This window comes from Adiantum capillus-veneris, chromosome 5 (genome assembly GCF_014529385.1).
Source record: "Adiantum capillus-veneris isolate H3 chromosome 5, ASM1452938v2, whole genome shotgun sequence".
Lineage (NCBI taxonomy): Eukaryota > Viridiplantae > Streptophyta > Polypodiopsida > Polypodiales > Pteridaceae > Adiantum > Adiantum capillus-veneris.
In genome coordinates, this window is record NC_140935.1 from 75152552 (window position 1) to 75296730 (window position 144179).

At 43.4% G+C, this 144179-nt stretch overlaps 1 protein-coding gene across 5 annotated transcripts; it reads right to left on the reverse strand.

Annotated features, from left to right (window-relative positions):
* Positions 1–17308: 17308 nt before the first annotated feature.
* On the reverse strand, positions 17309–80766 carry LOC147457544 (protein NPG1-like). Of its 5 annotated transcripts, XM_086512417.1 has the most exons (9): positions 80436–80766; positions 80193–80298; positions 80013–80113; positions 79786–79908; positions 58426–58652; positions 20472–20724; positions 19055–20265; positions 18420–18567; positions 17309–18328 (listed from the first exon to the last, which is right to left on the reverse strand). In XM_086512417.1, the coding sequence occupies exons 5-9, from the start codon at positions 58624–58626 to the stop codon at positions 18000–18002; spliced, it is 2142 nt and encodes a 713-aa protein (XP_086368543.1). In that variant the 5' UTR covers positions 58627–58652; positions 79786–79908; positions 80013–80113; positions 80193–80298; positions 80436–80766; the 3' UTR covers positions 17309–17999. The 5 variants fall into 5 exon arrangements, with proteins under 5 accessions (XP_086368543.1, XP_086368540.1, XP_086368542.1 ...); XM_086512414.1 differs by lacking the exon at positions 79786–79908 and having other exon boundaries at positions 80436–80765; XM_086512416.1 differs by lacking the exon at positions 79786–79908 and having other exon boundaries at positions 80388–80765.
* Positions 80767–144179: the final 63413 nt, after the last annotated feature.

Consider the following 144179-nt stretch of genomic DNA (forward strand, 5'->3'; position numbering starts at 1 on the left):
GTTGAGATGAAGAGACAATGTACTTTGTGGTGTGTGCTACCATGCTTTGTTTCCAATGAAAAAGGCAAGATCTCTCTCAATGTTGTAGAATATTTTTTTTGCCACCATTGAACACGATGTGATCTGCATTTTAGTTGGCTTGAGCTTCGTCCGCCATGAATCCATGGAAATCCACTCTCTCACATCCATGACCCTCCATAACTTCATTTATGTACTGCCAAAAAAGAATTTTTTCTTCCATGTCTTCCTCTTTCATCTGATAAGTTGCAATAGTGAGGAGATCTTGCATGCTACAACATAAGACAACACATTAGTAAACATGTTGTTGGTTGCTTCTTAAGATATGCCAAACTTCAAAAATATGTTCCTAAGACAACAAACCCGAGATCGTAAACGTGGCATGCCATGGTCACCCAATCTCCCACTCGATGAGTGTGATCAAACTGCCCCCAAGTGTGCCAAAGATCTCTAGGTCCACTTTGTTGCATTCGATTAACCAAATCCAATCCAAATGCATGACCAATTGTAGACATCTTGAACACAAAGCACCGCTCCACTTCTGCTCCTTGCTCAGGAAACTTGCTTTTGTGAAAAAAATCATATGTGCAATCTCTTTTTAGCTGCAACAAGGAGTCCCCACCAAAGCTCTCCTTTGTTGGCCCATTTTCTAGTTGCAGCCATGGACCTTTGAAACCTGTATTTCAGAGCTAAAATTATTTGGAAATATTATGTCCAAACAAGAGAAACATGTAAGCATCCTCACCGATTTTCCTCCACCAAGGGACCCTTTACCTCAGCAACATTTAGAAATTTTTGCTTACCAAGTACATGATTAGAGCCCCCCTCTTGCATCAAAAATGTTGTCACAATTTCCTTTGCCACACACATTTGTACCTTTCTTGCACCTGCATGTCTATCCACATTGAGAACTCATGCAACCATTTCTTTGGTTTTATCGATGAGTCCTTTTGACGAACCATTCCTCATGTCATGTTGGTGAGTTCCTTGATGAACCATTAATCTGCTCATGCTCTCATCCCTTGGCATGACATAATATACGAAGCAATCACATGTATGCAAACAAATGGACAGTTGACCACAATAGTGGCAAGTAAGCTTGCCACTAAGTCCGTCGCAAAACTTATCCATGCAAGGTAATTTTAGCATGCTTCCATTGAAATGCGTTGTGTTTGACTTCCCAAGATTAACCAATTTGGGACAACTTTCATTGAGACACTTTAGAGCACCTGCACACTTACTTTTGTGACACACTCCAAGACATGCAATGTTTGAGTTTGTGGTTTGGTCCAATGATGTGGATTATACTTATGTTCCATAGCATCCATTGGATGAACCTTTCCTAGGGTCGGTGGAGACTCAAACACCATGTTACCATTGTACACCTTTGGTATTTTCGACACCTGTTTGATCTCCACCATCTTTGAAAGAAGCTTCATCAAGGTGTTAGGCTATGTCATTGCATTAAAAAATGACAAAATACTATTTGTACTCCTTACCTTGGTAGAGTTTTGCAGTGCTTGCTCTCCAAAGAGTTGTTCCTTGCTTGGACTAGTAAGGTCTAGGTAGGGAACATCCACCAAGGTAGCAACCATGCTACTTGAATTTGAGATTGTGTCATTTTCTACTAGCACCACGAACTTTGTAGAGAGATATTCTTCCACAACATAAAACTCCTCTCCCAAGTGATTGCTTGTTCTCTCTATTGGCACTGTCAACTCTTCACTCCCAATCATGACAATTGTATGCAAAGCAATAAATGTTTGTGGTGCAATATGCTCCTATAGATATTTAATCCCAAAGATAATCTTCCCATTGGTAAAGGGAAAATCTCACTCAAAAGAAGGGAAGACTATAGTCCATGACATGATAGTAGAGTTGAAAAGATAAGCAAGAGATTGAAAAGATGAGAGTGAAAGTGTTTAATTGTGTTTAGAAGAGGTAAGAGCATTTTATATTGATCTTAGTAGTTACTAGTATTATTTAGTAAATTTTTAAATTCATATTAAAATTATTATTTTTTTAAGTGCATTCTCCACAGATGCTTACTGGTTTTTAGTGGACCAGCATTTTCATTGAGGAGAGCAGCAGAGACTAGATTGACCAGAGCCCATTCGGCATTGGGGATATTGGAGAGGATGTGTTCACAGGTTCAGTTTCAAGAGCCTCGGACGACAAAGCTCTAACTATTTGACACTTTGGTGGCTTGTGCATTTCTCTATGGAGCTAAGATAGGGGAGCCTTCATTGGATCATCACGGGAGGACAGGTCGCACTGATGGATGGGGGGACATGGAGAATCCTCTGGTCTATGATCTTGTGGCTCATTAGAGCCAAGGCTTTAGTACCACATGCCATTATCCTAGCAAAGCTAGCTATCCCCCACTAGTGGTTGAGGTGCTCACCAGATCTAACCCCTTCATAAACCACATGTGGGAACTTCCCAGAGATAGATACGCCCACCTTGCACTTGATTCCTCTCGACAATTATCCAGGCAGGGAGATACATATGGGGAGATGAAATCATGGTTCTAGGTGCATGGGTTCAGTATAGACAGATTGCCCCCCTTCTAGGATGCACCCTATCTAACTCTTACAAAATCCGAGATCACTAGGCTCATCCACCAGAACTTGACTCAGCTAGACACTAGGAGGACGTGGATACAGCTAGCACAGGAGCTAGGCACGAAGATGTCTTTCTACAAGAGCCTCTTGTCCAGCTTACGATGGATGGTTTTATGACGAGGCCCAGATACATGGACATCCACTTGTCTCATGGGATATGTTGTGCTATTGGAGAGATACACACATCTTCACACCAGCTCTACGGATCGAGACTAGGAGATACAGCAGAGACCAAGACATGCCCCCAGTGTGACATGGAGCCTGAGATAGAGTTACACTACACATGCCACTGCCCCATCTACTACGAGATACGAGGCCGCTTTCACTACTTGTTCAGAGAGGACTTTCGACCACTCTCCAAAGTCACGAGGTACCAGGATCAGAGATGTCTGGGTTTGTTTTTGCTCAAGTTGTGCTGACACAGAGAGAACCTGATGAGAGGAGGGGCCAGCCAGTCTCAGAGACACATCACAGACTTATTTAGAGCAGACATTGGACACCCGGAGGAGCTACTACCATAGCAGATCTTGTCATCTCACACCAGAGGTGCACTGATTGATTGAGCGCCTGAGCTAGGAGGATCCAAATGCCGGCGATTGTAGAGGACTAACAGCATCGACGGAGGCTACATCAGAGGATTCGGATCACTTTGGCCCGACATGATTTCTCTCAAATCTTCTCCCCCCACCTTCAAACCTCTTCTCTTACTTTCACCTTTCATATTTTCTTCAAAAGCCATAAGTACCCTAATTAACAAACAAAATGCCAATTTTAATAAGAAAACAGTCCAAAGACATGGACCGCCAAGAAGAAATGACAATTCACATCACCTAAGAAGAAATTCCTCTGCACACCACCCAACTGCACACCATTCAAAAGAGTGGTTCCGTGGTTGGAGCATCCGTTTTGATGACGGTGCAAGTGCCTCCTTCGACGGGTGCAGTCACGTCGACGACCATCCTTGCAGAAAACACGAGTAATGATGCTCTTAGCAATCTCTTTGGATCCATGGTTGATAGCCACATCTTATTGCATTGGATTGATGCACATGTTGTGCCATACAATCACTTGTTGCCTTGCATCCCCCTTTGCCGTCTTTTGAACAACCCGAAAATTAGAACAAATGATGATTGTGTGGAAAATCTAAAAACATCTATAGTGAAAGAGGTTATCAGCCCACAATGACTCGCTTCATTGTGTCCGAAGCTTTTTTCATACAAGATCCTACACCATTCAGTAGGCGTGGCACTTACGGGGGAGATTTAGTGATGTTGGCCACATTTGATGACCAAATTAGAGACATTCCCGAGCTTTCTCACATGGAGGAGAAAATGTTCATTGTATGTGACGGTAACCATCGGCTCCATGCGTGGAAAGATTGGGCATTGCAAGAGCGGCTGAATGAATTCTCTGCACCAAAGGTTCAGTGCACGATTGTGAAGTGCGACCTTGAAGAGATGGCGTAATTTCTATTCGTGCTTGGCATGATCAACAAGTAAGTTTCTTCACACTTATATGGTGTACTTGACATTATTAATTATTAATATAATGTTACATTAAAAATAGGGTGACACGAGTCTATGTGCCTCACACCAATGTCCGCAACATATTTATGATGCAAAAATTAGCAAATGTGGACCCATAGTTCTTATTGGACAAATTCAATGAAGAAGATAGGGCAAAAGTTGATAGGACACTTCATGGGACAGCAATGAACCGTTCAAAATGGCTTAGACTACCTATGTCTTTGGTAGCGTAACTACTATGGAAGGTAATTCTAATATAATACACATGCATTATGTAAGTACATGGGGTTTTTCTTGGAAATCAATTTGATTTGGCGATTTGGATTGCAAGAAGAGTTCGATGCAATGTATCGGCTTAAAACACAAAATTATCAATCGAGGGGAGTAGAGAGCATCACATGCACGAAGATGATTACAAGGCAAGCTATGATGCTGTGATAGCAGTCTAGCCAATCCTGACAATGGAACAATTTTTTTTCGAAAATGCATCTCTTTTGTGGGTTGGGGAGAGAATGGTTGAAAAATGATCCCCTTCAGAGTCTCCGAGGTTGCATGGGCACGTATTAGTCCTTCGGAGTAAGTACTATCTACTTTTGAAAGCACTATTTGTTCTCCTTAATTCATTAAAATTGTTTTCAATGGTAAATTACAAAAAATTTCATCTGATCATTATATTGGCCAAGAGCGATGTGTCGGTAATAGAGGCATCTATTCCGACACAGGAGAAGCCCTTCTCACAATGGTTGAGAATGCATGTATATTGGTGGCATCTTGAAAGGTGAGTAGAGTTTGTGGTCTTATCTAGTATTACCACATTACTAATACTTAAAGTGCAAGGGTGTATTGAGTGTGTCCGTGAAGATAGAGGCCAATAACTCCACGTTAAAGAATCTACATGCATGCACCGCATGTAATTGTGGCATGTCTCTTGGCGAGGCATTGCAAGCTTTTTGACAAAAGCACTTTGGCAAGGCTTTTGTGCGATCGAAGCAAGCCATACGAGTCACACACAATGCAAAGGAGCAGTCACATTTTGCATGTACTTTCTGAAGTTTGCTATATAGGTATTAAACTTTACAATGTTATTATAATGCAATATTAAAATCGTGTGTTATGAATGGTGGAGTTATTCCTCTTGTTATTTGTAGATGGTGATTGGGCACCTTAAGATAGGTCTTCACAGTCCATACCACCTAGCGATGCATGGGTGGAGTATGAGAGAGAGGAGAGCGATCTCTATCCAAACGATTGGATAGAGAAGATTCATGGTAAGGAAACGTGGAGAGACTGTCTATGGTTTTTGGGCTATGCGATGGCGAATTTCCCAAAGACGAAGCTGAAGCATACATGGTAAGTAATGTTTTTCTTGTTCAACTAATGTGTTTGGTTTGCTCTAGTGTCCTCACTTTTTTTTGGACTTACAAGAAGGTTAAGGGTAGGGGAAAAAGCAAAAGTGTCACCATCAATCAGCCTCAGACTGATGCCATTTCCCCTAGTACACGACCAAGGGACGTCAAAGCCCAAAAATTATAGTGGACAGACCTAAACAAGGTAAGAAGAGAGGACGACCAGTCAGTAGCATTTTTTTAGAGTCTCGAAGGAGTTTCACAGTGAAAGGAGGGAACATGAAGGTGGTGGGTTAGATTATGAGGGTGATTCCAAATGTCACTTGGACGATCTAGTCCTTCCTAGGCTTCGAGATCCCGGGGTCCCGAGTGAACCATATCCATTGCTACTGGACAAAACGAGGGTAGGCACCCAGTTTCTATTCGGCCACTCAAACCACTTGACTCCTTTCCACTAGGTAAGAAATAAATTCTTTTTAAAAAAATTGTGGTACCTAACATTTTATTAAATTTTGCGTTTGACACAATTTTGACTCACTTTGATGCAGAAATGGTAGAAATTATTACTGTTGGGATAGTCTCGGTACATCTCATAGTACTTGCTCATCTATGCCATCTACATAAGACTCTCATGGATCCAAAGATTTCTTTTGAGTGAGTTTATGACACTTTGGCATCCAGTTTCAATTTTGAACTTAATAAGCACTCACTCAATCTTCTTTTGCATGGTATTTATGTATTGCAGGAGCCTTTGAGTGATCCAACGTATGGATGACCATAAATTCATTCAGAAGATACTCAATTACCTCATTGAGAGCCTAATCAGTGGCTTGGAGGGACGCGACTTGTGTGGGCAGACCTTCCCACACATTGCAAACCTGATGCCGGGATTGGTGGCATACCCTGATGGAATGCATTCTCTATCTAGCTTCTAATTCTAATGTGTTCACCTTGGTTGGAGAGTTTTTACTATCAGATGATGCAGTAGTCATGGCGTGCCGAGCAGACCACTTGTCACTCATCACCAAGGAGGCTCGCTTGCACGATTTTCTCCATCTTTGTACCATTTTTCTCCAGATAGTGTCACGTACATACACTGTGATAGATGACTTTACAGATCCAGTAAGTTTTCAACCATTTCTCCATGAATTTCATGGTTGGTAGATATTGGTGTGTTTTTTGTTTAAAACAGTACCCATATTGAAGGTCGTGACCCTACTATTGGTCATGTTCACACATAAAATTGAAGGCCTTCAAGTGATTCCACTATATCATCGTCAAGTAAGAGATGTGACAGCTGACAACGATGGGTTTGAGTTTGATAGTGACATGACCCGAGAGCCACTATGGGACTTGCCATGGACACTAGATGTCCTTGGAGCATCATTTTGGCTTGGAGTGGAGAAGAGCGAGTTCTTTGCTCGGTAAGTCAAGGAGGACACTTTTATGCTCGATTTTTTTCATTGAACTAGTCCACTAATATGTCATTGAAATGTCTGCTAATGTTTGTGCTATTGTAAACATGTGGTTATTGGGTACCTTCACAAAGATTGGGGATGCAGTTTTGGATAGTCTTGCAGGCTGTGGTGGCTTGTAAATGGAGTGTGAGTGCCTACAATGACATTGCAACAACATTGACGGGGATAAAAAAATATTTTTGGCACATATTCAACCGTAGTTGTGGCTTCCTAGTGGTCTAGGATCGACTCTTTATGTGGGCGAGGTATCACGTAGAACACAGTCACAGCCACCACTAAGAGTCGGTTGTTCCATCTGCTCCTCCTCCGAGTAGACCTCCAGTTATAGTTCCAGATTGGCCAAGCCATGGTCAACCGCTCTATTGGCCACTATTTTCCACATTGCCTATGGGACACCCACCTGCACACGTCCCAGTAGCGCAACCCCCACAGGATTTGCAGCCACTGGGAAGGTAAATGTCGACTTGTATTGATTACTCCATATGAACTTATTCTCTATGTAATAACACACCAAAACTTACTAGTTAGTCATACTATGTTTTGATTTTCACACCATGTGCTATGTGTTTACCACTATGTTTTGTTTTTTTGTAACTGTGTTTAATTTTTGAAGGCACGTCAATCGATAGTGGTTTATCCTTTAGTGAGATTTTTTTCTTCGTAATATTTTATGTGAAAATATTACGGAGGACATGGTACGAGTGACCTTTGAAGTAAAGACGCTTGCGATTTTTTAAAATAGCCAACAGAACACTAGTTTCATTCATTCATTCATGTGCAAGTCTCTCTAATTAAGTATCTATTTTCTAAAGTTATTCCTTTAGTTTTCTCTCATTCACATATTTACCATGCCTAGGGAAAATTGCGGATAACACGATCAACGTATTCAACCACCTCTCTGTGTTGACCCCATCAAAAATATGGATGCCAATTACATTCTAGACAGTGTATATGCTATGAATTTTGTATGCACAGCACAGAGTGCACACAACTACACGGACGCTCTCCGTGCAGTCAACGGGGCCACAAGCTCCATATTCAATGCCATGCAAGACCTTGATTTCAATGCACATCCAAATAAAGGGGATATCGACGAGCAAGTTACCGCACTAGCCAACAATGCAAACATGATTTTGGGGGAACATGGTTTTTTCACCCCACAGGTGTATGCATCCTTCGAATGACATGTGGAAGCTTGGGTAGAAGTGTGGATGGCATACATTGTTGTGCAAGGACAAACCAATGGAGCCAACAACAACAACAACTAGATCTCACATTTCCTTGCGTTAATATTAGAGAAATAAGGCCTTGACACCATATTAGCATATTGTACTTTTTTTTGTCCATATCTATCTTATTGTAGTTGTTGTTTTAAGTTGTGTACTTTAAACCCTTTTAATATTAGTCCGTGGTTTTTTTATTGCAGCCTTTAAATGTTGTTCAAAATCCAATTTCATTAGTATGGAGTGTTAACCATTGAAATTGATTTGTTGCGAATGTTTTTTGTGCATGTATCATTGTCCGGTTGATGGCTTATCATGTTTCACATGTATAGCATGATGTTTGAAAAGAGAGTTTGTGCTCTGCTATGGGTATATTTTTTGTGTTCGTATACAAATGTGCATGTGTATGCATGCTCACAAGTGTGACAAAATAGAAGGACACTTATCACGTAGGTGGTTAAGCTTGTTTCCCAACATATATCACAACATTTGAGAAGACAAGTCGTGTGTATGAGTGAGAGGATAGTGAGAGAGAGATATTTATAAATTATGAATGTTTGATAGAGAGAGAGAGAGAGAGAGAGAGAGAGAGAGAGAGAGAGAGAGGCAAAGGATGAAGGAGAAGAAGAAACAAATTGATCAAACGTTATGGGAAACTAACCGAAGAGACCTTGGAGGTCTATCCAACGAGGAGAGTTGAACTCAAGGTAGGTTATTCGAGATGAAAATACCTTAACCTGTAACATTTAATGGCCTAATAACTTATGTGTAGCGGAAATTAGCATGAACATAGTGGGCATTTCATTAGAATAGATTCCTAATGATAATTACAAGAGTGCTTGGGTGGAGAGAGAGCAACAAAAAGCATAACACCTAGTTAGATAGCATCGACAATACTTTCAAAAGAGAGAGAAATTAAGCTATTGACAACAGTTGAGGACCGGATTTGCATGGAACCGGTCCCCCCTCCAAAAGGCTTTGTATTATGGTTTCTCCCATCAAGAGAGACATTGTACAATACAATTCTTTGTGTTCCTTCAAGACTAGCTAGTGCAATGAAGATGGAAGCTTCATGCACCAAGCAAAACACTTAATCAAACACAACTTGAATTATCCCCGTTCTCAAACCCAAGACCTCACACACCTTCGAAGATGGTGAGAGCTAGCAGGGTATGAGAGTAGATTGAGAGGAAGAAGGAGTATCTTACGAGAAAGATGTACATCTCCTCACATAATCACTCATATTAGCATAGCTTAGCTTAGTAATTAGCTTGGTAGAGGAGATGAGCATGCATTGAAGCTTGGCTCTTGGTTGGATTTGCATCCACATGCCAAGAGAGTGTTGATGTAGGCTTCTATCTCACAAGCTTGGAGTAGGTGATGAGCTCTCCATTAAAGCTTGGGAGGAGATAGAGTATTCTTTCTTCACACATGGTCAAGTGTGAGTGTGTGTGTCTGTCAAAAAAATGCCAAGCAAAAATCAGCCCCCTCTCTCTCTTGGGCGAGCCCTTGTTGTTAATTTGGTCTGGCTTTTGCCTCATTGGACCTCCCCAAGTCAAGCCAATGGGTATTAAGCAGCATAAGTGATAGCCTTCCGACATGTGTCCCCCTTTCCCCTTTTGTGAGAGCTTTAGGTAATTAAATAATTAAACTAAACTCTCATTGGACCCCTTTGCCTCCTGGCCAATAGAAATCAGGCAAGCCATGGGGCTTCTGAATGCTCATTGGACCCCTTGGGAGACTGCCCAATAGTCTTCTAGGAGACTTAATTCTCATTGGTTTCTTTTATTAAATGTTTTTAAATTAATTAAACTAGATTTACTCTAGCTTAATTTTCATTGGTCCACTTCAAGGGTCTTCCAATAGGAATTGGGCACACCTTGTGGGCATCTAGGCTAGGGAGCTGACATGTGTCCCTGATTCCCTTTGTGTAAAGGGAGCCTGTGTGTGTGTGTGGCTTTCTCTCTCATCCCCTACCTTTGGGGCTCGCCCCCTCCCATGTAGGGATGTGCAAAGACTTTTAGGGCACACACAAAGCATCCAATTTTCCCTAGGGTTGACCTTTGGACACAACCTTTGAATTTTGGAACCTGAGAGAGAGATGATGATGACATGTTGCTTCTTGGCCCAAGCTATTGTGACGGCTTGCTCTCTCCCCAACCTCACACTCTATTTGAGCCCGCACGCGTGGCATTTCACCATGGTCAACTACTCTCCCCCCTCACCGCAAGCGGCTCTGCACACGAAGCTCCAAGCCCGAACTTTGACCTCCCGCCTTGCAAAAGAGGTTCTCCACGCTTCCTTTGGTGCATGCACACACTAAAAGCATGCAAGAGAGGTCCATAACCCTCAATCCCAAAATAGCTCTCATACCAGTATAACACCCCTGAGACTGCCTTGCACTGATCCTCCACCCAACCCCCTTTTATAGCCCTTGGCCTAGGATCCTGTCTCCATTGGCAGCCAGCCCTTGTCCCGGTCCTTGACCTCCACGGTGGCCCTTGGCCTGACAAGTGCCTTTGCTTTCTCCTTACTCTCTGGCTTCAGATACTTATTGATTTTGATCATTCGAGGGTTCTCCTCTGAGTCGAGATTCTATTCTTAGACTTATTTATCGTCTGGAAGCAACCAATTTGAGCCTTCTCCCTTCTTTTTGAATAGTGACTCGGCTTCCTTTTCATTTCAAAGACTAGCAGTATAATCATTGGGGTTGCTTAACTCCAATAAACCATTATGTGTTTCCATTTGATCGGCAACTTGGTTCCCATTATCTAAATCCACTTGACTGGTTTGTTTTACTGGTCTGAAGTCAAACTTATCTAGTGCTTGCTACTCTGATGACCGACCATCTAACTGTATTGATCGTTCCCTAGGATTCAGCTCAGTGAACTGATATGGGTATTATATTCTTTGTCTCTTAGTCTGCTCCTTGTCCATCAGAACAACGCTTAGATATATCTATGTTATTCGCCTAATGGATCCCTCAAATGTTTTTGTCTGGTTAGCATATTTGTGAATTTCTCCAACCATTCTTAAGCACGGTCTATCCAAAAGTATCCCATAGGCTCCTTGTCATCTAGGACTAAGAACTGGGTCTTGAACCTCTCTTTTCCAACTCTAATATGTATATTTTCAATCATTCTAGTAGCCTGGACCACCCTATGACCAACCATTTTGACTTTGAATGGTGCTAGTTTCAAATCACTAATCCCCAAATTTTGTCGTAAATGCTCCCCGAGGATGTTGACTCCAGCTCCCCCATCTAGTATCACTCCTCATAACGGCTCCCACTGCTTTCTCTGCTTGTAGTCAACGTGAATGACTGGAACTTCATCATCTTTGATGGCTACCAAGTCTATTGCTCTTGCTTCAGCTCCATCCTTCCTCTTTTTCCTTATGAATCTTGCAGTTTCTGTGAGGGTCCATCTGATATCATTTAGTTCTATTGTTAGTTTCTGAATCCTTTTGCAAACCTTTGCATATATTTCTTCCTATTCATTATCACACGTAAAATTTGAACTGGAAGTCTTTTCCTCCTGGTTTTCTTCATAGTTCCACTCAAATGACTTCCCTAGCCTAGTCGTTGGGCGACCCTTTGGACCCTCTAATCCGTCCTTCGTGGCTCCAACTTCGGTCAAGTCTGACTTTCCATACTTCTTGTAGCTATCATGGATTCATTCAATCCAAATATTTTCTTCTCCCCTATTTGCTATAAGTTCTCATCATGAGCCTTTGAAGGTTGAGACGGTAGTTTCTTAATCGTCCGAGCATCTGAACACTCTGGCTATTCTAGGCATTTTCTTTGCCAAATTCTCTATAATTTTAGTTGCCAGCTCTTGTTTTTCTTACCATTCATCAACTACCTTCTATATAGCTCTTTGTTGTTCCACTTATTCATTTCAGTAGTTTGTTTCTTCTTGTGTTTATTTGGAATTTCTTCAATTATCACTCTTTTACTTTTGGTCACAACTCTGACTGGTACTAGTTTTGGTGCCCTATGTTCACGTCCCTCTGGTTTGGCAACATCAGGTCACTGAGCTATGAAGTGACCTTATTTCCCACAGAGTGTAACAATTTGTAGTTCTTTTTTAAAAATCACCTCTACCTCTGCCTTGGCCAATACCTCCTTTGTATCTGCCTCGATCACTACTAGTATATGTGTTGGTCTCATTTTCCTTAAAACCACTGGCTCCATCTGCTTTTACTGTCTTAGGATTCATTAGTGCAATCATTAACACATCTTTTCCCTTTTTGAAATGATGAATCCTAATGCCACAATTATTCCATACATGGCCATAGGCCTTGGAATATGTGCATTGTGACCATTCTTTAGATCGGTGGTCTCTTGATTTACATTTTGAGCACCAGATCTCTAGCTTCTTAACTAAAGGTTTTGTCTTAGCTATTTCAGCAATTTGCTTTGACATTTCCTTGAGCTGTTTGGTCCACGATCCCTTTTTCTTTCCTTGTCCTTTTTCATCTAACTCGCTCTCAAATAAACTGGAAACGAGTGCTCGATTCTGAATCTTCAATTGATGACTCATTGTCACTAGACTGTCTCTTCTTGTGGCCTTTCTCCTTCTTGGCTTGCTGCTCCAATTGCGGCGCCCTTTACACTAGATCATTAAATTTATTGTAGGTGTTGGAACCCCCTATTCCCTTAGCTTTTTGCTTCTGAAACCATTAACGAGCTAGGCTCGCATTCGTTTTTTTTATGGAGGCTCTTGCAGTTGTGTGGTCAATTCCTTAATCTTTTCTATGTAGCTCTTGATCAACAACTTGGCTTGTTTGATCTTATCTAATTCGCATAGTATGTCCTCATCTCCACTGTTGTTTGAATATTTCGAGGGAAAATCCTTAGTGAGTTTATTATAGGACCTAAGCTAGTAAGCTAGATAATGGTAATCCCATTTTTTGGCTTCCTTTTTGAGTGTTTGGGGGAAAATATTTTCCCCATTCATCCTCGTCGAATACCCTTGAGTTTAGCATAGTGCTCAAAAGCTTGGATGTGGACATCTGGGTCATCTTTCTTGCCTCCTTTGAAGAACGGAAATGAAATTTTTAGGTTAGTAAAATGTTCGTAGTTACTGATTCTTGTTTGGTGAGCTGGGTTCCTGTATTTCTATCTTCATTTTTTGTAATGGTCTCTATCAGGTTCCCAATCATTGTCAGTTTTAGTCTCAGTTATTGTGTCTTCTACCATATTCTTTGTTGGTTTATGTCATATTGATCGGTGACTTTATTTGTTGTCCTCACTTTCTTCAATATGTTTCTTGCTATGCTGGGATCCATGAGATCTGGTCCGTCTTTCTACTCTTTCTACATGTCTTTGGAAAAATTGGTCAAGTGCTGAAAATCCCTTGATTCATCGGCTGTTCTTGGTCCTGGAGGAACATCTGTCTCATTCCCAAGTTCCCTGCCATTGTCAGGGCCTCACTCTAACTCTTTTTGGATTGGATTGAAACGGTCCGAATCATCCATGAATCTGGTTGCTAGCCTTCTGCCACGTGCAGCTCTTTTGGGTAGCATGGTTGATGTCTAATAGCTCTAACACCAACTGAGAGATATTTTGTCAATCAAGAACAACTTATCTCAAGCCACCGTAATCGCCAAAATCGAATGAGTTGAACACTTATAACAGTTATTCCAAGTTGGTCGTTAGAGTTAGTTCAGACTAAGTCAAGACTTCATATTGGACTAGATTGGAATAAAAAGCAAGACTAGAATTGAAATATGAACTGAACTTGGAAACTAAGACTGGAGACTGGAAATGGAAATATATTTGTATGCCAGTACAACAATGAGTCAAGTCTACTCAGAGCTTGATTAGGGTTACAAATATAGGAGCCTACAGAGCTCTAAGATACAAGCACTAGCTCCCAAAAGAGATACAAGATATCTAGATAGAGACCAATAGCTAGCCTGTAAAACTGAGTAATGGACCCTATTTATAGTCCTCTGATTGGACATCTAGTTGACTATACATTGTTCCAGTTATGGCAGTACCTTTGGGAATTACCCAACCAGGCGCCTTTGACTAGCAATCATTCATGTTTTCTACATGAACGTTCATATGTAAAACTATTATAGCATGTGTGTTCAAGGGTATTAGGAAAATCCCTTATTTGTGCATTTTCAAAAATATTAACACACCATTCTCCTTTGTAATCTATGTCGAACCTGTATGATAAGTACATGTATTTCAGGTAACCTCCCCAAGAGTTATTATATTGTAAATTATTTTGACCCAATGCCCAATTTTTACAACAAACATCTCTCAATTAAAGAAGGAAGGGATCTAGAGTCTTGAAATTTGGCAATTTTATATAGGCAGCCTACATGTATATTTTATAGATACAAGTTGAACTTAGATAAGGAACATGTCTTAAACTAATCTTAACTAATGGTCTAAGGTCATTCCTACTTGTCACCTTCGGTTGATATTTGTAGATGGAGAGAGATACAAAGTGATAAGCGGGTTATACATACACACATACAAAAAAGACCATAGAGAGATGTGTAAATTGTGCATAGTGACCTCTACACTAGCACATCACACTTCACAAGTAAACACTACTTATGGAGGGCACCGTCTAGCATTAATGGCTAGGACATTTTGATTTATGCGGAAGGATTCTTTAATATGTAAGCTAATATGCTATAGAATATAATTAGGTTGAGAGTGCAAAAGAGAGTCAGAAAGGTGCTTCTTTTCATGGTTATAGCTCACTATTTTTTATGCGAAAGGATGCTTTAATCTGCAAGCTAATATACTATAGGATATAGTTAGATTGAGAGTACAAAAGAGAGTCAGATATATGCTTGTTTTCATGGTTATATCCCAACAAAGAAAATAGGGTTAGCTTTCTCCTCCTCCGGGGCCATGTGCCCATTGGCAGCTGCTCCTCTTAGTGCGTACGCGAGCACGTCTTGGTCATAGCAGCATAGACGAAAAAAAAGATGAACTTGGTGGGCTCGTTCACATAGGGCGATGGGCCTGCCCTGCTCCTCTACACGCGTCTTTGCTATTGTCTCTTCGTCTCTTCTCCTAGCAGCTACTATCGACTCCTGCAATTGACAGCTACTATAATGACATCGACCTAAGACTCGTCCTTAAAGAAAGCATCTCCCAATATTCCAAATCTTAGTAATTTTTTAAAAAATAAATCTTTTGACCTTCCAATTCCCCAAGGGGCTCTACCTTTTCAATGAATTCCTACCTTCCAATCAAGAGTATGTACCCAAGGGTAACGTGAGAAATTTTCCTTCCAAGCCCTCAAGGGCACTGCATTTCAAAATGCTGACGGGCCAAGTAGCACTGTTAGCATTTCAAAACTCAGTGGTTTCCAAGCAATAACTGTAGTCAATGTCCTGAAACATTGCCCAAGGCCAACCTTTGCACTTTTGAAATCCACACATAGGCTCTTAGCGTCTCAAAATGTTGTTGAAGGGCCACACCTAGCATTAGGAAAAGCTGCCAATGCTACTAGCATTTTGAAACGCCGTCGGCAAAGCTTCTTGTTGGCAACGTGTTCAAAAATGTCCCAAGACAAATAAATGTCAATGCTCTTGTCTCCTCAACATGCGCCAGTTCCTCCCAAGCTCATCAAGCACATAACTTTGATATCGTGTCAAAGTTGATGATGCAAAAACGTAGAGCAATGGGTAGAATACATGAGAGAGAGAGAGAGAGAGAGAGAGAGAGAGAGAGAGAGAGAGAGATTCATCCAACCAATTGGGCAATGAATTAGTGACTATACTATGGGGGCTAGGTGCTACTTATATACTAGCGTGACGGCCCTTACATAAACCCCTTCAGTAAATTGTCGTGCCCAAGACTTTGACAAATAAGTAAAATAAATACCTATAGCCAAAATAAATATTGGGATCGCATTGGGCTACTCACTTGAGATGCTATAATATGCACCAGTTCAATTTTTGTATGATCAAACTTAAATTTAGGAAAAAACCATAGTTTATGAATTAGAAAAAACCATAGTTTATAATTTAGGAAAAAACCATAGTTTATGAATTAGAAATTGTAATTCCATGAATGGATCTTTGTATGGTGTGAGTCAAGACTTGCAGATCACGACCCAAAATGCCTATATATATTCTAGCCTATAATAGCCCCTTCTTGCAAGCTCTCCTCTAGGACTTGTCTCCCACAAGACCCTTGTCTTAAGGAAGATAGTGTAATGGTGGAGTTTCGTGGCTCATCTAGCTAATCCCAAATTCCAATCATTTTGAGGCATATATTTTAACTTCACAATGTGTAACTTTACGGTTAATTTCCTCTTTACACTTCTATAACAAAAGTCCAAGAGTGGCCTTTGACGAAGAAGCCATCATGCCACACGACGGCAAAAACAATGTTTAGGCAAAATAAAGCAAAGTTTTGACAATATGTCAAACCATGAATTAGTGTGGTAATGCACATAAAACAATGACAATGCCATGGGAAAATTTTAACAAATTTTGAGAGTATTTTGGGCGTAAGAAAACCAATCGGCTCAAACTAATTGCAAATAGTTGTCAAGCCATTAAGACTAACAAGCAAATTCCATGCTTGACATAAGATATGTACTCATCTATACATGTCCAATGGCATGGGTACAAAAGGAGTGCTCTAACGATCTAACCCACCTATCAAAGTTTCCCACACTCGGCTTCAAAAAACCTCACAAAAGATTGCAAAATAAGCCAAAAATCAGATATGTTTCAAAACTATGTGAAAAATATGAATATGACACCACATGAGAGTTTCAGGTAGTATCCACAAAGATGATAGATAAAAGAGATTGACAATATATTAGCCATAATCAATGCACACAAATAGTAGCGAAAGTCAAGCAACTATAAGAAATCCCCATATACACACAACTTTCTTCAATCATGCATAAAAGAGGAACATCACATGCCATAATAGGGTATCAAGAGATCATCAATGTATATTTATTTGCATCAACTAGAAATGCATAAGCAATATACATGGTTTCTTTGGACTCACCCCTTAATACTCAGATAAATAAGAATTGCAACTGATGGTTGCAAAGAGTCTTTTGGTCTTAAAATTGCTGACAGAAGGCATAATAGTCAAACTATCGACAAAAAAATAATTGGAAAGAAAAGAGGACCATTGCACATAATCAAGTACCTAAGGGCCAAGGATACACTGGAAGGTTGATCCTCTTGTGTACTCATAAAGCAGCTGATAAATACTGCTCGTATGATATGGAGTAGCACTGAGTGCATGGAATATCTTAAGCTTACATTGAAATATTAAGAAATTACAACACAAATTAGTTTGTACAAATAACGTCTGAAAAAGTTAACACCTGTTCTTCCATTGGCCACGTGATGCCTGCACTTTCAAACCCCACACAGGAATGGGACAAGGACACTCATCTTGCACTAGGTAATGCATTTTGTGCAAGATAATGCATTTTCAAAGCATTCATCCAGACCCATTGCTGACTAAACCTTGGAAGCACATGCAACAAAGTTGGGCAGATACTTTTTTGGAGCTGGCCAAGAAAAGTAGCAAATTTGCCCTCTTTGACTGCCTCTCTCATTTGGCTGCTCACAGACTGCACGATGTCATCTCACCATCCACTCTTCAGGCTGTAGCATCCCCACAATATCGAAGTCTTGAGGAGAAAATAAAGCACTCTTAAATCAGTGGCATCGTTTTATTCTCTATACACAAAAAGCATTCTAGAACACGAGGTCCAGGCCCACAAGCACAGCCCATATTCTTGCCCAGTAATTTCAGTACAGACTATCAAACACATGCTGCAAGTGAGCTGAACTCTTCCACCGGAGCTGACTGCTCTAACAAGTATGCAGTCTGAAAGCAATCTGCCGCATCAGAGGGCCTTCCTCCAAGCTTGTGTACCATCCCTAGATTGTACCAAGCCATGTGGTTTGTGGGATTCAGCCGGAGCGCATCTGTTAAGAAGCTTCTAGCAACTGGTAGAGATTCGCCTCCGCTTCGCCTAAGTAATGCCCCTAAGGAGACCTTGCAGGGCACATGGTCAGGATCCATTGCAAGCCCATTATAATAAGAAGCTGATGCCTCAGGTAGCTGACCACGAGCTTCATATAAGACTCCTACATGCAAATTCAACATACAAATTTTGAATGCAGTGTAGAGGTTTCCATAAAACACGCTTGGTATACATGCAAGCAAAGAGACAATTACCAGTCGCGTGCCATGTAGCTGCCGAGTGTAGTTTTAAACTTTTCGCTTTTTCAAGGCACACCTCAGCATCATGCCATGCTGCTATGGTTGTGTAAACCCCAGCTAGGTCCTGCCAGACATCTACTTCTGACACTTTTTCACCATCAACCTGAATCACCAAGAACTGAGTCAGCCACAATAAAGCAGTTGATAAGGTGGCTAAAATTCTCCCGAGCACCACTTTTTATCTGATATGCAGACCTTCAGCATTCACTTAGAAGTTGTAATAATTTATCTCTAAGATTTCAACATGGAAGCTGCACCAACAAGACCTTTCTAAGAAGCTAAGCTCAAGTTATAAATTCATCCATCAGTTTTGTCCAACACCAAACAAAATGTTGAGAACGTGAACAACCCTGCCAACCCAACAGCGGTCTCAAAGTCCTCTTCTAGCCTATGTTCCATCCAGGCACTAAATCTCTTTGGGCTTTCTTTTCAATCCTTTCAATTGAAGGTGGCATACGCAACTTGCGACTGCTTGCCAAATATCTGATCCTTGCCTTTCAATATGCACATTCGGAGGGATGAGGTGAAACGATGCAAGAGAACTAAAATCTTCATTTCTTTCCAAAACTCATAGGCAACAGTCATGTTACCTTCGCCTTCAAGCTTCGAGCATTAAAACTCTTCCTCTGAGCTTGAACCAGGGCTAGAAGTCGCATGTATGTCTTGATTCCCTCAGTTGACTTGCCCTGTATCATTTGCAGCTTGGCTTTGGTCCTTAGTAACTCACCTTGTTCCCATGTGCCGGTCTCATCCAAAGCAACATTCAGCACATTCTCAGCATCAGAGTATCGCTGTTGAGCTGAAAGAATTAGCCCCAACAACCTCCACCCTTGCACCTCTGAACCGCCGGTCAGGTCCAAATATTTTTTGGCGCAATCCAAGGCGGCAGTCAAGTTTCTCTGCTCGGCATATTCTAGTGCAAGGTCAAAATATGTACCTGCATTCTCTCCATCAAGCATAGCAGAGTCTTGCAGAGCCTTCAGGGACTCTCTCTGTAAAAAGGCTCTCTGTGTATTAAGAGAAGCAAGCCTCGCTTGCTTACCCATGGATGAACCAAGGATATGATAGGCGACGCATTTTCGACTGTGAGAATCTTCCTTCATGTTGGCTATGGCTCTGTGTGCATACTGCATTGCATTACTAGAGGTATCATTATCTTCACAAGATAACTTTGCTGCCAGTAACAGAGCAGAGATATCGTTGGGCTTTTCCAAATGGTGCAAAGACTTTTCGAGTAGACCTAGAGCCAATTTGTTTTTACCAACCCCACTATAACAGAGAGCTAGGTTATACCAACGGTCAGCCCTGCTAAAGATGCCGGGAAGCACCTCTTCATATTGCATTGCTAGGGTTTCTGTCTGCCCACACATTGACAACGCAAAAGTGAGATGCTCCAGAACAGTTGAGTCCCAAGCAATTCTTCTCAACGAGATCTTTCTCAAAAGAATCATCAATAAAAGGATAGACTCCTCTAGGTTGTTTTTGGGCACAAATGACCCCTCACCTTGAGAAGCCAAACTGGGAGCCCCTGCTTCTACACCCCCATACAGTAGTAATATTGCAAACTCCTTTTGAATGCGAGCACAGCTTTCAGGATTGAGATTCCACTGATGGAGTAGAGCACGCCTATAAGCAGGCATTGCCTCATGATATTGGCCTGCTTGTTTCCAAAGCTCTGGAAGTAGCTCTACAGTATTACTGATAGTCTCTTGTAGCTTACTTTCACCCAATGAATCAGGCATGCCTTGTGGGAAAACCACATCCACAGTATCAAGTATTCCCTTGCACTCTAAAGCCGCATCTGCAGCACAAGGAAACTCAACTTTTTAATAGGTGGTACAAAATCACATGGAGTAATCATCTGCAATTACAGTAAGACAGCATGATTTGGCACCTACATATGCTACAATCCCTTGTCAGCAGAGGAGTCCGAATGCAGTGTGTCAGTTTAAAAGTATTTTTGAGGCACAACACATGAGAGGTATGACAATGAGGAGTCTTTAATACCTGTTAAACGTCCAAGCTTCTGCAAAGACTTCGCCTTCAAGTAGATAGCCTCGAGTAGCAAGCTAGCCGCATGTAGAGACAACGAATGTGAAATATCATTCTTGGATCTGCCTCGTCGCTGAGAACTCTTGCTTGTTATAGAAGCTTTCATCCGAGATCTGACTGTGCTAATATCTATGCCGTCAAAAACTTGTAAAGCAGCCTCCACATTTCCCCTTTGATATTCCAAACGTCCTAAAAGTGCTCGAGCTTCCTGCACAATTATTTTAGTATTTGAATACAAACCTAATGTCTACCAAAAGGAGTAAAGTGCAGTGGTAGAGAGAATGTACTGTACACCAAGGAGACCATTAGAAATAAGAACCCATTGAACACAAGCAGGGGTGACCAATCATGACAGCTTCCCTTCAGCAATTGTGATATATTTGTACTCGTCTCAGACAAGTGAGCACTTCAAAACATGAAATAACTGAAATGACAAGAGAGTGAAAGAAGATAGAGAAGATGGTAAAGCGGGATGAACCTGCACATGCAAATTGGTGGTCCTGAACCTCAACTGTCAGGGCCCTGGCTGGGTATTTGTTTGTTGTTTGATTCCATGTTGATGGAAGAAAACCCTCCGGCTCAGTAGAGAGTTCAAAAGCAATCCCCGCAACTGTTCCCGCTTCTAATGGCTCTCAGAGACTACAGAGTGTGTTTCTGTTGTGACTCTGATTTCGTGCTTGTCCTCTTTACTTTGTCTTCCTCTATGGTTTTTCCTATGTTTGTGTTTTCCTTCTATGCTGTGTGTTCTGCTAAGTGGCTTGCATGTGTGGTGTGTGTGTTTAGTGTGTTGCTTGGCTGCTGTCCATGCCATTAACAATAAGTGCTCGTCCTTGGTCTGAAGATTGGGGGCTCAGCTAAGACAGTAAATTTGTAAAAAAGTTTGGGTGGCTGAGTCTGCAAATTTTAGCTCCCAAAACAACCCATTCTGCAAGTTTTTGCGGACTGTTTCGCTGAATTTTGTTGCAAATCTGAGTTCCATCGAGTTATCAGCTATGGCCTCCTCTCATCAAAGGCAACCCCTCCTTTGTTGGAGATATGTCATCACCAGATGGTTAGAGTTTCCCCCTCCGCTACTTCATGGTTTTTGGCATTCTTGTATGCCTAGTGGTCTTCCCGGGCTAGCCACTCATTGCATTGCATGTAGATTGCGTGGCCAAAACCTTTTAGGAAATTCTGTCCGGTCATGTTTGGGTTAGACCTGAGGTTTCCCATTTTTTTGGGGTTTTAGGTTTTCCCCAAAGCTGTACTTTTGGTGGGTGATTGCCTTACCTGAACCTATTTCACTATGTATGTGCTTAGGGTAGGTAAGCTCTCCCTTGTGGTGTTATGTTACCATAGTTAGGTTGTCACATGCACACTTCATTTGCGCTACATGGAAATGCTTCTGCTACAGTCTAGCATGAGTCTTAGCTTAGGACCTAGCCTGGCAACTTTGTGAGCCTCTAGCAGGACAAGCATGCCCAGGTCGATCATAGTTGCATACCCTCGCTTGCACAGTACTGCATTTCAGCCCTTTGGACAGCTCCAAACGTGACCCTTCACTTTCCCAATCGTGGCGTTTCAGCCAGCTCGACCCAGCCTTTGGAGGCTATAAAGGAAGCCCATTGGGCGCTAGAGACACCAGAAGACACAAGGGATTGCAGTAGCACCAAGCAGTACCCGCACGACCCAGCAATTTCCCAACGTTTTCTCATCATGAACCAGCTTTTGTGATCAGCGTTTTTAGTCAGAACAGCCAGCATTTTCACGCCATGATCGCCACCGAGTTCAGCCCCTAGCCTCGTCGTGGTTGTAGACCCTAGCCATCGACATCGCTAGCAGTTTTCGGCATTCAACCATAGCGTCGCCATCGTTGTCGTTGACATCATCGTCGTCGTCAACATAGAACCCATCGTCGTCGTCGTTGTCGTCGACATAGAACCCATCAATACCTCGTCATCATCGTCGTCGTCGATATAGAACCCATCAATACCTCGTCATCATCGTCGTCGACATAGACCCCATCAGTACCTTCTCGTCGCCGCCGACATAGAACCCATCAGTACCTAATCCTCACTGTCATCGTCGTCGACACAGAACCCATCAGTACCTCAGCACCTGTCTGTTGGGTTAAAGGCCTAAATAACCCCTTTTGTACATTTTTATACTTTGTCCAAATTCACATTGAACCTAGACACATTTTTTAAAGGTCACTTTGTAAGGTGCAGCGGAAGTGAATGTTGAACTTTGCTCAAGATGAGTACTCCGAACTGTGCTCAAGGTTCCTTTTACTTACGGAAGGGAGAGCCTTTCGTTCTTTAGAGAGAGAGTGCGAGTGATCACAAACAAAATGGATAAACACTGTGAATGAAGGTGCTGAGACTGAGAGATATAGAGAGAAGAATACAACACCAAACAAGTTGTCAAACCCTCCTCCGAAGGCCCTCCTCTCGATGGTGAGAGAAGTCTATGCTATTGATTGCACGAATCTGGTACAAGATGCTGATGCAAACTTTTGAGGCTATGATGTAGTGTGTGGAGACGATGGTGACGATGAGTGCGGCGACAACGACGTATCTGCTGAAAACGCTGGTTTTTGCTGCTGCTGAAAAACACTGAAGTACTACTGTCCTGAATGCTGATTTGGTGTTGTCCCAAAATCGCTGACTGCTAGCTATGGAAACGCTGGATTAGCTTGTTGAAAAACGCTGATCTGCTAGCCTTGGGATCGCTATGGTGCTACTGATCTGGCATGAAAAACGTTGTCCAAAGGGGGGCTGGAAAACGTTGTCCAAGGGGGCTGATAAAGTTGTCCAAAGGGCTGAAAGCGCTGTGTAGTCAAGGTTGAAAACGCTGTGTAGTCAAGGCTGAAAACGCCTGGGTTCTTGGGGGGTTCTTGTTTGAGAAGCCATCCAGAGGCCTTCTGCAACGGGTGCCTGTGCTCTCCTTGCTCTTCTACTAGAAAACCTAGCGCTAGCTTTTCCTTATATATTATCTTAGTCAAGTTGTCCTACCCAGTTCCCAACAAAAGTCACTTAAAAATAATAAGTGAAAAATGGCTAAAATAGGGAAAATAGGTTCTGTGCATTGGCAAATGCTCCTGATGGATTCTGATGGTAATGCTGATGATCATGCTGCGTGCAACCAGAGGATATGCATCTACTCTAAGTGCCTGGGCACGTACGGTCTGCGAACAGACTCACAAAAGTATCAGAACGCTTCCTAAGCTAGGATAATTGAACCCTTGTCATGAAGTAGCTTGTCCACATACACATAGGGTTAGATTTGCACGTAACATCCCCTCCTTTTTAAAGTGAGGTACTGATACCGAGCTGCATGGCTTCCTTGTAGTCTGCCAACATCTCGGGATAATCGTTGAAAAACTCTTCATCCACCCACACTACTTCGTGGGTTCCTCGATCCTTGAACCTCAAGAAGTATTGTCTCACTTGCTTCTTTGAACCATGGCGAAACCGATGCAACAACACTTGCTCCGACTCCATGACTTCAGCTTCATCGATGATTTCCGGTTCTTCTTCCGAAATGTCCTTTAAAGGTGTTCCCTGAAACACTTTCAACCAAGAAACATGGAAAACGTTGTGCATTGACCATGAGTTAGACAATTGCAATTTCATTGAAACCTCATTTATCTTTTTAATGACTGGAAATGGACCATACATACTAAAAGACAACTTTGCACACTTCTTTCCAACTTGCTTAAGACGTTGCTTCATGATTCTTAAATACACCCAATCTCTTTTCTTAATGGAAACATCCTGACGATGCTTATTAGCCTGTCGTGAGTAAGACTCATGAGCCTTGCTTAGCCGAAGCTTCACACTCTCAGAAATCTCATCTAACGACTAACTTTCAGCATTAGCATCAGGCATTTGACTGACCGAGTGAGTCAAAAGTGACTGGAATCGACAGCCAAAAGCTGCCGTATACGGAGTTCGACCAATGGCAGAGGAAAAACAGTCATTCAAAATAGCCTGAACCAATGGGAGATAGAGCTCCCAATAAGACTGTTGATCATGCACATATGACTTTAAAACATCAAAAGCCAACTTATTGTAAATCTCTGTCTGACCATCTAACTGTGGATGAAAAGCCGATGAAAAGTTCAACTTAGTGTCAAAATTTTCAAAGAGTGTGTGCCAAAAATTGGACGTGAACTTAACATCCCTATCTGAAACAATTGATTTTGGCAAACCACAGAGGGGGTACCAATGCTTTATGTACAACCGTGCTACATCTTGTGTTATAATTATGGCCTTACAAGGAATTAACATGCAAAACTTGCCGAAACGATCAACAATTGTCAAACATTGAGTGTTCCTTGAATGCAAACTAGGTGGAAGGTTAGTCACAAAATCCATGGAAATATCTTGAAAAGGTCCATTGGAAATAGGCAGCGGAAGCAAGAGGCCTTGCTACTTATCCCGAGGAGCTTTTACCTTTTGACATATAGTGCACTGTGTGTGACATAACGAAACACATCCTTTCGCATTTTAGGCCAATAAAAGTATCTTTCTATTTTTTCCAAAGTGGTATTCATTCCCCTGTGCCCACCCGTGAGAGAGTCATGTGCATCTTGCAATATGGCTGGCCTGAGAGAGAGCAACACACACAGACGTTGACAAAAATACATCAAACCATCACGAATGAGATAGTTGCTTGGTCCTTGGGAAGCAAGAGCCTACAACCATTGCTTACCAAACTCGGAATCTGCATACTGGTTCTTCATGCTGTCGAAAGACACACCCTGAATAGAAACTAAGGATCTTGACTCAAGAGCCAAAATCTGTCCTTTGCGACTCAACGCATCTGCAAAACAGGGTTAGCTTTTCCAGACACATATTCAATCAAACCTCCAAATTGCTCAAAAAATTGTGACCACCGTGCTTGGCGATCACTATAATGTGCACTAGACATAGACTGGAGCCACTTAAGAGCTTGGTGATCTGTGCGAACTGTAAACTCTCTACCATACAAAAAATGCTTCCAATGCTTAAGAGAGTGAATGACAGACAAAAGTTCTTTATCATAAACTGAATAGTTATTTTCTGCACTATTAAGCTTCCGACTAAGGAAAGCTATGGGACGACCATGCTGCTGAAGCACAATGCCTATGGCAACATTGCTCCCATCCGTCCATACCTCAAAGGGTAATCCCAAGAGGCAAGGATAAGACACGATGCTTCTGTCACCGCAACCTTGAGAGCCGCGAAAGTCTCAATGGTTGCTTCGGGCAAGTCTACGCGCTGACGGCGAGTCTTTACCCCTTTTAAAACATCAGTCATAAGTGCGACAATGCGTGCAAAATTCTCTATGTACTAACTATATGCTTGACACTAACCAAGAAAAGAACGCACATCATATGTAGTTTTGGGCAAATCCCAATTACATACCTGTTCCACCTTCGCGGGGTCTAGCGTGACGTTTTTTGCAGAAATGATATAACCCAAAGATAAGTAACTTCAGTGAGAAAAAACTCATATTTCTTAGCTGCAATGTACAACTGACAATCATCCAAACGGGTTAGTACCCTTTCGACTTCTTTTTCATGTTGTTCCCACGATGTAGAAAAAATGAGAATATCATCAAGAAAAATGAACACACATACACCAACCATATCGCCGAAATGGCTTTTTGTTTTGTTTTCAGAGTCGGGTAGGGCATGCCCGGCCGCTCTCCTAATACACCAAAAAAGTGCACAAGAAGAACGACCAGGACTATGCACCCAGAAACCGAAGACAGACGCTTTTGTCACTAGTTTCCTCTGGACTACGAGAGGCCATAATTATCTACACTCTTAGGGCAATGACTATTTCCTTGAGAGACCCATTTCGCCAACTTGATTTGGGCGTGACAGCGACCAAGTACCTCTGTGCAGAGGCCCAGGTAATGCGGGACTTGCTTCGGTCTTCCCTTTGCAGTTGCCTCCTCCAGGTAACTTATCGCTCACCTCACTAAACTGCCTTTGTAACCCGACGGTTTTCCCCTAGGAAATGCCATACCCGCTTGAAAGGGCATCGGCTCACAGGTGGCGTCTGCTGAGGTTGGTGATGTCTCCCTTTTCCACCTCCCAACCCCTTTTAGGTGAAGTTGATCCCCCGGGGGGAGTGCCACTTGGACGCTCTTGTAGCTCATCTGGCTTCGCTTGGAGAGAATTACGTCCTTCCCCCCGAAGGGGATCGGATTCAATAACAGCATAGGAAGGGGAGCATTATCTTCCCATTCGCCTATACAGAGCACCCAAGTACCGGGATACAACTTCACTGAGGAACTTCGCCACAGGCACGTGCCCTACGGTTCCGTCCCTTGAGTGCGGATCACGGCGTACCCAGAAGGGCATCCGCTTCCCGCGAGCCTCCCCACCAAGGAGGATAACGGTCCTTTCTTCACGGTCCAACGAAGGGTCGAGTACGTTGAAGGTGGAGTTGAATCGGTTTAGCCATCTCCCCCTAGAATCATCTACCGCCGAACAGTTCATCAGCAAATGCGAAAGCGAACGACCCTCTAACTGGGAGCACAGCGTGCAAATGCTGTGTCCGCGCATATATGATATAACTATCAGCCAGTTTGAGCCTACCTACTCTCGCGAGAGCCAGCATTCTCTCCTCCTTCCTATTCACTATAGTGCTCCTATTGAGCTGCAACAGGTATCCACGAGTTTGCTCAAAGCCGACCATCTTATAGGACTCCAACGCCAGGCACGAATGCCTCTCGTCCCACTTGTCCCATGCGTGGTAGCAAACTGAGCTGAAGTCAGCCATTGGGATATACTTATTCATCCAGTTTTGGGTTCTTGTCGTCCAAGTCCACTTTTTGAACGGTTGGTTCTTAGGCTTCTTGTTTACCAAGGAGCCTATCCAGGTAGATGAAATTGAGCGGTACTTGTCAAAAGCCCTTGCTCGTTATCCCCCACAAAAGGCAGGTACAGGTGGTATGTTAAACTCGTGATGGAGAGTTGCCGTCCCTACACAGGTTGACCTTGCTCCCTTTCCGAATAACATTCGCATCCCGGTGGCGACGAGAGGCTGCAGAGAGTGAAGGACACGCTGATTGTGGGCCCCCATAATTTTCGCGCTATAACAAATCACTGGATACACGCATGCCTTAAAAACAGTCAGGCGAGACCATATACGAATGGCTCGGTTTGCCAATAAGTGCTGACATGCGAATAGGCTTTTCCTACCCTTGTCCGCTCGCTCCTTGATGATGCGTTCAATGGAGAAGGTCGAGTCTACATCGATGCCAAGGTACTTGTACGTTTCACCTACTGCAACCATCTCACCACCCAGAATAAAGATCCTCATAGAGAGATCCTGCAAGTCTCCATGGAACACCGTTACCATGCATTTATCAATTCCAAAGGTCATGCCCCATGTTTTTGCCCATTCACTTACCTTGTCAAGGCTCGTTTGTAGGCTTTCGGGAGAGTCAGCAACAAGTGGAACCAGGTCGTCAGCAAAAAGGAGTCCTTTAATTCTTTTGAGGAAGTTAGGTACTTCCAGGTCCCATGTTTCCCCATCTGTGTCTAAAATATCGTTGATGTATATATTGAATAGACAGGGCGATCCCGGGCATCCTTGGCGGACTCCCTGCTGCACCAAAATCAAATCTGACAATTGTTCCATGTGCCGGACTTTAACAGAGGTGGACCTATAGAGCGCTTGGAAGAATCTAAGTGCTCGATCTTGCAGGCCAACCGCAGCGAGCTTTAGGAACAACGCCTCGTGCAGTACTGTGTCGTACGCCTTCTTGAAATCAATGTAGGCCGTATAGGTTGGTTTCCCATCCTTATGACGGAGTTTCACGATCTCCTTCAGACATGCAACTTGCCCTATGCATTCCTCATTAGTACGGAATCCTGCTCGGCCCGGATTGAAGAAGTTCCTCTTTTCAAGTATCTTAGTGATCCGCCTAATCACGATCGTAGTGAGGATTTTCATGACAACGGAGATTAACGCGATCCCGCGATAGTTATCAGTGTTGGTCAAAATGCCCTTCTTGAGGATTGACACAATCACTACGTCGCTAGCGCCGGCCGGGATGTCTCCGATGTCATAAATACCCTCAATCATGTGCAAGTATGCCTTGCCCATCTCCGATCGTGGCTTACGTGGATCCGACCTAAGCCCCTTATCTTTCACGCTTGAAGAATTCGGGTGGTAAACCATCGCCACCCACTGTCTTGTGCCTCTTCAACCGCCGACAAGCCTCCCGTACTTCAAACCAATTCAACGGGTCACATACCTCAGGCATACTAGGCCAGATTCGCACGTGTTTGTCATACCATGCAAGTGGATCCTTGTTGGTACCGTTCGTATCGACGAATACCTTGGAGTAGTGACCCTCCCATACTTGTAATTGTCTCTCTGGTTCCATTACTAGCTCCCCATTTGCGTTCAAAAGTTGATTGGCAATAGTTCCTTGCCCCTTCCGAACAATTTTCTTGAGGTGGGTAAAGAATTTCTTCATTTGACCCTCCCTCAGGAGCTCATTCCCTTTTTCCACGAAGCGCTCGAAGGATCCTTTGTTACCGTCACGGACAGCAGCCTTCGTACGCAGTACTATTGCCTTGTACTCCCTAACCGCTTAATGGCCAGCCCTAGTGTTCGCAGATTTGTTCCTCATCTTATTCCAGGCTTTCCAACGCGCATTAATGAGTCTCCGAGCCCAAGGTTCGAGTCGACAACCTGACCTTGGCCTCGGCAGTGGCTTCGTGGCAAGAGCTCCAGCCTCCTTGGCTATAGATGTAGCAACGGAAACAAACTTGTCATAGCATTGTTGGGTCGCAAGCCCGTCCTCGTGCTCGAGGTGCAGCAGAGTGTTCCATCGATTGTCATCGAGGAACAGCCTGCAATTCACATCCATCTTACATGCATCCAATTTGGGTACGGATGGCATAGTAGCTTTCGCTGCTAGTCCCGACTCCACAGAGTGTAGGTGGCACACTAGTGGCCAATGATCCGACAAGTATATCCCTCTTTGTACTGTGTTGTTGTGATCGATGTCCGACTTTCCCTTCCCTCACCTGGAATGGTACGTGACGTTCAAGCCTCGAACCTTTAAGCTCTCAAATCCTCTCCCGCATCTCAATAGCCACTTCTTGAGTGCCCTCGTCTTTATGTTGAAGTCACCTTCAACAATCATCAGTAGATTTTTGTTCGAGATAGCCCCCAACGTTCAGGCGAGGGTCTTCAAAGCGACTGTCTTGGCTTCGCCCAACTGACGCTGCGGCATGTATACATTTCCATGTATCCAAGCCCCTGAACCTTTGGGGAAAAATTGTACGAAAATTTGATTTGGGAAAGGGAAGTTGAGCCCAAAGGGTCTGAGCTCATTCACGACAAGAGACGCCATTCCACGTTCTCCTGGTTTTGCGGTGCCTAGGACATTAAAGACCACGTGCCCAGGGAGTCTAAGAGGCCAACATCCTTGGAACATTCGAGTTTCTTGCACCCCGACAATGTTCGATTTGTCAGTTCCCATCAACGATCCAAGCTCGCTCCTTTTGTGTCTGAGTCCGTTAACGTTGAAGGTGGTTACATTGCAGTTTTGGGCCCACGACGTAATTACGCCGTGGATACCTGTCAATCATTCTGAGATGATTAAATGTACCCACGGCACCTGTCAATCCAAAAGGCATAACAACATACTCCCCTCGCTTAGTGCGAAAAGCGTTCTTGACGATGTCGCCTTTGAATACCCGTACCTGATGGTATCCACTCTTAAGATCGACCTTACTGAAAACCTTTGCCCCATTGAGCCTATCAAGGATATACTCAATGTGAGGCATCGGAAACTTGTTCTTGACGGTCATCTTGTTCAATGCCCTGTAATCAACACACAAACGAGACGAACCATCTTTCTTGCGGACAAACAAAATAGGGGCAACAAAAGGACTTACACTCGGACATATGAATTCTCTAGCCACCGACTCCGTGAGTTGCCGCTCTAACTCTTCTTCCTGTGTCTTTTCAAACGGTAGGGAGCCTTACTGACAAGTTGTGCCCCCTCCGTAAGCTCAATGCGATGGTCCTCCGGCCGCTCGGGTGGGAGACGGGGTGGAAGATCATCCTGCAAAAAGAGATGCTTAAACTTGGTAAACAAAGATGAATACCTGTCTGGACGTCATAATTCACGCTTTACTTGCACATGAGAAATGAGAGGCAAAGAATGCAGACCCTCCTCAGCACGAATGATCATGGGAGAGTCACTCTTGGCATTTAATGTGAGAGTGTTGGCCTCCCAATCAATGAGAGGGTTATGCTCACGAAACCATCTAATGCCCAAAAGCATATCACATCCTGAAAGAAGAGACACGAGAAATTTCCTACAGAAAGCAGATTGTTGAACTGTAAACAACACATCAAGGCACTCTTTCGTGATGAGAGAGTCCATACCGAGAGCGAAGCCAGAGACCTCGAGAGGAGATTTCTGACTAACCTCTAGGCGGGCTCTCTCAACAAGAGAGACACTAACAACATCATGCATACTGCTTGGATCAAACAATATGATAAAACACTGACCTTTACATGACCATAACACTTCATGAGAGACTCATCAATGTGTGTGCCAGAGACATGAGAAGATTCACCTTGGTTCATTAAAGTGCTTGTGGTTGCTGTGGGTGCCTTAGATTCTTTAGGTGGGGCTGTCTTAGGACAAGCCTTCTTAATGTGACCCTTGACGTGACATTGATAGCATCTACCTTCCTTAGCATAAATCACTTGTTCTTCAGCCATTATGTATCCTTCTATAATTCCTTGTGCGGCTTTTTCATCCGGGGTTAGCTTAGGTTTTGCGGATGTTTTAGCTTTACCCTTAGATTCATTTTGAGAGTTCTTTTCCGAAGGATTAGAGGAAGATGGGCTAGAAGAGTTACCATTCTTACCGTTCTTACTATTTTGGGGTGTCTGAGAAGTCTGAGAGGTTCCTTAAGAAGTCTTGTTCTCCTTAGGCTTTCCCTTATTGTGCTTTATCTCTTGTGCGAGAGCAATGCTACCGCCTTGTTGAGATCGATTGGATCAAGTACCTCCACATCAAACTTGATATACTCGTCCAATCTATAAAGGAATGCCTCTTTGCGCTCCGCATCCGACTTGCGTAATTGAGTACCGAGCTACAAAACACGATTAGAGAAAGACATGACTGGCATACCATTTTACTTGAGAACGCGCCAATCGTCCTTCAATCGTGCTAGGTAGTGTAGTGGCATGAACCGCGCCTTGAGCTTGTCTTGGAAGTCGGCCCAATTGAAGGAAAGGGGTGTGTCTTCGTCGGCTTCCTCTACGTGCGCAGCCAACTCTACCTCTTGCCATGCGTGGTACCAATTAATGGCATCACCGGCAAGGTACATAGCTGTCGTCAAAACCTTGCAATTTCCTATCTTCTTAGTTGTCGCAAAATAAGCATTAAATCGATGCAACCGAGAATGAATACTCGTCGCATCCATCTTACCATCATACTTACTTAACGTCAACTTCTTGGTGACGGGGTTGTTGGAGTCCAAATCTCGGCTTGTGACACTTGATCAACCACCAACTTCTTTGATCGGCTCGGGTTTCGAGGTGAGAACCTGTCGAACCAATTCTTACATGTGTTGGTCTCTTTGTACCTCACGCTCGGCCTCCAAGGCCGCTCGTCTTGCTTCGGCCGCTTCGTGCGCTTGTTCACTTCTTTCTTTGGCCGCTTCCTTTCTTGCGTCGGCCGCCAAGCGCGCTTGCACAAGCTCACGCTCCATAGTAGCCTTTCTTTCTTCGGTCGCCAAGCAAGCTTGCTCCAAGTTGGCCTTTCTTGCTGCTTTTCTTTCTTTCTGTTCCTCGTCCGCCAAGCGCGCTTGTTCACACTCGCGATCTTGTCTTTCTTGGCATTCACGCTCCACGGCAACGCGAGTCGCTTCTTGTTGTGCCATCATCGACTTGACCAAAGCCTCCATAGGATTTGGTGCAATCCGTGGCGTAGATGGGAAAGGAGGGTCGGAAAAACCTCCTGGTGGGGAAAATTCTTCTTCACCTTCTTCACGTCCATCACCTTCATACAAAGTATCCATTCCGCTTCGAGTGATGACCATCCACTGAAGTCTTAGGTTCTTAGTTCACGAGGAACTTGGGTTCTTGCGGGTCTTGGTTCTTCAGTTCTTGAGGTTCTTGAGTCTTGAGGTTCTTGAGGTTATGGAGTCTTGAGGTTCTTGAGGGTCATGAGGTTCTTCTTTAGCTTGCAATCCGTGTTAAAGAAGGATCTTCCCTTCACCCGAGCTACACTCTTTCCTATGGGCGCACCCCTTGTCGGCCTTGCGCTCACACCAAGGTTGCTTTTTCCCACCTCACGTTGATTGGCTAGCCGCTAAGTGCACAGTCCACTCGCAATGAGTGAGAAGAGAGCAAGGGGAGGCTGGACAAGCCCTTCTTTCTTGGGTTTCCTGTCACGCTTCAAAAACACGATTAGGAATCGACACGCCTAAGAGGTCTTGGGTTACGTGCGACCGCAACAAGCAAAAAAAATTATGTGGTTCTTGTGGTTCTTTCCTTGGGTGATACAGAACACTGTCAAAGCTCTGATACCAATGTAAGGTGCAGTGGAAGTGAATGTTGAACTTTGCTCAAGATGAGTGCTCCGAATTGTGCTCAAGGTTCCTTTTACTTACGGAAGGGAGAGCCTTCCGTTCTTTAAAGAGAGAGTGTGAGTGATCAAAAACAAAGTGGATAAACACTGTGAATGAAGGTGCTCAGACTAAGAGATAGAGAGAGAAGAATACGACACCAGACAAGTTGTCAAACCCTCCTCCGAAGGCCCTCCTCTCGATGGCAAGAGAAGTCTATGCTATTGATTGCACGAATCCGGTACAAGATGTTGATGCAAACTTGTGAGGCTATGGTGCAGTGTGTGGAGACGACAGTGACGAGGAGTGCGGCGACGACAACGTATCTGCTGAAAACGCTGGTTTTTGCTGCTGTCTTTACTGCTGAAAAACGCTGAAGTACTGCTGTCCTAAACGCTGATTTGGTGCTGTCCCAAAAACGCTGACTGAAACCCTGGATTAGCTTGTTGAAAAACGCTGATCTGCTAGCCTTGGGATCGCTGAAGTGCTGCTGATTTGGCATGAAAAACGCTGTCCAAAGGGGGGCTGGAAAACACTGTCCAAGGAGGCTGATAACGCTGTGTAGTCAAGGCTGAAAACGCAAGGATTCTTTGGGGGGTTCTTGCTTGAGAAGTTGTCCAGAGGCCTACTGCAATAGGTGTCTGTGCTCTCCTTGCTCTTCTGCTAGAAAACCTAGCGCTAGCTTTTCCTTATATATTATCTTAGTCAAGTTGCCCTACCCAGTTCCCAACAAAAGTCGCTTAAAAATAATAAGTGAAAAATGGCTAAAATAGGGAAAACAGGTTCTGTGCACTGGCAAATGCTCCTGATGGATTCTGATGGTAATGCTGATGATCATACTGCGTGCAACCAGAGGATGTGCATCTACTCTAAGTGCCTGGGCATACACGGTCTGCAAACAGACTCACAAAAGTGCCAGAACACTTCCTGAGCTAGGCTAACTGAACCCTTGTCATGAAGTAGCTTGTCCACATGCACATAGGGTTAGATGTGCACGTGACACACTTATAATAAAAGTGGGAAAGCCCAAAAACTCAACGAGTGAGTTTTTCCCAAATCGTGCGAGCCCTCTCTCTCTCTCTCTGTGTGATTTCAATCTGCAACACTACTGCTTCCTTACACACACGCTTGGCTACACCCGGCCCAGACCTGCACTCTTTCACCTCGCGCATCTCCTGGTAGTCCCTTCTTCGTGCTTTCACCCTTAGTACCCCAATACCTTCAGTACCCTTCAATATCTCAATAGTACCCAGCATCAGTAGCATTAGTACCCATTAGCATCAGCATTTAGTCATTGTATCAGCATTGTGCAGGAAATAAAGAAAGTACTTGCTCTGGCAAGAGCAAGGGGGCCCTTGAGGGTTTGGGACCCGACACCCGTGTTTTGTCTCTTTTCTCTTTCTCTTGTGTCTCTCTTTCATTCAGTTCAGTTCTTTCAAGTGAATTAAAGTGTCCCTTGTGTTTGTGCGGAGTACTAGATCCTTAAACACTTCCGCTGCATCTGACATAGGTGATCTTTGTCTACAACGTACTCTCTCTCTCTCTCGCTTGCTCTCTCTACACCCTTCCACACACGCACCCACATGGTATCAATCCCCTTGGCTGCCCTGGTGTTTTTTTCTTCGCCCAGCCAAAGGGATCGCCCTTACGTTCGGGAGGCTCTTGCTGTGGCAATCCTCTCTTCTCTCTTGCGTCTCTGCGTTTGGCTCTTGCTAGAGCTGGCTTTTCTGGAGCATTTTGTCATCGGACAACCCCCTCTCTCCCTCTGATGTCCCTAGCCTAGTGGCATTTTCTACCTCCCCTTGTGTTTTCTCCAAGAGCAACTTTTTCTGGTGGAGAGGGTCACATTAGCATCAAAGTACGTTCCCTTGGCAGATATGGTCGATCTACTAGTTCCTTGTCCGATTCACAATTCGGTGCCCTTAATCAAGGCATCCATCTTTTGAGACAAAAGTTTTGTGGGGAAAAGTTGTTGTGGCTTTACTCTGTTTTCAGCCTACAGAGGTTGCAAGATGCAAGATCTACCTCCTTGTCAAGTGTAGTGAAATTGATATAGTGAAGATCTAGGTTTTACACTTCCACAAATCCTTTCCTTGCCTTAGTGATTCCTTTGAGCTTGAGAATGGTTCCTTTTACTTTTCCCTGAAGAGAGGGAAAGAGAGTGCGGTAGAGATGTGTAGAGGGGGAGAGAGGGAGAAGAGGAAAATGACACCCGATGGGATCCCAACCAAAACTCTCAAAGGCCCCCCACCCCGTTGCCATTGTGGTATTTTCTTTAGATTGCGTAAATGAAATGAGCACGCATGCAATACCTCAAGTGCAAACTCTACTGACTCAAGTGACAACTGCCACCACGGTAACTTCTCAAGACGAGGCACCTCCGAGGCTGATTTAATGCACCTTTGGATCCTTCTTGATGTGCGAAGCACGGTGAGAAGTTCTAAATTCCATAGCCATCATCTCTCTCTCTCTCTCTCTCTCTCTCTCTCTCTCTCTCTCTCTCTCTCTCTCTCTCTCTATATATATATATATATATATATATATATATATATATATATATATATATATATATATATATGTGTGTGTGTGTGTGTGTGTGTGTGTGTGTGTCGTTTTTTTGAGTAATCACCCTCTCGGTGATTGTTTTTTCGCATACGAGTGCATATATGGATCAACCGAGTATATACAAAGTTGCCCCATGATTATTTCATCATGTTTAACACGCTGATCTATACACATGTTGTGTTTATGATCACGTGCGTGCATAAAAAGAGCTTTTTGTTTCAAGTCATAGAGGCGGTAGGGGCACTGTTTTGGTCATAAATCACAAACCGTTATGAATCAGCCCAAACCCTTTATACCAGAGATAAAACACATCATTTAGAACATTTTCTCTATTAGGTGTCATATGAAAAACACGCACGAGCTAAGAGATATGGTCAAAAAACAGCTTGCTATCCACTGCACAACCAAAATTTTTGACTCCAGGCTCCTTGGAGAACCACTATATAGATTCATCGGATGGGCAAACCTACTTAACCAATTGAAAATCTTGATGAAACTTGATGACAAAAGAATTCAGGTCTCCGTTATGGCAGATCTGGGGATGAATTGTGCTCTCAATTCGAGAAGAATGAAGGGCTGAAAGCTAACTGCAAAAATGCATATCTACGACGTAAGACGCACCATTCAACGCAGATCTCGATGACGACAATGATGGACAGTAATGGAGCACTCTATGCCAGCGAGGGAATGGCCGAAAGGAGGCTCGATGGGCTGCCGAAGTACCGGACAGCAACGGGAAACACGCAAACGCAGTTCCGAGCCGAATTCCGACAATGGAACAGGCTGAAAACTGAAACGCTGAACTGATATGTTGTTGGATGCTAGCGTTGGGGCTGGTTGGCTGAAAGCGCTGGCTGATATGCCCTCTCCACGAACGCTAGGCTGATTTGCATCAAAACATTGGCTCTCCTATCTCTAGCGCCAGTGCATCTGATGATGTATCGCTTAGTCCTTGACTCCCTTTATAGGGCTGAAAATTGATTTATGAACTTCCTTAGGCTTAAGTACGGCAATCCATCCACCACACCCAACAAATAAATCATTAAAATGATTTATTAAAGAGTTAGGCAGTTTCTAGGTGAAACTGTCGCACATCTATCGATCCGCAAATCCAATTGACACGGGGAATGGCTCGTTGGATTCCTCTAACCTAGAACTATATGCACGTCATGCCAGATACCCACCGTAGTGTAATCACATCTGTCAAAACGCTTCTACAAACCATTTATGCAAGAGGGTTTCAAAATTGGAAAATATAATCTAATTGACTCATCCGGACATGCAGGTCCTGCCAGCACGCTCACAAAATTGTCGGTACTAATCGTACTAGGATTCTAGACACTCCTAGGAAGAAGGGGAAAACTTGCCCTGGAAGTCGGTAAAGCATGTCCACATGGCACACAGAGGCATACACTCTTGTAACATAACGTCACTTAGCTTTACGTATGACCACATGAAAATTCTTTGCAAAGAAGCCTTGTGAGTCCCTTGCTAGTGTTTTCAGAGTGGGCAGCAGGCTGGAAATCACCCTTAGTGCATTGGAAAGAGAGAACATCACGTCGTAGAAGTTAGAACAGAGACACAGAGTGATAAAGTTCCACTCCTCGAAGCATTGATCCCTACATATGTCACAAACTGCTGACGTGTCAAGCCACTGAAGAACGGAGCCAGCCTGCAAATCCCAACCGAGAGGCCTAAACCATAGCAGAAGCAAAAGCAAAAAAAGAAGTTTAACCAACTTGCAAAGTCTTGCAGAGTGGCCTATTTTTAAAGACGAGTTCCCACCAACTTACTGGACCCCATCCGATGGGGCCCGAGGGACCCAAAGACATTAAAGTAAAGCAGGACCCACACACACACACACACACACAAAAAGTTGCGTTGGACTAATGACGTGGCAGTTGTACGGTTGCTCGCGTTTTGCGCTGACAATGCCATGTGGCAGACTATACGGACTTCTGCTATTTGCGCTACTAACGTGGCAGGTGTATGGATTTCCGTGAAACGCGCTGGCTGATTTCAACGCAAACTTTTGACGCAAGATGCTTTTAGAGTTTGATGCTTTTCATGTAACTGTTTTTCATAGGCCAAGGGCCTTTAAATATGAGCCAAGTGCTCATTTTCTGGCATGCTTCCGCGTGAAGGTGAAGAGGATCAAGTACCGGCAATGTACTGAGTTCAAGCAATTAATGAAATACCACAAGGGGCGCCAAGGTTTGGGCTAGTGCTCTCTCGAGGTGGAGCTCCGCCACTCCCCGTCTCGTGTGTCGTGCATCACTCTCAATTCAATTGTTATTTGAAGTGCTTAAAGTTGTTCAGTTTGTTCTTATCCATTGGCATGTGGTGCACGTCCCCTTGACAGTGGTATGAGAGCTTCAGGCGTGTGCTTTTCTGAAAGCATACCGGTCCTACCAAAGAGTACACAGAGCAAGGTGGCGCTTCCAAAGTTCATTGGGAATTTTATTACATAATCCTCGTGTCCCAAACCCGGACTCAGTAGTCACTTGGAATTTTATTAAAGAATCCTCGTACCTCAACCCCGGACTCAGTAGTCACTCGGAATTTTATTAAAGAATCCCCGTACCCCGGCCCCGTACTCAAGAGGCACTCTCACCCTTACTTCATCACGCATCAGGCGCGCTCCCGTCTTCATCGCTCTGTCTTACACCACATAAGCCATAAAGATCACTTGCAAGAGAAGGATCAAAGACTTTTCGAGCCGCTGTTTTTCTCAAGGCCGTGCCATGGAACTGGTGGAAGTCTATAGCTACCAAGCCACACGCTCCAAGGACTTGCCAAGCTTTCAAGGAGACTTTTGTCCGAAGTTACGTGCCTTTAGACATCTTCCTTCGGAGTGCAGCTTTTGGTAGTGTGAGGTATCCTGAAATGCTTTCCACGGAAACCCTAGCAGATTAGAACTTGAAATTTCTCGACATCTCTCAACAAGTGTCTCTTCTTAAACCGATAACCATGGATGTCCAGTGTGATAGGTATGTCTTGGGGCTACCATCACCACCACAGGAACACTATCTGTTAAGGTCTGTTTCGACTATTCAAGAGCTTATGGACCATGCCACGGTACCTTGATTTTGATGCAAGTTTCAAGATGGAAAGCCAATTGTCTTTTCGAGCTCGACTAATATCAAGATAACTTTTTACGATTCTGTTTAAGAACTTGTTTGGTGATCTTGTTTGGAATTTGTTTGAAATGGATGGTATCTGTTTTAAACTTGTCTTGGTGTCAATTTGACTCAAGTTTTAATATTGGTTTCAATGATTGGAGATTTACTCCCGGATCGAGTAGTGATGAATGATGTTTGAGAATGTTTGCACATACTCATGGCCCGAACCCTTGTGGTTATTTGCCCGTGGGGGGAGGGGGATATTGGATGTTTGAAAAGTGTTGTTTTTACTCATGGCCCGGACCCTTATGGTTATTTACAGGGGGAGTATTATTGTTGTTACTCATGGCCCGGACCCTTGTGGTTATTTACAGGGGGAGTAGTAAGAAGTTTGAGTAATGGTTACTCTCAACACCTCCAAACAACGCAAGCTGCGGTCTGGAGGGCGTTTCATTGTAAAAGACCTCTATATCTCATGGCTTGGACCTTTTTAGGTTATTTGAGGGAGAAGTGATGAGGGAGTTGTTGAATGGCTCATGGCTCGAACCTGGATGGTTATTTGCCAGGGGAGTGTTCATTGGCGACTTTATGTGTCTATGTCTTGTAATATGCATATGTGAGCATTTGTGTTGCATTGTGATATATCAACCACTAAATACTCCTTAATGGATGAGATTTTTCTGGGGACAATCAGTTTTCTCATTTCAGATTGGAGCTCTTGATATCCTGGGTTGGTTTCTCAAAAAAATCTCATCCAATAAGGAGTCTCATTCCAAATCGGAGCTCGTGATATCCTAGGTCGTTGCTTTCCTAGAAAAGTCTCATCTAATAAGGAGTCTCATTCTAGATCTTGGGTCGTTGGTTCGAAAATTTTTGAGCTAACTTGAGTTGTTTTGCACATATGTTGTAATCGTTGATGATTACTTTCTTTCAAGAAGGGGGGGATGTCACAAACTGCTTGCGGAGTCAACCTACTGTCAAAACAGCTGACGTGTCAAGTCAGTAAAGAGCAAAGACAACCTTCAGATCACGGCTGAGGGGCCTAAACCCTAAGAAGAACAATATACGGCAGAAGAAGAAGTCATACCAACTTATGGGACCCCGTCCGATGGGACCCAAGAGACATAAAGGAATCAAAATAAAGCAGGACCCACACACACACAGAGACTAGCGCAACGGGGCAGATGATGTGGTAGTCGTACGGACGCTCCGGATTTTCCACTGATTGATAACGTGGCAGACTATACGGATTCTTGCGTTTTGCGTTGGCTGCTGACGTGGCAGTTGTACAGATTTTCGTAATTTACGCTGGCAGCTTTTGGGCATCACTTTTGAACCAGATGCTTTTGAGTTTGAAAGCTTTTCATGTAAATTGCTTTTGGACCTAGGGCCTTTAAATATGAGACCATGGACTCATTCTCTGGCATGCTTCCTGGAGAAAGTGCAAAGTCTGGAGTACCGGCTTGTAATGTGTGGATGTGCAATATAAAGAAATATCGAAAGGGGCAACAAGGGTTTGGGGCCAATACTCTCTGGGGTGGGATTCCGCCACTTCGTGTTGCGTGTCATCTCTCTCTCAATTCAGTTGTTATTGAAGTGCTAAAAGCCTGTTCAGTCTGTTCTTTTCTATTGGCACATGGTACCCATCTTGTGACACCTGCAGATCTCGACCGAGAGGCCTAAACCCTAGAAGAAGCACAAGCAGTAGAAGAAGTTTTACCGACTTGCAAAGTCTTGTTGAGTGGCTTATTTTTAAAGACGACTTCCCACCAACTGTCACAAAGTGATGACGTGACTGCCCGAGAAACTCTAATCTGTAGAAACCCTAATTTCTGCGAGAAAACCCTAATATGCAAAAACCCTAAGTTTTGCCAGAAACCCTAATCTACAAAAACCCTAAATGCTGTCAGAAACCCTAATCCCAAATGCTGGGGCATGACACGTGGCAACGGTACGAACGCCCGCAGATTGCGGCGAAATTTGCGAAACCTAATTCCAACGGCAGATTTACTTTTTTTTAACAGATTTTGGACTCTGCTTTTCCCTACGCAAAGGATGGGGGGGGAGAGAGAGAGAGAGAGAGAGAGAGAGAGAGAGAGAGAGAGAGTCTTGATAGGCTCAAGAGCGATTGTGAGAGAAAGAGCCTTTGCTTTAGTATTAGGCTTTTGATTTTATGTTTTTGGGGCTCTGCTTTTGGCATCCCTTGTAAATAAATAAGTGGATTGGGCTCACACTCTGCAGAGCATCTCGACACAGAGTCTGAGAGTGAGACCCAACCAAGAAATACCGAAAGGGGCGCCAGTCTTTGGGGCCAATATCTCTAAGCATGGAACATCGTCGGGCCAGTGTAACTATTGTGAACTGTGAACTGTTTTGAAGTGGTTATTTGGTGCTGTCGCGGTCAATTCTTGACTCGGAGTGTCCAAGTCCGTTATGGTGATATCAGAGCACGGCCGATTTCTCTTCTACGGGAAATCCGATCCCAAATATTTTTTTCCGTGGCACCTATGGCTTCAGGCAAGGATCAGTCGACTCCCCCTGCATCCGGAGATGCGGAAAAGGATCACAACGAAGATTCCGGCAAGGAGTATGGCCCGCCTCGGCCTACTCAGGCGGAGCGTTGAGAGATGGAGCGTCGTCAATTGATCGGCGATGCAACAAAGATAATGGTCAATTTTACGAAGGACCCAAAATTTGCAAAATATATGAGCGAGACTTCTTTCTAGAAAGTGCACGAGCAGTGGCAGAAAACCACAACACCATCACCGAAACCCACTCTCAAGAAACCTTTTGCTCACAAGAAATATACAGAGAAGGAATTAGAAGAGGTGGTTGATGCAAGAATTTCTCAACTTTTTGACGCACAGAACAAAGCTAAAAAGCACGGCAAAAAGCAAAAGAAAGGCCCTGACTTCCCGGGCTATTTGGGTCGTCAGTCGACATTTGAAAAGGCAAAGAAATAGAAGAAGCGTGTTCGATTTGAAGGAGTACCCAGTTCTTCTTCTTCTTATTCTTCTGATAGTTCTTCTAGCTCATCTAACTCGAGCGAAGAAGACCGAAAAGGTAAAAAGCGAAGCAAGAAGCAACGCTTCGAAAAGGGCAAGAAAAACGACAAAGAGGTCTAAATCTCGCCCAGTGAGTGACAGTTCTACAGAGGACTCGTCTACAGACAGTTCAGACTCTGACAACAGCCACTTTTATGCAAAGAAGAAGAATTTTTACAAAGCCAACCAGTGTGACTTTCTCGAAGACAAAAGCAAGAAAGTCCGAGAGTTTAAGGAAGGTGGACAGTCAATTAAATTTGACACGTTTTCGGGATATAGAGATGCTTCGAAGGCTGTCTTTTGTACAACAGTTTGACATCGCTTTCGCGGGAGGACGTTACTCAGAGCACTCTAAGATTCGGAGAGTTGCTTCTTACTTTAAGGGGAATGCTCGAACTTGGTGGTCCACGCTTCTTTTAAACAAGATTGCGCCAGTTAAATGGCTGAAATTTAAGAATCTTTTCATTTCTTCTTGACTGACGAGTGCGATATACGAGCTGCTTGGAACCATCTACGGATGACCAAGAAAGATACAGTGGACGCTTATTGCGAGAGATTCTGGAGCTCTTTTCTACCCGCCTCTTCATTCAAGAACATCTCGTTCAGAGAACAGATTGAGCGGTTTACCTTGGGTCTACCTACAGAGATCCGAGATCACTGCTTGGTACAGAAGTCAGCTTCTATTCAGGAGTTGATAAGTCATGCGAAACGGGGTTTTGCCACACTCTGGCAGTCTGACCTACCCCACCGATGAGATCATGACACAAAGACCCGAACAGACTTCGACGAATGAAAGTAGAGAGAGAAAGAGCAACTCAGAAAAGAAAGATGCACGACCCAAGCTTACTCCTCAAGAGAGAGCTCGCCTCATCGGGGAGGGGAAGTGCTTTGGATGCGGGGAACATGGACATATCTCCGCGAAGTGCCCTAAAAAGGCACAGAAAGAACAGAATGACAAGAATGACGAAAGGCCTGAGAGTTCGAGAGCGGCTGAGGAACGTGGTAGAAACGGCAAGATGAAAACAGGACTGGTTCTAGATTGTGTGGGTACCGATCCCAACACCATGGACGAGAGTACAAAACTTTGGCGAGCTTGGGCAAAGTGAAAGACCAAGTGTCACGTGACACATCCAACCCTATGTGTCCGTGGACAAGCTACAGCATGACCAGGGTTCAGTTCAGTCAAGTCACTCTAGAATAGGAAGTGATCTCGCACTTTTGTGAGTCTGTTCGCAGACCGTGCATGACCAGTCACTTAGATTAGATGCATATCCTCCGGTTGCACACAACATGATCATAAGCATTCCCATCAGAATCCATCAAAATCCATCAGGGGAATTTTCCAGTGCATTAAACCTATTTTTCCTATTTTTGACATTTTTCACTTATTATTTTAAGTGACTTTTGTTGGAGAGTAGGTAGGGCAAATTTACTAAGTTTGTATAAGTAGAAACCTAGCGCTAGCACTTTCTGGCAGAAGAGGCAGCAGGAGCACACGCTCAACGGGCAACTTCTTAACAAAACCCCCAAGAGGCCTAGCGTTTTTGCTCCACAACATAAACCTAGCGTTTTTGGACCAGATCAACCAGCGTTTTTAGACTTTGCAGTTTCCTGGCGATAGGAAGAAGCAGAAGCCATGGCGTTAGCAGGTTCACCACAGCAGGACCATTTTTCAGCCTAGCGTTTTTGCATCAACCTGAAGCCATCAGCGTTTTTGCAACCCTTCGTGACAAAAGCATCAAGAAGCATCACCGTTTTCAGTTTTCATCAGTCAGTAACCGCAGTAGAACCCCCGAACATCGCAGATCTCACCTTCCCACAGCAGATCCTCGCCGCACGGTCAGATTCTGCGAAGTTTGCAGATTCAGCCCGGAAAACGCAGATTTCAACATCTACGTTTTCAGCACATCGTCGTTGCATCGTCGTCATCGCCGTCGTCATCGACATAGTGTCGGAAATTCAGCAGATAAAGATTTACAGATTTCAACCCCTCGCATTTCCATATTTCAGCCCGTCTCGTGTCATCCTCATCATCGTCGACATCATCGGCAAGTCCAAGCATTGTAGAGATTTGTGCAATCATAAGTAGACCGCTCTCGCTATAGAGAGTGGAGCCCTTGGAGGAGGGTTTGACAACATCTCTGGTGTCGTATTCTCTTCTCTCTCTATCTCTCAGTCTCAGTACCTTTATTCACAGTGTTCACCACTTTGTTTGTGTCCATTGCACTCTCTCACTAAAGGAACCGAAGGCTCTCCCTTCCGTAAGTAAAAGGAACCTTGAGCACAGTTCGGAGCACTCATCTTGAGCAAAGTTCAACATTCATTCCGCTGCAACTAACATTGGTATCAAAGCTTTGACAGTGTTCTGTATCACTCAAGGAAAGAACCACAGAATTTTTTTGCTTGTTGCGGTCACACGTAACCCAAGTCCTCTTGGGCGTGTCGATTCCTAATTGTGTTTTTGAAGAGTGACAGGAAACCCAAGTTAGAAGGGCTTGTCCAACCTCCCGTTGTGCCTCTTTTCACTCATTGAGAGCGGACCGTGCACTTAGCGGCCGGCCAATCGACGTGAGGTGGGAAAAAGCAACCTTGGTGTGAGCGCAAGGCTGCCAAGGGATGCGCCCGCAGAAAAGAGCAGAACTCGGGTGAAGAGAAGATCCTTCTCTAACACAAATTACAAGGGAAAGAAGACCCTCAAGAACCCAAGAACCTCAAGAACCTCAAGACCCGCAAGAACCTCAAGAACTCAAGAACCCCAAGAACCAAGACCCCAAAGAACCCAAGTTCCTCGTGAACTTAAGAACCCAAGGCTTCAGTGGATGGTCATCACTCGAAGCGGAATGGATACTTCGCTTGGAGGTGATGAGCATGAGAGAGGCGAAGAAGAATTTTCCCCACCAGGAGGTTTTTCCGACCCTCCCCCTTTCCTATCTACGCCAAGGATTGCACTAACTCCTATGAAGGAGTTGACGCAGTTGTTTATGGACAATAAGTTCGAACGCGAAGCAAGAGAAGCACAAAGAAAGGCCTGCGACAAAAGTATGGCAGCCATAGATCGTGAATACAACGCAAAAATGGAAGCCATAGAGAGTGAGCACGAGCGCGAGAACAAAGAAAGACTAGCAAGATTTGATCGCAAGAACAAAGTAAGAATGCAAGAGATGTTGAGACTCTTTTCTCAAGTTCAGGCACAAATGCAAGAGATTCGGGAAAAGGAGACTCTCTCAGTCTCTTCTTCTCCAAAGCATGATACACAGGATTTGCATGATTATGATAAGCATGATGATTTGAATGATAATGATAAGCATGATGGTTTGAATGACAATGACAAGCATGAAGCATTGCATGACAATGACAAGCATGATGATTTGCATGATCAAGATGTGATTTCTGACGAGCATGATGATTTGCATGAAGATGATGTGATTGTTCACAGGGATGATGGTTTAGTTGATGCTTTTTCTAGCGAAGCTAACCTCATTGCAGATTCGATCAATCACGAAGAACCGATCTTGGCTCTCGAGTCGAGGTCCACAGAACCCCCACAAGAAGATTCGATCAAACACGAAGAATCCATCTTGGCTCTCGAGCCTAGGTCCAAAGAATCCTTACAGGAAGTACTATGTGTTCAAATGATTAGTCAACACGCATTTGTCGAGTGTTTCATTCGTGATCGTTTCCTGTATTTTAGTCAGCATCTTTATGGGATCCCTTTCCTAGGCAAGCCATCTTGTACGTTGAGCACGATTCACTCATGAATGAGCACGGATGTATGCGGATTATTCATGAAAAGCTGGCAAGTATGCATTCAAGGAAGTCACATTCCATGTCTCTTCATTGGCACGACACAGTTGTAGAAAGAGCACAAGAAAGTATGAGCACCAACCATCGGCATTTCCGTTGTGAATTGCCACAGTTGATTGATTTAGATAAGCACGACAAGATTCGATCTCATTGTTTGCGTGTGTGTGGTGAACGGTTTGGCACTCCGTCTATTTGTTCATCTACATTGCATATACAGTCTTTTAGGAAGATTAGCTTTTTTCCATTCACTTTACATGGAATGGGTATGTTCATGTTTTTGTGTTGGAAGTGGTTTCAGGAATTTTCAACCATGGAGATTCTTGAAGACGGAAGAAGCATGACTCTAGACGAAGTTGAAGCATTGAAGGAGCTACAAAAGACAGTGCCGCTTTCGGTGTGGCTCAAAGAAGCAAGCGTTGCAGACCTTTCTGAAGTTCAAGTATCGCACGACCCACACCTCATAGTGCCTCGGCTAAGAGTCCTTCAAAGGATTCCAGATGCTATTGGCGATCTCCCTCAACGCCATACAGTTCGGTACCAGTACCTCACTTTGAAAAGGAGGGGATGTCATGTGACACATCCAACCCTATGTGTCCGTGGACAAGCTACAGCATAACCAAGGTTCAATTCAGTCAAGTTAGTCTAGAATAGAAAGTGATATGGCACTTTTGTGAGTCTGTTCGCAGACCGTGCATGACCAATCACTTAGATTAGATGCATATCCTCTGGTTACACACAGCATGATCATAAGCATTCCCATCAAAATCCATCAGGGGAATTTTCCAGTGCATTAAACCTATTTTCCCTATTTTGACATTTTTCACTTATTATTTTAAGTGACTTTTGTTGGAAAGTGGGTATGGCAAATTTACTAAGCTTGTATGAGTGGAAACCTAGCGCTAGCACTTTCTGGCAGAAGAGGCAGCAACAGCACACGCTCAACAGGCGGCAACTTCTCAACAGAACCCCCAAGAGGCCTAGCATTTTTGCTCCACAGCATAAACCTAGCGTTTTTGGACCATATCAACCAACGTTTTTGGACTTTACAGATTCATGGCGATAGCCAGAAGCAAAAGCCCCAACGTTAGCAGATTCACCGCAGCAGGACCATTTTTCAGCCTAGCGTTTTTGCATCAACCTAAAGCCATCAGCGTTTTTGCAACCCTTCGCGGCAGAAGCATCAAGAAGCATCACCGTTTTCAGTTTTCAGCAGTCAGTAACCGCAGTAGAACCCCCAGCCCTTCTCTCAATTTGGACGCCCCCTTCTCACGTTGATTTCGAGATTTGCTATGTAGCCGCCAAGTGTCCACTTTGCCTCTTTTGAGTTAAATTCCTAGCACCCACCGGCTTACCAAGTGTAGCAATAGGCCTAAATGACTTTGAACTGAGCTTAAACACCCTTGTACTACTCGGATTCCAGCGCCGACTATCCCGACCATCTCGTGGCAACCTACCCTTCCCGATTACGGGTGAAACACACGAACGTCGACCGTTTCACACTGGCCACACAATGTCCGACCATTTGTGACTTCAAAAAGAGGGTTCCAAAATTTAAATAAAAATCAAGGGAAAGAAACCAACAACTAAGGTTAGTGGTTGCCACAGCCTCGTGACATACCCCCCCCTCTTGAAATTGCAACGTCCTCGATTGCATGCCAAATATACATGCCATAGATGATAGTGTGATTAGCATCCTTTTATAATCACATGTATCCGCAGGAAAGGTCATGAAACATAGATACAAATGACTTAATGAGACCTTCATACTTTTGTCATTTCATCTACGATAGAAGTGAGCATAATACCTTTACCACTTGTAGAACAGTGTCCACTTCTATTGCACTGAATCCATGTGTATATTTGATGTGCTAGCTCCATCATTGCCCCTCCTTTGAACTCGTTGAGTTGGGGCAAACGTAGGTTGTAGCCCAAAGGCCTCAAGGTAAAGCTGCAATACATTTGGTGACTCTAGCAGTTCACACTCTTCCATCCACTTTGCATCCATAGGTGGATAGTTCTTGAACTTCACCAAATACCATTGTGCAACTTTTCCCTTAACTTTTCTTTCATTATATGCCAAAATCTACTCAGGTACCAAAATCTCATCAAGTTCCTCAACTTTTGGTTGATCTTCATCTGGCATATCTTAGAAGACTCACGTGAAACGCATTATGAATCTTCCAAGTATCATGCAAGTTCAGCCAATACGCAACATTGTTCATCTTCTCAAATACTTAAAAAGGCTCATAATAACGCATGCTAAGCTTCGGGAACAACCTTTCCTTGCTCTTCATCTTCTTTATACTTACCTGTTCAAACCATGAAAGTACCCAATCACCAAGTGAAAACAACAATTCAGGACGGTGACGATAAGGCAAGATTGATCTTCTTATACACTTCATCCATGTTTTCTGCATATCGATCCACCTCAAAAAATTTGTCCTTTGTGTGCAAAACGGGAGGAACCTTTTTGCCACCCTCAACAATCTCAAAAGGTGCCTTGCTTGTTGACGAATGCACCGTATTATTGTACGCATACTCAAGCATAGATAGATACTGTTCCCACTTGCCCTTATTATCTGACACATAACATTTCAACAAATCTTGTTTTTTTCCGAGAAAAAGATCCTCCTATTAGTTAATGAAAATTGCCCATAGGGCTACAACCACCTCTGCAAGAGAGGGCTACAACAAACATGATGGGGAGACTCTCCCAATGAAAAAAGAGCATATATACAATGAGGCTAAATCAAGAGATGGGAGGAGGGAAGAGCCACACAGGTGGACGGTAGTGCCATCTGAGCACACCCTGGACAATGGTGTAGAAAGGCCCAGGGCGCCAGAGTCGAAGGAAAGCCTCGCGGCGCTCCCGCATGCGGTCAGAGCTGCCCTGTAGTCCCTCAAGCTGTCCTCTGAGAGTATCGATCAGCTCTAGCCAAAAGTCACAAACAGTCTCTGCCGATGGCACAGGGCGAGCCTCAAAGATGCAAAAACAGCGGGCCCGCCAGATGAACCAAAGTGTCAGGCCATTGATGAGCTCCCAACACTCCTCTCTCTCACTACACCACTCCTGTGGAGTAAGCTCTGTAGTAGGCTGGAGTGTAGGTCGCCCCCCCTGTATCACTATCATCCTGCTGGTGGAAGATAGCTCAAATTGAAGTGCCGGGCCCGTGAGAGTGGACCAAGCCGCTGCCCCCCAAGTGTATTGTCGAGCCGTGGAGAGAGTAGGCATCAGCCGAAGAACTCGTAGCCACACCTGCTGGGCCGAGGGACAGTCTCAAAGACAGTGACGCTGACTCTCCACTAAATGGTCACAGGCTACACATGCGGCTGAGAGACCACTATGCACTAGCCAGCTCCCTACTGTTGTAGCTCTGTGTGCGACCAGCCACTGAAACAAGGTGACGCGCCTCGTCTGTCTGGAGTGCCACAGCCTCTCCCAGAAGGCTGCCAAGAACTCAACTGTGAGACCCTCCTCCTGCCAATGACGTGCTGCAGCGGGGCGAGCCTCTCTCTGTGCTGCAAGTATATGACGTCCAAGCCAAACAGTGTACTGAAAGAAAGGGACTCCTGGGTGGTCTACAGAAGAGAAGGGGTCCCTCCATAGCCACTCACCAGGATCCCATTGTACTCGTGCCAGTGGACAACACTCCCAAGCCCATAGCCTCCAGTGTCCAGTCTCAAGACCTGCAGTGTCCAGTCTCAAGAGCTGCTGGGTCAGGGTCTATGACGCAAGTCCCTCCACAGATGCCCACTACTCGGATCCTCTGGAAACAGCACTCTGCTACCTGCGGGGCCTCTACTACAACTCGTTGTAGTCGTCCCCCACCCTGAAGCTCGAAGAACAGGGCTGGGACAGCCTGGCCATGACTGAGATGAGAACCTCCAGTCGTGTGAAGGCTCCCATCCACCGGGGTGCTACTGGCTCGAGAGGCGTGAGCCACACTCAGCTGGAACTGGCTCTGAGATGTCCTGACACATACTATGCACCCCTCTCATGCCCTATAACTGGAAACCCTGCACCTCCTTTGACAAACCTGTGAACTCTAGTCAGTCACCTAGAGAGCGCGCTGGACCTGCTACCATGGGACCCCAGGAAACATGAGGCCGACTGAAACCGGCCCGTAGGGCGGTAGGCGTTGGCTTTCACCCGAAATTCTTTACTTTATACACACACACAGAGCACTTTGCAAAGAGAACCGGCGACGGGAATTAACACTTGAATACACACACGTCTCGGGAGCTAGAATGCTCCGAGCAGACACCGACAACCTGTAGGCCCCAAAATTGGCGCCCCTTTCGGTATTTCTTTATTCTTTAGGAGGGTAAATTACAAGGTAAGGTCCTGGGAATCCTTCACGTGTATCCACCTAGATACCATTTGATTTGGCCAAATTTCGGCAGCATAACAACCCCAAAACTTGCGCGAAACCAATTCCCCTGCTGGAACTCGCTTGCACTGTCGTATACCCTCTGATTCCTGTCCAAAAACAGTAAATTCAGCACGCTGTATTTACTGGTTTTTGCCCTGTTTTCAGCCCCAAACAGTCCCCTAACTGTCCTTGGCCAGTGGGGCACAATTCCCAATGATCCTGGCGTCCGTACGGCTGAAAAACAATGAATTTACAGCGCATACACATCGCTGATTTTGCACCTGTACGGTGAGGTTATGACCCTCACCAGTGCCTGCTTTGGAGCAGCAGTTAGCTACCCCTGTTCCTGCTCAAGGAGGCCCTTGCCTCAGCACAAAAGCATGAACCCACACAATTGTACATCAGTCAAATGAGTAGCCCTCTTGTGGGACATCACATAACTGCACGTAGGGGAGAGAGAGAGCAGTGTGTAGTGTGCAGGGCATCACTCCTAGCACCACACTGTACATGAGAGGGAAAGAAAGCACTCCATAGCTCTTAACCTGTGACAAAAGCTGAAATGAGGCCTCTCCCAGCATAAAATTCAGCGCCACTTCTTCTGCAAGAGGAAAGTGCATGAAAAGTTGACACTTGGCGCATTTACAAGCATTTGCACGTTTCGGGCTCGCCGCTTAAAAATATCCTGACCGGTTGCCCAATTGACTTCGCGGCAAAGTTGTAAAATGTTCCCCTAGTCATACCGGAGGTAATGACGCAAACACATTTCACGGCCCAAAATAGCAGTTCCCTAAATTTTAGGAGATGCTTCCGTTGGGCTCCCACTGGTCTTCTGACCATCTATCCTCATTGGGACTGCATCCAAAAGTGCAATGTGGCCCAACTGTCGGATACTTTTTGTTGGTAGTTCCACCTTGACTTTACGCCTTAATTGAGTTCACTTCCTAGTATCCACCAACTTGCTAAGTGCGACGGGGGGACCTATATGATCTTGCTCTGAGCCTAGACATCCTCTTACCATACGAATTCCAGTGCCGACCACTTCCCGTCTGCGGGTGAATCTACCGTTCACATTGGCCATACAATGTTTGACCGTTTGCTACTTCAAAAAGAGGGTCTCAAAACAAATAAAATAAACCCCATTGGAAAGAAACCAACAACCAAGGTTAGCAGTTGCCACATCTCTGTGACATGGTTAATAACTGCCACGTCCTCATGACACCGACTACCAACCAAGTGGCCTCTCTGAGTGCTAACCATGAGGTTCAAGACGAAGGGTTGCCGTAGGCGCTCCTCCGTGCACGTCGGCTGTCTCTGCTCCAAGCCACGAGGTAAGAGCTCCCAAGATCGAAGCAAACTCACAGCGAAGCGGTCCTCCAATCTCCTGCTCAAACCAACTTTGTGCATCTCTATAAAGATCCATCTTGTCGAAGGTCACCAAGGGCCTTCTGACTGAGACACCCTGGCACGAAGCCTCTGCAGCAAGAACTCCTTCCAGAGCTCCTTACCTAGCAGAAGTCCTCTGACTATGAACTTCCCAAGAAGGGCTCTGCTCTGCTGTGCTGGATCAATGATCCCAAGCCCTCCCTGAGAACAAGGAAGCGTGATGACCTGCCAAGCCACCTTGGCTCGGGCTATCTGAGTGTCACGTCCTGACCAAAGGAAGTTCCTGATCAGCCTCTCTACCTGGCTGATACAAGAACTCGAGAAGATTCAACAGGAAGTGATGTACCACATAGTCGCCAACAACACCTGGTTGGCAACTACTACTCTGCCAACCAGAGAAAGTCGTGTTGAGCTCCAATGTAACAACTTTCTGCTGATAGACAGGAGAAGGGGAGCAATCTGCTGCTCGGGAGACAAGTCCAAACCAACCTGACAACCCAAGTACCGAACTGCAGTCCCTAAGAGAATCCACCTGAAACCCTCTCTTGGCATCCAATCTGGCACAGGAGCACTACCAACCGAGAAAGCCACTGTCTTTCTCCAGTTGATCAGTGCGCCCGATGCACAACAGAAGGTCTCCAAAGCCTGCTCACATCTGTGAAGATTGGCCTCCTGGACAACTAAGTACAAGGCTGAGTCATCGGCAAACTCAGCGTCCAGTAGCTCATCTCCTCGAATAGGGAGTGCTAAGCCCCGTAGACCAACCTGCTGTGACACCACAAATCTGCTCATCGCCTCCACATAGAACAAAAAGAGAAAGAGGGCAAGAGGACAGCCCTATCTGACCGAGCGTGTAAGCATGAAGCGATCACCTCTACCTCCTGCCAAAAGCACCTGACTGTGAGCCTGTCTGTCCAAGGCTGACACCCCGCTGATCCAAGTATCTGAGAAGCCCATCCTGCGTAGAGTGCCCGCTAGAAAGTCCCAGTCAACTCTGTCGTATGCCTTCTCAAAATCGAGAAGAAGAATCACGAGGTACTCACCACGGAGCCGTGCCACGGCAGAAGACTCCCATAAAGTAAACATGTTGTCAAGGATACTGCGTTCCTTGACAAAACCTGTCTGAGTCCCATGTATAAGGCTCTCTATAAGTGGCTGAATCCTCAAACTCAGAGCCTTGGCAAGAATTTTGTAGGCTGAGTTGAGGATGGTGATGGGGCACCATTGTCGAATCTCATCCAAGGAGCCACCCTCCTTGGAAATGAGGTAGATCGGGCCCTCACTCATGCTGTCAGGCATCACTCCTGTGTGCAAAATGTACTGAAAAGCACTACAGAGATCTGGGCCAAGCAGGTCCCAGTACTCCAAGAAAAAGCTGGGAATCAACCCATCCTCACCTGGACAGCTACCACGAGGGAGGGCCCTAAGAGCCGTGTGCAGCTCCTCAAGCTGAAGTGGCATCTCTAGCCTTTGACGCATCTCCTCAGTCACAAGACATGGCATCTGTGCCCAAACCTGCTCCCTGCATGCATCCTGCCGCTCTGACTGGGGCTCAGCAGACAGTAACTCACGGTAGAAGTCAGTAGCAACTACACGCATATCCTCGGGCTCACAAGCAACTGACCCATCAGGCCTCCTCAACTGACTGACCTTGGCATGCGAGTGCCGAGGTCCCACTGTCTCAAAAAAAGCACCAGTCACTCTGTCACCCACTTGAGTCCACTGAGATGCTTGTCGGTGGAAAGTAAACTCATGACGCCTCTCCTCTGTGCTAGCAAGCTCATGTCAAGCCTGCTGTAACTGCTCCTCCAACCATGGACTGTCTGGATGTTGCTCCTGCATCCTCTGTAGTGAAGCAATGCCCCGCCTGAGACGCTGCTCCGCCTCTATCGCTGCAGCCCGGCGAGCCAGAGACTCCTGAAGAAAAAAATGGCTAATCTGAGCTAGGCCTGAGGCCACTCTGTCTGCAGGAGAATCCTGTCTGTCCATGCCCTCTGTCCAGAGAGCCTCTATCCTCTCTCTGAGTGCTGAGTCCAACAAGACCCTCTCTGGGATGCGGAGCATCGTGCTCCCACTCCTCTGTCTGTCTGCCATTGTGAGGATCACTGGTGCATGGTCCGAGAAGGAGGTCCGTGCCAGGATGCCCACTGATCCTCCCAAGTCACTGAAGTGGTCACTAGTGTAGAAGCGATCTATCCGCGATAGATTCACTCCTCCCACTCTGCGGTCCGATCTAGAGAAGGCAAGACTGTCTGGGAGCCTCACAAAACCAGAGTGCTGCCATATATCCGAGACCCTCAAAGTCATACACAACCTCTCCCAAGCTGCCAACTCGACTCCATGCACAGTAGCATGGCTACCACCAATCCTACCAGAAGGGTCCTCCAACATGTCGAAGTCCCCTCCTATGCACCAATGATCTACCTGCGGCAAAGACTCAACAATCTGTGACCAAAACTCTGCACGAGCACTCGCCACATTGGCCGCATAGATGTTCAGGAAACCCACAAGGCCACCCTGAACCTGCATAGTAATCCACTGAGCCCTGCCTGGCACAATAATCCCTCTGCCCACAATGGCCTGCTGCAATGAGTCCGCAATAGTCATACATACCCCACCCTGGATGCCTCCAGGTCCAAAAGCAGCTGACTAAAAGGTATCATATCGTCCACGCAAAATCTGACCACATCGCCAAATGCGGCTCTCACACAAATGGTGCTCCTGAAGCATAAGGAGATCAATCTCTCCTCTCACAAGGCAACGCTGAAGCTCCTGACGCAATCGGCCCCGCTGACGCTAAAACTGGGGCCCACCTAGTCCTTGCACGTTCCATGAGACGATCCTCATGGGAAGCGAGAGAGAACAGATGCTGGCTATCTTCGAGGCTTGCTTGGATGGAGAGTAATCCGCATCCGAGCGTCCTCTAGATAGGCGTGACTGCAGTGAGTGCCTAGCCCAAGCCCGAGCAGAGCGAGCCGTACGTAAAGCAACCTCCTCTGTCCAGAAGTCCTCATGAATGTATACATAGCATGGCAAACACTGCGTATCAGCAAAGAAGTACACCACAATGTACCTACATCCTGCTGAGTCTGGGGGTGTCACCGCAAACTTGGCCAATGGCCACAAAGTTTGCAGCATGTCTGTAACTCCAAGTTCTCCCATGTAGTGAGAGAACTCTAGGACCCGTGTATGCAACCATCCCAACATTGAGTCGAGGGTCCACTCTGTCTCAGCCCTGCCACAGAGGGGGAAGGAGAAACCAACTGCTGAGTCCAAGGCCTCTATCCCCCTAGCGGCAAGGAACAAAGCATGGACCCTGAAGCAGGCTACCTCATGATCTGCTGAGGGATCGTCGAGAAAACGAGTGAAGCTGTAGTCGAAGAAGTCCCAACGGCGCCGGATGTCAATGCTCGTCAGACCACGAGGGATAGCTGCAAGGGAAGATGTCTGTATCTGCAGAGGGGGCCGTAAGAAAGGCTGACCCTCTCTCGCTAGGCGACTCGTGGCAAAGGCGCTGCCAAGAGATCTCCTAGCCGCCGGAGAAGGCCCTGCCCCCTGGGTCGACTGTGGAACAGGAGTAGGAGGGGGGGGAGAAGGAGCTGGGGGGAGCGGTGGAGAAGAGGGGCGGGATGGGGCAACAGAGGTAGAAGGACGAGGTGGAGAAGTGACGGGAGCAGAAGGCGGGGGGGAGGATGAGGAAGAGGGGGAGAGGCTATCGAGAGTGAAGCGGAGGTGGGGGCTGGAGCAGGGATCTCCTCCTGCTCAAGAGGACCAAAGCGGTTCACCGTGGGAACCCACCACTGCTAAGTAGGCGCCTGAGGGCCACTCTGAGTGCCAGGCTGACGCTGTGGCCCCTGTCGTCGTCTACCACGAGCCTGTTGCCACCCCTCCTCCGCTGGAGCCCCAAGCTCAGAGGGTGACTGGCAACTGCATGTATGCAATGAAGCTGATTGTGGCTGCGGGCCAGCCCTGGCAGGCTGGGGCTGAGGCTGTGGTGCACGTCGCAACCTCCTCCGTGGACAGGCCTTCGCTAGATGGCCCATCTGTCGACAAATGAAGCACTGGTTCGGGAGGCCCGAGTACTCCACACTCTGTCTAAACCAACCTCCACTCACCCGAGGCAAAAGGATAACCTTCGGGAGCGTGTGGGTGTCTCTGACCAAAACTCGAACTGAGGGAATGCCAACCGCCTTGGCAGCTATTGATGCTGCCGTACGAGGTTTCTCCAAGACAATCCCAATGGCTGAGCCAGGTTGTCTTCAGTAAAGGTGAAGGGGATCAGATGCAGTTCCTCAACTATGATGAATTCTTGGAGCATATTTCTGCAAGAAGTGAAAACTTGAGCGTGGTGTCCATGTTTTCAAACAAGCCTCTCCAAAACAGGCTCGTCATACAAGGATCACGATCACTGACAATAGACTGTGGCATATCATTGTACTTAAGCACATTGTACATAAACAACCGTGCCATCTGGTCAGATTATATCTTCTTCCTGACAATAATAAAATGGGCCTACTTGCTGAACCTACAAATAATGATCCATATACTATCATTCTCTGTTGGCGTTCTTAGAAGATATAAAATCCATAGAAATTCTTTCCCATGGCTTCTCTGGAATAGGCAGTGACTATAATAACTATGGTGTCTTTTGCCTATCAAACTTGACCTTTTGGCAAATCACGCATGCTCGCACAAAGGCATCCACATCTCTCCTCAAAGTAGGCCAATAAAAGAATGTCTCGATCGCTTTCACTGTCGCATCTATACCACGATACCCTGCATACGATGAAACATGGCTTTCTACCATAACCTAAGGTCGCAATGGCCTAGTGGCACATAATCTGCCATGCATCGTCATAAAACCTTACTTGAGAAAGTAATGCTCACGGCGTTGCCCATCTTGCAACTATTCAAAGATCCTTGCAAAATCTTTATCAGTAGCATATTGTTCCTTCATGTCATCAAGCTCATGATGATAAGGAGATGATACACCTGAAATTTGAGGCTTTCTTAATAACACATCAGCCACAACATTCTTCTTGCCTTCCAGATGCAAAATCTAAAAGTGGAACATAGAAAGAATGTTTGCCCATCGCATATGCTTTTCAGATAACTTTGACTGTGTCAAGAAGTATCGCAAGGTCTGATGATCTGTCTCAACAACAAAATCAGCACCTAACAGGTAGTGCTTCCAACTAGAAAGCGCATGAATCGTGGCTAGTAGCTCTCTCATAGATTTGCATAGTCTTTTCTGACCCTTGCAAGATTCTACTCTCGTAAGCTACTACCCGACTATCTTGCATTAACACTGCCTCAATACTATTGTCACACGCATCACACTGGACCACATATGGCTTCTTGAGGTTTGATAAGACAAATACTGGATCCGAAGTCATCTTTTCCTTTAAGATATTAAAAGTTGAAATCTCTTTTTGTGTCCACTTGAACGTGACCTCTTTCTTTTGTAGAGCATGTACAGGTGAAGCAATCTCAGCAAAGTTCCTGATAAACCTTATGTAGTAAGAGCATAAGCCCAAGAAGCTACGACATCATGTACAGTCTTCAAATATGGCCATGTGCTAATTGCTTCAACCTTGGCAAGATCCATTCGGACACTATGTGGCCAAGAAAGTGAATCTCTTCGAAAAAGAACTCACTTTTCTTAGGATTAAGAAGCAACCTATGATTGCGCAGCTCTTCGAACACAATGGTCAAGTGACGCCTATGCTCTTCATTCTTTAAATAGACTATCATGTCGTCAAAGAATAGGCCGACAAACATTGATGTGGGCGGAAAATCCAATCCATCATCCAGAAACGAGCAAAAACTGTCAACACCGAAATTACGTTCCGAGCAAATACAAGTAGCGGCCCGTCACCGAAACAACCAAAACAAACAGGAACGCGGACTACTCCTCCCCTCCCATCCCCACTTATAAAAACACCACCCCACACCTTCATACCTCTATTCAAAGCTCAAGCTCCCAAGCTCTCAGCCTCTCCAAGCTCTCAAGACTTTTTAGTAGGATTGAATGGTCATAGCCGGGTTGAACAGTCTTCAAACCAGGTATTTTGTTAGTGGTAGTGTCAACGACTCTAATACTACTTGTATTCAGTCATGCAAAACTAAAAAATGTAATATTTGGATGTCTTTAGCCTCCATTTCCAGATCATTATGTTCCCTTTCAAGGTAACTTGGACACCAAGTCCCTTATATGCATCTTCTCTCTCTCTCTCTCTCTCTCTCTCTCTCTCTCTCTCTCTCTCTCTCTCTCTCTCTCTCTCTCTCTCTCTCTCTCTCTCACAAAGTCAAAGGTGTGGTAGATTGGATATTTGGATTCACAGGATAGATCTATGAGGTCTCTTAACATTGTTCCTACAACTTTTAAAATTCACTTCCTCTCTCGAAGTTTGTTACACAGCTATAACCTGAACAAAGGTTTTAGCTCAGGCTCTTGATAGATCGGATCCCTCGAGCCACTTTATCAGTAAAGATGCACCTTGCAAAACTAAATACATTCTACAATCAAGACCGAATATCAGCCTGAGATGACCAGAAACCTGCAAGACTGGCTGTACCTTTGACCACACCCTTGTTTGTGGAGCACATATTTGATACTTTCTGGTACAGACTCATGCAAACGACATACAGCATGGTTTGATGTGACGATTTGCCTTGTTCAAGTGTTGATCTTCTAGATCTTTTTTGGAACTTCGAAATTGCACACAAAATAAATTTTGACATTCTAACCACATAGACAATGCAAACAATGTGGTTGTTTCTTTTGGATGTCTATGAATGCAGACCAATACTATGTGTGTTTTTTTTTTAAAAGTGTGTTTTTTACAGAAGGGGTTTTTTTTTTTTGGGAGTGCTGGAAAGGGAAAGGGGGTTAGTTCATTGCCATGAGATAGCTAAATCTGCATCTCACACTTGCTTACTTATGCAATGCACGATCATTCTACTCGTAGTACAAGCATGCACATTTTATTCACTCGCAAGCACAAGAAGCAAAGATGGCCTCACCTCATAGTTGAGAGACAAAGCTTCACGAAGGGAGGACTCAGCCTCTTCGATGTTACCCTCATCGAGCTTTGCTTCGCCCTCGATGGTCTTGGTAGAGAGACCACTGGCTGCAGCCATATCTTGAGCCGCCATGGCTGCAATGGGATCACGGTCTGCCTTGAATTGCTCGCTTGAGCAGACGCACATCATCTTCAACCCCATCTTCTACGCGCAAATCTCTTCATGTGCTGCATACCACAAGAAGTTTTAGAGTAATTCTCATGAATAAAAAAGCTGTTTTTCACATCATTTTCCACACATTAAAACAATGAAATATTCACGGAAAAAAATTAGCATAAAAGAATCTTAGTAAGAAAAGTTTCACACATGAGAAAAAGACTGCATTGTTATCCAACGTGAGAAAAATACTGTGACTTTTTTCTCACATTAGTTTATATGTTTCACATGAGTGAAACTCAGTGCCAATTCTTAGTGCATCTTTCACGTGAGTATTTAGTATATTATTGAGTCAGTAAAGATTATTGCAATAAGTAATTCCATTTTTCAAAAAAGTTTTTTGCACAATTTTACTTCATCTAAAAAACTAATTCATTGCCACACCAAGCAATTGGTAATTGTGAAGATTTGCCTTCCTGTGATAAAAATCCAAAGAACAATTTTTAATAATTTTAGTCAAAGTGCTCTTATCTTGCCTACTATCCTATCCTATTTAGGTTTGTTAAAACTATTTGTTAGCTACTTTATAAATCCATTTTACAAAGATTTTATCTATGGTTTCTAATACTAAGGAAACCAGCTCGAGACTGTGGAGACAAACAACACACATGCACTTGATGACGGTTTGAGGGCTCTAGAGGACTACTAGCACCGGTAAGACAAGAAGACCCAAGGGGGGCAACATCTGGCCAATGGAAGTTTCAACAAGGATTAGACTACAACTCAAAGGCAGTCGGTGTATAGGGATGCACAACTGAATGGTGGAACCTATAGAGGCTTCAATAAGCAACTTGGACAAGCAACGGAGTCCGAAAACAATGGAGGAAAGCAGACATAGGAGGTGGATATTTAGATATCAACACAAATCCAAAAAACACATCGACCACACTCTTAAGCCTAAACAACCAAGTCTTCTGCCACTACTCTAAAAACAGTTTCAATTCCTTGGGCAACCCTACAATACTACCCCCCTTGAGTACATCCAAGGTTCGATCTTGGGAGTTGAATCATTTAAAACCAAGTTTGAAAACAATCAAGACAATGCTGGTTTGTCTTGCACTCTTTTCAAATGATTAAAACTTACTGTATAGCTGGGTTGTAGCATTGGTTTTGTGTTTGATCAAATACCATTTACTACACAAGGGACCAAATCAAGGCTACATGACATTAACTAGAGAACAACATTGGCAAAGCATCAAATTTATTTGCAGTTGCACATGGCTTTCTATCAACACATTACACAACAAAATACTATGGGATTTCTTTTGTTGAAATGAAGTAAAATCTGAAGCCAGCTGAATGAAGTAAAATCCAAAGGCAGCTATAACCTCGCTTGTGTCAAGCTAGCTCTCACCCTCAATTTTCAGGTCCACTAACGGTGATATAAACATTCATAACTTACTAGACAAGTAAGGGCAATGCCCCATACACCTTATGGGGCGATATATAACAATGATTAATGGTGATTTTGCATTCCATGATAACTACATCTGAAAAAGAGCTAGCTTGAGAGCTCCTAAAGGTCATAAAGAAGCATCTCTTTTTACACCAACTTTAGCTACACAATGATAATTTCAGGCTTGAAAGCCCAAATTGTAGCCATGCTAAGTCAGTTCACAACCAGCAAAATGTAACCTTCAGAACAAGGGAAACATGTGACCCTCTTGCACAAATTAAACCAGCACTATAAGTATATACACCATTCATTTAGTACACCCTCCAGATACATGTTACAAGAGCAGTCATACCATACTAAATACCTAAGACCCTCTTGGGCTAAACCGTACAAAAGCCTTTCATGCAAATCTAGACATCGGCATCAACATCTTCCTAAACCATGCTTGAAGCAAAATTAACACCTTCACACACGTCAAGAAGCTTGGGCGGGTCAGCCAAGGGGAGCTCTGCCTCATTTTATGGTAAAAGACTTGGCTTCGTCACTTTGAAAGTTGAGATACAAATCAAAAGAGGGTAGGCATCACCTGCACTCATTCATGCAACCTCGTCACCCTACAGGTGGCTTTGATCACCATGTGTATACCTACACCTAAGCTCCTTCTCCAGTCCTCCACCACGACAATGAAGTACTAGTTCACCCCCTGTATTTTATATGAGCTATTTCTTCATGAACCGTGCTTAATCTTACTGGATTGCTTGTAAGTAGAGAGCCAAAAACACGGAAAACGAAAACAGAGGACATACACAAGGCGCATCAACTTGAAGATCTGTTATAAGCAGACGACAACCCTAACGACCAGCTTGTTGAAAGTAGGTAGACCTGCAGGCCTAGATCACGCGAGCCTGTCAAAAACGCAAAGAGAGACAGAGGAAGGGAATCGAAGGTGAATGAAGAGAGATACAACCTATCACAAACCAGGCGTAGCTTTGTTAAACCTCCGCTTGTTGGTAGTAGTACAACTCGGCCTCGTTGCGTTCTCCGGCCACGACCTTCGTAATTTTGATATGCTTAGAATGACCTAATAAGTTACAACTGAGAGGGAACGGGAGGAAGAAATTAGGAAAAATTCTCCCGAGTGGCACGTTCAAGCGGTACCTTTCAAATTTCAATTTCAATTGTAATTTGTACATCTATTTACTCTATTACAGAGGCCCGAATTCATGGAAGGCCACGTGGCTCGATTTGCACCGATCAACACTTTCCTTAATGTGTTCTCTGAACAGCTCTCGCTATTTACTCGGTAAGCCAAAGGCTCTTTTTCCAGTATCTGAACGCAGAAGCCACCGCGTGGCATTAGATTTAAATTTTAAAAAACATTGCTACCATGCAAAGCTCTAAATATAAAAAACTCCGCGTGAAAAGCTACCAAGCGAATAAAATAAAAAAAGCACTCTGAGTTGCTCAATTGCTCTCAAACGCAGTTCGAATATCTTCTCCACCAGTATGCCACCAACCCGGATTTTGTCGATCTTTTTACTCGGATACAGAATGGGGAGATAGTGCCAGGGTATTCCATACAGGATGGCTACTTGATGAAGAAAACAATGTTGTGTGTTACACATCCGTTGAGGGAAAAGGTTTGACTGAGTGCCATTGTTCACCTTTTACGGGTCACAGCAACCACCTTGCAAGGTTAAATCTGGTACAGAGGGATTGCACAAGAGGGGAGTCACTCCGCTCCTTTGTCAACAGATTATCTCAATTGAATAAGGTCACTAATGTCCCCTTTGGGTTTCAAGGATACTGTTGGGCTGACAATATTCTGCTATATGACTTTATGAAACAGAATTCTCGAAATTGAATATGAATGATTTGTACTCTCTCATGTGACTTGTTTGAGTGCAGGAAATGAAAGACGAAATGACTATAGCGTTTCGGTCTCATAAATCTTTATAGGCAGACCGAGTGCAATTATCGCCAACAACGACTTAACATCCATAGCGCACGGTATGTTGATGCTAATACATTGTTTGAGTGCAGAACCGATTTCAGTGTCAAGAGGACAGAGTTTTCGTACTGTTGAATGCATTTTGCAACCTCAAGATTCAAAAATTATTTTATTTAGTTATACACCAATATATCATATATGTTGGGTGCCAAGTGCCCTCTTGTGCAAATACATTACTCATGATGTTGCATCTTATCTCGATTTTCTTATAGAGACGAGTGCTAAACTAGTAAGAGATGCAAAGAGTGCTAAACTAGTAAGAGATGCAAAGAAAGCTGACTCGTCTCTACAAGAAAATTGAGATAAGATGCAACATCATGAGGAATGTATTTGCACAAGAGGGCAATTGGCACCCAACATATATGATATATTGGGTGTATAACTAAATAAAATAATTTCTGAATCTTGAGGTTGCAAAATGCATTGAACAGTAGGAAAAGTCTGTCCTCTTGACGCTGAAATTGGTTCTGCACTCAAACAATGTATTAGCATCAACATACCCTGCGCTATGGAATGTTAAGTCGTTGTTGGCGATAATTGCACTCAGTCTGTCTATAAAGATTTATGAGACCGAAACGCTATAGTCATTTCGTCTTTCATTCCCTGCACTCAAACAAGTCACATGAGAGAGTACAAATCATTCATATTCAATTTCGAGAATTTTGTTTCATAAAGTCATATAGCAGAATATTGTCAGCCCAACAGTATCCTTGAAACGCAAAGGGGACATTAGTGACCTTATTCAATTGAGGTAATCTGTTGACAAAGGAGCAGAGTGACTCCCCTCTTGTGCAATCCATGTGCACCAGATTTAACCTTGCAAGGTGGTCGCTGTGTCATGTGACACATCCAACCCTATGTGTCCGTGGACAAGCTATAGCATGATCAAGGATCAGTTAGTCCAGTCAGTCTAGATTAGAAGTGATCTACCACTTTTGTGAATCTATTCGTAGACCATGCATGCCCAGTCACTTAGTGTAGATGCATATCCTCTGGTTGCACACAACATGATCATAAGCATTTCCATCAGAATCCATCGGAATCAGTCAGGGGATTTTCCAGTGCATTTAGCCTATTTTACTTATTTTTGGTATTTTTCACTTATTACTTTAAGTGACTTTCCAATAAAAGTAGGTAGGGCAACTGGGGTAAGAAAATATATAAGCAAACCAAAGCTAACACTAAATGGCAGAAGAGGCAGCAGGAGCACATACTCAACAAGCACCTTCTCAGCAGAACCCCAGCAGAACCCTCCCAAGAGACCTAGCGTTTTTGCTCCACAGCAACAGCCTAGCGTTTTTGGACCAGATCAGCCAACGATTTGCACTTGTAGATTCTGGAAGCAGGCAGGATATCAAATCAGCCTAGCATTTTGCATTTACAAGACAACAGGCGTCAGAATTGCAGATTTTCAGCCCTAGCGTTTTTGCATTTGCAGCCAACCCTAGCGTTTTGCAGATTCCCCGCGACGGAAAGTCAAGGAACATCAGCGTTTTCAGTTTTCAGCAGTTAGTACCCGCAGATAAAGTCCCGAACCTCGCACATCTCACCTTCCCGCAACAGTTCCTCGCCGCACGGTCAGTTTCCGCAAGGTTTACAGTTTTTGCCCGGAAAACGCAGATTTTAGCATCTGCGTTTTCAGCGCGTCGTCGTCGCATCGTCGTCATCGAAATAGAGTCAGAATTCAGCAGATAGAACATTTGCAGATTTCAACCCATGGCGTTTTTGGACAGCAGTAGAAAGATTGCATTTTTCAAGCATTAGGTCGACTTCGTCATCCCCGTCGTCATCGCCGACATAACCTAGACTTGCATCAGTCTTATGCATACCATTTGTACCAGATTGTGCAATCATAAGTAGACCACTCTCGCCGACGAGAGTGGGGCCTTCGGAGGAGGGTTTTACAACGTCTCTGGTGTCGTATCTCTCTTCTCTCTCTATCTCTCAGTCTCATACACTTGCACATTCACTTTGTTTGTGATCATAGCATTCTCTCATTAAGAACGGAGGGCTCTACCTTCCATAAGAACAAAAGGAACCTTGAGCACAGTTCGGAGCACTCATCTTGAGCAAAGCGCAAACATTCATTCCGCTGCACCTAACATTGGTATCAGAGCTTTGGCAGTGTTCTGTATCACTCAAGGAAAGAACCACAAGAATCACAAGAATTTTTTTTCTTGTTGCGGTCGCACGAACCCAAGTTCGCTTGGGCGTCTCGATTCCTAATCGTGTTTTTGAAAAGTGACAGGAACCCCAGGAAAAAAGGCTTGACCACCCTCCCCTTGTGTCTCTTTTCACTCATTGAGAGCAGACCGTGCACTTAGCGGCAGGCCAATCGACATGAGGTGGGAAAAGGCAACCTTGGTGTGAGCGCATGGCCGCCAAGGGGTGCACCTGCGGAAAGGAGTAGAACTCGAGTGAAGAGAAGATCCTTCTCAAACACGGTTTGCAAGCGAAAGTAAACCTCAAGAATCCAAGTCCCTCGTTGACTTAAGAACCAAAGATCATAGTGCATGGTCGTCACCCGAAGCGGACTGGATACTTCGCATACAGGTGATGAGCATGAGAGAGGCGAAGAAGAATTTTCCCCACCGGGAGGTTTTTCCGACCCTCCCCCTTCCCCATCTACGTCAAGGATTGCACTAACTCCTATGAAGGAGTTGCTGCAGTTGTTTATGGACAAGAAGTTAGACCAAAAAGCAGAAATAGAGCGTGAACATGAAGAAAAGATGGCAGCCATTGAGCGTCAATACATAGAAAGAGTGGCAGCCATACTTCGCGAGAGCAAAGCAAGACAAGAACAGAGCGACCAACGCATGAAAGAGTTCTTGCGACTCTTTTCTAAAGTTCAGGCATAGATGCAAGAGAATCAGGAAAAGGAGACACTCTCAGTCTCTTCTTCTCCAAAGCAAGACACACATGATTTGCATGATGATGATTTGAATGACAATGCTTTGCATGATGATTTGCATGAAAATGATGAGCATGATGATTTGGATGATAGAGACAAGGATGATGATTTGCATGATCAAGATGTGATTTCTCACGAGCATGATGATTTGCATGAAGATGATGTGATTGTTCACAAGGATGATGAGTTAGTTGATGCTTTTTCTAGCGAAGCTAACCTCATTGTAGATTCGATCAATCACGAAGAACCGATCTTGGCTTTCGAGTCGAGGTCCAAAGAACCCCCACAGGAGGATTCGATCATTCAGGAAGAACCGATCTTGGCTCTCGAGCCTAGGTCCAAAGAACCCTCACAGGAAGTATTATGTGTTCGCATGATTAGTACGCACGCATTGTTCGAGTGTTTCATTCGTAATCGTTTCCTGTATTTTAGTCAGCATCTTTATGTGATCCCTTTTCCTAGGCATGACATATTTTATGTAGAGCACGTTTCTCTCATGGATGAGCACAAATGTATACGGATTTCTCATGAAAAGCTGAAAAGTATGCATTCAAGGAAGTCACATTCCATGTCTCTTCCTTGGCACGACACAGTTGTAGAAAGAGCACATGATAGTATGAGCACCAAGCATGGGCATTTCTGTTGTGAATTGCCATAGTTAATTGCTTTAGATCAAAAGAAAGACAAGATTGGATCTCATTGTTTGCGTGTGTGTGGTGAACGGTTTGGCACTCCGTCTCTTTGTTCATCTACATTGCATGCACAGTCTTTGAGGAAGATAAGATTTTTTCCACTCACTTTACATGGAATGGGTATGTTCATGGTTTTGTGTTAGAAATGGTTTTAGGAATTTTCAGTCATGGAGATTCTTGAAGAAGCAAGAAGCGTGACTATAGAGGAAGTTGAAGCATCGAAGGAGCCACAAGGGACTTTGTGTCGCTTACAGCGCGGCCCAAAGAAGAAAGCGTTGCAGACCTTTATGAAGTTCAAGTACCGCACGACCCACACATCAGAGTGGGCCAGCGAAGAGTCCCTTCCAGGATTTCGAAAGCTATTCGCGATCTCCCTCGACGCCATACAGTTCGGTACCAGTACCTCACTTTAAAAAGGAGGGGATGTCATGTGACACATCCAACCCTATGTGTCTGTGGACAAGCTACAGCATGATCAGGGTTCACTCAGTCCAGTCATTCTATATTAGAAGTGATCTACCACTTTTGTGAATCTATTTGTAGACCGTGCAAGCCCAGTCACTTAGTGTAGATGCATATCCTCTGGTTGCACACAGCATGATCATAAGCATCCCCATCAGAATCCATCAGAATCAGTCAGGGGAATTTTTCAGTGCAATTAGCCTATTTTCGTCGCATTGTCGTCATCGACATAAAGTTAGAATTCAGCAGATAGAACATTTGCAGATTTCAGCCCATAGCGTTTTTGGACAGCAGTAGAAAGATTGTAGATTTCGGCCATTAGGTCGCCTTCGTCATCCCCGTCGTCATCGCCGACATAGACTAGACTTGCATCAGTCTTATGCATACTATTTGTACCGGATTGTGCAATCATAAGTAGATCGCTCTCGCCGACGAGAGTGGGGCCTTCGGTGGAGGGTTTTACGTCGTCTCTGGTGTCTTATCTCTCTTGTCTCTCTATCTCTCAGTCTCTACACTTGCACGCATAGTGTCCATTCACTTTGTTTGTGATCATAGCATTTTCTCATTAAGAACGGAAGGCTCTACCTTCCATAAGAACAAAAGGAACCTTGAGCACAGTTCGGAGCACTCATCTTGAGCAAAGCACAAACATTCATTCCGCTACACCTAACACGCTGTGACCCGTAAAAGGTGAACAATGGCACTCAATCAAACCTTTTCCCTCAACGGATGTGTAACACACAACATTGTTTTCTTCATCAAGTAGCCATCCTGTATGGAATACCCTAGCACTATCTCCCCATTCTGTATCTGAGTAAAAAGATCGAAAAAATCCGGGTTGGTGGCATACTGGTGGAGAAGATATTCGAACTGCTTTTGAGAGCAATTGAGCAACTCAGAGTGCTTTTTTTATTTTATTCGCTTGGTAGCTTTTCATGCGGAGTTTTTTATATTTAGAGCTTTTCATGGCAACAATGTTTTTTAAATTTTAAATCTAATGCCACGTGGTGGCTTCTGCGTTCAGATACTAAAAAAAGAGCCTTTGGCTTACCGAGTAAATAGCGAGATCTGTTCAGAGAACACATTAAGGAAAGTGCTCATCGGTGCAAATCGAGCCACGTGGCCTTCCATGAATTCCGGCCTCCGTAATAGAGTAAATTGATGTACAAATTACAATTGAAATTGATATTTGAAAGGTGCTGCTTGAACGTGCCACTCTGTAGAATTTTTCCTAATTTCTTCCTCCCGTTCCCTCTCAATTGTAACTTATTAGGTCATTCTAAGCAGATCAAAATTACGAAGGTCGTGGCCGGAGAACGCAACGAGGCCGAGTTGTACTACTACTGACGAGTGGGGGCTTACCAAAGCTACGCCTGGCTTGGGATAGGTTGTATCTCTCTTCTTTGACCTTCGATTCCCTTCCTCTATCTCTTTGCGTTTTTGACAGGCTCGCGTGATCTAGGCCTACAGGTCTACCTACTTTCAACAAGCTGGTCGTTAGGGTTGTCATCTGCTTATAACAGATCTTCAAGTTGATGCGCCTTGTGTATGTCCTCTGTTTTCGTTTTCCGTGTTTTTGGCTCTCTACTTACAAGCAATCCAGCAAGATTAAGCACGGTTCATGAAGAAATAGCTCATATAAAATACAGGGGGTGAACTAGTACTTCATTGTCGTGGTAGGACTGGAGAAGGAGCTTAGGTGCAGGTATACACATGGTAGATCAAAGCCACCTGTAGGGTGACGAGGTTGCATGAATGAATGCAGGTGATGCCTACCCTCTTTTGATTTGTATCTCAACTTTCAAAGTGACGAAGCTAGGTCTTTTACCATAAAATTAGGCAGAGCTCCCCTTGGCTGACCCGCCCAAGGTAGATAATACTAGTTTTTCCCACCCAATCCAAACTCCTATGGTGTAAACCGAGAAGAGATGCAATTCTCCTTTGTGGAAAACTCTGTCCTTCACCTCCAAACTCCTTCAACACATCCTCATTTCATGGTTTTGGCTTCCAACATGAAATTAGCATCTTTGCTAAGCATGTGCCTGTTCACAGGCACCACAAAGAATCACACATACTCATGACTATAGAAAGTGCAGAAAAAGTCGAAACATGTAGATGATTCTGTGATTGTACCATTGAACCCGAGCTGATGGCAATCTATCTAACGAAGTCCGAGATGCTCTTTAGGAGTTATAACCACTGACAAAATACTCAATATGAGGTAAGTGATAATCATTTTATTTTCTCAAACCTAACACGTGAAATATACACGTGCTATTTGAGCTCCTCAAACATAGGAGAGCTGACCTCAGTAGCCCCTACTCGCTACAACTTCACACGGGAGACGGACTCTGTATACATAGATGGGATCTACAGACGCTTGTGCACACAGGAGCCAGGGTGCATAGTTACAGGGGACGGGGGGGACGGGCCCTAGGGCCGGTGGACGGCCGTAACCGGGCCGGGAACGGAAGGGGACGCTGTGGTACGGACCGAATTCGGGCCCGACGGGCGGGTCGCAGGGGGGACGGACCGGGGACGGCCGAAACGGCAGGGGTCGGACGGGGTCTACCGGGAACGGCTGCAGTCAGACCGAAAAATGTGACCGTTTTTTACCGTTTTTAACGGATCTGTGTTGTCCCAACTGCCACATTTTGGGAGGCCTTGGCCCTTGGGAGGCTATAAAAGGCTCCCTTGGGCCTCTTAATACTCATAGTCTCATTCCAATTTGCAATTCCCTCAAGCTCAAGCTACTCAATGCTTTCCTCTCTACTCAATGCTCATTGCTCAAGCCTCATAGCCTCATTGAGTCATTGCTCAAGGCTCAAGGCTCAAGCTTGAAGCATGACCATTGACTACTCTACACTCTAGTCTCCACTCTCAAGTCTCTCCCTCTTCTACCCACTTTGAAGTTTGAAGCTCTCCTCTACTCTCTCCACACAAGCTCTCCTCTAACTCCTCTAACTTCTAAGCTCTACTCTCTCGAGTCTCTCCACCATCATGTCATCTCAAGCCAACTCCACTTCTCAAGCCGGTTCTTCTCGAAGGAGGCCCGCCATGCAAACATGGTCGTGGTGGGATGAAGTCGACTTTAGCTCGCGTGGCAAAGGTGGCGGTGCAAGACCATGGATGTGCAAGCTATGCCCATACAAGAGAACGGATGGTTCAAACAAAGTGCGAGCCCATCTTCTTCATGAACCCGGTCACGAGGTGAAGTTTTGCCCTCATGTACCTCCCGAGAAGAGGTTGGATCTTCTTGAGAAGCTCACGGTGTATGAGGTTGCGGAAGCGGCCAAGAGGGGCCGTTTTGTTGCCGTTGATCCCTCCGCCACGGCGACACTGCGAGAGCAAAGGGAAGCCAACCTTGACGACATCTCTCGAAGCTTCAAGAGCCATGCATCTACACCGTCCTCTTCCGTTCCGCATCGCCAAACCACTCTCAACGAAAATTGGAATCCTAAATTGAAGGAAGAGGTGGATAGGTCGGTTGCCCGATTCTTCTTCCACGACCACATTGCCTTCCATGCTTCGCGGTGAGTTTCCCTTGGCATATGCACATTGCAATCTTCCATTTTGTATTCATAATGGGTTATAACTTCTCGACTCTCGACTCTCCATACTAACACAACATGCTCTATTTTGTGTGGATAGGTCTCCATACTTTCGAACCATGGTTACGAAAATAGGGGAATATGGCTCCTATTATGTGCCACCTTCATCGGAGAGGCTTCGCACCACCCTCCTTGACAAAGAGAAGCTTGTCGTGGAGCAAGCGGCCCAGGCAACAAAGGATTTGTGGGAGACCAATGGCGTCTCCCTCCTTGTAGATGGATGGAGCGACACCCGCAAGCGGTCCATCCACGGGGTGGTGGCCTACTCTCGGGGGGAGATGTACTTTGTGGAGTCACGTGATGCATCCGATAGTGGCAAGGCCGCCGAGATGCTTGCTGCGGAGTGGACAAGCACCATAGAGATCACCGGCCCGGAGAATGTCCTTTGTATGGTTGCAGATGGAGAGGCGTCAAATAGGGCAGCCGGAGCTATCATTGAGGGCATGTATCTCAGCATCCATGTCACATTTTGCATGGCACATTGCCTCAATAACCTCCTCAAGGACATAGGGAACTTGTCATGGATTTCACCCACCATTGGTGACGCCTCTCGAAATGTCTCCTTTGTGCTCAACCATCAAAAAATGCGCCATGAATTCTCAAAGAGGAGCCACTTGTCCTTGCTCAAATATTCAGAGACAAGATTTGCATTCAATTGGCTTATGCTAGGCCGCTTGTCTACATGTGGCGGAGCCTTAAGGGGCCTCTTTCTCAGTGATGAGTTCCAAGCCATGCCGGAGTCTACATCAGCAGTAGGATTGAAATGCCGAGAATGGGCCGACGACGCTGCTTGGTGGGAGGAGGTGAAGACTCTTGACGCCATGGTCAAGTCTATTCTACACCTACTTCGAGTGGTGGATGGCTTGCAGCCATGCATTGGCAAAGTCTACGAAGCCATGGATCGGATGATAGAGGCACTTGAGAAGCTTGTGCCTGACCCTATTCAGTATGCGGAGATTCATGGCTTGTGTGAGTCGAGGTGGAATGGATACTACTCTCCACTTCATGCGGCAGCTTATGTGCTTGACCCTGAGTTTCAAGGAAGGCGTCAAGAGACCGACAAGGAGGTGAGCAAAAGATGGCGGCTTGCATTGGAGCACCTTGAGCCTAGCAGTGACATTAGGCGCAAGATTAGAGACGAGCTACTCAACTACACGCAAAAGAAGGGCTCCTATGGATGTGTAGATGCACAACTTGATCGCAACAAGATTGGCTCGGTTTTGTGGTGGGAGGACTATGGAGGAGATGGCCCACATTTGCAGCGCTTGGCTGTTCGTGTCCTTAGCCAAGCATGTACCACTAGTTGCTTGGAGCAACTATGGAGTGTGTACAGCCACATTGCCTCTAAGAAGAGGAATCGCCTTGGGGTTCAGAGGGCCAATGATTTGGTGTTTGTGAGCGCTAACTTGCACATGCTTGCCAAGAGCGTCACACACAAGGCAGATCCTTTCATTGAGTGGGAGATGGCACAAGAGAATCCATCTATGGCCGATACTCTTTTGGAGGAGCTAGAGGAGGATTTCGAGCCTCAATGCGAGCCTCCCGAGCCCTCATACGTCGCTCACGACCTCGACTACGACGACGATGTGGAGATTCAATAGGCGAGCACTTCTTGAGTTTGATGATCATTGATAGCTCGACTCTCGATTCTAGACTCTTGAGTCTACGACTCTACCTACTACATAGCCCTTTGTACTTTTTGTTATCCTTGAGGCCTCAGGCTTGTCCTAAGTACTTTAGGCTTTTTGACTCTTGAGCCCTTGTGGCATGCACTTCTCATTTTGTATCCATCGATCATCGATGTTTTATTAGCACATTTCAATCTATATGACTCGTGTTCTTTAGTCTATTTAGTGTAAATTTATGGTGAAAGTGATGCTCTATGTGTGTGGCATGTGTGTAGGTCAAAAAATGCCAAAAAAACTCTTTTTTTTTTGCCGTTCCGACCCCCGTCCCCGTTTCCTGACTTTTGCCATCCCGTCCTTGTTCCCGACCATGACCCGCCGTCCCATGTAACTATGCCAAGGCGACCTCTGGAGGAGCTTACTACTATACTGACACAGACACTACATGGTGCAGCAGCAGAGGCATACCCACATACCCAGCATGAGTAGAGATGCCGTTCGGGGAGCATGCCCCAGAACAGCTGGTATGATGAGGAATGCCGGGACACTAGAGCCAGACTTCAGAGGGAGGTGCTTTGGGGGACATCACTCACAGACAGTCACAGATTGACTTCCGACGCCTAGTGCGGCGAAAGAAGAGGGCATTTTTGGCTCGCCTACAGCAGGATCTATACCAGCTATTCTTGAGTCGGGACTCGCGTGAGGCATGGAGGCTCTTTCATGAGCACTCCCCCCTCCCGCCATTACTTCCACAGTGGCCTGGGGCCAATACGCATCATCTCTATACACAGTTCCTGAGCAGCCCTCCCTTCCCGACCCCCCCGATCCATGCCCACACACATGTGCTTTTTTTACCGCTAAGATGGTGAGGAAGGCCATTGACAGGATGAGGACTGGGAGAGCTTATAATCATGATGGCTTAGTGGCACGCATGCCAGAGATCTACTAGCACAGTTTCTAGCAGTTATGTTTAACCGTGCCATGTGTGAGGGCTTGCCTGATACTTGGAGCCTATCTACTATTGTACCTATCTTCAAGTAGGGAGACCCTATGGAGCCTGGGAATTATCGCACTATCATGATTGGACACACATTGGCACGGTTGTACGCATCTATTCTTGAGCAGCAGCCAAGTCGATGGGCAGAGAGGGAGGGGATACGCACAGCCGGGCAGGCACGGTTCAGGAGGGATTTTTCTACTCTTGACCATATCTTGACACTCAGAGCCATCATTGAGGAGGGCAGATGACATGGGAGACGGATCTATTGTAGCTTTGTGGATTTCCGCAAAGCATTTGACACAGTACCCAGAGCTAGATTGATGCGCAGATTACAGCAGATGGGAGTACCCACAGAGCTCATTTGGGGGGTCATGGCATTATACAGGTCGGTAGTGGGACATGTACGCACCTCAGAGGGTCTATCCACACCGGTTCACTCCATTATTGGGGTGAAGCAGGGTTGCCCGCTCTCTCCTACTCTATTTGGTATGTATGTGGATGAGGTTTCTGACTACATCGAGAGAGATGGTGATAGAGGTGCACAACTGGCAGGGACATGGATTCCACTATTGTTATATGCTGATAATATTGTGTTGATCTCCGACTCTCCGGAGGGGATGCAACGTCACTTGGATGCTTTGCATAGGTTTGCCAAGGAAAGTGGTTTGTCCATCAACCTTGGTAAAACCAAGGTCATGGTATTTAATACCACCCCACAGTGGATCAGGAGGTCAACGCCCGCATTCACATACGGCCAGAAGAAGGTGGAGTATACAAATGCTTATACTTACCTTGGAGTGGCTTTTAGTGGGCCAACATTTTCACTAAGGAGGGCAGCAGAGACTAGATTGACCAGAGCCCAGGCAGCACTGGGTAGATTGGAAAGGATTTGTTCACACGTTCAGTTTCAGGAGCCTCGGACGAAGCTCTGGCTCTTTGACACTTTGGTGGCTTCTGCATTGCTTTATGGAGCTGAGATTTGGGGACCTTCATTGGATCACAACGGGAGGACAGGCCGCACTGATGGATGGGGGGACATGGAGAAGCCTCTGGTCTCCATGATCTCGCGGCTCATTAGAGCCAAGGCTTCAGTACCACGTGCCATTGTCCGAGCAGAGCTAGCTGCCCCCCCACTAGTGGTTGAGGCGCTCACCAGATCTGTCTCCTTCATACACCGCATGTGGGAACTTCCCAGAGATAGATATGCCAGCCTTGCACTTGAGTCCTCTCGACAGTTAGCCATGCAGGGAGATACAGCATGCTGGTATGGGGAGATGACATCATGGTTTCAGATTGCCTCCTTTCCAGTACTCACTGGATGCACCCTCTCTGACTCTTACACAGTCCGAGATCACCAGGCTCATCCGCCAAGACCTGACTCAGCTAGACACCAGGAGAACATGGATACAGCCAGCACAGGAGTTGGGCACGAAGATGGCTTTCTACAGAGAGCATCTTCTCCAGCTTATGGAGGACGGTTTTGTGACGATGTCCAAGTACATGGACACCCACTTGTCTCATGGGGTACGATGTGCTATTGGCCAGATACGCACATCTTCACACCAGCTGCGGATCGAGACTGGGAGATACAGCGGAGTACCAGCAGACGCCAGGACATGCCCCCTATGTGACATAGAGCCTGAGACAGAGTTGCACTACACATGCCACTGCCCCGTCTACTACGAGATACGAGGCCGCTTCCACTGCTTGTTCAGAGAGGGCTTTGGACCACTCTCCAGAGTCATGCGGTACGAGGATCAGAGATGCTTGGGTTTGTTTTTGCTCGAGCTGCGCAGACACAGAGAGAGCCTGATGAGAGGAGAGGCTAGCCAGTCTCAGAGACAGATCGCAGACTTCTTTAGAGCAGACACTGGACACCCAGAGGAGTTACTACCACAGCAAAGCTCGCCGCCTCACGCCAGAGGCACACTGATCAACCAGGCGACCGAGCTGGGGAGATCCAGACGCCCGCGACTACAGAGGACTACACAGCTCCGACGGAGGCTACATCAGAGGATTCGGATCACTTTGGCCCGACATGCACGACGCCCGGTCAGACTACTGACCATGGAGGAGATTGATGAGATCCGCCAGCGACCAATGCTGGATCTCTTGTGATTTTAGCTATCCTAGCTAGCTGATTAGTTCACACCTTGGAGTTTAGGATTCCATAGTAGTCCTTTAGTCATTTTGTCATTCTCATTTCATTTTGTTACTTTTGTTACTCGGACTTTGTATCAGATCCACCACATTGTAGCTTTTAGGTCTCATAGGTCACTTTGGCCTTTTGAAGACGTTAATATAACATTTCATTTCATTTCTCTCTCTCTCTCTCTCTCTCTCTCTCTCTCTCTCTCTCTCTCTCTCTCTCTCTCTCTCTCTCTCTCGCACAGCCGTTTTTTGACCTAGTAGGCAGCAGTTCACTCTTTTGACCATAACTTGCTCATCCGAACTCCGATTTAGGTGATCTATAGCCTCAATCGAAGAGCACGAAGCCCTCTACGCATTGATGTAAAGACAGAATTTTTCTGTGTAATGAAAGGCTTTGCTGTAACAGCATCTCAGAACTGAAAAACCTGTCAAAACTTTGCATTTTTGTTGCCGACTTGAAGGCAATGTCAGACAAAACTCGCAAGGGTGGAAAAGCCACACTCGCCATGGAGAATGATGCAAAATCTCCAAGGAATTTGGATGCTAATCCAACCACATCGTCTACAACAACGGAAGCAATGATCATGGCTTACTTGATCTCGTTACAAGAAACCGTCAACAAGCAAGGTGAAGAGTTGCGCGCACTTGCAATGGAGAATGGTACTTTAAGAGTTCTCGTTGTGGAGAATGAGCACCTCAAGAAGGTTCTTGAAATGCAAACAACACGCTTGATGCATCTTGAGAATGAAGTTCAAGAATGTAAACGCTCTCTTGTGGACATGAATGTAGTGAAAGAGCGCTTGAGCAAAATTGAGAGTGATCATGTATTGAAAGAGGAAACGATAGATACAATACGACATGATGTATGTGAGATGAGAAATGCATCCAAATCATGGGCTGATATATGTAAGGATAATGTGGTTTCTACATCTCCTATCACGCAAGCCGTTGTCCAAGCAAAGAATGTAGAGAATGTGGACACTCAAGAATTGCAAGAACGACAAAAACGCTCAAAGAACATCGTCATTCGTGGAATCAAGGAGGAAAGCATGGAAACACCCCAATCTCTTGCGGTTGCTATTGAAGAGTTTTTTGCTACACACTTTGGCATGTCAGGAATCATGGCTTATGGTGCACATCGAGTTGGAAAACAAGGAGTCCCTCGCTCGGGAGAAAGACCTATTGTATGTACCATGGCTGATGAGGTAAAGAGAAAGATCATCCTTAACAATGGTTGGATCTACCTCAAAGGAACGGGTTGTAATGTATATGAGGATCGCACTCTTATGCAACAAAATGTACGTCGCAAAGCATACGAGGAAAGAAGCAAGAAGGTTAAGGTATCATCTCAAGAAGAAAAGTCACTTGAGGAGGATGCAAGTCCACCCAACAAATAGGGACACATGATCTATGAGACCAACACACGCTTGCGAATAAGCTTTTGGAATTGTAACGGGTATCCATGGAATGCGGGAATTGGCATTGATGAGCTTACCAATGACTCCGATGTGATACTTCTTGTCGAAACATGGGAGCATGATGCGCAACGAATTCTTGGATTTGACAAATACAATGTACATTCTTTGATGTGGGCCAAAAATGCAAAGCAACGAAGAGGCCAAGGAGGCGTAGCATGTATGACCAAAAAGGGTTTGAAAGATGTTTCCATTGTCAAAGAAGATAAGTATAAACGCTACTTATGGCTGAAAATCAGCCCACCAAATGGTCAAGTCATGTTTGTGGCCGGCTGCTACATTCCTCACTATGACTCCAACTTTTATGCTCGCTTGAATATGGATAGACATCAGCCCTTTGTTGAACTAGAGGAAGACATTGCTCATTACAAGGATCAAGGTGAAGTCATTGTTTTTGGAGACATGAATGCTCGCATAAATATGTTACAACACAACACACAACAAGTCGACATGCCGCATGTATCAAGAAGAGTGGATGACTCATACATGTATAATCGAAGTTCTAATGATGCAAAAGAAGTGGATCACTATGGAAAGTCACTTCTACATATGTGCAATAGTACCGGAATGCTCATTGCAAATGGTGTATCTCTATGGCAAGGCACCAATGACTTTACATGTAGAAAGCACAATGGTGCTAGCGTGATTGACTATATGTTGTTCTCAGAAGCCACTCTAGAATGCATACAAAGCTTTACACTTGGTGAATGGAATCCGGAATCGGATCATAGGATGTTATGTATTGACCTCAAGTGTGGTAAACGGCCCGAGCATGTAGCCTCCAATCATGATGTGAATCATTTGTACCTACGTCTAGACTTCAAACGAGCACTTATATATGCTGATATGGTGGACCAAATGTTAAGCATGATAGAGCATCAAGGGAGCCCAACATTAGAATGCAAGTGGAAAGTTTTCAAAGAAGTAATTTTCTCTTGTGCGAAGGAATGCTTTTCGGTGAAACACATGTCTTGCAAAAGGTCTAAGAAGGGTAGCACCAAGAAGAAATGGTTTGACATGGAATGTAGTCAAGCCCGAAAACACTTGCTAAGATTGGATGCAATCAAAGACAAGGAAGTTTACTTGGAATGTTCACACACATACAAAGCACTTGTTCAAAAGAAGAGGAGAAGCTGGGAAGTCGAAAAACAACTTCTTTTAGCACAAGAGAAAGCACATGCATGTGGCAAGTTTTGGCAAAATCTAAAAGGCAAGCGCGTTGAGAGCTTTGGTGACTTGACTCTTGAGGATATGTATATGCATTGTAAGAACCTCTATGAGCAACCCAATGTTGATAAGATGGAGGGTTGTAGCTCCCTTCCATTTATGTCTCCCTTCTTTACCATTGAAGATGTATGCCGCGCGCTTGAGAAACTTGCTACTCGCAAGGCAGGTGACCTTCAAGGTGTCAAGGCTGAAATGATTAAATGGACACGCAAGAAAACACGATATTGGATATGCGATATGTTTAACCTTGCACTTCAGTATGGCATGCCTCATGATTGGAGTGCAAATTGGATCAAACCTCTGCACAAAGGAGGAGATGTAAACAATGTGAACAACTATCGCACTATAATGGTTGGTTCTTTGATGGCAAAGTTATTTGGATGTATCATGGAGATGAAGATAAGTGAATGGGCTGAAAAGAATGGCAAACGTGCGCTTGGCCAAGCAGGTTTTCGAAAGCATCATAGCACTATTGATCACCTTGTCACTCTTCGAGTTCTTATGGAAGCGTTTCGATTGAAAGGAAAAAAGTTGTATTGTTGCTTTGTGGATTTCAAGAAAGCTTTTGACATGGTACCGCGAGGAAATCTTTGGAGACGTATGCAAAGCCTTCAAGTGCCGAGAGAATTTATGCATGCAGTCTTTCGCATCTACCAAAAAGTGATATGTCGATTACGTATGGGAGATGGAATTTCAGAATTTTTTGCAAGCACTATTGGTGTCAAACAAGGATGCCCACTTTCCCCAACCCTCTTTGGGCTACTCATTGATGAATTGGAATACATGGTTCTTGATTTTATGCAGCAAGAAGGCATAGAAGAGGTTAAGATTGGAAATGCGGTGATCATGCTTTTGCTTTATGCCGATGATGTAGTGCTCTTGGCACATACCTTAGAAGATGCACAAAAGCTTATGAGTGTCTTGGAACGCTTTTGCCTACATAGCGGGCTGATCGTGAATGGATCCAAAACCAAGGTTATGCTTGTAAAGACCCTCAATGACGAAAATCCATGCATTGTATACAACAATGAGAAACTTGAAGTGGTAGATCACTTCAAGTACCTTGGCCTTGAGGTTCCATCCAATCACAAATGGAAGGATTGTGCAATACGTCGCTTGGAAGCCGGAAAGAGGGCTTATTATGCATTTGAGAACATGTGCAATGCAGGAGAGATCAAGTGTTGGGCTCTCAAAAAGTACCTCTTTGACACATTGGTGACACCGGTGCTTCTTTATGGAGTGGAGGTATGGGGTGGAAGCATCGGGAAGTCTACTTGGAAAGAGTTTGAGAATGTCCAAAAGCGTTTTCTCACCAACTTTCTCCAAGTCAAGACACAAACACCCTACATGCTCTTACTTCTTGAGTCCGGATCGCTTCCCATTGAGGTCTTGGGCATGGAAAGGGTTGTGGAGTACATGCGTAAGACACAACGTAGCCCTTTGCATCGACTTCCTAGAATCGCATATGAAGCAAGTCAAAAGGTTCAAAAGACATGCAAGAGCAAAATACTAAGTTCGGGGTGGATGCTTGATATCAAGAAATGGTTTGGAAGATGGGATGCATGTCACTTGGTCAAGGATGCGTCGATCGACTCCCAAGTTAATGAGGCCTTCTTACAACGCCAATGTATCATGGCTTGGGAGAAATCCGGAGGTTCTCGCTTCAGCCATTACACCACACACGTTGCCCCAAACTACAAATCTCTCTTCTTCTCGGAACGAGGTAACCGAACCCATTCCTACATCCTTGAGCCCATCCCGTTGAGTGCGATCCGCACCATTGCCTCCATTCGTCTTAGCTCCCATTCTCTACGCTGCGAGACAGGACGTTGGGACACTGGCGAGGAGTGTCATCGACTTTGCACCTTATGCCCTCGTCAAGTGCGAGAGAGTGAGTACCACACACTACTTGAGTGCTCAACTTTTGACCACATTAGGTCCTCTTTTCCCCATATATTCAGCCATGAGCTCTCCCTACATACCTTCCTCTCCCAACCACGATGTGGACTCTCTATTGCGACGCTCATTTCAGCCATTTTTGAGCATCGAGAGTCACTTATGAACTCCACTCACACCACGTGACATGTTCATTTGGTCCCATAGGTCATATTTGACCTCCCAGGACGATAATAGAACTATCTATCTATCTATCTCTCTCTCTCTCTCTCTCTCTCTCTCTCTCTCTCACACACACACACACACACATTAGTTTAGCTTTACATTGCAACCACTGAAAATAAACCAACTAGTAGTCATCCCTACACCCAACACTCGCTAGAGGCATCCCAGATAGAAAGAGATGAAGTTTGGTTTCACGAGGTTTTACATAGTCAACAACAAAAATCCTTGAAAACCCTAATGGTTACAACGACTGCATGTCCATATACTCCTTCCACATGTTAGAAACCTCCTTAGATAGAGTCGAAAGAGGTTACAGCCGATCATGCGTCCATTGACCTATCTTAGCAAAATTTAACAAAACCAAAATCCTTGGCGTAGATGCGGAAGCCCTACAACAAGCAAACAAACATTTCCAAAAACCCAACATATGGTAATTCCAGACAGCACTCGAGAGCCCCTCACTTGTTGAAGGTTGGCAGTTGGCTGGCCTAGAGTGGGAGGGTATTCGACGTATGTCGTACTTTTGAGATTCCCAAGCCGTGGACGGGGTTGTGAGACTGCACAGTTTGTTTGGAGGAAAAGAGCCTATAGGATTGTCCACAAAGTCCCACCAGATATGTCACAACCCCACAATTTAATTAGAGGAGAAGAGCCGGTGGGCCATCTTATGAGGAATGTTATCTGCTAACCTTTTGCCAAAACCAGGTATGCAACTCGTCTCCAAAACTGATGCGGAGGGTCGTGTAGTGTGCACTGCAGGATGCTGGTAGATTCTCAACAGCCGTTGCACCTGCTCCGCCCTCTTGTTCATGAGCTCTCTCTCTCTCTCTCTCTCTCTCTCTCTCTCTCTCTCTCTCTGCAAAATGTACCTGCTCCACACCATCGTCACCATGCTCCACCTCTGGCGTCAAGAATTAATGGACCTCATGCGCCCGCCATAGCTGCTCTCTCAGCTCCTCGTCTCCAAACAAAACCCTAAATTGATCCGGTTCAGGGAGATTTCAATCTCAAATGGGGTTTTTCCACCTTAAAAATTTTAAGTCCAACATTCTAGCGGTATAAACCTTCATGCAGGCAAGGTGAAACACAGAAGTAAGGGTGGCTTCACATACATCTGTGGATGTTGTGATTCCCAAAGTGCTCGCCCGCTCAAATTCACAGAATCCTAAGCAGACGTCCGCCACACCTTTCACAAACAACCTGCGGAAAAAAGAAGTACACCAGCTTTTTCTCAAGCGTCATCATCGTCGTGTCTTCACCCTATTGGCTCAGCGAACGCCTGATATTACAATTGTTAGAGGTTGCATTTGGCATTTTGGATGTCCGCAGGTGTACATGATGCACGAGGGAGAAGTGCAGCCCAAGGATTTGTCAAAGTCGACGATGCTGAAGCATAGAGACCAAGGGAGGGGGGGAGAGAGTGAGGGAGAGAGAGAGAGAGAGAGTCTCCTAAACCAATCAACCTTGGCAATGAATAACTCAATGTGTAGACATTGGACCTCATAGCTGAGAGACAAAGCTTCACGAAGGGAGGACTCAGCCTCTTCGATGTTACCCTCATCGAGCTTTGCTTCGCCCTCGATGGTCTTGGTAGAGAGGCCACTTGCTGCAGCCATACCTTGAGCCGCCATGGCTGCAATGGGATCACGGTCTGCCTTGAATTGCTCACTTGAGCAGACGCACATCATCTTCAATCCCATCTTCTACGCGCAAATCTCTTCATGTGCTGCATACCACAAGAAGTTTTAGAGTAATTCTCATTAATAAAAAAGCTGTTTTTCACATCATTTTCCACACATTAAAACAATGAAATATTCACGGAAAAAAATTAGCATAAAAGAATCTTAGTAAGAAAAGTTTCACACATGAGAAAAAGATTGCATTGTTATCCAACGTGAGAACTGTGACTTTTCTCTCACATTAGTTTATATGTTTCACATGAGTGAAACTCAGTGCCAATTCTTAGTGCATCTTTCACGTGAGTATTTAGTATATTATTGAGTCAGTAAAGATTATTGCAATAAGTAATTCCATTTTTCAAAAAAGTTTTTTGCACAATTTTACTTCATCTAAAAAACTAATTCATTGCCACACCAAGCAATTGGTAATTGTGAAGATTTGCCTTCCTGTGATAAAAATCCAAAGAACAATTTTTAATAATTTTAGTCAAAGTGCTCTTATCTTGCCTACTATCCTATCCTATTTAGGTTTGTTAAAACTATTTGTTAGCTACTTTATAAATCCATTTTACAAAGATTTTATCTATGGTTTCTAATACTAAGGAAACCAGCTCGAGACTGTGGAGACAAACAACACACATGCACTTGATGACAGTTTGAGGGGTCTAGAGGACTACTAGCACCGCTAAGACAAGAAGACCCAAGGGGGGCAACATCTGGCCAATGGAAATTTCAACAAGGATTAGACTACAACTCAAAGGCAATCGGTGTATAGGGATGCACAACTGAATGGTGGCAACTATAGAGGCTTCAATAAGCAACTTGGACAAGCAACGGAGTCCAAAAACAATGGACGAAAGTAGACATAGGAGGTGGATATTTAGATATCAACACAAATCCAAAAAACACATCGACCACACTCTTAAGCCTAAACAACCAAGTCTTCTACCACTACTCTAAAAAAAAATTCAATTCCTTGGGCAACCCTACAATACTACCCACCTTGAGTACATCCAAGGTTCGATCTTGAGAGTTGAATCATTTAAAACCAAGTTTGAAAACAATCAAGACAATGCTGGTTTGTCTTGCACTCTTTTCAAATGATTAAAACTTACTGTATAGCTGGGTTGTAGCATTGGTTTTGTGTTTGATCAAATACCATTTACTACACAAGCGACCAAATCAAGGCTACATGACATTAACTAGAGAACAACATTGGCAAAGCATCAAATTTATTTGCAGTTGCACATGGCTTTCTATCAACACATTACACAACAAAATACTATGGGATTTCTTTTGTTGAAATGAAGTAAAATCTGAAGCCAACTGAATGAAGTAAAATCCAAAGGCAGCTATAACCTTGCTTGTGTCAAGCTAGCTTTCACCCTCAATTTTCAGGTCCACTAACAGTGATATAAACATTCATAACTTACTAGACAAGTAAGGGCAATGCCCCATACACCTTATGGGGAAATATATAACAATGATTAATGGTGATTTTGCATTCCATGATAACTACATCTGAAAAAGAGCTAGCTTGAGAGCTCCTAAAGGTCATAAAGAAGCTTCCCTTTTTACACCAACTTTAGCTACACAATGATAATTTCAGGCTTGAAAGCCCAAATTGTAGCCATGCTAAGTCAGTTCACAACCAGCAAAATGTAACCTTCAGAACAAGGGAAACATGTGACCCTCTTGCACAAATTAAACCAGCACTATAAGTATATACACCATTCATTTAGTACACCCTCCAGATACATGTTACAAGAGCAGTCATACCATACTAAATACCTAAGACCCTCTTGGGCTAAACCGTACAAAAGCCTTTCATGCAAATCTAGACATCGGCATCAACATCTTCCTAAACCATGCTTGAAACAAAATTAACACCTTCACACACGTCAAGAAGCTTGGGCGGGTCAGCCAAGGGGAGCTCTGCCTGATTTTATGGTAAAAGACTTGGCTTCGTCACTTTGAAAGTTGAGATACAAATCAAAAGAGGGTAGGCATCACCTGCATTCATTCATGCAACCTCGTCACCCTACAGGTGGCTTTGATCTACCATGTGTATACCTACACCTAAGCTCCTTCTCCAGTCCTCCACCACGACAATGAAGTACTAGTTCACCCCCTGTATTTTATATGAGCTATTTCTTCATGAACCGTGCTTAATCTTACTGGATTGTTTGTAAGTAGAGAGCCAAAAACACGGAAAACGAAAACAGAGGACATACACAAGGCGCATCAACCTGAAGATCTGCTATAAGCAGACGACAACCCTAGCGACCAGCTTGTTGAAAGTAGGTAGACCTGCAGACCTAGATCAAGCGAGCCTGTCAAAAAAGCAAAGAGAGACAGAGGAAGGGAATCGAAGGTGAATGAAGAGAGATACAACCTATCACAAACCAGGCGTAGCTTTGTTAAACCCCCGCTTGTTGGTAGTAGTACAACTCGGCCTCGTTGCGTTCTCCGGCCATGACCTTCGTAATTTTGATATGCTTAGAATGACCTAATAAGTTACAACTGAGAGGGAACTCGTCTCTACAAGAAAATTGAGATAAGATGCAACATCATGAGGAATGTATTTGCACAAGAGGGCACTTGGCACCCAACATATATGATGTATTGGGTGTATAACTAAATAAAATAATTTCTGAATCTTGAGGTTGCAAAATGCATTGAACAGTAGGAAAACTGTGTCCTCTTGACGCTGAAATTGGTTCTGCACTCAAACAATGTATTAGCATCAACATACCTTGCGCTACGGAATGTTAAGTCGTTGTTGGCGATAATTGCACTCACTCTGTCTATAGAGATTTATGAGACCGAAATGCTACAGTCATTTCGTCTTTCATTCCCTGCACTCAAACAAGTCACATGAGAGAGTAAAAATCATTCATATTCAATTTCGAGAATTCTGTTTCATAAAGTCATATAGCAGAATATTGTCAGCCCAACAGTATCCTTGAAACGCAAAGGGGACATTAGTGACCTTATTCAATTGAGGTAATTTGTTTACAAAGGAGTAGAGTGACTCCCCTCTTGTGCAATCCATCTGCACCAGATTTAACCTTGCAAGGTGGTTGTTGTGTCATGTGACACATCCAACCCTATGTGTCCGTGGACAAGCTATAGCACGATCAGGGTTCAGTCACTCCAGTCAGTCTAGATTAGAAGTTATCTACCACTTTTGTGAATCTATTCGTAGACCGTGCATGCCCAGTCACTTAGTGTAGATGCATATCCTCTGGTTTCACACAACATGATCATAAGCATTTCCATCAGAATCCATCGGAATCAGTCAGGGGGATTTTCCAGTGCATTTAGCCTATTTTACTTATTTTTGGTATTTTTCACTTATTAATTTAAGTGACTTTCCAACAAAAGTAGGTAGGGCAATTGGGGTAAGAAAATATAGAAGCAAACCAAAGCTAGCACTAAATGGCAGAAGAGGCAGCAGGAGCACATACTCAACAAGCACCTTCTCAGCAGAACCCCAGTAGAACCCTCCCAAGAGACCTAGCGTTTTTCTCCAGAGCAACAGCCTAGCGTCTTTGGACCAGATCAACCAACGATTTGCACTTGCAGATTCTGGAAGCAGGCAGGACATCAAATCAGCCTAGCATTTTGCATTTACAAGACAACCGACGTCAGAATTGCAGATTTTCAGCCCTAGCATTTTTGCATTTGCAGCCAACCCTAGCGTTTTGCAGATTCTCCGTGACGGAAAGTCAAGGAACAAAAGCGTTTTCAGTTTTCAGCAGTTAGTACCCGCAGATAAAGTCCCGAACCTCGCACATCTCACCTTCCCGCAGCAGTTCCTCGCCACACGGTCAGTTTTCGCAAGGTTTACAGTTTTTGCCCGAAAACCGCAGATTTTAGCATCTGCGTTTTCAACGCGTCGTCGTCGCATCGTCGTCATCGACATAGGGTCAGAATTCAGCAGATAGAACATTTGCAGATTTCAGCCCATGGCGTTTTTGGACAGCAGTAGAAAGATTGCAGATTTCAGGCATTAGGTCGACTTCGTCATCCCCGTCGTCATCGCCGACATAACCTAGACTTGCATCAATCTTATGCATACCATTTGTACTTGATTGTGCAATCATAAGTAGACCACTCTCTCCGACGAGAGTGGGGCCTTCGGAGGAGGGTTTTACAACGTAATAGTTTCCTGTATTTTAGTCAGCATCTTTATGTGATCCCTTTTCCTAGGCATGACATATTTTATGTTGAGCACGTTTCTCTCATGGATGAGCACAAACGTATACGGATTTCTCATGAAAAGCTGAAAAGTATGCATTCAAGGAAGTCACATTCCATGTCTCTTCCTTGGCACGACACAGTTGTAGAAAGAGCACATGAAAGTATGAGCACCAAGCATGGGCATTTCTGTTGTGAATTGCCACAGTTAATTGCTTTAGATCAAAAGAAAGACAAGATTGGATCTCATTGTTTGCGTGTGTGTGGTGAACGGTTTGGCACTCCGTCTCTTTGTTCATCTACATTGCATGCACAGTCTTTGAGGAAGATAAGATTTTTTCCACTCACTTTACATGGAATGGGTATGTTCATGTTTTTGTGTTAGAAATGGTTTTAGGAATTTTCAGTCATGGAGATTCTTGAAGAAGCAAGAAGCGTGACTATAGAGGAAGTTGAAGCATTGAAGGAGCCACAAGGGACTTTGTGTCGCTTACAGCGCGGCCCAAAGAAGCAAGCGTTGCAGACCTTTATGAAGTTCAAGTACCGCACGACCCACACATCAGAGTGGGCCAGCGAAGAGTCCCTTCCAGGATTTCGAAAGCTATTGGCGATCTCCCTCGACACCATACAGTTCGGTAGCAGTACCTCATTTTAAAAAGGAGGGGATGTCATGTGACACATCCAACCCTATGTGTCTGTGGACAAGCTACAGCATGATCAGGGTTCAGTCAGTCCAGTCAGTCTATATTAGAAGTGATCTACCACTTTTATGAATCTATTCGTAGACCGTGCATGCCCAGTCACTTAGTGTAGATGCATATCCTCTGGTTGCACACAACATGATCATAAGCATCCCCATCAGAATCCATTAGGGGAATTTTTCAGTACAATTAGCCTATTTTACTTATTTTTCGTATTTTTCACTTATTGATTTAAGTGACTTTCCAACAAAAGTAGGTAGGGCAATTTGGGTAAGAAAATATATAAGCAAACCAAAGCTAGCACTAAATAGTAGAAGAGGCAGCATGAGCACAGCTCAACAGGCACCTTCTCAGTAGAACCCCCCCAAGAGACCTAGCATTTTTGCTCCACAGCAACAGCCTAGCGTTTTTGGACCAGATCAACCAGCGATTTGCACTTGCAGATTCCGGCAGCAACCGGACATCAGATCAGCCTAGCGTTTTGCATTTGCAAGACAACCGACGTCAGAATTGCAGATTTTCAGCCCTAGCGTTTTCGCATCTGCAGCCAGCCCTAGAGTTTTGCAGATTCTCCGCGACGGAAAGTCAAGGAACATCAGCGTTTTCAGTTTTTAGCAGTTAGTACCCGCAGATAAAGTCCCGAACCTCGCACATCTCACCTTCCCGCAACAGTTCCTCGTCGCACGGTCAGTTTCCACAAGGTTTATAGTTTCAGCCCGGAAAATGCAGATTTCAGCATCCGCGTTTTCAGCACGTCGTCGTCGCATCGTCGTCATCGACATAAAGTTAGAATTCAGTAGATAGAACATTTGCAGATTTCAGCCCATAGCGTTTTTGGACAGCAGTAGAAAGATTGCAGATTTCGGCCATTAGGTCGCCTTCGTCATCCCCGTCGTCATCGCCGACATAGCCTAGACTTGCATCAGTCTTATGCATACTATTTGTACCGGATTGTGCAATCATAAGTAGACCGCTCTCGCCGACGAGAGTGGGGCCTTCGGTGGAGGGTTTTACGTCGTCTCTGGTGTCTTATCTCTCTTGTCTCTCTATCTCTCAGTCTCTACACTTGCACGCATAGTGTCCATTCACTTTGTTTGTGATCATAGCATTTTCTCATTAAGAACGGAAGGCTCTACCTTCCATAAGAACAAAAGGAACCTTGAGCACAGTTCGGAGCACTCATCTTGAGCAAAGCACAAACATTCATTCCGCTACACCTAACACGCTGTGACCCGTAAAAGGTGAACAATGGCACTCAATCAAACCTTTTCCCTCAACGGATGTGTAACACACAACATTGTTTTCTTCATCAAGTAGCCATCCTGTATGGAATACCCTAGCACTATCTCCCCATTCTGTATTTGAGTAAAAAGATCGAAAAAATCCGGGTTGGTGGCATACTAGTGGAGAAGATATTCGAACTGCTTTTGAGAGCAATTGAGCAACTCAGAGTGCTTTTTTTATTTTATTCGCTTGGTAGCTTTTCATGCGGAGTTTTTTATATTTAGAGCTTTTCATGGCAGCAATGTTTTTTAAATTTTAAATCTAATGCCACGTGGTGGCTTCTGCGTTCAGATACTAAAAAAAGAGCCTTTGGCTTACCGAGTAAATAGCGAGATCTGTTCAGAGAACACATTAAGGAAAGTGCTCATCGGTGCAAATCGAGCCACGTGACCTTCCATGAATTCGGGCCTCCGTAATAGAGTAAATTGATGTACAAATTACAATTGAAATTGATATTTGAAAGGTGCTGCTTGAACGTGCCACTCTGTAGAATTTTTCCTAATTTCTTCCTCCCGTTCCCTCTCAATTGTAACTTATTAGGTCATTCTAAGCAGATCAAAATTACGAAGGTCGTGGCCGGAGAACGCAACGAGGCCGAGTTGTACTACTACTGACGAGTGGGGGCTTACCAAAGCTACGCCTGGCTTGGGATAGGTTGTATCTCTCTTCTTTGACCTTCGATTCCCTTCCTCTATCTCTTTGCTTTTTTGACAGGCTCGCATGATCTAGGCCTACAGGTCTACCTACTTTCAACAAGCTGGTCGTTAGGGTTGTCGTCTGCTTATAACAGATCTTCAAGTTGATGCGCCTTGTGTATGTCCTCTGTTTTCGTTTTCCGTGTTTTTGGCTCTCTACTTACAAGCAATCCAGCAAGATTAAGCACGGTTCATGAAGAAATAGCTCATATAAAATACAGGGGGTGAACTAGTACTTCATTGTCGTGGCAGGACTGGAGAAGGAGCTTAGGTGCAGGTATACACATGGTAGATCAAAGCCACCTGTAGGGTGACGAGGTTGCATGAATGAATGCAGGTGATGCCTACCCTCTTTTGATTTGTATCTCAACTTTCAAAGTGACGAAGCTAGGTCTTTTACCATAAAATTAGGCAGAGCTCCCCTTGGCTGACCCGCCCAAGGTAGATAATACTAGTTTTTCCCACCCAATCCAAACTCCTATGGTGTAAACCGAGAAGAGATGCAATTCTCCTTTGTGGAAAACTCTGTCCTTCACCTCCAAACTCCTTCAACACATCCTCATTTCATGGTTTTGGCTTCCAACATGAAATTAGCATCTTTGCTAAGCATGTGCCTGTTCACATGCACCACAAAGAATCACACATACTCATGACTATAGAAAGTGCAGAAAAAGTCGAAACGTGTAGATGATTCTGTGATTGTACCATTGAACCCGAGCTGATGGCAATTTATCTAACGAAGTCCGAGATGCTCTTTAGGAGTTATAACCACTGACAAAATACTCAATATGAGGTAAATGATAATCATTTTATTTTCTCAAACCTAACACGTGAAATATACACGTGCTATTTGAGCTCCTCAAACATAGGAGAGCTGACCTCACCATACTGTCCGCAATTTTCAAAACCCACCTTGTCAAGCCCTTATATGGAGGTAGACCACCTAAACCTGCAAAAATAAAGTTACTCAGGCTCATACTTACTACCAATTACATACTATGAATCTCATACTAACTTTCCTAGACATGAGAAGGAAGCTGAGTACATGCCTTCTCATGGCAATAGCAACAAATAGGTTTAGATCATTTGACTCTAGCAGGTCCTCTTGGATCCACATATTGGTTGGCTTTAGAGTTCCTTCTGGTATGACGAAGGGCTCTACTTCTTCCAAATAATCCTTTATGGTCATCCTCTTCTTCTTTGCCGGTGACTTTGCAGCTGCCATAGATCCTGTTGCGCTCAGTAGTCTGAAGTTAGCGATTTTTCCATATCAGCTGAGAAACTGAGTTTTAACTATCCAAATGACTTGAAAATTGAAAATAAAACTTAAATGGAACTTGGGAAACTGTGCATGTGCTCACAGTGCAATTCTGGCCAAAATTTATCATCTAGACATCCTACGCGTAGGATGTCTTTTTCATCAGATTTTGGTGATTCTTGACATGCTTGTGGTCCTTGGCCTGTACAACATGGCTATATGATTGGAATTGGGTTTGGGCATCAAAAAGTGTATTCTTGGGCAGATTCAGGCTTTATGCTCACAAATTGGGTAGAATGTCCACACAAGTGGCAAATGATATCCAAATGGGTTGAAAATTGATATATGGGCTCCTTGCACCATGGTAATGGCTCCCATGATGTCACTGTTTGCACAGAAGGTCAAAAATGAGCTGAAGACATCCTACGCATAGGATGTCTATTTCATCAAAATTGCTTGGGATTCGTTCTGTGGGTAGCTCTTGGTATGTGGAACATGGCCATGCTCTTGGATTTTGATTTGGACAAGATTTGATGGGTCTATGACCAGGTGTAGTGTTTTTGGGCTCAAAAAGTGTATCTTGAAGGTGTTGGGGGTCAAAAATGATTAGAATGGCTTCAAACTTGATATATGAGCTCTTGAAGATGATATGAATAGATCTGGAATGGAAAAACACCCTCTGTAGGCCAAAAATATCAATTAGACATCCTACGCGTAGGATGTCTACTTCAGCATTTTTTGCAGGTGATCACACAGATTGGTTGGCAATGTGCTCATGAATGTGTTGTGCAAGTTTCATGTGATTTGGACAAGTTTTGGTAGGTCTATGGCCCATTCTTGCCTCTATGCCCTAACTTTGCGTTTTTCATGCATATGAGGTCAATTTTGGTCCAAATGTGATGAAACTTGATGGCTAGCATGTAAAGGCTATTTAGAAGCTTTGTGCAATGAAAAATGTTGGGTTTTGTGCCCAGAATTGTCTTTGAGACATCCATTCGTAGGATGTCTCCTGGTGAAATTTTGTGTGAAGGTGCTACTGGTGCTTGCCCTTAGTCCTCTTGAGTCCCTTTTAAGCCTAATTTCAACAAAAAAGTCAAATAGATAGAAAATAACTCCCTGTGTGGATTTCAGAGCCTTCAAGCCGTTTTCTGACTTTTGGAGTGCTTTTCGGCGATGAAATTTCTTGATGTTGGTCTCCATATCTTCCCGATTCCTTGGGGATCCTTGCCGTATGGTTTTTGTCGACTTTGGCTTCATCGGAGCTCCGTTTGGCAATTTGTCGCTCTAGAAGCACTCGTGGTTCCGTTTACATGTTTTCGATGACTTGTGTGGTCTACCACCATAGGACTTGGTTGTTGATGGTCTAGGAAAGCCGCTCGTGAAGTTTGGTGGCAAATGGACATGCGGTTTGTGGCCGCGAGAGCTATTTGACACTTTGTGTGTCTGATGCCGTTTCTGAAGTTTAGTGTTGCTTCGGGTCACCGTTTGGTCATGTGGGCTACATAGACTTGTCGAGCATGTCGAGATGCTCCTACCCATGAATTTTGGTAGCATTTGGGCGCCTCTCCACCGATTTCCCATTTGGTGGCCTCTTGCGGGGTTCTAGGAATTAGTGTTTTTCCCGATGGTTTTCTACTGCCTTTGGGCATCCAAGACTGGTCTCCTATGCTAGGGTAAGCTACTGATGAAGTTTCGTTGCTATCGGGTTAGCCGTTAGGTGGCCACTTCTACTTGTAGGTCTCTACTGGCCGCTTTCTGTGTGAACCCTACGCTAGTTTTCGCGACAAAACGACAAACATGCGCGAAAAGCTCAAGGTGGTGAGCCTACCTTTCATGTATGAAGCCCGTCGGGTAGTCGTGCGCGTCGTAGAAGCAGCTGGAAGTTCCGATCGCTCTAGTGGTAGGACCTCTCTCTCAAAGGTCAATAGTGGAAATGAGCTAAAAATGAAGTGAAAAATTCTTATAATGGGGGTCCCCGAACCACTTTTCATGAAATTTGACATGTGCTCCCAACTTCTTGCGAGATGCGGTTTAGGCTCAAAAATTTCTTGATTTGGACTCCATTTGCTCAGTTTACGAGAAATTTGACATTTCAGTCAAAATCTGGCCAAAACACGCTTTCCGCTCCAGTCACATAATTGCACCCCCACTGTACCATAGGTTGTCCTATAGTCACTGATCATCCCCATATTTTTTGTTTTTCTTTATGATCGTTTTTCACTTGCTTTTTGTATTTTTGAAGTTTTTCTGCTGAAAATTAATCAAATTAAAAGAAAATAAGCAAATAAAATCCAAAAAATTCCCAAAAATCATAATAAATAAAAAACATCCCTGCAAAATATTATATACACTCACATGCAATTTTTATATGGCCGGATTTCTCCGTTTTACCATTATTTTGCCCGAAAAATAGATATTTCTACTTATATACACACACCTAGGGGCTTGATTTGGCGTTCGGCCCCATATACTTGTAGATTCATGCTGTATAAGGGCATATATACTTGGGTTATCCCAGAAAATTTTGCAATCAAACAACAACCCTTAAAAATAGTCAAAAAACATGCCCTTTTTTTGCTCTTTCTGCCATTGGGTCCGCATTTGAGAATGCCTCCCCCCCTCCTAGCCAGAGTCCTCCCGGATGGCAAGGTATTGCCTCGGAGTATGTGCCGTGAACGGATTGAAAAAATTGTGCTAATGCTTGGCCGTGTAATGTGGCCCTATATTATGCATACTCGGTCAATGCATGGAAAAATTAATGCTGTGCAAGAGAAGGATATAAGCAAGATGCTTATTGGCATTCTCCGTCGAGGTTTCCTGGTTTCTTTGCAAGTAAAAGCTGTAACTCTACTGCTCTTTGTTTGATCGTCTTTCTTGCAAAGGTCGCTTGCTTTACCGCTACTGTTGATATGGCCGTAGTTGTCTCCTTGGAGAGAATTGGCTTGGCCGTAGACCTTATCTCTTTTGTTTTCCATTTGTAGCTTTGTTTTGCCGGTCTTTGTAGGTTTAGTGCTACTGCCTTGGTTGCCATAGTAGTGCTGCTGATTGGCACCCACATAAATTGGTTTGCCGGTTTCATATGCAGTTGTCTGCCTCCCGATGTTGCTTGTACTGAAGGGAGTTCCTTTTGCTTCGGTTTCGAAATCCAAGTGCGAGTCGCATTTGAGTTGTTGCTGAGCATTTTCTTTGGGATCCATATCTTTTTAAATACCTTGTTTTTCGGTTGAACTATCTGCTTTTGTTGAATTCCTCTGTTGTATTGTGGTTTGTCTGCCATGTCACTTCTATCCTTCTGCACCCATACTTTTTTTTCTCGTGTTGCTAACTCTGATCTGTTCACTGCGGTAGGTGACTTCTTATGCATGTAGTGAGCATGGTTGGTAGTTTCCTGCTTGCTTTTTAGTGGCACCCTTCCTTTTGGCTTTTTATCCAGTGATTGCATTGCTGGCGGCTGATGATTCCAGGGTTGCCGAGCAAAGGCTACCACCTGTTGTTCTTGTGCATGCTGAATCTTGACTGCATTCGCATTCCAATCTATCTGCACATTGTACTCTTTTTTCCAAGGTTGTCCCAACAACATGGGGTGTTATGTGCTTTCATCCTTGACCACATAAAACTTGTGTGGGTAAATATATTGATGTACTTGTACATGCAATATAATCCATCCCAATGTTTTTAGCGAATGTGATGTACTACTTTCCAGCACTTGTGGAGTAGAATGAAGTTGACCTGTGGGTTTGAGCCGTTTATATAATCTATCAGAGATCAAATTTGCTTGAGCTCCAGAATCAAGCAATACCGTCGATTCGGCTCGATCGCTACCCACTTTGTTTGCAATTATTGGCTCCACTGTGTCTTTATCAAACTTTGTTACTCAAATGGCATTGATTCACAACGGTGATCCACATTTTTGTTGTTATCGTAGAATCCTTCGTTTTGCAATGCGTTCTTTTGCTTCTGCTTGGGCTTCTTCTCGTACCCTCTGTTTTTCCTTCATTCGTTGTTTTTCTTGATGGATTTGTTGAAGCATATCCTGTGTTAGTGGTAAATGATATTTCTTTAATCTACACCCACTAATCCAATTTGGCATTTCTTCTCCTGCTAATGTAGGAAGCTTGACAGCTCCGCTTTGTGATAAGTCACTAATCACAAAGGGTCCCATCCCTCGCTTTTTAAGTTACTTGTCATGTTGCTTCAAGGTATACACAAGTACATAATCACTTGTTTTGAACTCTTTCGTGTGCACATGCTTGTCAAGAAACTCCTTTTGTCTTGTCTTTTTAGCATAGATCGAAGCTACAGCTCTCAAGCAAAGTTCATCTAGCTTTTCAAGATCATCTATTCTTGAAGAGATCTCATGCTCTGTCCATTCTAAGCGTTTTGCTACTCGTAGAGTTGGAATTAAAAACTCTATGGGTAATATAGCATTTATACCAAACACCATGTTGTACGGTGTCGTCCCTATCGATGTTTTGTAAGCTACCCTGTATGCCCATAATGTTGAGTGTAGCTGCTGATCCCAGTCTGTTCTCGACTCTGATACAATTTTAGTGAGAACCGTGCATAGTGTTTTATTTGTGGCTTCAGCTTGTCCATTTGCCTGTGGATGATGTGGAGCAAATTTTCTATGCATGACCATGAATTCATCTGGCAGATATTCAATGACTTCATTAAGAAAATGTGTTCCTCGATCACTGACTAGTTCTATTGGTAAACCGTATCGTACAAAGACATTCTCATACAAAAATTGTGCAGTGGTTCGTGCATCTGCTTTTTGTGTTGCCTTGGCTTCGGCCCATTTCGTGAGATAGTCCGTAGCCACAATGATATATTGGGTATGGGTGCGATATGCAGGATGTGAAATAGGTCCCACAAAATCAATGCCCCATTTTGCAAATACCCTTGCTCCCATCATTGGCCGTAGTGGCATCTCATCTCTCTTTATCGGCACCTTGGTGCGTTGACAAGCGTCACAACGCTTTACAAACTCGTCAGCATCCATATGCAATGTAGGCCACCATATTCCTGCGGTTAAGACAATTTTTGCCATCTTATCGTCTGAAAAATGGCCTCCACTTATTCCGCCATGTGCGTGTTCTAGAATCAGCACGTATTCACTTTCACTTGCACAGATTCTAAGTTGATTGTCCTTTTCTCGCTTATAGAGTTGGTTTCCAATTAACTGAAAGTCACAAGCCTCCAGCTCTATAGCCCTTTTCCATGCTCTTGTTATGTTTTCAGGGAATGTCCTGGTGGTTAAGAAATCAATGATATATTGACTCCATACAGGTGCAATGTTTGCCTGAAACAATGTTGCGTGATCCACTGGTCGTTTGGCACTACACATAGTACAATTGTTAACATAAGCATGTGTGTCCGCGTACATAGTTGGCCAATAAACCCTTAACTGTTTCAGTCTTTGGTGTGTTTTCAGTATGGAGAAATGAAATGCACAATCCTGGACATGCGCTTCTTCAAGATAACACTCAAATTCCTCCGAATTTATACATAATCGTAGATTTTGGTCTAATCCTAGATGATATAGCCGTCCTGCAATCAAATGGAAGTTTTTTGTTTGTCGAATTGTTTGGTGTTTGGATCTGTATTCCGTGTTAGCAAACCTACCTCCAAAGGAAAGAATGTTAACAATTTCCTGAGACCATTTGGGTATCATTTCAATATTGAAAAGATAAGCATCTGGTATGTCATCATCTACTCCTTCAGGAGCTTCCCGTTGTGTATCCTTGAAAGATGATCCGCTCGTAGATGAGTTTTACCCTTTTTGACCACCACTGTGAAATCAAACTCTAGCAATATAATAAACCAGCGTACAATTCTCCCTGTATTGCATGGTTTATTTACCAGATAGAAAAGAGCTTGATGATCTGTGAAGAAGACAAATTTTTTTGCGAGTAAATAATGCCAAAATTTTCTTTACAGCATAGATCATTCCTAACCCATCTCTTTCGGTGGTTGTGTAGTTCTTTTCTGCACTATTTAACTGTCGGCTTGCCTAACAAACTGGAAAATCCATTGTTCTGTCTCCAGGTTTTGTCTCCAGGTTGAGCCAAAATACTCCCAATTGCATATGTAGATGCATCAATGTGAACATGGAATATCTTTTCCCAATCCGGTGCTTTCAGTACAGGTGCTGATACAAGGTTTTCCTTCAGATTTTGGAATGAAGTTTCACACTCCTCAGTCCAGTCGAAATTGACTAACAAACGATACAGAGGTTGTGCGATGACTGCATGCATATATATGAATCTTCGATAATACCCGCAGTGTCCCATGAAGGATTGCACTTGTTTCGCATTAGTAGGCCTGGGCAGGTCTATTATAACTTTGATTTTGTCTAGGTCTGTGGTTATGCCATTTCTTGAGACAATGTGTCCTAAGATGCGGCCTTGCCTAACCATAAAAATACACTTTTCCGGGTTAAGACATATTCGATATGTCCTGCATTTTTCAAATACCTTTTTGCAAATGGTCAATATGTTCCTCTCGTAGAAGAGAGTGTATACAAAGATCATCCATGTATATTTTAAAGAATATTCTCAGGTATTCTTTGAAGGCGTGCATCATTAACCTTTGAAAGGTAGCTGGGGAATTAGTTAAGCCAAAAGGCATAACTCGATACGCATATATTCCCCATTCTATGGCAAACGCTGTTTTGTGTCGATCCTCTATTGCAATTGCCAGTTGGTTGTATCCTGAAAACCCATCTAGAAAGGAATAAGCCCGTTTCCCGGTCACCCTCTCAAGTACATGTTCTGTGATCGGCAAGGGATAATTATCCCTTATGGTGGCCGCATTTACCTTTTTGAGGTTTACACACACTCTCAGTTTTCCGTTCTTCTTGGGGACTACCACAATGGGTGACACCCAATCTGTATGTTCGATTTCATAGCTGAATTCAGCATCCATCAGCTTGTCAATCTCCTCTATGATTCGTTTAGCAAATGTGTCATTATATGTATAAGGACGCTGTTTGCTAGGTTTTGCATCTGATTTCAAAGGAATTGTATCGATGGATCAACTCCTTTAAGATCTTTGTAGGACCATGCAAACACATCTTTATACTTCTTGAGAAGTTGTGTGAGCAGTTCTTCTTCTTCAGACTCTAAATCGGTTGCTATATAAACTGGCTGAGGCTTCTCACCTGGTTCCGCGAGGTCTATCCGCTTTGCATTTTCCGACCCATCATAAGATTCCTGGTTTGTTCTTTCCCTGACAAGTGGTGTCATTATGATTTTTCTATCCTGGATGGTGAATTTCCAATAGTGTGATGGTACATTCATGTTTCCCTTTTCTGACTCCCCCTTACCATCACTATCTTCCTCGGTAGTCCATTCCTCTCGTAAAGACCGTTTCAGTTCTTGGTATTTCTATTTACGCTCCAGTTTGGTCCACTCTGGGTCTTTTGTTGTTTCTTTTTTTTGATTTTTGAGATTTTTGTGATTTTGTTTATGAGCTTTCCGTACTTGTCTTATTTCCTCTCGCGTTCTTTCCCTTCAAACTTTTGAGAATCTTTCGGATATTTGATCTTTTACACAATCCCCTGCTTTTACAAGCATCAGATAGTGAGTTTTACCTTTTATCCTGGGCATCAGACTCTCTCTCACTTTGTTTCCTGCTTGTTTTATCCTATAGCATTCCTGGTGTCTAGGGTCGTGATTAGCAAAATCATAAAACTTGATATTCTCTGTTTTCTCCCCACGCTCACTTGAGTTGTCTGAACACTCATTATCTGCATCGTTATTTACCTCCAGATGTTCAGAGGAGTTATAAAACTCTTCTTGTTCTGGTGGTTCTACCATCTTATCTCCTCCTGGTATAAGGTTTACCATGTAGCACATCATAGCCATCCTTATCGCAAAATTTTGTTGTTGGACTATCTGTAATGGTACAGACATCCAATGTTGCTAGTATGTGTTCCCATTCTAGAGGTTCCAAGGCATCTTCAGGAAAAGGTTCCGGAATATAATCCTTGTCCTCAATCGCTCTTTCTAAGATGCATTCCTCTCTTTTTAAGCTCCCACAATGTGAAGCTCCACATATCCATAGCTCTTTTTGTTGCCCTAACCATGCTGGGAGTTCCGATCCTGCGACTGTAGCTGAATTAAACTCTTCCACTGGTGTCTGGTTCACATCCTTGTAACTATGGTCTTTCAGGTGTATTTTGGTTGTTGTCTCGCCATGTCTGAGGTATATGTGGTTGTAACCCCAATCCTGGACCATCTTTAATTGTCTCATGAATGGTCTTCCTAAGATGATCTCATAATTATTCTTTTTGTCGAAATCGACTATTGCAAATGTATGCTCATACTCGATTCCGCATGAAGTGACAATCACTTTTTCTAAGAGTCCTAGAGGCTTTTCCATGAACCCATCAACCAATTGCAATTTCATTCTGGTAGCTCTCAAAGCTGGTTTTCCCCATTTTTTCCAGATTTCCTTGGTGGCGATAGCAACTCCTGCTCCATTGTCAAGAATAGCCTTGGAAACTACTCCTTGGAATTCTACTGGTAGCGTGGTGTTTCCATCTTCTCCCTTGCAATACTCTCCAAACTTGTTTAAAGGTACTGGCCTAGTGTTTAGTTGAGGCATGTCCAATTCTCTGATCCCTTCCTGGAGCTTCGAGGTGGGGTCTTTCACTCCAAATTTTTCTAGGCATTTTCCTATTGTGGTCCACATGTTTGGTCGTAACCTTAGGAGTTCGGCTAATGTGATTGTGCATGCCACCGGGGTGGATAATAACTCAATCAACCCTTGTGAATCCATAACTTTGTTAGAAGAAAGTCTTTGAGATGGGATTGCTCTTACCTTAGATTTGGCTTCATACTCTCCTAGGCAAGAGGGTAGAGTTTTTAGCGAGTCTGGTTGGCTGTGCCCCAAACTAATTGACCCCTGGTCTCCCCCTTGTGAATGTATATCAAAGTTCATTTGTGATCTTGTCTCAAATTTTTCAATAGGAGGTAAGATCTCATTTTTCTCTTTTTCGTGCTATTCATGTGGTAACTCACCCTGTTAGCTTCATTGGCCTCACGAATTTGCTTCCACAGATCATCTAGACCATTACAATCCTTGCCTATTTCTGCTAATGTTTTAGGATGGAACTCGTCACTTGCCTCATCTGTTGTATTTGGCTTTATGATAGGTTCTCCCCTAGACTCATAAGCATTTGCGAGTCTTTCCTTCGTTTCTACTTGTTCTTCTAAAGTTGGTTTGATAGGCGTTGGAGCTGGTACTTCATGCCAATTTGCAGGTTTACGAAGCGGGTTTTCTATCAAAGATTGAGCTGTTTCAACCATCTTTCTACACATTTCCAACCTCTGTTTTTCTATTTCAGCATATGGATAAGTCATCCATCTTTGCTCTTGGGTTTGGTTCTTTTTGAGTCTGGCTTCATAAGCTTTTAGAAGTGTATCTAACTGCTCATTTACCTTGTCTGCCAGTACTAATCCTCCTGATCCTGCACTTTTGGGTTCTACTATTTCCTTGGGTGCTATGGTTGCCACAGTGTGTGAGCTTAGGCTTGCCAGATCCTCTAACCGCTCTAATCTATCCTTTGTGTGTTTTAACTCCTCGAATAGAGCAGTTTGCTCTCGTTCTTTCCTGGCTTTCATACGCGCCTTTCTAGCCTTCCAAGTGCTTCTCTGATTTTTCGTTCCTGAACTTGGGGCATCAATTTTTGGCTCTTCAATTATGGGTTCGTTCGCCATTCTTTGAGCTTGGGCTCGTGTCACTGCCTGAATAGGTATTATTGTCTCATTTTCGGACCCTCCACTGGAAGACACTGCTTCTAGCATGTTCAAGGTGGTTTTTACTCCTTTGCTCGGGTTCTTAGGGCAATCAGGAATCAAATGAGTAACTCCACACTCAGTGCAATATGCGTTGACTCTAATGATTTCATCATGAGGACAGTCTCTTAGCCAATGGTCTCCACCACACTTGTAGGAGGGTCCTTTAGGCTGTTGAGGTGCTCCTTGAGCTCCTCTTTGTTGGTATGCATGTCTCTGCCCGCCCATGCCTCCATTGGCTATGAACAACAATGTTCGTTCATCTAAGCTATATCTTCCTTCTCTTGTTGCCTGTAATGTCGGTGGTCCTGGACCTCTCATCATGCTCCATGGTTTTGGTGTTGAGGGTTCTTCAGGTGGATAATAGGCAGGGTTTGCCGCATATCCATTGGGATCTTCATAATATGCATGCATAGGCACCAAAGCCTTCTCTTCTGATTCGGTTACTGTTGATGTGTATCTTATGCCAATTGGTCGTAATCCTGGTAGGGGTGGTTGTTGCCCCAACACTAGTTGTGGTCTTTCTACACCTACAGGTCCTGGTAGGTTGCCTGCTTGATATCTAGGCATCGGTGGAACTTGAGGAGATGCTACCTGAGCTTGGGGAGCATAAGGTCTCTCTCTCACATACCCCTTGTTATAATAACATTGATCCTCCGTCCCATGGTTTGTCCATTTTTGTTCAATAGCACACCACTTGGGCTGTTTAGCTTAGGGTTTGGCGTACAAGTTAATCTTTTTTAGCACTTCCTCTACAAGCTGCTCTTGGTTTATAACTACTTCTCCTTTTGGTGCTGTCTTAGAAGACTTGCTTCCACTTTGCTATGAGGATGAATCGTCGTCAAGATCCTTGAACTCACCCTCTTTGTAGACCGCACAATTGTCTATAAGGTAAAGAGCCTCTTTGGTTAACTCATTTAACGTCGTGCTCCTCTTCATATGTAAGTCCTTCTGGAGATCTGCATTTCTTAGTCCTTGGATAAATATAAGCATAAGTCTGGACTGAGTTGACAGTTCTTTCACAGGATAGAACTTAACATATCTTTTTAGTCGTAAGGCTTCCTTTCGCACAGATTCCCCTTCTTTCTGTTTGAATTTATGGATTTGTGAGACGGTATTATGAGCTATCCCCCTTTGTGAGAATTCCTCGATAAACTCGTCAAAAACCTCCTCCATAGACTCAAAGTCTCTACGCTCCAAACCAAGTAGTAGCGTCATCCTCTAGGGTTAGTCCAGACCCTGCAAATTGGGTAGGGAAGTATAACACCTCTTCCGCTCTAATTACATGCACAAAGGCTGCTACATGGTCTCTTGGATCTCTGATTCATTTGTATTTCTTGTTTACCCATTTTTGCACTTGAGAAGGTCTAATTCTACGATGGTCTACAAATCTCATCATTGGATCTCCATGTCCTAATCTATATACCTCCTATGGTCTTTGGATCTCATCATTGGATCTCCATGTCCTAATCTATATACCTCCTATGGTCTTTGGTCTACGATGGGCTACAAATCTCATCATTGGAGCTCCATGTCCTAATCTATATACGTCCTATGGTCTTTGGTAGTAAGCTGGTTCCTCTCCCAATGGTGCCCTTAAGCCGTAATTTCTAATAGTTCTTGCAAGAGATGGTTCATCTCTTCGAACTCGTCGTATGGGTGGTCTTCCAGGCTCTTTTGACCCTTGAGTTTTTGGATTACTCTCTCCTTGATACCGCAAATAGAGTGGTGGTTCTTGTAAATCCCTTAGCCCTCGTGCCGCTTGATAACCATCTCGGTTATGGTCTTGCTCTAATGTTGCACTTTGTCAAAGCCATGCCTGCAATGATGGCTGAGTTGCTGGTTGGTTTTGGTTGTTGAATGTCTGTGGTCGGGTGGAATGTGAGGTCGCGTCATACTCTTTTGAAAAGGGATTTGTTGACTTGCTAGGGGTGTAGGTGGCTCTTGGCACTTCATCGAGGGCATATGTTGATGCTCTTGGAACTGTTGCCCTTTCTACCTCCTCTAGGAGAATACGTTGGTATTCTCGCCCGTACCTATCAACAAAAACTATATCCTTCCCCATAGCAAATTTCATAAGAGAATAAGTAAAGAACCTTGTCTTTGCTTAACTCGTTTGGGTATGGTTCTTTGCAATGAAAGTAAGAGACTATTCCCTCGCTCTCATGCTTGCAAACTCCCACATTCTCATTATAAGTTGAAACCTTGGTTGTTTTCTTATCATACATAGAAATTGCTCCAGGTTGATCAACGTTTGGAGGTGGTTCTTGAGTTTCTGAAACCATTTTCCCCGTCGCCACGTTATCTCCATATCTGTTGTAATCTTCAGGGTTACTAACTATCAGATAGTGGTTCCCCTTTTCGTCTCGGAATCTATCTCCATCATCATAGACTCGAATTATCTCCAGTCTCTGAGCCGGTCTTTCTTCGATACAAATACACTTACATCCTCGATAGTCGGAATAAACTAGGGCTCCCCTCGAGTTTGTTCCTTCTAAGAAGATCACAGTGAACTTGGAATCATTGAAAGGATTAAGGGAGGTGCTTCCTCCTGGCATTGATCCATCATAAGTGAAACCTCTTGGCTGTTGACTACCCATCATGAAGAAATATTTTTCGGATGAAGTGTCAGTATCACTACCCTCCTCAATAATCGGTGCTAGTGGATCTAACCTTGCCTGAGTTACACTCTCATCGGTGGACACTAAGCTACCTTGGTCACCTGCCACCTTTTGGTCTCTAAAAATGTATCTTCCTGATCTTAAATTCATCAAACTTATCAATGCAACTTATCACAATTCCAACCACTCACCTGGCAAAGGATCAGTCTCCGCACAACTTCTTGCTTTGCTGCTGAATATACCTGTACACAAGGGTTTAATTTCGGCAATCGAATCATAGCATTTAATCCGTTAGAGGTGCTCTTAGTAATGATTGGTATAACTGGAGAGTTAACCTCAACCACTACTGTATTTTATACACTACTGATGTTCTGGATTAGGTCTGCTAATCTGGAACTGTACTTCCCTCGGATGTTGGTTACTTTACGTGAAAAATATGAATTCAGTCTTTGCTCTGTCAAAAGGTCAAACAAGGTCCAAATTCACTTCTGAAAGAAGTTCTGGAACCCTTAAGCCAAATGGAGCCTCACTGTATAAGCTCAGTCAAATTTTCTCTTCACTAAGCCCAGTAGATATCCTACACGTAGGATGTCTCCTGCTCTGTTTTGCCTGGATTCTTGCACTATGGATCCCCCTTGATGTGCTGAGTCTAGAGTCTGTTCTTACTTTTTGATTTGGACACCTATAAGCTGGTCAATGGATCAAAAATTTGTTCTGACAGCCTGCTGCTGGTCTTGATCAGTCAAATCAACCCCAATTTGGACCAAAATTGACTAGGAGGCTTGCCTCAGGCTATACAACACCTTGCTATGCCCACAGTCAGTATCTGGCTTCAATTTCTTGCTTTAGACATACTACACGTAGGATGTCTTTTTGCTCTGAATGGCTTCAAATGCAAAGCACAGACTCTACTTGAGGTGCTGATCACTTTGGTATGCTCAAAATTAAGTTTGGAGTGCAAAACCACACAGATGACATCCTACGCGTAGGATGTGTTTTTGGCCTGTTTGACCCCAGACTTGACCCACAGCATCCCTTTGATGTCAGCTACCTAGTGGTATGCTTAGATTCTGGTTTGGATTTCAAAAGTCCCCAATTTTAGCTGTCCTAGCCTTTTTCAGTCAAGAGTGCTAAAGTCTGCTTAGAACCCAATTTTCTCACCCAAATGAGATGAAACCTCTCTCAGTCACTCAATATATCATGCAGTTCATGCTCATGCATTCATCCTATGGTTTTGGTCTTTAAATAATGCCTTGGCACAATTTGGGTAGGATGTCTGGCAATTTCAGTGTATCGGACCTTATCCTGTCCAGATATGGTCAAATTTCCACTTTCAAGGTGAAAATAGGGTAAAACCTACCTTCTGAACACACTGGTCAACTCAAAATTCCAAAATTCCCACCAGATTAGCGTGTAGACATCTTACGCGTAGGATGTCTCTTGGCTTAAAATTAAATTTTTCCTGACAGAAGTGCTCTTGATGCTCTGCAACTCTATCAGAAACACTCACATAATCTTTTGGACTTCACTTCAGCTTTCAAACACACTTTTGCATTTTTTACAACCTTGTGATGAATCTAACAAGCAAGTATACATGGATGAAATGCTCTAGATCTTGAATCATGATGTCCTACTTACTCTACTCCTACTACTCATGTGAAATGGTGATAATGGTGTTTTGGTTGCTTCCTGGCCTCTGTGGACTCTCAAGCTCTCCTCTCACCACTTCTACCACTCCAATTCCCACTCAATAACTCAACTAATACCTAAGTCTACCTAAAACTACCTAAGTCGAAGGATGTAGGCCAGACACACGCTCCCTAGACTCCCTCTAAGACCTAGAGAGTCCTCCACCCTATGATCCTATCTTAATGTAAAACGAGACTCTTGGCAAGCCAAAGAATCCCTATCCTCAAGAACTAGTCTCGGTCACCTACCTAAGGTCTTCGTCCCCGGCAGTGGTGCCAATGTTGGACGGATACGCCATGACGGACGTCAGCACAACGAGAACTCACCTAGCAAGATTTGTCAGCTAAGGACGAAGCTCGACCCGCAGGCACGTGGAAGCAAGCATAGGGTGTCAACCTATACTCGACCGACTCCTAACTAATTCCTACAGAGGTCTCTACCCAATGTCTAAGCTATAGCCTTCAGGAGTGCATAAGAGGAAACTTCCTATAACGCTCTCTAGAGCCGAACATCCATCAAACAACCTCGAAACACCATAGAACTTGAAGGAGACCCTACTAACACCAATAGGTCGCTCTACCTAAGGTTTATGAACCAAAACCCCAACCCAAAATCACTCGGTGCAAAATCACGTAGGATGTCTTGCCGAAATTTGCAGGTCATCGATTCCGAAATCTAAAGTGCCTAATGTGTAGCTCTACTCAATGTGAATGCGTGGATATGCTGCAATGCAAAATCAGACAACGTATGCTCACCGAATCACCAGATGAAGCTCGTAGATGGAGCTCGTAGATGGAGCTCGTAGATGGAGCTCGCAAAACCGGACCGTACGCGCGTAATGTATGTATTGGTGCGTAGCTCTCGTCGGGGGCAACACGTTGTACTTCTTCGCACTCGATTCCGACCACCGGTGCACGCGTAGCGTCAAGATGAAGCTCTCACTCTCTCTCGTACACAGTACGCTCACTCACAGACTTCAAACTTTTCTTTAAAATGACAAAAGGTTTTTCATTAAGGTCAAAAAGTGGTATAAATACCTTACAATTCTCAAACCCTAATGTTCCATCTTAACCATCTACTCAATCTAAATGTCAAAACTGGGATACAATCTGGAAACTTCTGTAAGCCCCAATATTTACAAGGTGAAATGTCGGGTTTTCTCAATAAATGAATAATTACAAAAAATAATAATCTGTCGAGCAGTCATTTTCCGTAGGGTGTGTCTAGCTTCTAACAATAATGCAATGACATGGGATTTAGCAATCAAAGCAAAAAGGTTTTGCAAGAAGAAAATGTTAAAGACAAAGGTTTTTGATAACTCAAAGATTGAATATTTTCGAAGATTCAATAATTTTCCAGAGTTCTATCAACATCAGACGTCATTTCTTTGACATTGTCTCTTATTTTAAATGGGAGGGAAAGTCATGATTGTGACTATGTTAACAATATTACATCTACTCCTAGTTGCGAAGTGCCATACCAAGGAGGACCCCTACGCTTGGATGGTCACACCCCTTCGCCCAAGAGACGTGTCTCTTCGCCAAAAGCACACTCCTTTGATGTCTGGTCACACCCCTTCGCTCTACGGGTGCGACTCTTTGCCCAATGGTTGTAGCTCTTCGCCAAAAGGATGTGTCTTTACGTCTAAAGTCATGTCCCTTAACCAGGAGACATGTCTTTTCATTTGTGTCTCTTCGTCTCCTATATAAGGAGCCCTTGTATCACACATTCAATCAATCAACGCAGAGTCTTCTAAGTCTTGTTTCTGAGATCAGTTCAAGTTTCTTAAGCCTTAATCATGAGTTTAAGTACTTAATTAAGGATTACTACCTAGAATCCTTACACCATATCTGCCCTAGTGGTCCATTTGGCATTGAGGGCCCCCAAATCTGAACCCCATAGAGCATAGTTTAAGCCACTAGAGTGTAAAAAAGCCACATCTTTGTTCGAGGTTCCTGAAACTGAACCTACGAACACATCTTCCATGTGTGACTCTACTACAATGTCTAGGAAACATAAAATTAGAAATTATGAGGGTACCTCGAGTAGGTAGGTACGTAAGCCTGCCTACATTACCTAGAGACGGTAGGTATATATGGCAAAAAAGGTCTCCTCGAATTAATCATCACTTAGGTATATAGGGCGCAGGGAACCTACCATCCAGATCCAAATGCAGTCCCTTCATCTTCTTCAGACAAAGATGATATTCCTCTAACTATTCTTATCACACAGTATGAGGAGAACTTTCCGCCTCTTGAGCTGATAAAATATGAATAAGTTAGTAGACGTGGGAGATATGAGAACCAAGAAATAGATTTGGTTCTATTTGATTGTATATTATATGGAATTTGGGATCACACCTCTAAGGTGGCCTATGAATATTTTGCTATTCTAAGTGTTTAAAGGTGAAGTTTGCAATTATCTCTGTGTTTCCGTTACTCGCCTAAAGTGATTACACTTCCTTGCCACGGTACCCTTAGATGGTGACCGGAAGAGCACCAATGAGTGGTAAAACTTTATGAGTTTTCCCTATGGCTAACTCGGATTCAAATTCTCCTGCAAATTGATCATATTCCAAGTCCATTTGCTTGAGGAACTCTCGATAGATGAAATTCTCACTGGCTCCTGGATAAAAAAAGATGCCTTAAAGTCATTGATCTTTCCATATGATGTCCACAATTCTTGGAACCATCGAGTACAGAGCTGCCATATATATTGGGAACAAGTCCTGCTACAGTTTTGGTTTTCTTAGCAAAAGATAGTCTTATCCCCTTTACTAGGAGATACTTATTTAGAGATAACTGCAGACTCACTGAACTTTATGAGAGAGAGAGAGAGAGAGAGAGAGAGAGAGAGAGAGAGAGAGAGAGAGAGAGAGAGAGAGAGAGAGAGAGAGAGAGAGAGAGAGAGAGAGAGAGAGAGAGAGAGGAAATGAAATGAAATGTTATATTAACGTCTTCAAAAGGCCAAAGTGACCTATGAGACCAGAAAGTTACAATGCGGTGTATCTGATACAAAGTCAGATTAACAAAATAAATAAATTAAACTAGGATAACAAATATAAATACTGCGGGATCCTAAACTAAGCAGTACAATGTTAAGACATATGGGAGGGGAGTAGAGATCCATCTTCATAGAGATCCATGTTCATCTGCACTCTGAACGACGAAAGAGTATGGCTCGAATCCTTTGCTGTAGCCTCCTTCGAAACTGTGTAGCTCCTCTTCTCCATCGGGGTCGTCTAGATCTCCGTAGCTCCAATGCTCGATCTATGAGAATGAGAGAGAGAGAGGGGGAGTCGACGTGGCACAAGAGACTCCATGCCCAGACACATTGGCCCTAGAGACTGCCGCCCCTTCCGGTATTTCTTTATTATTGAGTTGTCAAGGTACAAGTTACAACTCCCGAGGGTCCTCTGTTCTCACACTCTGCGTCCAGATTTTCACAAGGCGGGCACCATGTGCCAATAGAAAAGAACAGACTGAAGAGACTTTTAGCACTTCAATAACAACTGAACTGAAAGAGAGAGAGACGACACGCGACACGGAGTGGCGGAATTCCACCCCAGAGAGTAGTGGCCCCAAACCTTGGCGCCCCTTTCGATATTTCTTTATATTGCATCATCAAAGTACAAGCCGGTACTCCAGACTCTGCATCTTCTCCAAGAAGCATGCCAGAGAATGAGCCCTAGCCTCATATTTAAAGGCCCTTGGCTTGAAAAGCAGTTACAGTAAAAAGCCTTTAAAACTCAAAAGCTTCTGGTCCAAAAGCAAAGCCAAAAAGCTGCCAGCAAAAATCACGGAAATTCGTACAGCCTACCACATCATCAGCCAGTGCAAAACGCGGAAATCTCCCTGCTGTCCTTAGGGTTAGGGTTAGGGTTTCTACAGTTTTAGGGTTTTTGGCAGCAAAATTAGGGTTTGCAGCTTTTAGGGTTAGGGTTTCTAGAATTAGGGTTTTTGGCAAAAAGTAGGGTTAGGGTTTTTGCTCTCGAGCAGCCACATCATCACTTTGTGACAGTTTAGGCCCCTCGGCCAGATCTGTAAGTTAGCTCCATTCTTTAGGCTTTGACACGTCAGCAGTTTGTTACATCCCCCCTTCTTGAAAGAGAGTAATCGTCCGCGATTAGAGCATATCTGCAAAACAACTCAAGTTAGCTCAAAAAAAAATTCCGAGGGACATTTCGAGGGACAATCTGTATAGCAGGCTATAAAGGCACTTTCATAGGACACAGTTAGTACAGTTTGTCTAGGCTGGTTCATACTGGACGGACCCTTTGGGCTGGGGAGTGACACGTGGCAGGGTATCGACGGTGGTCTAGTGGACATCGTGGCGAGGTCATCGCATGGTTGACATTTATGATGCCGTTGGTGGCTCTTTATGGTGGTACATATGAGTAGTAGCGGTGGGTCATGGGGATTATCTTCTTCACCTCTGGTCCAACAATGTAATCGTTGGGAGTGAGTCTATACACAGAGCACGTCTTCACCATCTCGGCACATCTGAGCCTCGACACCCCATTGTACCTATGAGACCTGGTCTGGAGCTGAGTGTGCTGCCATGCCATAGTCTGTATCAGTTCTTCGAGATAGTCGAGTCATATGTCTGGTCAGCTGTTGTGCCTTTGTGAGCTCTGTTGATGTCTATTGTTTCCTTTATTTTCAGTCTGTTTGAGTGAGATTGTCACGCACATTGCACTAAGGACCACCCATTGTAGAGAGCACGACACATTATCTGCGCTACAAGTGCTCTCATTTTGGCGATCACGGTGGGACCTCAACTGAAATCTCACTTTGTGAGGTACAAATCTTGAAGCTCGTTGGGTCTATCTAGCTTCGCCTATCTTGCCGAGCTTCGCCTACCTTGCCTGGTCCAACTGTTCTAGTCCTCCCTCGCCCTAGTCATCTCTCGCCCTGGTTGGACCAGTTCTCGTCCATGGTCTAGTTCTCCTCGACCATGGTCTAGACCTCGTCCCTGGTCTAGCCTGGTCTCGTCCCTGGTCCCAGCTTGGTCTAGTCACTTGGCTGTTCTAGTAGAGTCTAGACCAGTTTCAGCTAGTTCAAGATTTTCTTGCCCAAAGCTTGCTTGGATTGGTGGTCACTGCATGACACATACAGGGCGATCGGTCGAGTGTCAAAGCGCACTACTGAGTGCTCTGAAGTACTATCACAGAAGACGACTTTTGATACCTAGTAGAAGTCCATTAACCTCATTATCCATACCTCCACATACGACATCACCCTTTCCTTCAACCGGTTCCACATCTTCCAGATCACCATCTCCAGTAAAGCTCTCTCTCATTCCTTCATCCGGTTCCACATCTTCTAGATCACCTTCTCCAGTAAGGCTCTCTCCTATTCTACTACAGCAGGCTATTGAGCAACAGGCTTAGCAAGGGGCCATGGAAGCTTTGGCAAGTGTTTTGGCCAAGGTGAACATCAAGTTCCCTACCTTCAAAGGACTCTCTTCAAAAGATGCTGATGACCATGCAAGGAGGTTTGTATCTCTCTAGAGGGGTCGTGGTCTTAATAGAGAGAATGCTTATTTAGTATTCTTTCCATCTACTTTGGATGGCTTAGCAGACACATGGTACAACCAGTTTGCAGAGAACCATTTTGCAACTTGGGTAGCCTTAAGACAACAGTTCTGTGCAGCTTTTAGGCCAGGTGACTACCAAGAGAAGGTGTTGGATGAATTGGCCAATATGGTGCTCTAGCTAGATGAGACTTTTGCAGAGCTTATGACTAAAACCAAGTCTCTAGTTTCCAAGCTTCCCCAACAACCCGGTGAATTCATGGTGAAGAAGTAGGTGGAGAAGGCGCTCCCCAAAACCTCAAGAGAGTCTCCGACCAGACGCCACTCTAGAGGAATTCATCGCAGTTGCTACTAGGATAGAGGGGGCTAGGAAGCTGTTCAACAACTCCATTCACATAGAGACTCCCTCTGTGTTCTCAAAAAGTAGTCCTGCTGATCCATTGACTTCTCTACGGAGATAACTTGAAGCCCTAAAACTACAATGCGCTCTCCAAGAAGAGAAATCAATCTCTCTTAGACAAGAGAAATCACCGCACCTTGAGGCCTTGGATCAAATCAAGAGAGAGCTAGAAGAGCTTCGGTCTCAGCAAGAGACTAAAGTTACGGTATGGTGCAGCTCTTGTCGCTCTCCAGGACATCCTCCACAGGACTGTCCCCTTCGGGCTTATTGCCACTTATGCAAAAAATCTGGGCACGAAGACAAGGGTTGCTACTGTATCAAGGGATTGCAAAAAATGCAACAAAGTCTAGGTCCTTCTCTCCAACAAAAGCTAGCACCTGCATCCAACATGGTCTCACCCTATGGCCATCAAAACCCATTTCCACCTCTTCTGACAACTCCTCCTGACAACACCTCCTATGCAGCAAGGTATGCACAACAACTTTGCATCCCCCAGCTTTTATCATGCTAGTACGCCTTCATCAGTTCCCCAAAGCTTCTACATGTCAGCATCTGATCCCATGCACCAGGAGCAAGGACCACCTCGCCCTTCGACTCGCCCTTTGAATTGGCCCATTTTGTGCTACAGTTGCGGGGAATATGGGCATTACCAAAGCAAATGCTCCTTGCCAGAAGGGTCCCCTCCTTGCCGTCATTGCCCCGAAACAAAGGATCACTACAGTAAGGATTTCCCTAAAGTTCGTGCATCCACGGATTTGAACCCAAGTCAAAGCCAGAATGAGTTTTCCTTTCCCAAGCTCAATTTGATAGCAGTTAGCACCGTTTCTTAGCCGCCCCCCCTTCTACCCACGTGGTTACCCCTCAAAATAAGCCGCCGCAGTTGGTAGAGGAGCCATCGGGCATCCTCACCCGGGCCCAAAGAGCCGCTCTCGGTCTCAGCATTCCAACAAGTTCAATTTCCCCACACATTCTCACACCAGTGGATACCCTGCCTGCAGCTGTTAACAAGCCATTCCCCAGTGCCATGAAGGAATCCAAATCTTTGCTCTCTGATATTGATGAAGCTTTCTTGGAAGCAGTTTCCGATCTGTAGAAGATCAAGGTACCAGAGGAACAACAAGTAGAAAAAGAGAAGCTTACAACAGAGACAGTCTTGAAGAACACTTTCCAACAAGTGTCCCTCTATGACATGTTGCGGCTAGATGCAAATTTTAGAAGTGACACCCTTGCTGATGTTTAGTCACTTTATCCTGGAGCAGGTCCTAGTGGCGGGCACCTCCCAGTGCGACCATCAGAGTCCTATATGATATCCAATCCCACTGCTCCACTCACTGATTATAGAAGCCCTTGCTTGACAGTGTCCATTTTAGGTTAGAATTTCTCAGGAGTGATAGTGGATGGTGGATCTGGCATCAACTTGATGCCCGAGTTCACTATGTTAGCTCTAGGTCTACAGCCTACTCACCCCGGTCCCTTCACAGCTACATTGGCCGACCAGGGATAGTCTACCCAGTGGGCATAGTGGACAATGTGCCTCTGCAGGTACAAGACTTTACTTTCAACTTGGATTTTGTTGTGGTTCATCTTCCCCAAGTTGAGGGCGGATTTCCCTTGCTCATTGGAAGACCATGGCTGTGACACAGTAAAGCACTTCATGATTGGGGAAACGACGCAATGTGGATACATACTTCTGGATCCTCGATGCAACCCATTCTCTTTGAAGGAGGTATGGATCCAGTGGTGCAGCAATACGTGGTGCCAAGAGCATGAGGAAGCAACACTCAAAGTTTCATTAGCAATGCTTACCTGTACAAATATTAGTGAGCATGCAAGCGTATGTGTACTCTTCATTACGCGAACTCCAAAGTAAAAACAACATGAACTCTTCATTACGTGAACTCCAAAGTAAAAACAACTCCTTTCATAATTGCAAATTTGGCTTATATACCTAAGGTGGAACATTTGGGTTTTTGACTAGAAAGAGATAAGTATTTCAAAAAATGTGGTGGGATTTGGCATCTAACCTCTTCATCAAGTTAAAAAATGGTTTGGAAATAATTAAACTCTTTCAAGTTCAGAATTTACAACATTGGCTTAGGTGGAAAATAAATGAGTGAAGAAAAAAGTGGTTTTGTTGGCCCATTTGGAAAGGCGTGATTGGGCTCCTTTGCTTCAACACTCCCCTCTCCCGGCTTCTTGTCATCCCTGACAAGACTTTAGTCTATAGTAGTAGGGGCTTTCTTTGCTATTGCTTGTCAACATATTGCTGGAATGCCAACATCATCTGCTGCACTTGGTTTTCTTCGTGTGGCTTGTAGATTCTGGTTAAGGGGTTTTCACATTCATGTAGGGTATAAGCCAAAAATTGTAATCTGAGGTCCTTGCAGATGGGAATGAAACATTTTGGAGTCCATTTCAAAATCGCTCGTGCAGAATGCCTCCACAAAGGTCTGCATGTAATGGCTGAATGGGTAGGAACATAATCTTAGAGAATAGGCCGTAGATAACCTTCATCTTGGTGATATTATTCCTTGTAGCCCTTGGATATATCATTAAGATTGAAGACCCTTGTAGCCCTCCAAGAATGAATTCCTATTGACTGTAGTGGCGTCTGTGTTTTTGAATATGTTGATGCATGCTGAGAGCATATCGCATATTTTTAGCATCATTTAACATGCTATGTCCGGCTTCCCTCGAAATAGGCTGATCATTTGCTTTAGGGCCTTCCTCATGTAGGCGAGTAAAGGCGCCTCTCTTAATTCCAAATACATTGGGTAATTCATCCATGTGGGATGAGAGGCAAGCAACTACTGGAAATCAACCCACCTTCTTCTTTGGATGATTGGGCAATAAGTTGGGTCAATTTGAATGTGAATGGGAGCAAATGAATTTACTGTAATTTCTTGATTTTTATCCCCCATAAACTTCTCCTTCCATTTGGACCTTGCTTCTTTAACCTGTTTAGTGGTCCATTATGAAAGATATGCATCTTCATAGCTATTTGAAACTATGCATTCAAATCACCCTTAAATTCAGCAATATGTCTCTCATTTAGAACCTTTTCACAAAATGCGTAAGTCCTCAAACGATAAAGAGGATTTTCTACATGAGCTTAATGTGGTATCCATATTAGATAGAAGACACATGCACCTAGAAATCTTTGAAATTCACTTATAGTTGTCCATGTTTCTTTCATGTTTTGGATTGCATTCACATTTTGTGGACATGGATTTCTACCATACATACCACACACATGCACCACAATAAGCAATTCTTTAACTGCACATATAGACTTTTTCCATGACAGAGTAAGATCTCAATAAGATCAACATCTTTTTCTTCTTCAAAAGCCTCGATCTCCATGAACATCTCTAGAGAAAATATGTCAGTAGTCCGGTTTCCATAAGACTCACTAGAATCCATTATACTCATAAGCTTGTCCATAGTATCTACAAAAGAAACTTGTTAAAAGATGCCATTTTTTGGTCATTTTTGACCCAAAAATGTCCATTTTTTACCTTGAACATACCAAATGAGCAGGGACAAATCCCTAAATTTGTGGAAAATTTTCCCAAAGCCCAATTTTCATTTTCAACTTCATTTGTTTTCTTTTCATGAAGTCTAGATACATTTTCCACAGTCACGGCATATCTTGCACTATTTTTGCACATTTTCACTCGCATCAAACTTTCTAGATGAGACGAGTGCTCAACCAAATTGCACTGGGTCCACGAACATTCCCAAAGCATATTAGGAATATTTTACAATAGAAATTCACTTACAATGTTGTGTCCAAGTCCATAACTCCCCGTTAAGGTATATACATGACAACAACCTTTTGCACACTCAGTGTTGGAAAACGCACCGCTTGGAGAAGGCAAAGGAAGCTCAAGGCACACGACAGAGAGTGTATTCATTAGTGTGCAATGGAAAGATGAGTTAGCCCTAGAGTGATGGGCGTATATACAATGCACGGGGAAAAAATCCTCTTAGTGAGGAAAAAATGTCATGGTGGTAAGTATGTTCACACACATCACTACCACATGTATATGGTAACAGGTCCCCCCTAGGAGTGATGCGGTGAATGAGAGATGGCACATAGAGTATAGGAAAGTGCCATCCCCTGAGGATATGATCAGTCCACAAAGGGGAGTAATCCCAAATCTTTGTGGAAAGCTTGAAACTTCTAACGAGATAATGGCTTTGTGAAAAGATCTGCAAGGTTGTCATGTGTTGTCACATAACCAACCTCATCTCTCTTGCTGAGAGCCTCTCCTTGACATAGATATAATCCACCTCAATGTGCGTTGTGCGAGCATGAAAAATTGGTTCCTCGCAACTGCCAATTTGCTCTGACTCTACTAGTGTAGATAGTGTTGGCAGTGTCCTGTCCAACACCCAAATAAGCCATAAGGCGTCTGAACCATACACACTCAAATGTAGCTATGAATACTTCCTTGTACTCAGCCTCACAACTGGAAGTATCCACAGTAGGTTTCTTCTTGCTCAACCATGATATGCATGAGCTGCCAAGCATGAAACAAAAACCACTTGTGGGCATTCGTCTGTCAAAACAACCAACCCAATATGAGTCCAAAAAAGCATGTAAATCTAGTGGCAATGATCCCACCCAGGTTTAAAACAAGCCAAGATGTAAAGTGCCACTCAAGTAGAAAAAAGTCATCTTGACATCCTTCCAATGCTTAGACCCTCAGCTATGCATGGATCTATTGACCTTTGAGACTACAAACTGGATATCCGGCCTTGTGTTGCATACATAACTGAGGTAGCCAATAGCAGTTTGGTGAAAAGTGACATCAGCAGGATCACCAACATCATGAAGACTTAATTTCAAACATGTTTCCATGGGAGTGGAAATAGGTTTGCAATCCTCAAGTCCAAACTTAGTTAGCAATGTCTCTATGTAACTTTTCTGACATAGGGCAATACCACCATCACACTGCTTAAACTGTATACTCAAGTAATGATGCAACAATCTCAAATCTCTAATCTTGAAAGTATCAATTAAATCAGCCTTAAATTCATCAATATCTCTCTCATTTGCTCCAGTGATTAGTAAATTATCCACATAGAGAACCACAATGAGAAGTACATCACCCTCATGCTTTACATACAATGTGATTTCTATTGGATTAAGAAAGCCTCATTTGAACAAATGAGTGTCAGCTTTCTCATACCAAGAACGAGGAGATTTCTCCAACCCAGACAAATATTTCTTACATTTGCACACTTTATCCTCTTGTCCTTCCTTGACAAAACCGCGAGGCTACGTTACATAAACTTCCTCAAATATGTCCCCATTCAAGAAAGTAGTAACAATGTCTGACGGATGTACATCCCAACAAAAATGAGCTTCCAATGCACATAGAAAATACACAGTAGTCATACGACAAGTGGGAAAAAATATCTCTTCATAATCTATGTCTTTTTGTTGTGCATAACCCTTTGCAACAAGTTAAGCCTTATAGCGATCAATCTCACCATCCGACTTGCACTTCAGCTTGTTAACCCACGTCATACCAATGGCCTTTTTTCCTGGAGGCAAATCACATAAAGTCCATGTGTCATTTTCTATAAGTGCATCATATTCAGATTGCATGGCAGCTATCCAATTTTTTGAATTCTGTGCTTCATCAAAAGACAGAGGTTCTTCAACATCATGTAAGCTAGACACAGCTAAAGCATAACAATCTGATGCATAAGATGCATGGAGAGAACCTGAACGAGTACGACTAGACTAGACAAAGGTGCATCCAATTTACTGTCACATAAATTATGCACCAACCATTTAGGCATACCTCTAGCCTGCTCATTCTCAACCCTTTCCTCATCAAGTACATCATGTAAGTATGCATGAGTAATAGACTCATCTATAATATTCTCAGAAACCTCCATAGGCTGTACATTTGCCTCATTGGAATTTACATTTGAACTTCCACCATTGAAAAGAGGCAATAAAGTGTCATAAATGTCATGTGAGCTTACATTATTGTCCCTAGTACATGACAACAAGGGTTGAACATAATCTTCTACAAACACAACATCCCGTGAGACCAAGATAAGCTTTGTTTGCGGATGATATAACCTATAACCTTTGCTTTTAGCACTATAACCAACAAACATACATTTGATAGCCTTATCATCTACTTTTTTGCACTGTGTTTGTGGTACCAATGAATATGCTAAATAGCCAAAAACACGCATGTGCTCAATAGAAGGCTTTCTATCATTCCATGCTTCATATGGAGTCCTAGACTGCAAAGCTTTTGTAGGACACCTATTTAGTACATAAGTGGAACACATGATGGCCTCAAGCCAAAAAAAATGCGGAAAAGCTTGACTTTTGACCATACATCATGCCATTTTTGTAAGTGACCCGTTTTTCCTCTCAGCAACACCATTTTGCTGAGGTGCATAAGGCACTGTACATTGGTGTTTTATCCCACGACTAGCCAGAAATTCAATAAATTCATGAGATGTATACTCCCCCTCTCGAGCGGAACGGAGGGTGCCCATAGTACATTTTGAGACATTTTCAGCCATAGCCAGAAATTGTTTAAAGCACATATACTTCGGACTTATCTTTAAGAGGATATACCCATGCATGCTTGTAGTAATCATGAATGCAAGTCACGAAGTACAGGTATTTTACCAAGGATGGAGTTTTCATGGGTCCACAAATATCACTATGCAGCACAAGCTGAAACCTGCAGGTGACCCTAGCTAAACCATCCTTTGGAAATTTTGAACATTGCATCTTACCCAAAATACAACCTTCACAAACATGTTTGACAGGTGTTTCAAGAGGCGGCAAAGAAGCAACCATATCATATTTATGCAAACTCAGCAAACTGACAAAATTCAAATGCCCAAAATGTGCATGCCAAAGTTTTGCATCTGAAATAGCCTTAGAATCCACAACTGCATTTGCAAAATTCTTCCCAGACTTGTCACAAAGTGAGTTTATACAGCCCACGGCATAAAATGCCAGATGCAACAATTTCATCACCGAAATAGAGATCATGTATTGTACATCTGTCATCCACAAATTTGACTACAAGACCAAGTCTAGCAAGTGCACATACATACAAAAGATTCTTCTTATTCCTAGGTACATACAATGCATTAACAAGTGTGAAAGATCTGTCATTTGCAATAGTAAGCACAATCTTTCCAACTCCTTTGACTAGATAAGAGGCATTGTTGGAACAAGTGACTGAATTCCCATGAGGGACATCCTCGAGAGAGGTAAACAAGTCACGATGAGAGGTAATGTGCTTTGTAGCACCAGTATCAAAGTATCACACTTGAGCATTTGCAGTAACTAACAAACATGTATCATGGACATTAGGATTATAAGTGCACTTTGCACTAAAATCCCATTCTGCATCAACATCAGTAACACAATCTCCTTTCATGTAAGACTCAACAATAGCTGCATTTGTAGTGGAACCAGTCTCTTTCTTCTTAGCCTCTTTGGCCTTCAGCTTAGAACACTGCTTGATCAAATGATCATTAGATTTACAATAATGGAAATGCAACTTCTTATTACCCTTTTCACCAAAATTCCCAGAAGAAATTTTGTCATTAAAAGCATTATGAACAAGTGATTTACCTCGTAGACGAACCATGAGAAGTGGCTACGTTGCTGTTACCACCTTTTCTTTGAGCAACAATAAAGGCATGTTCAACTGCACGCTATCTAGTCCTATTTTTTCTTGAAAGTGACTCTTGTAGCAGCAATGTGCATAATGCATCAAACTTGACAAAATCTAGATTCCCTTGGGTCATGATTCTCCAAGTACTAGCAAAAGTCAGGTAAGAATTCGACAAAGCATAAAAAACGGTCTGCACAAGGAAACTCTCAGAAATGACTTCGCTTGCAGAAATAAGTTACTCATTGATATCCTTGACACCAGCAAGGAAAGTGTCCATGTCATCTTGTTCATGCATAATCTTTGACCCCAGCTCTTTATGCAGAAATGCAATTTTTGCATCATTGCAACTTGCATAAAGACCAGCCAGAATATCCCAAGCTTATTTTGTACATTTTGGTGAATGAATGTGGAGATTAATAGTGCACTTCACAGACAATGTAATCAATGCATGAGCGTACGCATTACATCCAAACGAGCTTGCTTAGCCACCGTAGGCATAACATCTTTGGCAGCAACAACCCTACTACTAAAACCTGCAACATCCTCAACATCGCCTACACCTTCAGAACCAGGACGTACATCAATGCCCTTCAAAATATTCGAGACACCCTTTGACACAAGGACATGTTTTATCATGGAAGCCCTCATAGGGTAATTGTCGCCATCTAAACTGTCCTCAACAGCAAACATCTTGAACATATCTGTGTTGTTGTTAGCCATGGCGAATGTTGCACCTAATGTAAAAACTGCCCAATAAGAGGAGAAACGAGGTGGAAACAATACGTGCTATATAGCAAAAACCATAGAAGACTATAAGGGACCTGTTATGTAGAAAACCAAATTGACAAAATGTTTGCACAAAATGACCAAATAGCCTACGCAATACTGCATGTAATGGAAACGGAGGCCAAAATGAGACTAAATCAGAAATCTGAGCACATAATATTTTTTGATCTACAAATGCTTGCCAAAGCTCACATAAATTGAAGAAAGTGAGTAGGCGTAAGTTGGAGCTGCTAGCGAGACTAAGCCAGAGAATACGCAACCTGCTCTAATAGCAATTGTTGGAATTAGCACACACAACTTGGAGAAGATGAAGGAAGCTCAAGGCACACAACAAAGAGTGTATTACTTAGTGTGTAGTGGAAAGATGAGTTAGCTCTAGAGTGATGGGCATATATACAATGCATGGGGGAAAACCCTCCTAGTGAGGGAAAAAATGCCACGACGGTCCTAAGTATGTTCACACACATCACTACCACATGTATATGGTGGCACTTAGCACACTATGTATATGATGAAAATTGTTCTCATTGATTCAAGAGGCATAGAAAGTGAGTTTTAAGACATTTGCACATTATATGCATTCCATGGCATGCCAATGTCTAAGAATATTTCCTTGAAAATTGGATGTATGATAGATAGTATTACATATTATACATTGCATCCCTACTGATGCATTGCCAAGTACTGCACCCCATCTTTCACTAGGAGTGACATCTTGCCTTTATCTTGTACTTGATATCTTGATTTTGTGTGTCTTTTAGACTTTTTTACTTGCTTTGCATGCATTCTATTTGCGTGATTGACCCAACTTGCTTGAGGTATATGTAGATATATCCATTTCTTGAATCATTTGCAATTGTCTCATAAATAGTCTCCCCAATACTATCTTTTATTTGGACTTCTTTCCAAAATCTAATAACGCAAAGCTATGTTAATAGTCAATATGATAGTAATTGACTACTTCTTCTAATAATCCCATAGTCTAGAGAGAGGAATCCAACTACAAAATCCAGCCTTCAAAATCAACAAACACCGATGAGAATTCTTACCATCAAATGCCCTTGGGAAATCAGCTCAATTCCCTCCTCTTACACCACATATTGATTTGAATTGCATTTAATTTAGTAACATGGTAAAGCCAATCTGGTCCCATTTCAAGAGATATAATGGAGTGGATTGGTATGGAATTGATTATATCCTAGTAAGGAGTACCCAAATTCTTTGAAAGATTACTATTGTCTAGTTCTAGCCCAAAAATATTCTTGAGAACCAAGAGCTCTTCATTTGATATAGTTTCTCCTTGGGATTCACGTCTTACAGCACATCCAAGAACAATGGACATGAAGCAAGTTGTAGCACCAGAAATCATCCAAAGGGAATCTATAGGATTTTGTAAGGGTTTAAATGTCGTTACAATGGATCTTGGTAGGAGTGAGTGGGCTAGGGTAGCAATGGGGAGAGCTATGAGCATTATGCTAGGTTATGTTGATAGGAGTAGACAAAGTTTGAGTGTAATAATGACTTGGGGTTGCATTGTGTCGAGGTTCAAGCTACAATTACATAACAATTGTGAAACACACTCTTTTATCAACAAACAAAGTGATTGAGAGAGAAATAATGTTGCTTATTTTTTTTTCCAAAGAACGACAAGTAGAGAAATAAGGCTAGAGAGCCTATCCATGGCATTAACAAAGACCCTTACAATGTACACACATTGTGCATCAAATATGTCCACTACATAGTTCAGCATACAGGTGAACAAAGAGTTTGGCTAGTAGGCATCTATATGGTCAATCACTTCAAAATATTGTTAGAGAAAGTTCTCAATGGCATTGTATATAGTTGCGAGCCTTCCAAGCTCCTTTGTAAAGAACAATGTAGTATGTGAACATCCTCTTTTTCTTAGAGAGAGAGAGAGAGAGAGAGAGAGAGAGAGAGAGAGAGAGAGAGAGAGAGAGAGAGAGAGAGAGAGAGAGAGAGAGAGAGAGAGAGAGAGAGAGAGAGAGAGAGAGAGAGATGCATTAGCTTTTTGATAATAGCAAAGGCCCCTTCTTGGCTACTCAAACAACAACTATTAGTGGAATATTATGTGACATGCAAGTATACAATTCCTCATAAATTATACATAGTGTATAACTTATATTCATGAAATAATTTATAGATAATGTGTGTATCAATGATTTTGGATGAATTAGTATGGTGAGAATCAAGGAAGATGCCAAAGGTGAAATTGAAGAAAATGGATTCAAATGTAAAATGAAAGGCTCACAGACTTTTTGGGGAAGAGAGAAGAATTGAAATTAATGGGTTCGTCATTTTGGAATTGAAAGATGTGGGAATTGAAAAGACTTGCCGTGGCGGATGATGTGGAGCAATGTTGCAGGTGGCTTGCGATAGGTTTTTTTAAATAATCGTGTGTTGTACGCAACACTTGAGGGCCTTGTGCTCGATTGGCTCATCGTAGAAGATCTCTCTCTCTCTCTCTCTCTCTCTCTCACTCACTCTCATTACTGCTTGTCAGATAGATCTTCGAGGCCTCTTGGCATTATTCCTACGACGTTAAAGTCTCCCGAGCTGGATAGATGGTGTGATGGAGAGAGGAAAAAAAACTGAGTGGTAGATATTTTCATGTCGCTTTAATTGCAGGCCAATTCATGGGTGCAATGGAACCATTTCCGCCTCTCTTTGGCTTGTGCATAGGGGAGAACCAAGGTGGAACAAGATGGTGCCTCTCCCTTTACCTCTTATTTGTGCACCATCCCTGTCTCATTATGGCTCGTCTATAGGGACATCTTGCATTGAATATGACCATCTCTCTCTCTCTCTCTCTCTCTCTCTCTCTCTCTCTCTCTCTCTCTCAACATGTAGTCATAGATGGGTCCAATAGTGTAGCATGTTGGAGGTTTGGTCGCAATTGTGGGGGATACCGAGAGAGAGAGAGAGAGAGAGAGAGAGAGAGAGAGAGAGAGAGAGAGAGAGAGAGAGAGAGAGAGAGAGAGAGAGAGAGAGAGAGAGAGAGAGAGAGAGAGGAACATGCAGTCACAGAAGGGTCTAATAGTGTAGCATGTTGGAGGTTTGGTCGCAGCTGTCCAAGGGGGATATCGTGATTGGGCACAACAAAAACAAGCTGCACAGGAATAGGGGCAGGTAATGGCCATGGGATATATATATATATATATATATATATATATATATATATATATATATATATATATATATATATATATATATATATATATATATATATATATATATAGTGGAACATGCAGTCATAGAAGGGTCCAATAGTGTAGCATGTTGGAGGTTTGGTTGCAGATGTCCAAGGGAGGGGGATACCAAGATTGTGCACGACAAAAATAGGTTGCACAGGAATAGGGGTTAGTAATGGCCAAGGGGTGACATGTGGGAGCGATCGGCTAGAGCACAGGGTGGGTGCAGGTAGGTCTCAAAATAAGGTGGTGTCAGGAATTTTTTGGATGAGCATAAAGTCACCAAGTCGTGCCAAAAAGCCTGCCCACTAGCCTCATGTATATACATGTACATAGCCCTGCAAGTCTTGGAAGCGATCATGTAAAAATTCATGTACAAAGGTGTGATTTTGCCAATCTTGAATGTTGATGTTTTGTGTTTTTCAAGACTCCAAAATATCGTTTTTAATAAGTATTTTCAGCCGTGCTTTATAGCTTGTGAATCAGACTTGTACATCATGAGTTATGAGTATCTGAAGCGGGTGGTCTCAACTAAGAACGTGATTGCGGGTGCATGCGACAAGGGAAACTGGGACAACTTGAGAGTCTAAGATTAGAAATGCTGAAGTTTTATATTTTTGGAGATAGCTGAGGTAATAGGCTTTGAGCCGCGTATTACAGTGCATCATTCGGTGACCGGAGCAACAAGTTATGCCTCGGGGAAAGTTGTTCGAGAGGTCCTCCTTCTTGGGGGACAAGCTGGAAATTGGTTGGGCTTGACGGAGTTGGGAGGAAGATGCCATGTGGCATGAGGATTATCCCACATGAGAAGAGGAAAGGGGAAAGTGGAGGGTACATAGGGCACTTTGGGAGCCCACTATAGGTGTATGAAAGGTGAGAGGAGTTCTCTCAAGGCTTCGCTATGGGGGCTTGTGGGATCATGGGGAACAAGATGGCACATTTTTTAGTCCACACTCAGCTTCCCAGGCGCCTGGCTTCATTTTTGGTCCAGTGGCCACGTGCCCCCACCCCATTCATTGGTCAAAGGGTCACCAACATCTCATGTTTTGCCCAAAAAAGGCCTAAAAGCAGCCAATTAAAAGATGCCTGAGGAGAGAACCGTGTTGGATGAGAAGAGAGAGATTTTTTTTGGGGATAAAAGATAAGAAATCCCCCATTTTAATAGGTGCAACATGTGCACAACTTCTAAAGAGCTCATTTTTGAGCAAGAGGAAGGACACCTCCATGTTCAAGCGGCCAAAACTTCTTCATTTCTTCTCTTTTTTTGGTCTAATCTCCACGAGACAAGCTTTGTCATGATGTCCTTTGTTTCTCCTGCTTTTTAGTGTGTTCCATGCTTGGAGGGTTTTTCATAAATCTCTATAGGTGTTTACCACATGTGTTTTCGATCGTGCAATAGTTTTTCCTTCCGATGGTGTGGCTCGTGCAAGGCTATAGAGGCATTCATTTTCCTTCTCGTTTGCATGCTAACATTGTTTTAGTGCCCCCACGAAGGAGCAAGTGCTCCTATGCTCCAATTCCTGTGAAATACGTCTATTCTGCAGGCAGAGAAATTAAAAGGGACTTGGGTCCTTATGGACAACTGCCTATGTATGTGCAAATTGTGGACAACACTTGAAGCGGTTGTATAATTGGGATTGCAGCCTTTGGAGGTCGTGAGGTTTTGTGAAGCCTAGTGTGAGGTGGATTAGGTACTGGAGCGATCCATCGACATCCCTTGAGCTTTAGACGTCACATGTAAATGTTTTTGTGACAATCAAACATGGCGGACAAGTTCCCACAGTTTCATGTCGCCACCTTCGAGGAGGCAGTCGCTATCACCAGAGAGAAAGAATGGAAGGCTCAAAGACTTAATGAGTATGGGAAAATGGTCCATGTGCAAAGTAATGGTGGCCAAAAGGAGGAAAATCAGGCAAAAACTGGAGGCCAATGTGTTTAAAAGGCTGCTAATACTGAATTGTTACATCAAAATATGAAAGACATGATGACCATGATGTAGGAATTATGACTTAGTGTTCTTGGAAGTGGAGGCGGTCGTGGTCGTGGACGTGGTAGAGGAATAGCCCAGACATGGCCTAATGCGATTGCGGGTTGTGGACAAGGCAGTTTTGAACCACAAAGAAGATTCATTCCTACCTGTTATAATTGTGATACACTTGGTCATATCAGTACTTATTTTTCAAAGCCAACAAGAATAGGAGGTGATATGTTACCACTCTCTCCCCTAGTCCTAGGAAAAAGAAAGGGAAAGAGAAAGAGGGTGACGATGCGAAAGCCAAGAGGAAGAGAACACCTCGTAGACAGTTTGAAGTGGCAGTTTTACCTTTGGAAGAAGGCCAAACATCTTACAATTTAAAGGACGATCTGATTGGGAGGAAAGTAGATTGTACTTTTGGATAGTTGATGAATTTGGTGCCCAAACTCAAGAGTCAGTGGAAGTCATTAGTGAATCCCAAAAAAGAGCCGAAGCATGGACAAGTGAGAGTGTTGAGTGTGGGAGAGTTACCCGACATTTGTCCTCTGGTGAACGCTTGGCACAAAGGTGTGGGCATGCAAGAAGCCTGCATTCATGAAGGTGCTCAAGTTTGTGTGATCACATAGTCATGTGTCGAGAGACTGGGTTTCATTACATGTAGAAGCTCTGGGTTTTTGATTTAACTAGCAAACTATGCCAGAGTGAAGTATTTGGGAATGATTAAGAATTTGGAAGTTGATGTCTTTAACATGAAGCTTATAGTAAACTTTCATGTTATGCCAGCTAGCCTGGGAGCTTTTCCTCTCATTTTGGGATGACCTTGGTTGAGAGCTGTTGGTGATGTGCAATATTGGGGCAAGGGCACAATCCGTGTGTATGGCAGGAAGGGTGAAAAGAGGGTGTTCGATATGACTACCAAATAACCTATGGCACTAGAAGATGTGAGTCAGAATGATGACTCTGAAGTTACCAGTGAAGATAGTTCTGAAGATCTACCAAATAACCTATGGCACTAGAAGATGTGAGTCAGAATGATGACTCTGAAGTTACCAGTGAAGATAGTTCTGAAGATTTAGAAAGTAGTTATGCTTCCAGTTCCACTGATGAGGGTGAAGTGTCATTCTTGTCGTTGGATGAGGAGAAGAGGGAAGTGGATGAAATGTTGCAAGTGTCAGGGAATATGAGTGCTGCAAGCCTTTTATAACAACTTGAAGATTTAATGCAATTTAAACAAGAATTGCTAGTTAAGAGAGACTTGATTCAAAATATGTTGAGTACTGATTTGACACAAGGAGAAAGAAGGGAGTACTTAAAAATGTTGGACAGGTTTCCATATATTTTCATCACTTCATACCAAGAAATAAGGGGTTTTGTTGGGAATCCTATGAAGATCGAGCTAGTTGAAGAGCAAAACCAATAAGACATAAATTAAGAAGGATGGGTAAGGAGAAAATGAATGCTTTAAAGGAAGAAGAGGATAAGCTTTTGGATGCAGGGTTTGTTGTGCCAGTGGATAATGCTAAATGGGTGAGCCTTGTAGTGGTCACTCCAAAGAAGATGGGCATTGGAGAGTTTGTGTTGATTACAAGCCATTAAATGTAGTGATCATAAAATTTCATGATAATTACAAGCTATAGATAATTGCAAGTTTCATTTGCAATAAAATTTACTTGAGAGTATATAAAATAATGGGAAGTTCTATGTGTTCCATATGGCCATTTCAAGCATATTGTTATATGCATAGAAAAAATATGTTTTTGATGTGTTTTTGAGTTTTAGAATGTGATACATTTCTTACCCTCTCCAATGAGGACTCAAGGTGGCAAGTAGAAGTGCTTTGGTAAGAAACAATTTTTGGATCATTTCAAATGTTCAAAATTGCGCATGCAAAAATTTTGATATTTTAAATCTTGAGACATAAGTATTCAAAGCCTCAAATAACTTCAAACTTTTCACCCATATCAACTAAATGTATCAAAGTGCATGGTATGAATACAAATGGGACACCTAGAACCTTGGTTTCAATGTTATTGTGGAGAACTCAAGATTTTCAAGAGTTTTTGCACAATCAAAATTTCAAGATAGGGTGTAAGCGACAAGATTTAAGTAAGTTAGGGAGCCGAAAAAATATGTAGTGTATTGGTTTTAGCATATAAAGTCATTTGATGTTGTCAAATTGCACTAGAATAGCCCCAATTCCATGAGGGGACCTTTGAAAGGCCAAAATTATGCTCTTAGTCAACACGTGCTGAAGTATGAAATTATGTTTATAACTTGCAATTAAATTTAAAACTATTCCTTGAAGGTCATTCCATTGTTTTGTAACACTAAGTACTAGCACTTGGCTTTTCAAAACATAAAAAAGCTCACCTCTACAAAAAGATATAAGAATTTTATAAATTTTTGGGCAAAACAGCTTGAAATTTACAAAAAATTAAGACTTAGAAATTACCACAATTCTCTCCATAGGGCTTGTATTTTGACATAGAGAAAAATCCAATGTTTTCTTTCCCTCATAACCAACCTATGTAGAAGCAAGGTGTAAAAAAATTCTTTCTAGCTTGACAAATAAATTACTAAAACTTCGTAGGAAAATAGGACACTTTAGTGTCCAATTACAGAACCAATGTTAAATGTAGTGACCAAGAAAGATCCTTACCCTTTGCCTTTCATTGATCAACTTCTAGATGCAGTGATTGGTTTTTAAAGATACAGTGTTTGTGATGGTTATTCAGGATATTTTCAGCTTATCCTTGCTCCTAAAGATTAGAAAAAGACTACCTTTCATGCCATGGGGTTGTTTTTGCTTTTGCTGCCTTCCTTTTGGGTTGACAAATGGGCCTGGAACTTTTGAAAGAAAAGTGGATTGGGTCCTTACCCCATTCCTTGGGAAGTTTGTCAAAGGATTCATAAATGATTTTTGTGTATACAATTCAAGGGAAGAGGATGTTCAAAAGCTTGAAATGACTTTTGCAAGGTATGATGAATGAGGGGGTTAGTTGAACCCTAAAAGGTGTCATTTGGTGCAGCCAAGGTTGAAGCTTCTTGGGTCACTTTCATACAAAAGGTTAAATATAAGTCTCATTTTTGGCATCACAACTATTGTATCCATTGTAGGAAACAATTAAGAATGATCCCTTGGAGTGGTCTCGTGATTGTAATGATGTTTTTGACAGAGTCAAAGAGGTTTTGAGCACACACTACCCATTATGCAAGCTCTTGATTGGGAAAAGGAGTTTTATGTTAACCCATCAGTGGGAGACGATGCCATTGGGTCCATGTTGTTGGAAAAGGGGAAGGAATCTCAATATATGAAGCCTGTTCATTATGCTAGCAGAGTAAAGACTCCCCATGAAAGAGATTTCTCTGAAATTGAGTTGGTTATGACCAGTATGGTTTATGCTTGCAGACAATTTAGACACTCCTTGCTGCAAAAGTCATTCACCTTTCTCACCAGTTATTCATTGCTTCCACAACTGTTCAATAATTACAATATATCAAAAACAGTGATATGAGATGGGTTATTGAACTTCAGAAGTTTCAGTTCACCTTTTTGGTGGAAGAGAGTACTCGAGCTACCCTGGCAGATATACTTACTTATAAAGACACTCCTGTTTTGGTTAAAGAAGAAGTGGTGCAAAAGAAGAAAGTTGAGACTGTTCTCATCTCTAATGCTTTACTGTTACTTTGATGGTTCTTATCGAAGAAGTCATGATGCTACTTCAGGAGGCATTGTCATATATGATGCACAAGGAAAGCTTGTAAGGAAACAAGGGTTGAAACTTGATGCAAAGAGTAACGATGAAGTAGAGTACATGGCTCTTGAAGGTGGTTTGCACATTTGCTTACAGTTCGGAATTAGATGCTTGCAGATCAAAGGAGATTCCTTGTTGGTCGTGAAGCAAGTATTGGGAGTATGGAAGAATAAGAATGCCAAAGTGAAGAATTTATGCTTCAAGGTGAAATCATTGCTCAAAAAATTTGAAGCATGGAGTTTGCAGCATATTGAGAGGTCTCAAACAATGAAGAAGCTCATGATGCTGCCCAAGAAATGATCACTTGTGTGTTTGTGCTATAGGTAAATGCCCCTTTATATCATGGAAGAGAAGTCTTATCAAAGGAGATGGATTTTCTGTTGATAGGTATTCTACCTAAAGGTTTACCATCGTCCAAAAAGTATGCATTTATAAGAAATGCGAGGAAATATTAAATGCTTGATGATGTTGTACATGAAAGGAAGTGATTTGGTTTTGCGTCGTGTACCCTGGAAAGAAGAAATTTACAAAATCTTGGAAGAAAATCATGAGGGATCTTGTGGAGGCCATTTTTCCATGAAGATCATGTTGCATAAAATTGTGCAAGAAGGCTATGTATGGCCAAGCATTCAACGGGATGTTAACCATTGGTGCAAGTCGTGTTTGCCTTGCCAAAAGATGGGAAAGAGAATTTTGAAGCCCGAATTGCGAAAGAAATTCTAGCTTTTGATGTGTTTGAAAAAATGGGGTCTTGATGCTATTGGACCCTTACTTATGACTAGCAAAAGAAATGCTTACATTTTGACTGCAGCGGATTACTTTGTCACAATGGGCAGAAGCCAAGGCTATCAAACAAATAACCAGTAAGGAGATGGTGAAATTTGTTTATGAGCATATATGCTACAAATTTGGGGTGCCCCTAGAGCTACTTTCTGATAGAGGACCAGGATTTAGAGGAGAGCTGTTTGATTTCTTATGCAAGAAGCTTGATATACAACATAGGTACATCTCTCCTTATTATCCACAATGCAATGGTCTCAATGAGAGATTCAATGGAGAGTTGGTAAAGATCTTGACAAAGATGACCTAGACACATGGGAAGACTTGGGATTCAGAGTTCCGTTGTGTATTATGGGCCTACAGAATGGCTATCAAAATGAGCACAGGATTTTGTCCTTATCACTTGGTTTATAGCAAGGAAGCTTTATTGCCAATTGAAGTGGAGATTCCTGCACTGAAGTTATTGTCATTGGGAGATGAAGAGCAAACAAATGCTCGATAGAAAAGGTTATTGGATTTACAATGTTTGCAATTGGATGGAGTTTTAGCTTTGAGCTACTATGAGGAAGTATCAAAGAAGGCTCACCTTAAAGCCAATGAATGTGTGGAGGACAAGAAAATTGAAAAGGGTGATTTGGTATTGCGATACAATAGTAAGTTGGACAATACCTTTCAGAAGAAGTTTCAAATCAAATGGGAAGGTCCTTTCACTGTTGTGAACAAATTTGATAATGGCACATATCAGTTGGCTGATTTGAGTGGTGCACAACATAAAAATTGTGTTAATGGTTATAGATTGAAGAAATACTTGGCACGTTTGATCGCAATCATGACAGATGAGATGCCATCAATAGAGGAACACAATATGGAAACACCTGAGGATGTAGATGAGGTTTCTCGGGATGAGATGCAACACTTGTTCACCCTAGGAACCTCTGCTTGTCATGAATGATCAATTAGGCTAGAGGGGCTTGACAAGCTATGTCTGGCATTTTTTGGATGAGCATAAATTCACTAAGTCATTCCAAAAAGCTTGTCCACTAGCCTCATGGTACATAGTCCTGCAAGTCTTGGAAGTGACCATGTAAAAATTCATGTACAAAGGTGTGATTTTGCCAAGCTTTAATGCTGATGTTTTGGGTTGTTCAAGACTCCAAAACATGGTTATAAATAAGTATTTTTAGTCGTGCTTTATAGCTTGTGAATCTGACTTGTACATCATGAGTTATGAGCATCCAAAGCGAGTGGTCTCAACTTAGAAGATGATTGCGGGTGCATGCGATGAGGGAAACTTGGCCAACTTGAGAGTCTAAAATTAGAAATGCTGAAATTTTATATTTCAAGAGATAGCCGAGGTGATGGGCTTCTAGCCATGTGTTATGGTGCATCATTCAGTGATCGAAGCAGCAAGTTGTGCCTCAGGGAAATTTGTCCGAGAGGTCCTCCTGCTTGAGGGAGAAGGTGGAAATTGTTGGGGCTTGAGGGAGTTGGGAGGAAGTTGCCATGTGGCATGGGGATTATCCCACATGAGAAGAGGAAAGGGGAAAGTGGAGGGTACATAGGACAGTTTGGGAGCCCACTATAGGTGTATCAAAGGTGAGAGGAGCTCTCTCAAGGATTGGCTATGGGGGACTAGTGGGCTCATAGGGAAGGAGATGGTGTATTTTTCAGTCCACACTCAGCTGCCTAGGTGCCTGGCTTCATTTTTGGTCCACTGGCCACTTGCCCCCACCCCATTCCTTGGTCATAGGGTCATCGACAACTCATTTTTTGCCCAAAAAGGCCTAAAAGGAGCCAATTAGAAGATGCCTGAGGAGAGAACCTTGTCGGCTAAGAAGAGAGAGAAAAATCTTGGGCATAAAAGATAAGAAATACCTCATTTTAATAGCTACAACACTCTACTTCTAGAGAGCTCATTTTTTAGCAAGAGAAAGGACACCTCCACGTTTGAGCATCCATAACTTCTTCATTTCTTCTCTAATTTTTGTCTCTGGATACTCTATGGACATGATGTCCTTTGTTTCTCCTGATTTTGAGTGTGTTCCATGCTTGGGGGGTTTTTCATAAATCTCTACAAGTGTTTATCACAGATGTTTTTGATCGTGCAATAGTTCTTCCTTCCGACAGTGTGGCTCGTGCAAGGCTTTAGAGGCATTCATTTTCCTTCTCGTTTGCACGCTAACAGTGGGTAGCGCTCAAGTGTGCGAGTTTGCTTTGCAGCAGCAGGCGAAAGCCTTTGGGTTTGGGGAAGGGAGGAGAGGGAAGGGAACGGTGTAGGGAAAGGTGCCATGTTTTTTTGGCAAAAGGGTAGGGTGGGGAGGGAATATTCCCAACAAAATAATGCAGGAGTGTAGATCGCGCAGTAGAGCAGGCACATGTTGAGATTTGTGCCGAGGCGGCAAAGGAAGGGGATGAGAGTCATGTAGGGGGAGGCCAGATCCACCTTGCACGCATTGAGTGCCAACAAAGGTTGGCTTGACGAGTCCTCTCTCTCTCTCTCAGAGCTAGGATGGAGATGATACCTCTCATGGCTTGAGACTCAACGTTAAGCCTATGTTATCTTGCGAGATAGTGACAACCTCTCATGGGACACAGTTGTGAAAACCCAACCAGGCTGAGAGAGGGGGGGATGAGCTATGGGCAAGTGATGATAGTGACAACCGCAAGCCCTTCTCCTTTTAAATTGGAGGATTCCCAAGGGAATCTCAAGGGGTAATTAATGGGTTTTGGATGAAAGTAGATCAAATATTATGTATCATATGTAATAGTTGGCGCTCATCAAACCTTCAATAAAACCTTTAGTAAAGATACCAAGGTCCAACAGAAGTAATTTGTCGTAGAGCATGTTCATTGCTCATTGTATAGCTAGTAAGTATATCATACAATAACCATTTGGGATTTTGAAAAAAAGGGGGGGGGGGGGGTTGTTTTTAAAAGCCATAACATACACTTAGACCTTGATGCTAAGGCATATGTTTGCACAATTTTCAAAAACTTCATGATGATGTGATCATATGGGAAAACCTTAACTTGAGTGGTTAATTATAATGTAATTAGAGTGTGGAATGAGAGGTGATTAAGTAGATGGAAGGGGGGGGAGAGAGAGAGAGAGAGAGAGAGAGAGAGAGAGAGAGAGAGAGAGAGAGAGAGAGAGAGAGAGAGAGAGAGAGAGAGAGAGATGTTGAGCTTGAGCTAGGGTTTCTTCCATGGCACACAAATTGAATCAAGTATGTATCAAAGGAGACCACCGCTCTCCTCTACAATGAGTCTTGGCAGCTCCCTTATCACAGGTTAGCCACTTGTTTGGTTAAGCATGGCTTTGCCATCTGCCTTTAAACTTGATCCTAGGGTAGCTGCATGCCATGAAGTGATCGACCAATTTTCTGTAGAGTTTGACCCTATGGTTATGGCTAACATCCTTAAGGATGGATGAAGCCTTGACATTGAGGTGAAGGGGGATCATAAGGTCTCCCTCATCTCATATGTTGTCTGGTCTCAATTAGTTGTTTTTAAGGATAGGGCAGTAGGAATGTTTTTTGCTCCAAAGCCTCCCCACGTGCTAGAAATTGCTGCAAAGCTTCCCCACGTGCTAGAAATTGCGATGGAGATAGAAAGGGCTTCCAGCGCCTTGTAGTTGATAAGATGTTTTATTCTCGCTCTGGTTTGTTTGAAATATTGTTCTTCAAGTCTCAGGACAAGATGGCTTTCCTTGTAGCCTCCACAATGGTGCTCTATGGGCAAATAATGCACATTATTCCTTGGCAGCCCATCAAGCTTATCAAGGACGAGCTTCTAACTAAATGCCCAGTCTGGGTAGATTTTGTTGACCCTCCCACCTTTCTGTTTACCGCTACAATCCATAGTTTGAGTCGGAACAAAACCTGCATTCTTTGGCAAGCGGATCAAAATTTCCCCAATACCATAGAAGTTGAGCTTGAAACAATAGGAATAATGGTGATATACTTGAAACGAGGAAATCTGGCAGGCTCATGCTATCATTGTGGAAACCTAGTGCACTTCTCCAAAGGTTTCCCTACATTCACAATAGCTGCTTATCTTATCCCCTCCTATCCGGGTAGTAAGACATTGGTTCCTTGGGAACAAATCTTTGGGAAAGAACCCTCTAAAGGGGAAAGGGGAAAATTACTACCACTAGCAACAAACAATCTGAGAACTTCACTTGCACATGCAAGAATGCCTGGTACTAGACAACCATCCTAATCGGAGACCTCTGTTCAACAGTGGGAGCAATGTGCCATCATTCTCGACGAACCCAATAACTGGGGACAAAGGGAAAAGTGGTCAGTGCGGATGGCTTCACTACCATAAGGAAAACCTTTAAAGCCAGGGGATTCTGGTCGAGATATAGCTCTCATAATTACTATGAAGCCCTTATGGAAGTGTGGGACGGGTGTCTAACCTCACTCCTATCTTATTGCAAACATAGCGAGAACCACAAATAAATTGTCAATCCATGGGACGAAGCTAACTCGACTAGTGCATAGAGGCTACAAGAGGTTGTCAATCTCTTGAAAAACAACAAACAACTCGCATCTAACTCAAGCTACACTCAAGTGACTGAAATCACCAAAAGCCAATCTCTCGTCGTGGCAAACAAATCACATCCGTTACAACATCAAATGACATCCAAACGTAACGAAACTTCTAGGACATGTTTATAAGACCTAAGCACACATGCTTATGGTCTTAAATCCCACTTTAGGTCAAGTGCAAAAATTGCGATTATTAACAGCAGTGGATTTTTGATCTAGTTATTTTCGACCTAGGATGCATATAAATACTTAGCAATGATGTCCCAATACCCCGCCTATACTTAGTATTTGATTTTGAAGTGTAAATTACTACTTATGATGAAATTAGGCTGCAGTTCGGGGATGCCAAAAGCTACAAAATACTGTGAAATGCTTACGTCAATGCGTAGAGCTCTTACATGCGGTTGCAATGCAACAGACGCGACTGCAATGTGACAACCGGGGAGGGCGTAGGAAGCGTGAGAAGGAGATATGTGAGCACTGTTAGCTCACACTGTGTATTTCATTATCCAAAACTTAATAATAACTTTACAAAATTGGCTTTTATACCTTAGCCAAGGTTTTTGGTGGTCAAAACTAATAATCTGGGAGCTCTAACTAAAGACAGGTTGATACAATCTGGAAGCTTGTAGCCCCGGCTCATCAATTACAATATTTATATAGAAAAAAAGGAGTTACAATATTCCCAATTCATCAAAATAATAAATGTTTTTACAATGAAAGCTCTGAAAAATGTGATCCGAGTTAGCTTGCTGCTAACATTCCCCCCCCTCCTCGCCTGTGTCGTCCCTTGACACAGCTTTATGGGTTGAAATAATCTTTGGGTTGACGGCTGGCAAGGCGGTCTTTAAGTGAATGGAGTGCCTTCTCATATCTGATCTTTCTGTCTTTGTCTGGATTAACCTGAAAAAATTGCATGGTAACCGTGTTTTTGAGCTCAATGGCTGAGTAGCCAACAAATCTGGAGGTTAGGTTGCTGATCACTGGCCCAAAAATCTTCGTTCGCCAAGTGAAGAAGCCTGTATAGAACGCTTTCTCAAACGCCAACATATTGCTAGAAGGTAAGAACATGCACCGAACGTAGAAGCCATAAAGGACTTCTTTGGAAGGTTGGCCGCTTAGGTCGTAGTTAGCAAAGACCTTTATTTCCCTGGATGAACGACATCCATGGCGCTTCTACTTGCTCTGGATCATGAAAAGCTTCAATGCATGTGAGCAGCATTCGGAGAATTTTGTAGAGCATAGCACATGAGAGATCAGGGAGACTTTTGAAGAATGTCATGGCGCCTGTTAGGGTTTTCACCATGTATTCATTTGCCGGTGTTCCCTTTTTTGGAGCTGGCAATCTTGGATAATTCGGCCATGTAGGCCGCTTCTTTGTCATTGCTTCATGTGCTTTCCATGTCCTTACTCTTGGTACAGAACAAAAGCTCGAGTATTTCTGAAGTGCTGCAGGTGCTCTTGTGAACAGAATCAAGTATCGAGGATTCTTGTTCAACCAACTCTTTCTCCACTTGGGGTGGACTTCTTCTGTGCCTTCTGCCTGCATGTCTTTGTATAATCTTTCCTTAACCTGTAGCAACTCTACCTTGATCAAGGGATATGGCAGTGATTGTTGATGCCATTGTGTATTGATTTGGTTGGTGTGACATTGACTGAATGGAGAACTCTCAACTCCCAATCCATCACTGCTTTCCATTGTTCACCTGTTGCGCAACCTACTCTTTAAGTGCATCTTCTTCATCTTTTGACAACTGGACCATTGGCACTTGATCGGCATCTGTTATTGGTACTTGAAAGTATTCTTCTTGTCCCAGCCCTTCTGTCGACTGTGTTTCCATCTTAGCGAAAGAGACTGAGAGAATGTCAATGTTTGGTTGCTCAGATGTACCTACTTCTTCCTGTCCGTCTCGCAGCAGCTGATTAACTCTCTTGAGCTCTACTATCTCCTTGAGCAGCTGTTCCTCTCTTGGTATCCACATCAATGCAAGGTCTCTTCTTTGTGACTGCTCTAGCTTTAGCTCTAGCTCAAGATCTTTATTCTTCTTTTCTAGTGCTTTATATATTTCATTTGTACCTTTGATTGAGGCAACTGTGGTATTTTCTCTTATTTGTCGCAAGAAGGTTGCTTGATCATTGATCCTTTGCTCTAAGTATTGCAGTGAAGCATTTTCTACGTCAAGCTGCACTTGGATCTTTTGAAGTGACAGAGTTGTAGTTAAGAGTTTATTGGTAACCTCTGTCAGTTGTTCGTCTTTTGTTTTATAGGGATCTATTAGCTTTGTGAGAAGTTCACCTAGCTCTTCCATTTCTTTTTGTTGCTTCTCTTTTGCTAGCTGGTGTTGTTCAGCTTCAGCTCTTAGCTCTTGGATTTATCTTTGCAGGTCCATGATGACATTCATTTTGTGCTCGAGCTCTCCTTGGAGAGCGTCGATAACCATCTCCAGCTCTCTAGCCTTAGCACTGTGACTGTTCGCATTTTCTCTGTCATTTTCTACATCTGCTTGGCATATTCGTTTACTTGTAGAATAACCTCATCATTTGTCTGACAATCTTCATGATCTGTCAGCTGTCGAGATATTTCATCACTCTTCATGTATGGCTCCTTGTGTGGGGCTGTGGTTGCTTTGGCTGCTTTGTCTTCTTAAGGCTTTGTGGATGCCTCAGATGCCTCGGTCGTTTCCTATTGGGTGGTTGTAGACTATGTGGTTTCTGTTTCTTGTGCCTAATTTGGTTGCTTAAAACTAGCAGTCTCTTGTGGTTCAAGACTTGCTACCCTTTGTGATTTAGGCTCTTTTTCCTCGTTTGCTCTCCCTCATTGGGTCTAAGTGTTGGTGAAGGTGGAGGGATTAGCATGGGGTGGTCTTGTTGTTCCTAGCAGGTGAAGAAGGTTTAGGAGACATATCTTCTTGATCGTGCTGTGTCTCTCCTTGTTCTGTCGCATCTGTCTGTTCTGTATATAGTGACGTAGGTTTGGGACACATCTCACCCTGTTCGTGTTGGATTTTACTTTGTTGGGTCTCTTTATCTTGTCTCTACTGCTCTACCGTATCTTTCTTTGCTTTTCTTTTTGCTTCTTGAGGTTCTTTTTGCTTTAAGGCTTCTGCTTCTTGGTACATGCGTTCAAGAGAATCCTTGGGATCTTCTGATTCTCTCCTTGCAAGATTCTTGGTTCGGGGGCCTTTTATATCTCTTGGAACCCACTATGCTGGGTCCTCACCTGTAGCTTGGTGGCTTCTTTGGTAGGTCTCTTTTTCCCTTTCACACCTCGCCTTCTTTTGCTGAGGTTCTTTTTTATGTGCAGCCACCGCCTTCTTCTTCATCTCCTCTCTTCTGGCTCTCTTCTCTTCATTGTCTGAGCTTTCGCTGCTATGTGCTTCTTGAGAGCTTTTGCAGACTCCTCATCAGATTTTTAAACTCTTTTTGTCAACCTTGTGTTTCTTGGAGATGGCTATGCTCATACTATCCATGTGTTTTGATCTAGGGCAAGCGACAAATTGTCTGCCATGCTGATAGCATGGTATGCTATTCTTGTTAGTACTTCAAGTGCACCCAGATACGTGATCTTACCCTCTTTCTTGGTACCCTTTAGCATTGATAGCACATACTGTGCGTGATCAATGGGTTGTCTGGTTGTCGACTTCAACACTTGTGTGAATGTAGACGCAACCGCATGATTTGGTGTTGTGTACCTTAGCGGTCTCTTTGCTAGAAAGTGGAAGTGCTAATGATTTAACCATGTGGTTTCTTCTACTTGCTTCTAGATGAGATGAACAAAGGTTTTCGTAGTAGTCTCCTTGGTGAAAGTGCCTGCTGTTTTTCTGTCTCTGGCCCTCATTGTCATCCCCTCTCTTGGCAGCTTGAGAGTCTCGTCCACAATTTATTTTGTTATCACCACTTCTACGTTCTGCCCTTGTTGGTCAGTTATTTGGGCTGATCAATCTTCCTTGATTGTAGACAAGAGCTCATATGCTTTCTGAAAGTCTACACCACACGGTTCTTGGTCGTAGAATTCTCTGAGTCCGATCCTTCTGTTAGCTTCTTTTGTGTTGGGCTTTGCCGCAACATCATAAATTTATTTTGGCAACAACTGCAACTCAACTTGGTGTCCTTCTTCACTTTTAAACCTGCCTATGAAAATTGTTGTTGTATTATTTTCCTCAAGCTGTTCTCTGGATAGATATGTTGCTTTGGATGTCTTTACTGAACTGGGGTCCAATTGATATGGTGGCAACTCTTGCAACTTCTCTTTTTGAGAGACCCTCTTTTTGGCCTTTTTCGCAGCTTGCATGGCTTCTGTTAAGTGAATAGAGTGCCAAAGTTAGAAAATTTCTTCAATTTCACTCTGAAATGCCCTTCAATCTAAATTGCTGACAAATTGATTCCAATTTGCTCCAAATTAATTTTTGAACATGCATAGATGCATAAAAACATGTAAAGATCAAATTCATAAAGTCCAAGCAAAATTTTACAACAAAAGTAAATAATCGTGATTATTTACAGCTGAGTAATTTTGTCAACTTTTTGCAATGTTGGCATCATAGGCTTGAAATATATATCAATTAGATACTCTGAGTGAAGTGTGGGCTCATTTGAATGCACAGGGTGAAAATGGTGCCAGACTTAGACTTTTAGGCTCTCAAACAGTAGATATAAAGGAATTTTGAGATTTTGAGCTCCAAATTTGGTGAAACTTGGTTAGTGGTCTTGAAACATCATTAATTTGGTCCCATGAAGGCAAAGTTGCAATTTTTTACCATCTTGGCCAAAAAGTAAATAATTGCGATTATTAACTTTTTGATCAAAATGAACATTTTTTGAAGCAACTTGGTTCTATACATGATGTAGACTCTGTGTATGAGATATGAGGTGATTTGGATCAAAAAATGTGACTGAAAACTCAAAATTTGGTTTGGAAGGACTTCTTTGTGTTTTTTGGCAATTTTCCAAGTTATCATTGATCAATTTGGCTCATACTTGAAATGTGACATGTAATAGGTGTGTACAAGTGATAGGTGAGGTGGTGGTACCATTTTCAAGCCAAAAATTTGCAAAAGTAAATAATCGCGATTATTTACAGAAGCCAACGTTTTTTGCAAAACTTGACAAATTTTGATCTACACATATTCAATACACCTAAAACAAGTCCTAAATTGAATTTGGTAGAGTTTTGTCTTGTCGGCATCACTTCGTTCTTTGTGGACTCTGAAATCACCAATTTTTGTGACTACATGGCCATGGAGCTGGTTAGTCACTTTTGAGGCTATGGACTTATCCGCTACATAGTCCTGAACCAACTCATCCAATTTTGGTCCATTTGGAGTCAGCTTGACTTCGTATGTCAAATATGACGCTGATAGCCGTTTTTTGGCTATCCAAATTGCCATAGTGAGCTACCTCACCCTACCAAAATCACCTAAACACTGTGGCTATCCCTACCATTTCACTGTACATAGGCGTGTGTGAGTTATGGGACTTTCTCCATATTTTCTTAAAAACCCTCAATTAACTAGTCACTAGGCTAGTTGAGCAAAAGAAAAAAAAAGTATATTATGGCCTCTTTGTGTGTAAATATTTCATTGTATATAGGGCCTAAATATAAGGATTTTTTCATAATTATTTTGGTATTTATTTAAATATTTCTACCTAGGTGTGCGCTATTTATGCTATGTATATTGACTCACCACTACCATAATTTTTCTTACCATTTTGCATACTCTTTATTCCATATAGAAATAATTTCATACAAGATTTTCTTATTTTTGGTGTAACTCCACTCCAATAAAAATCCAAAAAAACTAGTTTTATTTATGTGTATATTTTTTCACTATTGTGATTTTTTCCTTCCTACATCTATTCTCTATAACTCTCATAAATTAGAACACCAAAAATATTCATCTTTTTATGGTAGCCTCATAATGAGAGAGATTTATTTTGACCCCTTTATATTTCTTTCATCTATATTATTTATATTTGACATGTACATATTTTTTAGACAGCTCAATATTTGATTTCTTTAGTTGTACTATTCACTTATATCATGATCTCAATAATATCTTCAATTATACACCCACCAAATAAGGTCAAGGGTATGTGGCATGCATGCATGCACTATGGAGGGCTCACTCTTGGAGGCATTCAAAAGAATCATCCAAAGAAGGACCCCACAAGGACTTTGTGCAGTGGGAAAAGACAGTCGATTTTTAGAGGTCACTTGCTCTCCGAATTTGAAAAGGCAATACAAACAAAAGTTGTAGCTCGTGAGCTGAGCTTTTTCCTCAATTTTTTTTTTTTTGAGCTACGAGCTGTGAGCTATGATTTTATTGGTGGACCCCAGTTTGCCAATGCCATGCAGCAACACTCCCTCTTCCACTTTATCATTTTTCTCTTTCACACACACTTCTCCACTCATCGTCCCCATCTCTCTCACCTATCCTCTCTGCACCCTACTCATCTTCTCCTCAACCTTGAAGAATAAGAGAAACCATGGTGAACTCATGCCTCCTACACACACTTCCATTCCAAAATTGACCACCTAGTCTCATTTTTCCTCCTCCAAATTACCCATATCTATCAAAAAAACCACAAACTTCAGCCTCTTCTCTTGAAAGACAACATTATGGTGATTGATTACTCATATTCAATTACCTTGTCTGCCAAGAAAGGCCAAGAGTGGAGAAAAAACGTACCGTTAAAGCTAGTGGATCGTCAACAAGTGTCAAAATTGTCCCTACTCAAGACACTTGGAGCATTAACATTATAAGAAATCCATCTTTTCTTACCTCTTTAGAGTTTTTCTTCCTTATTTGCATCCTACATGGATACTCCCATTGTAAATATCCAATTCCATTTGTAAACTAATAAAGATACTAACTCTACTAATCTACTAACACTAACCCACTATGAAAAGTCCTATCACCTCCATTTCTCTCCTCTCTCTTTCCCCACCAACTTCTTGATAATTCCAAGCAAAAGAAATTAGATAAAGTTCTGAAAATCTAACCCAACTATGGTTAGAGGAGTAACCCTAGCCTTCAAAATTGCTATAAAAGGAGGGTCAAAGAAAAGAAGCCATAAGCAAGAGCACTATGCTATAGCTTGAGAAACCAAGCTCAACCTCTTGAGAAGGATCTCTTGAGTGGAATATCATTGGATTATGCATATGTATGTGTTGTATTAGGGGTGATTAGCAAGGGAGCTCTATGCCATTGTAAGAGAGAGTGATTGTTTAATTGGGAGTAGGAAGCCTATCATTTTTCCTACTAGTGTAAGCCCATTTGGTGAATCAAGGAGGGTGGATTTGGACTAAGCATGGATACCTTGTCTCTCTTCCAACGTGAATTCATGGACAACAATGATGTATAAGTGTCTTGGTGTTTTATTTAAGTTCTTGATAGCTTGTCTCCGGTTATTGTTATCAATTGAGCCATAAAACCCACATGATGTAAGAGGGCGACAGGGTGGAGAGGACTCGCCTAGCCTTAAGACAGTGATTGGGGTGGATTTTCTTGTGATGTGTTGGGGTTACTCAAGCTATGTTGAACAAATACTAATCTCACTTTGAGTGATCATGGCAGATTTTTAAGAAGATATTACTGCAACAAGCAGCCCCTTCCCCCCTTCTCTCTCTTTCTTACGTATTTATTCGTGTTTGCTTGATCACTGTCGATACATCTCAAAGCAGCAAAAGCACTCTCTCTCTCTCTCTCTCTCTCTCTCTCTCTCTCTCTCTCTCTCTCTCTCTCTCTCTCTCTCTCTCTCTCTCTCTCTCTCTCTCTCTCTCTTTCTCTCTCTCTACGCGTCCTAGTTCGCACCCGCAACTAGGTGGTGTCCCAAAATTGTGTAGGGTTAGGTTGTGGGTTTGTGTGTTTTTTTGTTGTTTTTTTTCCAACCCCAACCCAATTGAGTAGCACGGGAGCCTAGAAGTGTGCTTAGAGGCCACTCTTCTTGTTGCCCGCCCCGGACCGCCTCAAATTGGTGCCCCCACTGAGGAACGGCTTGTGTATCTTTTTGTGTAGGTTCAACCTTTAGCATAGTCAAGTAGTTTGCATGAATCACAAGAATTTGTATGATCCTTTCATTGACATTGCAAGGCAAAAGGTGCACATCATTGTTAACACTAAGTTGCAATTTCAACCAGTAATTCATAGAATTTTGGGCGCTTTTAGGCTGGTCGAGATAAACGCATCAGTAAATCCCTTTATTTTGTCTCTCATTAGGTACGACCTTAGTTTGGACGTCTATATTTTTGTTTTGTTTTAAGCATTAGGTCATGCATAGACCATGGATAATCACCCAGGAATAGAGGTTTTCCCCTTCCATTTCACTCCACACATTGTAATTGGTACCTGAAGATCCATTTTCAACAACGTATGGTGTTCATGTTTGGTGCCCAAAGAGTAGGAGAAATTCTTGCATCACCAAACCCTGTCATCCTACCTCTTGTTGATTATCATAGATCATTTGATGTGCATATTTTTATTTTGTTGTAGAACAGATTGAACTTTAGAAAACATTATTGCGTAAATCATTTTAAGTAAGAAAAAAAAAAAACGTGTTACCACTTTGAAATTGATTCAATGGAGGCCCAATGCCAAATGATCGGATATCCTCTTTTCTTTGGAAAGCCGGGAGAGACGCATAATTATTTTTAGCAAATTTCAAGATGTCTTGCCGTATCAAGAGGATAGTAACTGATCAAGAACGTGTAGAAATGTTTGAGGTGGTCCTTAGAAAAGATGCTAGCACTGGGTTTGACTCTTTGCCTGAGGAAGTTAAGGGGGATTACATGGAAGTTGTGAATCATTTCAAGCGATACTTCTTTGATCCCCAAAACACTCAAAAACTATGGCAAGGCATTGTTTCTCATAAGCAAAAAGACTTAGATGACTACTACTTGTACAAGCAAGAGTTTCTACGTCTTTGGGCTCTATGGATACGAAATGTTGCTAACCCTGGTGATGGTGCAGAATTTCTAAAGAAGGAGAGGTTTATAGCTGGACTCTTCCCTGATCTTAAGGTAAAGGTGGAGGCGGGTGCACCTGCTACCTATGATGCATCTGAAACTAGGGCTGTTGAGAAGTATAGAAAACTCAAGTGCCTAAGGGGAGAGGTTCCAATAGAAGATATTAGACGCAAAGGTAAGTCACAAGCATCGACACCTAGGGAGCTTCCTGAGGTAACGGCAGAAGTGATTGAGAAGTTAAATGATGAATCTTTAAGCAACTTATCAATTCACCTTGCACAAGCTGTAGGTCCAAAGGGACAAACAAAGAAAGTCGAGGAGAGAGAGCCACGACCTAGGAGAATCTTGCAATGTTGGAATTGCGGAGAGTCTGGACATGGGATGTATAATTGTCCTTGGCCCCGTGGGGAGCTAGGGAGACCTAACTTGAATTACCCAGTGATGAATGTAGGTGAAGGAACTGGTCAACAACCAAGGCTTCTACAAAGGCCAAATGGACCAAGACCACCTCCACAAGGGGTAGAAGGAGTTCCACCTTTGCCAGATCCAAATGTGCATGTGGTAGTGGTGACAAAACCAAATGAGGTTGACATGGAAGCAAATGGCATTAAGAGTGGCCGAGGAAAAGGTAAAGAGAAAGAAGGAGTCACATCACAGAGTGACCATGGACGAGGCAAGAAGTCAAAGGAGACCAAGGAAGCTAAGAGGACTCGATGTCGTATCAACCTCCAAGAATTCCCTCTTGGACATGGTATGGCTCCATACAACCTGTTGGAAGACATGAGAGGTAAGGGTCCTGATATCTCATGGCCTCGATTTCTTGCATTATGCCCACAAGTTAGGAGGGATTTAACAAAGGTAGTTAGCATTAGGAGAAAGGTAAAAGAGAGTGTGCCTGTTGTAAAAATCACACAAGCTGAAATGAATGAAGATATTACACCTGTGCTAGATTGTTACATCAAAGGAAGATTGGTTAGGAAAGGTCTAGTGGATGGGGGTGCACAAATTTGCATCATGACAGAGGGACTCATGCAGAGACTAGGCATGCACATCCATGAGACACCTAAAATCAAAGTAAAAATGGCAAACAATAGCAAGGCTAGGTGCGTAGGCATTTGTAAAAATGTTTTTGTGGAGGCCTTTGGCATTAAGAAGGCAGTGGATTTCTATGTTATCTCTACCAAAATAAATGGTTATCCATTTATCCTAGGAAGACCGTGGCTAATGAAAATGCGAGCTTTGCAGGATTGGGAGAGTGGAAAATTAATTTGCAGGAATGACAATCATAAGAAGGTTGTCTTTGACATGACGGAGCAACGCCAAGAGGAGCTCCATGAAGAATCATCACAAAGTGAGATGGAGGAAGGCTAGACCGATAGCACTTCAGAAGAAGAAAGTGGCGGCAGCATTACTGAAGAGGAGTCTTCCATCGAAGTCATGGGGGTAATGTTTAAGACAAATAACCAAGAGACCTCTTGCCTAGGTTTGGAAGAGGTAGGTTCCCAAGAGAACCAAAAAGTGGAAGATGAAGGAATGCTAGAAGGTATGTTGTCTACAACACTTACAAAGGATGAAAGAGAGGAGTTCAAAAGGTGTGTTAAGGAAATTTACTAGGCTTTTTGCTACAGATTACATCGATGTGCGTGGACTAGATGTTGTTCAACACAAGATTGAGTTGAAGCCAGAGGTCACACCTAAGGCTCAAAAGCTACGAAGGCTAGGAGTCATCAAGGAGCAGGCTTTACTCAAGGAGGTAAGAAATATTCTAGCAACAAGTTTCATTTAACCAATGGATAATTCAGAGTGGGTCTCTCCCGTTGTTGTCACTCCTAAGAAAAACGGCAAGTGGAGGGTGTGTGTGGATTACCGTCCACTCAATGAGGCAACAAAAAGAGATCACTTTCCCCTCCCATTTCAGGATGAGATACTAAATGAGGTAGCTAGTCATGAGAAGTACACTGTTTGTGATGGCTACTCAGGTTACTTTCAAATAGGGATTGCATTGCAGGATCAATTGAAAACAACCTTTATCACTCCTTGGGGTTGTTATGCTTTTACAGTCATGCCATTTGGTCTGACAAATGCTCCTGCAACATTTCAACGTTTCATGAACATGGTGTTTCAAGCATTCTTTGGAAAGTCAATTAGGGTGTTCATTGATGATTTCTGCATTTATAGCTCAAAATCATTGCATCTACAAAGGGTAGAAGAAGGTTTAAAAAAGCTCTACGACATGGGAGGCCAACTCAACCCCGACAAGTGTCACATAGGTGAGGATGAAGTGATCTTGCTTGGTCACAAGGTTTCCTATAAAGGCATTGAGGTGGATCCTTCAAAGGCAAAGGCTCATATTGAGCTCCCATCACCCAAGAATCTCAAAGAGGTCATCTCATTCATTCAAAAGGTGAAGTATATATCACGCTTCATTCACTTAGCTTCGGAGTTGCTTCACCGTTTGCAAAAGTTGACACAACAAGTAGAATTTGCATGGTCTGATGAGCTTGACGAGTACTTTTGTAACATTAAAGTCACCCTATCAGAGCTACCAACACTCATGCCTCCTTGTTAGGAGTACACATTCTTTGTTAGCTCTAGTGTTGGGAAAGAAACAATTGGTGCGGTTTTGCTACAGCAAGATTCCCATAGTACCCGGATGTGGCCCATCTACTTTGCTAGTAGGGTCATGAATGCTTTGGAGAGAGACTACACGGAGGCAGAACTCATGATGCTTTCTCTCATGTTTGCAGTGAGAAGGTTTAGATCCTACTTCCTACCAAAACCTTTTGTAATTCTCACTGCAAAAAAATTGTTTCCTTGGGTGTTATCTCAAATGAATCTTAGTATGAGGATCTCAAAGTGGATTATGGAGTTCTAATACTCTTTCAAGGTAGAAAATAGTGTGCGTGCACAATTGGCAGGGATCCTTATTTATAGGGTACATGAGAAGGAGATTAAGATGACTGAAATAAAGACCCTAACATTGCCACCACCAAAACGTATGCCTAATGATTTTACCTTGTTCTTTGATGGAGCTTTTTGACGAGCCATAGGAAAAGCAGGGGGAGGGCTAGTGTTGCTCAACCCAAGTGGAGAGGTGGTTATGAAAGACAAGGTCAATCTACCAGGTTCAACTAGCAACAATGAAGGAGAATACGACACACTACTTCATGGTTTAAAGATATGCATTGGCCAATGTATACAACGTCTCATGGTAAAAGGGGATGCACTTCTCATTGTGAAGCAGATTTTAGGCATTTGGGCATGCAAGAATGAAAGCCTAAGGACA

Coding starts and splice junctions, on each gene's coding strand:
- LOC147457544 (XM_086512417.1), bottom strand. CDS start 58,626: ATGGGGTTGAAGATGATGTGCGTCTGCTCAAGCGAGCAATTCAAGGCA. Junction 20,725..58,425: donor CTTTGTCTCTCAACTATGAG/GTGAGGCCATCT, acceptor ATAATTGTGCAG/GAAGCTCGAGCACTTTTAGG. Junction 18,329..18,419: donor AGCTACATGGCACGCGACTG/GTAATTGTCTCT, acceptor ATTTGCATGTAG/GAGTCTTATATGAAGCTCGT.